The sequence below is a fragment of the Callionymus lyra genome, chromosome 10, assembly GCF_982586985.1.
Source record: "Callionymus lyra chromosome 10, fCalLyr1.hap1.1, whole genome shotgun sequence".
Lineage (NCBI taxonomy): Eukaryota > Metazoa > Chordata > Actinopteri > Syngnathiformes > Callionymidae > Callionymus > Callionymus lyra.
In genome coordinates, this window is record NC_141827.1 from 14,428,602 (window position 1) to 14,565,794 (window position 137,193).

General features: G+C 37.9%; 4 protein-coding genes across 7 annotated transcripts; 2 read left to right on the plus strand and 2 right to left on the minus strand.

The window, feature by feature from the left end:
- The first annotated feature begins 18,618 nt into the window (after positions 1 to 18,618).
- plekha6 (pleckstrin homology domain containing A6) lies at positions 18,619 to 77,064 on the plus strand. Of its 4 annotated transcripts, none has more exons than XM_087801160.1 (27): positions 18,619 to 18,767; positions 32,368 to 32,451; positions 35,333 to 35,441; positions 35,568 to 35,672; positions 37,798 to 37,870; positions 43,374 to 43,474; positions 54,560 to 54,744; positions 55,861 to 56,385; positions 57,834 to 58,311; positions 58,496 to 58,582; positions 59,468 to 59,521; positions 59,720 to 59,800; positions 62,493 to 62,564; positions 63,637 to 63,717; positions 63,826 to 63,975; positions 64,134 to 64,229; positions 64,603 to 64,714; positions 65,094 to 65,233; positions 66,669 to 66,833; positions 67,237 to 67,309; positions 67,539 to 67,630; positions 67,995 to 68,153; positions 69,176 to 69,328; positions 69,538 to 69,671; positions 70,445 to 70,593; positions 71,885 to 71,992; positions 74,049 to 77,064. In XM_087801160.1, the coding sequence occupies exons 3-26, from the start codon at positions 35,349 to 35,351 to the stop codon at positions 71,980 to 71,982; spliced, it is 3,456 nt and encodes a 1,151-aa protein (XP_087657286.1). In that variant the 5' UTR covers positions 18,619 to 18,767; positions 32,368 to 32,451; positions 35,333 to 35,348; the 3' UTR covers positions 71,983 to 71,992; positions 74,049 to 77,064. The 4 variants fall into 4 exon arrangements, with proteins under 4 accessions (XP_087657286.1, XP_087657285.1, XP_087657287.1 ...); XM_087801159.1 differs by lacking the exon at positions 18,619 to 18,767 and adding an exon at positions 29,297 to 29,328; XM_087801161.1 differs by lacking the exons at positions 18,619 to 18,767; positions 32,368 to 32,451; positions 35,333 to 35,441; positions 35,568 to 35,672; positions 37,798 to 37,870 and adding an exon at positions 43,073 to 43,135.
- Positions 77,065 to 84,728: 7,664 nt separating this feature from the next.
- On the plus strand, positions 84,729 to 87,588 carry golt1a (golgi transport 1A). The gene is made up of 5 exons (XM_087800744.1): positions 84,729 to 84,791; positions 85,121 to 85,212; positions 85,764 to 85,942; positions 87,049 to 87,112; positions 87,223 to 87,588. The coding sequence occupies exons 1-5, from the start codon at positions 84,767 to 84,769 to the stop codon at positions 87,250 to 87,252; spliced, it is 390 nt and encodes a 129-aa protein (XP_087656870.1). The 5' UTR covers positions 84,729 to 84,766; the 3' UTR covers positions 87,253 to 87,588.
- A 452-nt stretch (positions 87,589 to 88,040) lies between these two features.
- kiss1 (KiSS-1 metastasis suppressor) lies at positions 88,041 to 88,428 on the minus strand. The gene is made up of 2 exons (XM_087801009.1): positions 88,341 to 88,428; positions 88,041 to 88,234 (listed from the first exon to the last, which is right to left on the minus strand). The coding sequence occupies exons 1-2, from the start codon at positions 88,426 to 88,428 to the stop codon at positions 88,041 to 88,043; spliced, it is 282 nt and encodes a 93-aa protein (XP_087657135.1).
- A 2,055-nt stretch (positions 88,429 to 90,483) lies between these two features.
- On the minus strand, positions 90,484 to 109,273 carry csf1a (colony stimulating factor 1a (macrophage)). The gene is made up of 6 exons (XM_087800743.1): positions 109,084 to 109,273; positions 102,101 to 102,214; positions 100,149 to 100,211; positions 99,251 to 99,421; positions 92,185 to 92,404; positions 90,484 to 90,694 (listed from the first exon to the last, which is right to left on the minus strand). Exons 1-6 carry the CDS (start codon positions 109,168 to 109,170, stop codon positions 90,678 to 90,680), a joined length of 672 nt encoding a protein of 223 aa, XP_087656869.1. The 5' UTR covers positions 109,171 to 109,273; the 3' UTR covers positions 90,484 to 90,677.
- Between the last annotated feature and the right edge of the window lie 27,920 nt (positions 109,274 to 137,193).

A 137,193-nucleotide genomic window follows, 5' to 3' on the forward strand; every position in this document is an offset into this window, starting at 1 on the left:
AGTTTTCAGTTATCATCAGGTGTGTGTAAGATTTAGACAAATTACACTTAATTGCATCATTATGTTTTTCGCTGCACAAATGTGAAAAAATATAAAAAGTTGAATCAATTAAAAACCCTAAAATAATATAAGCAGAAATATTAACCATTGTTTACCGCAGGTGCTGTTGTACCCTCAGGTAACCATTAGAAGCAAGTAAGTAAGTCATTTTTATTTATATAGCGCTTTTCCAGACCAGGGTCACAAAGCGCTTAAACAATCAAAACAATATTCAATAAAGTATATACTTTAAAGGTCAAGATAAAACTGATAACACAACAGGAGTTCCAGAAAATCAAGGAAAAGCCTGAATAAATAAAAATGTCTTAAGATGTTTCTTGAAGGAGTCAGTAGATCATCAAACACAGAAGAAGATCGTTCCAAAGCTTAGGAGCAACAGTCTGGAAGGATTTCTCTCCTCTGGTCCTGAACCGTGTTCAGGAACCATCAGTAGATTCTGATCCACAGACCTCAGAGCCCGAGCTGGGGTGTAAGGCTGGATCAGATGAAATGGTTCGACAACACAAGCACACCTTGAAAGCTTCAAATAACCGAGACGCTCCCAAAATGTTATATTCCAGTCATTTCTAGCTCACGTAGTCGTGGTCCAGAGGTGTCTCAGGAAATGTTGAAACCTCTTTGGCGAGCGTCGCACGCCACTCGGCTCCGCTCGGGCTCTCGTCGCTGTCGCAGTCGGCGGTCGGCTGGTTGTCCTCCTCCATCACGTTCTCCAGCAGGTCGTCGCCGACTCGCAGGCAGATGTTGTGTAAGATCACGCAGGCCGAGATGACCTATAGGACGAACAGTTGAGCAGAACATAAGCTAATATTTTGGTCAAATCTTAGCATGTAATTGAAAGTTAGATTAAAAAGTTATTATACAGTAAAGTATACGCCATACTTTAATTAATGCTAAAAGATAATCAAAATATAAAGTATAAATTACTAGCTTCATCTAAGAGCTTAAACGTTTGAATACACATTCACAATCAACATTTCACTCAGACTGATTTACGCTGTTTCAAGAAAAGCTTGGAACTGAATTAGAAAAATTACAGCGGTTAGTTAGACGTCTGTTCCTCTGCCCTTTTCACACCTGGGGGCGTGAAACATAGAGCGAACAGGGAAGCATGGAAGTTACTCTCCAGGTGATCGAGACATAAAGACAAACTTGAAAGAACCATCTGCCCCGGAAGAGACGACACCCTGGACGGGGAACTTTCCCTTAAATATAGCGATGCGCTACAGTACGAGACCGTCTTTTCCAGAGCTATCGACCCGAAGAGCTGCCCGCAAAGAGCGCGTCCGATCGATCGTAAAAGCTTGTATTTTGTTTGACTTGAAGCGGCGAATAAACGACCCGTTACACTCTGCATTGACCTTTTCTCTCCATAAAGCAAAGTATAAGACCCGGCGGTGAACGGGGTGTTGGAACACCCGGAACGGACCCGAGTTCTGACCGTTTTAGTTCGTTGAGCTGAAACTAGTAAACTATAAGAGAGAATAAGTGGTTACCTTGGGAACGAAAAGGGGTTGTACCTCCAAGGCGTCCAGAAAGATGCACCTGAAACGAGTTTTCATTTTTGCGAAAGCCAGCTGTATGGTGGCGTGTCCTTTGGCGTGATGATAGTTGAACAATTCTTCGTCCACGCTGGTCACCGGCCACTTGAACGGCGTGATCAGGGGCAAGGGTTCCTCCAGGCAGGGGTAGTATCCATCGGCGAGCAGGAAGTACCCCGGGGGAGGGTAAGTCCCCTTCGAGTAGATGGGACTGTTCGTCAAAATGTGGGCTCCGTGGACGCCGCCGGGGTAGCCCACGAAAATGTCCAGAAAGCGACCCTGGTGGTCACAAACGGCCTGTAGAACCACTGATGGGAAAAGATTTCTGTTTTGATAGTCGTTGCCTTCAGGACCCCCCGGAGACTTGATGCGGATGTGACAGCAGTCTAACGCTCCCGCGACCTTCGCGAAGGCACTGTGACGCGACAGCCGCGCAAAACCATCGCCGATTTCCTTGACCTCTCCCTCGGTGTCCGGCAAGCAAACGAAGCGTGGAAGCAGTTCCAATAACTCGTTGGTCATCCTGTGGATGATCCTGTGGACGGTGGGCAGAGGCATGCTGAAGACCAAGGAGACAATCCTGTACGACGAGCCCGTCGCCAACCAGAAGAGGAACGCCAGCGCTTCCAGAGTGGGACCCCATCCATGGTGTCTCTCGGACTTCATCGACCGAAGAAGCTCATGGATCACCTCTCGGCTCACGCCCAGGTCCGGCCTGGTGTCTTCACCCGCGAAGTATCTCTGCAGGACCGGAACCGTTAGATCCACCGAGCAATAATGCCGTGGCTTCTGTGTTGGAAAAATGAAAAGACATGTACAGATAAATGTCCATTTCAATGAATAATGGTTAGTCTAGCTATGATATGTTCAATTGTCAATGTACTTTTCATTCTGTTTTAAACTTTAAAACCCAAATGGGAAAACATAAAAACGGTGAGGGTTTATTTCAGTATGTGAAGCAGGTGTTAAATAACCACAAAGGATAATTTCCCCATGAAAATACATCAATACAATACTATTTTCTGCTGTTTTGCCATTAAGGACTTAATACTCCTGGGGAAAAAAAGCAAAGAATCTAAAACTAAACTGCAAATTCGGGGACTTTTTAAACATTTGCATTACTATGAGGTGAAATTAAAGAAGTCATTTATACATTTGCTATTTAACAGCCCTAAGTTTTGAGCCATTTTTCTTTATTTAATTTTCCATGGGGTTCAAGGGTCATCATCATATGGTCCAGGCTTCAAACTTCTCAGCCAAAACAAAACCTGCCACTCAAGATCATGCATATGTTAAAAAGAAAACAGCATCCTTAGATTTCTGATTCCACTATTAGTTTCTGGTAGCACAAAAAAAAACCTACAAAATCTTATTTAATTGCTATATTTTTAATACTAGGGGCTCTTATTTACATTAACACGTTGCAAAGATTATTAAAGAAATTATTCCACTTAATATTCTGCTGAGACTAAAATATATAAAGACAAAGATAACATGTATATATGTATGTATTAAACTGATTTAGATAATAACTGGATAACAAACTGTATAACAAACAGGATACAAGTTCGCAGTGAATGGTTTCTACCTCGCCTCGCCTCTGGCAAAGGTACCGACAATACAACGCCTTCCTCCTGCTCCTTCTTATCGCGAGCTGCCGCTGGTGCTCTGCTTCGATCTCGTCTTCCATCTCTTGGTAAAAAGCATAAAGCATGACGATATGAGGAACCTCCATTTTTTCCCCCCATTTCAAAACAACAGCAGCGTAGAATGACGTCATCACGCAACGTGTCTGGGCCGTGAAAAATCGGCAGGATCTGCCTACGTAATGTCTCTGGTGACCAAGGTTTAAACGTGGGAAAGAATAAACAGAACAAAGTAGTATGCATTTTAAAACATTTTATTGCTTATAAAACAATGTCATATTAACATTTTTTTAAATTTAATTTATATGAATTATGTAACTAACCGTTGGTTGATGAATGTCAAATGTGTGTTAGTATTCGTATCGTTAAAAAACTGTGACATTTACATTATTATTGTTAAATTTAAGCACAATTTGGAATACTACGATAATTCGACCGTATTTTAAACAGTAATGCCAAGTGGTCGCTAGATGGCAGTACATAATTAAGGTACATTTGAGAAGGGTTCTTGTCAAATACTGCGTTTATTGACGTCATTTGTTGTTTAAAAAACGTTTAAAAATGAATAATGACTTAAATGGTAAGTAAGTAAGTAAGTAATTTTATTTGTATAACACTTTTCCAGACCAGGGTCACAAAGCGCTTAAACAATCAAAACAATATTAAATAAATATGTATACATATTCATCAAATTACTTTTCTATGTATATTTTTGTCGTTTATCTGAGGATCCAGTTCATTGTGGTGTCCTTGTTATGTATGGAATACATGGTCAGTAATAATGTGATAAGACTTTATGGATAATAAAAACTTAAGGGGACCTTTAATTGCATTTTTATATTTAGCCACAAACACCGATGACATTTGCTTCCTTGCATAAAAAGCTCAGACACTTCCTCTTTTTTCCTCTATTTTTTAACCTCTTAATATTCCACAGCAAATTACAAATTCTGCTTTAGTCGTCCCATCTACTCCAGGAACATATGCATTTCGACAAGTTACAATTATGTTACACACAATAGTAGATAACTTTAGTTGCAGGTGCAATCGGACAAGCAGAAACCTGTCACTATCTATTTATGTTATACAATAACCAGGGCATAGTGGTTTTCAACCAGTAACCTCATGGTCACAACCAACCACTTTAAACGGTGCTGCAAAACCAATAATGTAGGTTAAGACACTGATACTTGTAATTAAAGGCTCAGAATGTCGTGCTGGGACACAGCCACGTAAAAGGGAGCAGACAGGATTTAAGCTAGTAACACAGGCTTCTCTGTCACGTAACCTTTTGAGAGTGATCGGAGTTCTCTCGTTCACAAATCCTCCGTTGACATTATTGTGGAGGAGATCCTGGATCCAGCAGCAGCTCTGGTGGTAGAACCTGCAGCAGAGAGTTCCAGACTTTCCCTTCCCAATACACCTCTTCCAGTTCTTCTTGGAGAACATTGAATCGTTTGTGTTTTACACAAAGGGTGTCACTCTCAAAGCATAAGTATAATTACAGTATAATTGCAGAGTAATTTCAGTCCAAAATAAAAACATACAACAAAACATGTATCAATACAATAAACAAGACAATATCAAAAATCAACGGCGTTGGAAACACTGGCTTGTCATTGGTTACAACTAATAATTCCCACACCTCCTCGTGAGTGAAAGCTGAAGTCCACCTGAGAGCAACTGTTCAATTAAGGAGACATTTCCAGTAAAAAATTATAAAGAAAAGTATAAAATTAGCCTGACAGAATTTAAAAACAATTCTGTATGTAATGACTCAAGCAATGTAATGAAGACTATTAGTTTTATTGGGAACGACTATTCAGCATTCATAAGTATAGTTAATTTTGACTGACATGACATAAGCAAATGACAATGTTATAAAACAGCAGATAATTGTATGAAAGCAACTGTTACATGTCCAAAAGCATTTGAAATTTGTTCAGAGGAAGGAGAAATTGCTACTATGATGTGCTCAAATGACTAAATGTTGCAGAGGTTGAACTAATAGTTTTGATAATTTTCATTCTGATCTGAGAAAAGCGCCAAAGCAACTGAGAAAAACTGTAATAGCTTATAATTAACTGCCAAAGAGATGACAGTTTTACCTATAAATTAGAATTCAGGTTCGATTTATCAAATCACTTGACATGCATTCCTTGAACAAATAATACAAATCTGGCTATAGTTGTCGCTGTGTTATGGAAAAGGAGCCAAATTAGGCATCGCTGCATCGTAATGCTATTGTAATGAAAACATAACAAGGCTGCCTTGGGTTGATGAAAAAAAGAAAAGAATAATGAGCAGCAAGGGACACAGAACAGAGAGAAAATTAAAATCCTCCTTAGAATCGTTGAAGGATTTAAACTCAGAATTGCTTCATAGCATTGAAAAGTGATGAATGTATATATTATACTTTCGTTGTAAATATTTTACAACATGAAAAGAGCAGCCAATCTGAGCTGCTTAAATATTAACACCAGTGTCTTTCTTCCCCTCTTCCTCTTCTTATTCTGCTCTTTTGTCTCCATATGTGCCAGTGTTGGGTTCTCAGCTCGGGGAGGGGCTTCATGTCCCCCTCCCGCCTTATTGGCTCCTGCCTGCTCTATGAGCTTCTGTGGCGAGAATGAAAAGCAGGATTGAGCAGCCCTGCACCACCCCTTCACTATCCACCAGCGTCCCCTGTCCTCCCTCTCTTGCCGTCCCTCCTTTCTTGCTTTCATCCTCTTGCTCTCTGACCATGGAGATGGGTGGTCATGTGATGTTCTAATACCCAGGGATTTTGTGCGGGGCGTGCTCACTCTACCCTCCATCAGTCCTGCTTCAGATCAACCTCTTATTGTGCGTTCAGTATCCAGCTCGTCTCTGCTGAGGGATCTATTGTTGGCCGTGGTGACATCACCTTGGATATACATGACAGATGGACACGTGTTTCGGCCACTTCACCCAGCCATTGGATAGGAAATCAGCTGCTTGAGTGACAGTGCAGTGTTGACATAGATGTTGACGGACCTGGCCGTACAGGTGGCTGGTAAGTGGATTATGGTTTTCAAAACAATACATTAATTAAGTGTGGGTGTCAAGATTCATTATTCACTGCTTTGACTCATTCAAAATTTTCAATGTTTGGATGTTTATTTTGCAACTGTCTAATGTGTGATATGCATGACTAAAAAAATGTATCAGTCATGAAAATGTCAACTGCACAGCATAGTGCAGTCAATTTCAGCTTTTCTGTTGTTGTTGCAGACATTGATCAGTTACTGAAAAAGGTGCATCAACATCTAGATGGATAGATAGATAGATAGATAGATAGATAGATAGATAGATAGATAGATAGATAGATAGATAGATGGATAGATGGATAGATGGATAGATGGATAGATAGATAGATAGATAGATAGATAGATAGATAGATAGATAGATAGATAGATAGATAGATAGATAGATAGATAGATAGATAGATAGATAGATAGATAATAGATTCATTAAACAATAACAAGAACAAAGTGCAATAAAAAGAACAAAAACATAAAGTATAAAGAACATAACACAAGAAAGGGATACAAAGATTAACAGAATAATAGAGTCATTTATTTTACTCCACTCCTTCCCCCAAACTCAGAATTATACAATCTAATAGCTTGAGGAATGAATGAGTGCCTGAGTCTATTAGTTTTGCATCTGGGAAGGAGCATTCATGCTCCATCTGCTTCTCTGCTCACTGATGACAGTCATCCTCTTAACACTGTCATCAGAGCACTTTTCTTGTGTGATTGTAAATTGTCACTGCCCATAAAATTACTTCTTGGCACGGCGTTGCACCACGAGCTTACAAAGGATGTACATTGAAGTAATGGATGAATGCTCTTTGTCCTCATGGGTACACATGGGGTCAGCGTGGTCAGGAGGACTGTCGGGGATTTTTTTCTTTAAAGCTGACAAGCATGACACGTTAAGTAATCTCTGTATGGTCATCATTTCTCACCTTAGCTAATAATAAGGGGTAATAATACGGTAAGGTTTAAAGGGTCTGTTGCAGATGTTCCAGTGTTGTTAGCTTTCTCAATCAAGGACCTTCAGCGCTCCCTTGTAGAATCGCATCCAAATAGGAAGCGGCAAGATTAGAATCTTCTAAATACAGTACCATGATTCTTATTGGGAAAAGGGTTTCCTGTCCAGGCCCGAGGATAGATCCTACCTTAAAACGCAGGAGTACAAGGATATTGGGTTTTTTTTCTACAAGTGACGGAAAGTGTTAGCAGAACAGCAATATTGACGCAGCTTCTTCACTAATGCGATCTCTGTATCTTACCAGTGGATCTATTTTCCTCCTCTCATCCATAGGTAGTCTCTGAAAAAACAAGACCATTGTCGAAATGATGTTAGTCGACAGGTTGTCTGGACTCTCTCTTATAATATAATGGATAATGTGATTGCCTAAAGCACCTTTTAAGGATGCCTCCTCAATTGTCTCCAAGGGGTATGTCTAACTGGTTAGAGGTCTGTGGGCTTTGGAGGTATTATGTCTCCGGAATGACCTGGGAATGACCAGGTATCTCCCCGGGCGGAGGTAAGGTAAGGTAAGGTTAGGTATAACTTTATTGATCCCTCAGGAAGTCTCCTAGGGAAATTGTTTTTTTTCCAAATTATCCACAGCAAATACAGCAATTTTTCATATAAAATAATCAAAATAAAATAAGAACAAGAACAAAGAGAAAGAACAAGATGATACAATCTAAGTCTAAAGATAAAGATAAAGAACATAGATCAAAGAAAAGTAACAAAGACAAAGGATACAAAGACTAACATAGAACAGAACATCCAGATACTTTCACTCCACTCCTGCCGCCAAACTCAAAATTGTACAATTTAATAGCCCGAGGAATGAATGAATCCTTGAGTCTATTTGTTTTGCACCTGGGAAGGAGCATTCGTGAACTCATTCTGCTCTGGTCTAGATGAATTCGATCTAAATGGTAAAGTTATTTAAATAAATAAAAAATGTGATAATCTACTTCTTCATTATAAAGATTTTCTATTAAGAGTCTAAATAAAAAGCAACTTACATAAAGCCTTATAATAGTCTTAAAATGTACATGATGAAAAGGCAAACCTGTTTCTCAGGAGGGAACGGACTGAATTTAATTGGATATGATAAAAGTTGGTGTGAGCACATGTGAGCAGATGGAGGGAGGTTGGCAGCATCCATTCAATTACAACCCGCTCATCAAACCCACAGAAGGGACCGTCCTCTCCTTTTAACCCCATCGTGGGCCACTCTCAAAAGATCAATGGGAAAAAGAACCATCTGCACGAAGCCAGCCACTCGTTCTTCCGAGCGTAGACTGACCCAGCGATGGGTTCGGCATGAATCTATAAGCAAGTTCTAGAGTAATTACACTCCAGTGGCTTAAGTCGGAGAGGCAGGTTTCTCTGTGGGCGTGTCTTCGGGGTCATTGGCGGTGATTGCCACATGGCAGCGTTGGACTAATCCCAGCCAATTCTTCTGAAATCCCGCTGGCAGAGCTTATCAGAGGCAAAGCGGGATGAGAAGGCTTTAATTCAAGCTTTCAGCACTGTTCTCTTTCGCGAGTCTGCGGAGAGGTGCTGACACTTATGAGACACAGGTACAGAGTTGAAGGAGGACGAGGCCAACCCACGACGGCAGGTTTACCCAAAGGTTAATCCTGAAGTCGCGAGTTAGTGCGATGTGCTTCTAACAACACGTTCACTGTTGTTATTTAACAGCATTGCGAGAGACACTTGAGAATATTTCGGTTTCTTCATTTGCTAATGGCAGGCATGTGGTCAGGATTACGAGGTTAAATACCCAGTCACACACAATTGGTCAAACTCTCCCTCACGCACAGACACACAGACACACTTTGTAACTATGGTAACGTGAGCATTTATTATGAGCGAGTCCTTTTCTGGATTTGAAGGAAAAAAGGACAAAAGAAGGTGTGGAGGAGGGGGGCAAGGGAAGAGAGATTAAACGCAGAGGAGAGAGAGAGAGGGGAGGACATGATGAAGGGAAGGGACGGAGGAAGGATGAATGGAGTGTTCTAAAAGAGGAGTCAGACACTGGGATCATAAATTTAAGCTTTACTGAAATATTCCAAGGAGCTGCTTTTGTTTTTGAAGAGAAAAAAAGTCCATTAAAAGGAACATTACCACATAAGGTTCACTCACCGTATTTTTCCTTTTTTTTGTCAGGTCAAAAGTGTAGAGGCTCCACCAAAGGTCATAGGTCAAATCCCAGTCTACCACTAAAGAGTGATATACATTCATGACGGATCACAGACCGAGTCAGGATTTGAATAAACCATAATAATGTGACATGCGTATGTCGACTAATAAATGAGGAGAGAAATAACAAGTCTAGTTTCAGGAATCTAATGAGACAATTAAACTGAGGTCATTACTACAGTCCTGTTTTTAAAATGGTCCTCCAATTAGATGGTTATTTGAATGCTCAATGTCGATGCTCTTTAGCATTATCATAATCCACCTTCAAGTCATTTAATTTCTTCTCCCCTCTTGGTCTCTCATCCCTCTACAAACATGTGAAAGATCCAATGTATAGTCCATGGATTTCTGTGTTAGTCAGAATCAAAGCTTGAGATGAGCCTTTCATGACTTGGTCTAAGTGTTGAAGTCAAAATGCATCTATCAGAAAATATTGTGATCTGAGCTATTTTTGAGCTCCACAAATAACCCCTACCCTTACTTGAATTAGACCAGAATAAGTAGGAAACCCACTTCAGACTAGTGAGTCCATGTCGTGTTGGTTAAAAAAAACACTTGGAAGACGGCCATTAGTGACACAGAAAGGTTGCAGCACGCTATGAGACAAAGCCTATTAACAATTCTCAGGAGACAGAGAAGGAGGAGGCTGCAGGATATGATGCCGGGAAGGCAAATGCTTACATGCTCAAATGATCTTGATGTTTATTTGGGTATGAAATATGCTTACTGTACAAGGTTTGAGGCTTGTTATAAATGTAATATCACTGTTTTCACCTTCATTACTAGTGAATGGAATGACATATGAATGAATCATCCCCTTCATACTACAATCACTGCAGCCCCTTATGAGCACCAAATGTTAAAGCACCAATAAATATGTTTCATTGGGAGTAATGTTAAAAAAAAATGCTGCTAGTTAAACTAAAGAAGTCTGATGAAAGACTAGATAAATGAAAAAATAATGAATCATTTTGATAGCTGTTAAAAGAGAGCGTTCACTTTTGAAATGCTGGCCGACCCCCCATCATGGAAAACGACTGTGTTTGATGGCTCTCTGTTTATTTAATGCCCAGTGTTTCAGGCCGTCAGGACTATTAACCGTCTTCCAGATTTTTGGAGATGGAATGAGTTGTTGAATCTGTGCGACGAGATGCCCGTGATATTTTTTAACGACGATATTTTTCTGTGGAGACATATTCTGATTCCTCAATAGACACACACCTTTTTAAACATTGAAATATCTGAGTAATTCTTGGTTCAATGTTTTTAAAAGCCACATCTTACCTCGATGGATCACTGCAGTATGTTACTACTAACACGAAACTACCAATCTATTTTCAATTGTTTACATAAGAAAATGTGCATAACCCTCAACCATCAAGAAATGCTACATTTCCCTAAACAACCCATCTCTTCAGATTGCTCAGCAGTCAGGGATAGGTTCTACCTACAAACCTCAATCTGGAGTCTCCTGACAGATGCAGACACAGACTCCTGTCAGACACCGACGTGAAGTTGATTAGGTATCAAACATCTGACAGATATTTGATGCTCGACGTCAAGCAGCATCTTCTTCTGCTGTGTGCCCGAAGTAGAGCTCACTGATCACGACTGCCCTGCATGAACGGTTTCTGCTCGCTATCAGTCAGCTTTACCTGGGAAAGTAGTGCAGCTCTGGGAACGCCGAGCTTCGATGCCAAGGAAACCTGCAGTCATTTGTTCCCAGAGGCGACAATAACAACAGCTTGACAGTGTAGATGAAAAAAGAAAAATCCTGGAAAAAGGATTACAATTTGGCAAGATGGTGTGAGTAAATAATCCGTTTTTAGCTTGGGTAGTTTGAGGTTTTTACTATGTTTTTTGCTTTTTTATTTTTGGATTGCAATAGAACGTTTAATGAATTACCAAATGAGAAGTAAACTCTTCTGTATTAGTTAATAGATATTGGGAGGTCCAGGACAAACCGATGTCCAGTGTCCATCAGAGGTGACAAGGTGGAGATAGTTGACAACTATAAGTACCTCGGTGTGTGGCTGGACAGTAAACTGGTCCTGCAACACAGACCATGTGTCTAAGAAAGTTCAGAGCAGACTGTACTTTCTGAGGAGGCTCCGATCATTTAAAATCTGCAGGAAACTCTGCATGTTCTACCAGTCTGTGGTGGCCAGTGTCCTGTTCTCTGCTGTGGTGTGTTGGGGTGGGAATGTGTCCAAGAGGAGTGTCAACAGGTTGGACAGGTTGATCAGAAGGACTGGCTCTGTGGTTGAAGCTGGACTCACTGGTGACAGTTGCAGAGAGGAGATCATTGAACAAACTACTGTCCATCATGGATGATGACAGTCATCCTCTGAACACTGTCATCAGTGAACAGAAAAGCAGATGGAGCATGAATGCTCCTCCCCAGATGCAACACTAATAGACTCAGGGACTCATTTATTCCTTGTGTTATTAGACTGTATAATTCTGAGTTTGGGGGCAGGAGCGGAGTGAAAGTATGATGTTATTCTATATTGATTTTTGTTTCCTTTTCCTTTGTATCTTCTTTTTGAGTTGTTTCCTTTTCATCTATGTTCTTTATTTTTATCTTTGTTCTTTATACTTGTGCTTTGTTCTTGTTTGTATGATGTCTGCTGTGAACTGGTACCCAATTTCCCAAAAGAGATCTCCAGAGAGATTAATAAAGTCGATCTTATCTATTATAAAATCAGAAAAACACTATTAAATCATGAGTGTCGTGGTCTGGCGATTTACAAATGACTGAAAACCCAAACTATAATGTGACTCATACACCAAAACTGTGATCATGTTTCCTCTTTTGACTTAAAGACTTTGAGATGCTGGAGTGTCCAAATGCTCCCGCAGCTCAGCACCACACGCTAATGTTACTCATCCATCTGGAGATGTGCTAAAGTTGTTAACCTAGATCTGCTGGTGTTCCCCAGACTGACTGATGAATTTTTAATATTAAAATGAGCTTTGCATTTTAAAGCACCAGCACATTGTAATTCATCATAAGATTGTCCTGCAAGGTGCAGAGTGAACCCATTTATATAAAAATGCTTACTTTAAAATTAAAAATGACTTACTTATTTTTATTTTAGTGGAACAATATGAAGCAGTGAAGATGTGCATGACATTAATGCCAGTGGGATACACATTTATTGCATGTGTTCATCATGGTCAGACCTGAAGTGGTTATATATATATATATATATTATATTATATATTATATTATATATATAATATATATATATATATATTTATACTTGATTGATTTTCTGAAATGATTGACCACAATCAGGATTGTTTTTATTTTGAGACAGGAAGGCATAATCAACCAGGGCACTGCCTTTAGAATGTGTTGATATACAAGAATCTTGAGTTCTTTTCTGCAACTATAATTTCATTTCCCCTCCACAGAGACTTCAACTACGCTCATGATTGATAGATGGTACTTGTATTAATCCCTGTCTTGATGATCTCACTATTTTTGATTGGTTGGTTTGTCTGCACATGATCATAAATGGACCATAAGAGCTGATTGGATAAGAGTCGTCAATGGCGGACATGTATAGAACATTGGATTGAAATTGCAAGCTGGGTTTGCGTACTTGCGACTGATAGCTTGCCTTAAACCCCTGTCTTCATGGCCCTAGAGATGGACTTACTGCTGCATGAAGCTTCATCCACCCATCCCTACTATGAGTCAATTATTAAAGTCCAACTATACACGGAAAGGAAGAGCAGTGAGTGAGAGATAATCGCATTTGAACGTTAAATATTCTTGAATGGAGCGTTTGTAAAAACACAAGTAAGATGATGTCAAATAATTCTAGTATGTTGTGGAATACAATTCAGGAAATGATTTATCTTTTAGAAACAAACAATAATTACTAATATCAAAAACTATAAATATTTGTTTAATAATGAAACCACTTTTATAAATAATAACAGTCAGTATTACAGTTTTTTTCTCTGGTGTTGATATGCTGCTCCTGACATACTGTCTGCAGGTTCCAGGAAAAATCTTGAAGTAACTTCCTGCTTCTTAATCAGTTTCAATCTTACGTATGTAAAACAAAAGTAATAAATTATAATTTAACTCCCAGGTAAACCATATCAACAACTACTTTCACATATAAAAAGATATTTGGTCATAAAATGTTATTATTATTATTATAATGAATGGATGGTAATATTTCCGAACCTAAAATGTGTGTTTGCATTTCAGATTGTGTGGCTTCTTTTAGGTCGAACTACATCTTAGATGTTTTTCTTGTCTGTTCTTTCTAAACAATAACCCAGCAGACCATCAGCCGTGCTTCCTTGAGTAGTTCATTATACATTGTTCGCTGGAACACTCAACAATCCACACAGGACTTGCAGGGATTTGTATGTCTGAGAGTGTATTTGGTGCAGTGCTGCTTATTTGCATTAGGTTTCTAGACTGTTTCCCTGCGACCCCACCGTCTCCCTCCTCTGCCCCCACCCCGGTTATGTAACTCCTCACACCCACCCTTTTGCACCAGTTCATCCCTCCGTCTGCAGATGTGGCTTTAAACAACGGTGTGGGTCTAATCCCGGGCGACAGACTAGCCTACACGTTTGTCCTGCCAGAGACACTTCCTCCTGGGATTACACTCTCATCTGACTCTTAAAACCCTGGATTTGGCAGCAGCATCAGAATATTTAAAGATCTGGTAGATTTGTATCGACAACTTCATGCAGTGTATATGCAGGCGATCAGGACTTCCACAAACTTAGCTGCAACGTTTTGTTGACTCTCTTTATAGACACATTTGTGTCAATGAGGTTTCATTCATTTAGTTATTTTATTTGTATTAATTGCATGTTGATGTTATGGTTAGTTTGCTTTTATGTCAATACTACTGTCATTTTATTATAAGATACTAGCTGAAAAGCTCAAATTCTCAAAATTCTCATTATCTTATATCTATTTAATATAGTCATTTAGTATCGAATTCATATTGCATGGTTAAAATATCACCAAATTGGACATCTAATGAATGAATTGAATTCTAATGGGGGTCTTCTGCCCCCTTGTGCCCCCCTTCAATAAGCAGTCCGTCGTCTGATAGTCTCTAGCGGTTCTCAAGCTGTGTACTCTTGTCGTATGGCGGTCCCGAATACTTTCGTAAGGAGGCATCTGCAAGAAAAATGATTGATAACCTCCTAAAATTCCCCCCTTTGTGCCTCATTTCCCTTGACTTGATCAATTTGCCCTTTTGACTAAAACCTTTACCAATAAGTTAGAAGTCTACGTGCTTAATTCAAGCAAAGAAAGATAAATAAGCAAAGCATTATTTACTTACAGTTCAACTAACTTGTTGATTTAAGTGACTTGGACCTCTATCATACTCATCAGTATGTGTCTGTCTGTACAAAACTCTCTTGATTAAAACATTAGAACATTAGAAAATGTGCTTAAGCCCCGCCCACTTTTTTATTACATAGAACAGACCTGGGCTAATTGCAGTCCTGGGGCCACACACGCCCCCCAAGACTTAATCTATGCGGCCTGCATGAATTTAAAATAATACTATAAAACTGTCCATTAATAAATCGCTATTCATCAGTACTATTACTAGTTTTACCCTACATATATGTTCCTAGTAATCTTTTTTCTCCTCATTTTTGCCTTTTATTTGTCCTTAAAAACTATGGTTTTTAGTTTTATACTTTTCTTGCCATTATATCAGATTTGTTAAATAAAATGTAATTAAAATAATAATAAATTTGATTAAACATTTTTTGTGTGGTATTTTACTTTAAACCGTTAAAATATATGAACTATGCAATGTTTTTTAGAATCTTAAAATAAAATGAATTTAAATACAATTATGTTCAATCAAATTAAGAACTAAGGTCATTTTCGAATGTCATTTCATTCATTTATTTATCTTAAATTAAAAAAAAATATATATATTTATTTGCAACCTTCCTTATTTTGGCTTGACGGCCCCTCATAACAGCCATGGTATTTAATGTGGCCCCCTAGGAAATACAATTGCACACCCCTGCAATATACCATGTTGGCAAATGTGCATGTCTCTATATTCACGATCCATTGAGGACTGCATAAGTTGTTGTTTTCTTGACCAACACTAAAAGACTTTACATTGAGTTTAATAGAAATATTACTTAAATATCCATGAAATAATGAAAGCCAGTTGAAAAGATAAAATAAACACATTAAATAAAGCCTCCTTCATTTTTTTTGCAACAAACATTTGAGTTTAGTTGGATAATATTATTTTTTTTAGTTTGATTCTTCTTTGGCAGAGATTTTACAAAGGCATGCAATTCATCATCACTAAACAATCCACAAGAAGAAAGAGAGAGACCAGTGCCAGAAACTAGAACACATTACAGAGACAAACACAAAAAAAAAACCACAATGAAAATACTAAAATATCTTACTCCTATAAAGTTCCAGTTTTTTTTTTAATGATGCCATTTTGGTGGTGAATCATTGGACCAAACTCACTCTTCATCACCGTCTTCGTTGCTCTGCTGTCATCATCATGTTGACAGTCTTTTTTTAATCCAAACATTCCAGAGCGAACTCGCATGAATCACGCTGCTTTGAGTCTAATGGCAATAGTCAACTGTCTCATTCTCATACAACTCCAGTCTTAAAAGTCTAAACTAGCAATTTGCGATGGTTCAGTTGATGTTCTTGATCTGAAGCCAGCAACAATAATTTATCTATTCATTACTTTACCATCTGAATGTATTTTTATAGCCTATGATCTGTAATCCAACCACATATAACTATCAATAAAGACATCCATTCATTAAATAAAATGTACTATCCAGACATTTTCACAATGTTAACACAACATTTGACATAATTTAATTAAAACATGGCAAAAGCCAATTTCATAAACGTTCAACAGGCATAGAAGTTTCCAAAGAGGGAGCAGATACACTTGAGATTATAGGCTGAGTGAACGCAATATTCCTGTGGTTCAACACACATGTGCAAACAAACTCTCCTAAACTTTGTTTTATCTTCAAGTTTGAGTGTTTTATGTTTGATACACAACTTTTGGATTTTTTAATAAAGGAAAGTATGGTTTCTGTTTCCAATGTAAATCTAAATATCATTTATTTTTATCTAAAAATAGACAATATATTGCTATTAATGATCATTCATCCTGGTGGGATCCAGGAACATCCTATTGTGGAGTTACGTGGAAAAGATTGTATTCACAAGTATGTTTGTGCTGCTTTGTATCAAAGCATCCAGGATGATACAAGTTGTGCTCTTGTATGTGTGTGTGTGTGTGTGTGTGTGTGTGTGCAACAAGCATAGTCTTGTCCACCAGACAATCTTGAGTTTGAGCCCTCCGGTCGAGTGTCTTATCATATCCTGCCCACATATTTGGTCTGTCTGGCTTGATCTACAATGAATGCTCCTCCTATCACACCTGTGCTCGTCTCAGAGACCCTTCATGACTCATCCAGGAGCAACAACAGCCTCCATCCCTGCACATTAACAACTTCTTATGTCCTTTTATAGACTTTAAACCACAGAATTCATTTAAAAAAAGTTAAGATCTGCACCTTGATCTGGTCGTAAGTAGATGGAATGAAACTCAAATCTTTCTGATTTCCTGTAGGGTCTTGAAAGTTTTTGTTTTCCCGATTTCAACAAATAATGCAGTCAATTATGACCATACTTTATTATCTGTTCTATATATGTATTGACAAGGACTGGTAACCCATGTATAAGTGTCCTCCGTCTGACCCCAACACCAATAATAAATGGTTTTCAAACAGTCACTTAATACAAAGTAAGTAAGTTAGTAAGTAATTTTTATTTATATAGCGCTTTTCCAGACCAGGGTCACAAAGCGCTTAAACAATCAAAACAATATTCAATAAAGTATATACTTTAAAGGTCAAGATAGAACTGATAACACAACAGGAGTTCCAGAAAATCAAGGAAAAGCCTGAACAAATAGTCTTATTATGATTATTTTAAAGTATATTGTAGGGTTTTTACACACAATACATTCAATAATTTCAGGAAAATTCAGATGTCTACTTTTCGAAAAAAATATCTTCAGAGAAACGCTAAAAAATCTGGTGCTAATTCAAGAGATCTCTCTTTGTTGAGCTTCTTATAATGATTGTCATTGCACACACTGGCCTACAAGTATTTTCAGATATTTATTAAGATATAAAGTAGAGGTCATGAAAGTTTTTGCTACTGTTAGCTTCTCAAACAGGGCTGTGTGAACCAAAGTTATTATGAATAATTAAGCAATCACTGAATGGGCGACAAGGAAACACAAAAAAAACAACATTATTATTAATGTTATTGGATTAAATTATATATTTTGTAAGAGGCCCATGGGCTACACCTTTGTTTTTTGGTGACCTCTGCTCTAGAACTATATAATTCCATTAATTTACCGAAAACTTCCTTCAGGGTAAATAGCTGGCTTCTTGCAGCGTGGCGGGGATTAAGAGCTTAGAGAAGATGATTGTTGTGTCCACAAATGACAATGGCTGCAATACCGTCTACTGCAAAAACCATGCAGCGTTTGCTCAAGGGTTGTTCGAGACAAAGAGTTCAGCCAGCATTAACAAGTCATTATTGCACAACTTTTGTTTCTTGTTGCCACAAGCAGCACTTTTTTTTTTCTTCCAAAAAAAGGGTCAAGAGTTTCATAAAGTGGCTGTTTTTTATCGATAGAGCCTTGGATGTTTCAGAGCTCGGGGTTAATATAGGAGGATATTTTTGAAAGTCCAGCTGCAGTCCAGTGCGGATATTCCCGGAAAAAAAACCTCGGGATGTCTGCCAAACTCCAGCCTCAACAATGGTGATGAAGATATGTAAAGACTTATGAAGGGGTGAAAAGAGGAGGCATTGAAGTTTGTGAGTGAAAAGACGTCATCGGTAAGAGCCTGTTACCTGAGCAGGAGAGGAAAAGGAAAGGAAAGGGTGAGGAGAACGAGATGGACAGTGAGAAGGAGGAGGGGCGGGAGGGTAATTGTTTCTGGAGCTTTGGCGGTTTCAGATTTCTTTTTTCTTTTCAATTCCTAGCGTGCACTTTGAAATCACTCCTACTTTCTCGTCTCTCATCAGACCAGTGCGGCTTTCTGCAGACGAGCCCATTCCAGCCAAGCCCCGGCATGTCGTAGGCCGCCGCTACCATCAGGAAGCTCCGAGTAAAGTGCTAAAGAAGGACAACGCTATAAGAATTAAAAAACTTAGGGGAAGAAAAACCCGCAGAAGGTAAGCACTCGCACATGTGTTATTTATTTGAAAACTTGAGAAGGTGAAATAGGGTGGAAGAAAGCTGGATAGTGAGACAGAACTGCTGATTTTAAGTCTGGATACCAAGAAATGTGTTGGAAAATATGTGTTTTCTGGAGATACTTGGGCTGATTTAACTGTACATTTGTTTATTTTCTCATGTCAGTAAACGGTTAAAACTGGCTTCATTGGGCAGAAGGACCGTTGGCAAACATCTCAGCACTCTTGGTCAGGTTTTCTGGCCACAATTTGGCACAATCTTTAGCGGAACTGACCACTGTAAGATTTGTGTGGTGGTGAAATTGTATGTGTCACAACTGGGTCACTGGCTTTCTTGATTTAAGTTGAAGGGATTTTCTAGAGGAAAAGAAGATTTATTGCAAATTAATCCATTCAATTGGACGGATTATTCTAAGCTTTATTGGCCTTCGACACTTCCATCGCATCCTATACTGCTCACATGTGGTTCGGTATTAAGGCTGTTTCCATCTTATATTAGGTGCATTTATACTTAGAATTATGAGTCTTTTAAACAACAAGGTGCAAAAGTCTCAAGTGCTACTTATTTGTTAACAGAAACTCTTCCATCAATGTCTTTTTCTCTATGCTTTTTTACCCCTTTGAAAGATGCAATTCTTTATTTGCGATGCATTTTTGTTTTATATGTTTCTTAACTAGAGAAACAAACTTTTAGCACATCTTACCTTTTGACATACGTGCCTATTGTTTTTTCTCATTATTATATCATATGTATTCAAAAATACGGTCTAACTATAACAAAAAAAATGGAATAAAATACATAAAATAAAATTATAATAATAATAAATGTACATTCATATAATTTAACATTCAAATGTAAGTAAGTAAATAAGTAAATCATTTTTATTTGTATAGCGCTTTTCCAGAGCAGGGTCACAAAGTGCTTAAACAATCAAAACAATATTCAATAAAGTATATACTTTAAAGGTCAAGATAAAACTGATAACACAACAGGAGTTCCAGAAAATCAAGGAAAAGCACACTTTTAGGGTCTAATGTAAGGATAAATGTATGTTTAAAAGATTTAACTTCCCAAAATTATTGACAAATACAGCTTTTATTGAATTGAGTGTATTTATTTCCAACTCAAAGTGTAAACAACTATTAAATAAAGTTTCTAATCAACTGTCTGCAGTAGTCTAAATTCATTAAACGATTTTTATTCTGAGTTCACAAACATCCTTAACGCACAATTAATATGATCACAACAAGAGGCCCTCTCTGCGGGACACAATTATCTTCATCCATTTCCAATCTGGAGAAGCCAGCCCCCCCACTATGGTGGCATCAGTCTGTGGAAGGCGCAGACAGCTGCGCACTGTACTCGCTAGAAAAAAATGTCGCCAGAAGGCAGTGTGTTGTGCCAGCCTTAGCATTTTCCTCTTGTGGTTTTGCTCCTCTCTTCACACGGTGTCACTAAACCATGCCAGGTTAGAGAATACACACTGCAGCACACAGTCTGCTGCTAAAAAGCGAAATTCAAAACTACATTAAACGCACAATTTAGAAAATAAATATATTATTTAACGTTCCTTTCGATTCCTGGCATGCGCTGAATACAGTATATACTGTACTTAATTTATTAAACAAATTGATTTTAATTCCTTTTTTTTTACTCTGCTTTATAATATTAACAATTAGATTGTATCATCTTGTTCTTAGATTGTATCATCTTGTTCTTTCTCTTTATTTCTCTTTGTTCTTGTTCTTATTTTATTTTGATTTATTTTTTATGAAACATTGCTGTGAAAAATTGCTGTATTTTCTGTGGCTATTGGAAAAAACAATTTCCCGAAGGAGACCTCCTGAGGGATCAATAAAGTTTTACCTTACCTTACCTTAATATTTGTCTCTGATCTACTAATTCGATAAGACCTGACATCGTTTTCTCCAAGAGTGCCATCTAGTGGCCTTTCAAACTGTATCATGATACAGCATCAGCTGCATCACAAGGCCTCGTCAACCCATCACTAGCGCCAGGTATTATTTATCAGTCAACTGGAGCCAACGATTTCAAAGCAGTGTCATTTAGCTGTCTTTGAAAGATGATGACATGTATCATGACACAACTGATGCTGTATCACGAGGCCTCGTCAACCCATCACTACCTCATAATAAAAAAACTCTACACTCCATTTGTTTAATTTATTAAAAATACTTGAATGAATGAATATTATTCAAAAACCCAAACTACGTCAATTACTGTATCGTGATACAGGCTGTTTCATGAGGCCTCATCAACCCATCACTACCTCATACTAAAAAATCTCTAAAATCCATTTGTTTAACTTATTAAAAATACATTAGACAAATGAATCCTATTCAAAAACCCAAACTATGAAAATTACTGTATCGAGGTACACGCTGTTTCATGAGGCCTCATCTACCCATCACTAGTGACAACTGCCTTCAGATCAGATAGCTTAAAGGCAACTCTGATGCCACATATTAGGCAACCTTTACCGCATATGATTATCCAACACATCTGTGTATACTTAAATATTTGCTTAACTATACCAAATCTGATTGCCTATTTCCTGAAAATGGATATACCAGGTCTTACTGTTGGTACTTTTGATTCACTTACATTTATACTTAAATCTTTTATCACAGAAAGGCTCTTTCATTTTAAACAATTTAACATGAAGCCTTAAATAAAACCGGACCTTTATATTAAAAATAATTTAAAAATATCTTCTTGCTTACTATTTAATGGTTGTTAAGAATTGACACAAACGATCACAGAAAAATCTGAAATCCTTCCATTTCTCATCTTAAATGATGACCTTCAATCCTCGAACATGAACCATTAAATCCCTCATGATTAACTGGTGACCTTATCGAGCATACATCCCATGGTCCAATATCAGATCGGATCCACCTGACCTTGTCGTGCGCAGGATTAGTGGGAGGAAGTGAAACAATGGGTGTGAGTATGGATCCATTGATGGTCATCAGCGACAGTTGTTGACTGTTTTTTTTCTACCAATCCTAAGCGAAGTTGTCGTCTTTCTCTGATCCGAACCACTCTTGTCTAGTCAGCAACATTTTGGAGAACACAATAATACAGCTTTCCCAAAAAACAAGAGATTAGACTTGGTTTAATCTGGATTATTATTTTTTCCTTAACTGGTTTACTATGCACTCCCCCAATTACAATTCAATCTCAATCACTGGCTCCAGCCTGAGTTGAATCGCTTGACGTTTCTTTAAGACCCTTTTGTTTTAAACAGTTTCACTACTTGAGACATAAAGCTGTGGTAGTTATTTCGTGTGATAAATAACATATGATTAATTAAAAGATAAATAAATAAAACGAATGAATGGCCCTTTATAGACTTTCTTAATAATAAATATTTTGCTAATTAAAAAAAATAAATACAGGTCATACTTTATATTCAGAGGTTTTCCTGTCCATAACGACATAGAGCTGTTTTATTTACAACTTCCAGGTGTGTGCACGCGACTCCTGAAATAAGAGGTTGATGTCAGCATCGTGTCTGCTCATTGTAAAGTTGTCTGGAGTTCGAAAGAGCGACATTACTTCACTGCAAAAGCCTTGGATTTTTCGGGGGAGCAGGAGTAGTTACAGGTGCAGTTTGTGTATATATGTCTTTGTGATACACTGGTGGTGCTTCTGTGCTCCGCCTCCCTCTCTCTATGTGTGTGTGTGTGTGTGTACGGGTGGTCTGTCGAGGATCCGAGTCGTCATGGAGATGCTGGCACAGCGATTGGAGGTCCTTTCTGCATGACATATCAATCTCTAAACACATATCCTATTTTTATCCACACTGTTTCTGAAGCATATTTTTAGGACATTCATTAAAACACATATTATTCAAACATTTAGCGTTACTATTTAAATTGCAGTAATAACTATAAAAAAAAGTTTGTTTAGTCAACACATGCAGAACTTATAGTGGCATTTTACTCCTACAGTAAAGCTCACAAAAGAGTTGTTGTAACGCTACGGCCCTGGCACACGATTTTGAACAGCAAATATTCACATGCATGACACGTCAGTGATCCAGTACAGACGCTTCTTGTCGAAGTAAACAGTGACTGGGATTCCTACAGGATCTATTTTCTTCAACACTGTAAGCAAACGATGACTCGGACATGCCGTCATTCTGGACTCGGCACAAAAGTGTGTGTGAATGGTGTCAGCTTGTCTGAGCGTAGATCTAATCCATGTGTGTAATTCGAGAGAGAGGGTTTTTTTCTAGAGTGTAAACTTTCCAACCAAGAATTGTTTCAGTTACTTTTTCTTGTTTGATTTTCCTCTCATTCTGGACATGTGCTGTGTGAGAGTGAGTGGCGAGGTGAGAGTTAAATATTAAGGTGATGGAGGCCAGGGTAGGCTCAGAAAGAGAGGGAAGAGGAGGGGGGTAGCATGTGTGTGTGTGTGTGAGGCGGCAGTGGAAGAAATATGGAGGGAAAACAGAAGAATGACTAAAGGTAGGTTTGTTTACATCAGTGCGATGTGGAGGCATTTAGATGAATGGACAGGATTATTTATGGAGCTGCTGTTTAAGTTTAGAATCATTTCAAACTAACAACTTATTCTGGTAAATAAGCTGCATGAGTTCATATATGTAGCAGCGCGTGGTATTGATTCAGTCCAGACACTTGGCGGGCCATAGCGAGGGTCATTAACCCCATGAACCCCCGGTTGAAACCCCATGAGATTCCGGTAATTGACGCAATGACTCCAGCGACGGTGACGAAATGTTTTATGTGAGAGTATTATCAGTATTATTTATAGTGGCATAAAGACTTGTGTGTTTATGAAAAGCATTATTTGAAACATTTTAATATGCTTTTGCTTAGAAACATATTTTCAAATTAAATGTTATGTTTCATTTGCTACAAAGAAAGAATGGCAGAAGATAAACATTAACAATTCAATATTTTAGCTTAAATTTCTACGTTTGTTCTCTACTTAGGTTTGTTCGAATATTGTTTATTATCATGTTTAATATAACAGGTCATCAGAACAGTCTTCTGTCAGATCCAACAATGTTTATTTTCAGCTTGATTCAAATAAAGACACACAGCCAAAAAAGTATAAATGAGTTGATGAAGCTTCGTGAAACAGTTGTTGCTGTATCTTGCAACAGTTTAAAAAGGCCACTAGATGGCGCTCTCAGGGAATCCAATGCCAGGTTTCATTGAATTAGAAGCTCAGAGCAAAAGATTGTAAAGCAGAGAGTGACATCTAGTGGCATTGCTAGAGAGTAGTAAGTCGTCATGGGGTGGCGATGTTTCATGAAACAGCTGGAGAGGCTTCATGAAACAGGGTTTCCAGAGCTCAGCAGGCAGCACACTCAGTTAAACACGTGATGTTATGATGTTCCATTGAATAAGTGGTTCCAAGATTATGTAGCAGAGAGGGCCACCTAGTGGCCTTTGAAAATATGGACACAGTTTCATGAAACCATGAATACATTTCACAAGGGGTCTCTTAACACTGTTCGGACAGTTCAGAAGGTATCATGGACTGAATAACATTTTTTTTTTTTAATAATATTTCCATTACCTCATGAATCTGTGTGCTATTTTTAGAGCACAGTAGGTGGCGCCCTCAGTAACATAATTACACGAGGCTTCGAAAGAATAGCTTCTCATGGCAAAATATTTTGGAGCAGAGATGGACATCTTGTCTGTTCTGAAAAAAAAGAGGCTACGTCATGAAGCTTCGTCGTCCAATCAGAACACAGAACACTATTGGGAATGAAGCAAAAGAGAATGGATGCTTTGGTGTTCTTCAACTGAACAATGAATTTTACTTAATGATTCACATGTATTTGTAGAATATGAATATCAAAAAACAAACCATTTATATATATAGAATAAATATTATTATTTCTTCTTGTTTTCTTATCTATCATTGATTCTTAATGATTTTTTTTTATACTCTTTTGATTTAGAAGTTATTTATTTGAGTGAGGTACAGGGTTGGCTTGAAGTCAGGTTATTAATGTTTGTTTATAGTAATATAGTGTTATAGTGATTATATAATATTATTTTTTCAGTTCAGAACACATGGCTGTTGTAAATTCACTTGTTAATGATATCCTCCATATTTACATTATTATACATATTAAACTGGATTGCTACTGCGTTTCATATTGGGGTTCGTAGAGATAGTAAGGTTATTTGTAAGGTGTCTTTCTAGACCAGGGTCACAAAGCAATACTAGACAGTGTGGAAACCATGCAGAAGTACGTTCTTTCATTTTTTAAAAATAATACATATTTGAACCAGTCACAAAGCATATTAAAAATCATAATGACGTTTATGCTTCATCAATAAATCAAATTGGCAAGAAATTTGCAAGAAATGCTTTCATTTTATTATTATTTCAGTGTGAAAGAAAAGTACATAAAGTTAAGTGAGTTAACTGACCTTGTCACAATTTGTAATCACATACAATGTTATTTTGGAGGCACTTGAAACAAGAGGATTTCAAGTCTTTCATAAAAATTGAACAAATAATAAGGTTTTATTTTAATGTATCCCAGAGTAAATAAATTACCTGGATTATGTGTTCAACTGTGACAACACTTGCGTGATAAGATTGTGTACTGATGTGTTCCTGCACCCTCCACCAGGTGTCACTATGACGCAGCTTTCCTCACCGTCTGAGTCTGGATGTGAGTTTCTGTTTCCAAGTGGGTCTGATGTCTGCTCTTGCTGTGGCTCATGACGCACTACAAAACATCTCTTCACTGGAGTGCAGTGAAAAGTGTTTTCATTCAAACCTGAGATGACATGCACTGATGCGGTTTAATTCTCTTTTGTCTTTCTGGTTAGTGTGTGTTCTTAAATCACACCTAGACTATAACTAGGTCTGGTCTATTTTATTCCTTGTATTTTTGTATTATTGCGAGGGAATGTCGAGCCAAACGAACAAACTGAGAATTAAGAAGATTTGACACTTATTAACTCAAATATAACTTATTAACTGTGATCTCATCAAGGGCTCATAAAAGGGGCCAAAGGTCACCCAGTCACAAACTACATCAACCTAAAAATGGAAGTGACAACATTTCAAGTTTTTCATGGCATATTCTTAAGATATGAACTGTTTTAGAGTCCTCTTTTGTGTGAGTATTTGTATGTAATCCTTGGCTAAACTACTAATTCAATGAGACCTGGCATCATTTTCACTGAGTGCGCCATCTAGTGGCCTTTGAAATTGTATGTTGATACAGCACCAGCTGCTTCATGAGGCCTCATCAACACATCACTACTAGCATATCAACATTGTGGTGTTTTGCTTTCATCTAGTGCCTTTTTAGTCATATAAGACAACATTGAATACCAGTAGACAAACATATAGATGTGTATGTGCATCATGTGTTTATCAGTTATTATCGCCTCCTTTTTTTTGCACAAATAGTGTATCTTAGTGTATAAACAGGCCAGTTGTATCTGAAGGTCAATGTCCTCCTTGTTTTCTGTGTTTACTACATTCCAGCTAAACTAATTAACTCCTCTAGGATGTTGCTTCAATTTTTAAAGTTACTGGAGATTAGCCTCAGTCTCATTAGAGTGTTCCCATGGATGCTTCTTATCCGAGGACACCCTCACGGTTGTGTCTCTGGGCCGACATGATGATGATGATGCATGAAGAAAACAAGCACAGCTCATGTCCAAACTCATAGCAATCTGAAATATGTTTTAACTGAGCCACCACAGATGGTTAAGAAGTTCTCATGTTTATTTTTGTGACGAAGATGCAACCCTTAACTTGAGCGAATGTAACATGTTTGAAATAAAAGCGTGAGCGGCAGTGTCCAGCAGAACAAATTTTTCACAAACTTTTGATGCCTGAAGATCAAACATACTATTTCAAATTTAAAAAGCAGTAAATCAAATGATTATAGGCAAGATGATAACCATGGACACGGTTATCAAATGACAATCCTTTGAAATTCTAGCAAAATTGAGGAAGCAAAGAACTTTAAAGGTGTATTGCCATTTATAAATAACATTAAAGCAGAAACATGTGGGATTAAAAACATTGTTTCTGGCGACCCTGTGTGTCAGAAAAGTGTAAGTACCTGAACATTTCTGACATGCCTGTGGCAATTACAGCATGTGCACTTGTTTACAGAAGAAGTTTATTTTTTTTAAACTTCCTGGTTACATAAAAATGTCTCCATACGCAGTATGCATCGGCCCTTTGAAAACACTCTTATCAAGTGCTGTAAAGTGGTTTTGGTAGTCACATGCTAGTAGTAGTAATAGCAGTAAAGTAGTAAAAGTAGTAAAAATCCATTGTTGTGTTTACAACACTGGTAATAAACGTTTCCGATTCTGAGTAGTTATGTATTTGTGAGGCAAGAGCGAGTGAAGAGCAGCAATAAAAACTACACTTAATATACTTCAGGCTTTTCCTTGATTTTCTGGAACTCCTGTTGTGTTATCAGTTTTATCTTGTCCTTTAATGTATATACTTTATTGAATATTGTTTTGATTGTTTAAGCGCTTTGTGACCCTGGTCTGGAAAAGCACTATAGAAATAAAAATTACTTACTTACTTATTTATTAACATCATGAGTCATGATTTTTCAAAACTAAAACTAAATATATATATACAGTATATATTAAAATGTAACATTTTGCTACTTTAATAATAGACTAGGTTATGAAGATTTTCACACAGGACACTATATTAAAATAATATTTTGCATCTGCAATAATTTAATGAGGTATGTTCTCAGCAAATACACTGAGCCAGGATACAGCTTAACCACTCCTTATTTACCAGTTAAGTTATGACCTCCTGGTCCATCTTCTGAGTGGGAGACTTTCCAGGAAATCAAGCAGTTTTTCCAGCATTCTTCATTGTCCTCCTTCCCTGACTGATACTCCCCTTGTTAACCTAGAGGTTGCACTGCTTGTAAGATCAGGGCTGACTTGAAAATGTAGTTAGATAAAGTCACATCGGAGCAACATGTGTGAAGCCTGCTGACTAGCATCGGTGTTGAAAACATATACAGAAGTGAAAATGTGGGATAATGAAAGCATGAAATGAACGTTTGTGGATATTTGTGCGGCACCAGGATACAATGAATTGACTGATGAGTGCAATGCTTTATTTTTCCAAAGGAATATTGATCAGATGGTATTGATTTGTATTCATAACCAACCTGTGAAAATTGGATTAATCATTGTAACCAGTGGTGCTTATAGGTTTACTGCTATTTACAACATTAAAATGCAACTAATGTGAAAACCTGACTCACTTGCGTGTTTCAAATGTTAAAGTCTTCCTCTCCAAGATGCAGTAAGTCCCTCATCATGACCATGTTTTGTACTTTATACTACTTACTTTATAAAGTACAATCCAAGCGAACAAGGTTAAGAGAGTGGAAGCCATCATAACGCTTCACTCCTCCTCCAGCCAGCAGGAACCATGCCCTGCTTTGTTTATACAACAAGTCCCTTGGAGATGTGTTTGTAGAGGGCGGGGCTTAAGCACATTTTGTGGTGTAAATATTTCAATTAAAGAGTAGTTTTGTACCAACAGACACATACTGATGAGTACAAAAGAGAACCAAAATCACTATCAGTTTTTGTGTTTAAAATAAATGCATGTATGAATGTTTGTGTTGGGCTGAATACCCCAACTTTCAGAATTACAACACCTCCAGAAATGGAATTTGGCAACTGAATAAAATAAATATAAATGTCTTCCCGTGTATCAGAATACAGGGAAATACATTTTATTCTCACATGTAGTGTTGACAAGACCTCGAGGCAGCTGATGCTGTATCATGATCCAGTTTAAAAGGCCACTAGATGGCACTCTCGGTGAAAATAGATACAGTGTTTAATTGAATTAGTAGATGAGAGCTGAAGATTGACATCTAGTGGCCTTTTAAAAATCGAGATACAATGGATGCTGTATCATGAGGCTTCATTAACACATCTCATCAAACAAGATACAACACATTCATATCCATTATTAATTGGTTTAACAGCAGAAATATGGGAACTGTTGCTGAAATATACTTTAATTTAAATCAGGCTGCGGTGCGTTAGAAGTTCCTTCAAAGCAATTATGATGCTGTGTTGCACTTTGACTTAAGTCTGTACTTTAACTGACAAACTATAGCTTTGCGGCGGCACATGTATACTAACTATAAGACAAAGAGGAGACTGTGGGAGATATGGAGCGTCATCAGCTCGACTCAATCCGCTGAGTGTTGCACTTCTGGGCAGAAGGCAGGGAGAGAGTGTGTGTGTGCACCAGAAAAGGGTTAGACAGAAGGGCAGGGAGAGGTATCCAGGCATGGGGTGTGAAGTAGAGGGACGAGGACAGCAACGTGGATCTCCCTCTTCATCACCATCTGTCCTCTTCGTCTCTACGCCGAAGCCTCGATCCGTTATTATCGCCGTGTCGGTCCGGACTTCCTGTCCCCTGCACAGCTGGTACATGAGTGATCCTAGGGAGGATGTTGAAGTTCCGTGTGGACAGGAGAGTCAGGTAGGTGGAGGAGGGGAAAGGGTTAACAGCCTGGGAAGGAGTGGAGGAGGAGGAATGGTTGACAGGGCGGTTGAATGGTCAAGAAGCTTGGAGGTCAGAGACGACTGCAATGCAGTGCCAGGAAGAATTTATCCTTGCGTTCATGCGTATGGGTGTGTGACTACGTGCTTGTGCACTGGTGTGAAGATGTGTGTGTGTGTGTGAAAATGCTTTATTTTGTGTGTCAAATGTATCAACAGTTCGTACAGGGATGTTTGTTGATTTGATAATTTCTTTATGTTGAGCCAATTTCGAAGTTTTGTTATGGAGTAAAAAACTTGCCTCTACTGTACATCTATTGTAAAAAAGTTTCAAGGTGCGTACTACTGCATGAGAGCTGATGTTCGTATAACAGAATAAACACAAAAAATATGAAGTTGCATAAAGAACAAATACTAAATGTATTCTAGTTAATCCTGTTTTTCAATAAACCAGTCCACCCAGCTACACGAGGGGCAGAAGACCCCCATGAAAATCCGATTACGTCAAATGTTAAAGGAATTTAAACCATTTATATAACATACTAAGTAAGCAAAAATGTGCAGAATTTCAGCACCATTTGTTCATTAAATATGAGCAATAATAATTGAAATATGTCTAAATTGCTTGAACAACATGAAGACAACTAAGGGGTGAGGTTTAAGGGGGGAGGGCAACTGGATCAGGTTAAGATAGAATAGGTGGGGTAGAAGACCCCCATTAGAATTCAAGCATGTATCAGAGGGATAACATTTGAATAATTAACATGATATAATACAAAATAATGAATCGCAAATTTAGCCTACTTTTGCTAATTGCAAGGAGACGGAAACATTGGCAAAAGACCACAATAAAGTTACATTTTGAAATTCAAACTCTTTGTGTTACGGCTCCTTCTCGCCAATTGAAAGGGGGCACAAAATTAAATTAAATTAAAAATGATTATTTCCATAATTGAATCTCCTTTTGGCAATTGTAAAGCCCATGATCTGCCAATACTTACTCTCTTCTCTCCCTATATGTTGTTTGATTTTCAATATAATCTTCATACCCGGGTAATTTCAGCTTGTATGCCTAAAAACTCATCCCAAATACATATGCTGCATTGGTATGTTAATTTTGAAAGCAGTGACATACTGGAAAATCATATTTTTGGAAGTGTGAGTGAGTCATGAGGCACGGTAACACCTTATTAACAAGAGTGTCTGCTATTATCTGTGTCAGCAACATCGTGAGTCACTGCTTTTTAATGTTGCCAAAAATAAGTATTTGAAGATAAATGAAAGGAAATAAGATTGCGTTAGTTTTGCCCTATAAATATGAGTACAAATCTATAGTTAGCGTTTTTGTATTTGGCTTTTTTTCACAATGAAACATAAACAACCGTGACTGATGGATTAAAAAGGTCTTATGCGGGTTAATTACTAATGGATTGAGCAACATGTTGGTGGTCAAATCCATTGTTTACTTGATTTGATGTTTGAAGGACAGAAAGAAAAATGGGGGAAAGAATTTTGTCTAACTACATTTGGGGTCTTTGAAAATATTGTGTATTATAATATTACTTTCCACGATACTTTCCACGATACTGTATTGATATTCGACAGCACTATATATATATACAGATATTTTTGATTATTATGACGTTAAAGTTACGGCTGGCAAACATATTTTATGTGTCACCATAGGTTTGTTTTAATAGTTCAATAATATGTGTGTAAAATATATTAATTGAATATATTGTAAATAATATGCAAATATTCACGCAGTTTGTAAATTTTTCTGTTGCAATTAAACTTTTGACCGCTTAACATTCATAAAGTCTTTTGATTAACATTAAAATCCAGCAAGCAATCGGCCATGACTGAGGACGAGAGGATACATCGACTCTAGAAGCTTTTAATGCCAATTTTTGGACATATTTTGGTTTCATTAGAAATTAAAGCAAACACCGGAGAAAGTACCCAACAACAAGTGTATTGTTTTTCTTACAGGATCGTATTATTTCATAATATAGTTTATTGTTATCGTTTTATCTTCTTTTGTATCGTATCGCCAGATTCATGCCAATTCACAGTCCTATTACATATAGTGTTTTTTTTAATTGCTGTTTAGTTTATAAGTAAAATGTGTATCATCCTACACATCTCGTTTCTATATGTCAGGCTTAACAACCGGAAAAAAACGGTGTATATATCACTTTCCACATTGATTGTTGAGTTAGTCTTCAACGGACCGGCAATATGTGTGTAATTGTGTGGGTGGATGTGTGTTTGCTTATGTCTGGTTGTTGTGGTTGTACGGTAGATGTGTGTGGATGACTTATATTCCCGTCTCACAGAGTAGACCAGATGATAGATGCACGCTCGCTCCATCATGTGCCTGCAAAGGCATCATCTATTGTGAAGCGCGCGAGGATGGATTACTGGTGCAGACAGCAGCGCTGCTGCTTTGCAGCCGTCACAGCTGTCAGAAGGAACGTGGTAACTGTGCTGATGTTAACACCTTTCAGGTTTTGCATATTGGAGGATGTATTAATAACATGTTTCCATCCATGCTGTATGAAAGGATTTAGTAATAATATAATAAATACATTTCAGAGATGCATATAATTCAAAAATAAAAGGAGAATATGTTATCAATATTTTACTTTATGGCTTAAAATCACATTCACAGTTGGCCATTCATTTTCAAATTCAGCTCTATAGAACGACATTACTGTAAAAACATGGTCCAATCATGACTTACCTGTTTAAAATTATTAGTTCAACATGTTTCAATCAATCCTCTGTTTGCTGTTACTGGGTAAATCCTGAATTAACGGGGGAAATATTGAAAATGCATGCTACCACTATTTTTGATACCACCTACCCCTCCTTTAAGTAGCTTGAAATTCACTCACTTCTTGTACTTTAGTATTGCACTAAAATACATTGGTGACTAAGAAGCTTAACACATGTCGCTATTTCAGACTGAAACTATTATTTGTGTTTTTTTAAAACAAATTTGATGTACTTTCAGTCAGCATGACAACAGCAAACCAGCTGGACCTGCACTGAGCACCCTCCAGCTGGAAGAGTCTGCACTGATCCCCACCTATCCCCGGTGAGTTAATAATAGCTCTGTACATTTCATTTATTTATACTCTGACAGGGGTCAGTGACCATGAAATAAATTTGACTTAACGTATCAAATAGTGGGCCAAACCGCACTGTAAAGTGGCGATCCGGCTAAATCTGGTTTGTGCGCAGTTTGCTGTACCAGAAACTTAGAGAATAATGATTATACAGCTAATATTACAGATCCGATATTCTGTCCATTCTTTCAATTTCTTTCCTCAAATAAAATACTGTTATATACATATTGACCTGGCAACTTCTTTTTGGTAATGATTGCTGGTTTGTTACATTTGATAAAACGTTAGATACATTTGTGTAGTGTGATGACAAAATGTGTATCTGCTTGTAACGCCGTGTTCTCTGGCAAATGGGTGAAAACTAGTCAAGTTGTGTATAGGGCCTCTAAGGTATCTTCATTTTGAAAGCCACCAGATGGCACTCCAAAATCAGTCATTTAGTAAATGTATTATTTTATTGAAAAAGTCTTGTTGACGGCCTGTGTTCAATAAAGCAAGATTCAAAATGTATTTAAAAGGAAAATGCATGCACACAAACTGATCAACCATTAGCCACATGATAAAGGTCAAGAGAATATTCCAAGCATCTTGCCGTCAGTCTACAGCAGTGACACTAGAGAGGAAGATGAGACGGAGCTTGAAGAGTTATCTCTCCATGAGTCAGCAGATCAATGAGCCTTCTTCACCACACGAGACGCATTATTCCTTTAATTGCAGTGCTTTTTCTTTTTTTTTCTTCTTTAAGCTGAAACGGATAAACTGATGGAGAATTCACAGTCAGGTTGTCATTTGAAGTAACAGGACATGGAATACTATAGTTGTTTTTTAAGTTATAATCATTTTAAAACAGTCATAATGAACCAAAGACAGTTTTTCTCACTTAAAAATGAACAATACTGTTGATTTACCGACAATAATCAATACCAAAAATAAGTGGCACTTCAGGTAGGCACATGTAATTCTACCTTCTTTAATGTTGTATACAAATTACATAATCTTTCTCTTTGTCTCACTCTTAAGGAAAACCTCTTTATCATCATCTCTACCACTTATTTCCGCCCTCGTCGTCGTTTAAAGCTTCTGTCTCTTTTTCTACCTGCCAGCTCTTCTTCGCATCTCTTTATCACTGTCTGTTACTCTGCATGGTTTCTTTTCTTGTTAAGTGACTGTGTTATTATATACATATTTAAAATATAACTGAATTACCACCATTTGCCCAGATATGAAATTAAAGTTTAAAACCTAATCAAACCCAAAACCCTTTACAAATAAAATTAACGAAATGAGCAGAAATTCTTTATCCTTTGGTAATATGAATTATTATTATATACTTTTTCTTATATTGATCCTATTTGAATGTTCATGGGGGGCATCCTTGTGCCTCCTTTAATATGACCAAGTCGAGTCACCCCCCACCCCTAAAACCTTCACTGTGAACTCAGAAGTCTGCGTGCTAATTTTCAAGTAATTTCATTAAATTACGCCCTAATCTAATTTTCATGGGAGTCTCCTGCCCTCTTTGAGCCTACTTTCCCTTGATATGATTAAGTCTCCCCCCTTAAACCTTCATTGAGAGGTCAGTAGTCTTTACACCAATTTACAAGTAATTTTGTCTGCACAAAATTGGACGTATTAGACTTTCAATGGGGGTCTTCTGCTCCCTTTCCTGCCCACTTATGGTGAACAAAAGAGATACAATTCTGCCTTACTTTTTATGTATCAAATATGATTTTATATGAAATTAGGATCAAGTGCTGGATCACGTGTGCGACTCACAATAATTAAAACAGATCTACCAACACTTCCAACAACCAAGTATTGAACCGGAAGCTAACAAGTTATAAAACAATAAAACAATGGCTGATTGAAAACACTTTGCAGCTAATTGTGGACAAAACTGAAACTTATTATGTTATTATAACATTATTGCGCCTGATGATAAAGTTCAAGGGTTGTGTAAGTACTTGGGTGACTTAGGTCAGACTGTCAAACTGAGCCTGAGAAACCTGGGTGTTGTATTTGACAAAGACATGTCTCTAATTCAACACTGCACAAAACTGACCAGAAACTGTTTCCTTCAACTTAGAAAAATATCTAAACTTAGGAAAATGTTGTCACAACATGATCTTTAGCTTGTAATCCATTCGTTGTTTTTTTTTGTTAAGACTATTGTAACAGTTTATATGCATTTCTAACAAGAAGGAGCTGTCTCACCTGCAGTTAATACAAAACTCTGTAGCGAGAATTCTGACTCGCTCTAGTAGAAGAACTCACATTTCTCCGACTTACTTTCAGATCTATTCATGGTCAGACTCTTCCTTACATCAGTGATCTGATCCAGCCTTACACCCCAGCTCGGGCTCTGAGGTCTGTGGATCAGAATCTACTGATGGTTCCTGAACATGCTTCCGGACCAGAGGAGAGAAATCCTTCCAGGCTGTTGCTTCTTTGGAACGATCTTTCTCTCTCTCTGTTTTTGATGGATCTACTGACTCCTTCAAGAAACATCTTAAGACATTTTTATTTGTGCAGGCCTTTCCCTGATTTCCTGGGACTCCTGTGTTTGTCTTATGTGTCTTGACCTTATACAGTATTTATTTTAACTGTGTACTGTTTTTGATTGTTAAAGCGCTTTGTGACCCTGGTCTGGAAACTTAATTTGAAATGGCTCATGTGTGGCACATACAACCCAAGATGTCGCATGAAAGACGTTAGTGTAGCTGCTAAAGCCAACAATAACTTTTATGCATTATTCAAACAAATCCACTCAACAGACATCCAATCACAACCATGTCCAGGTAGTGAATAAATGAGTGATGCCTAAAAATAACCTTCTCTTCCCATATGCAGGAAACTGAATTTGGATATGAATGGCAAAGTGAACACTGCTGCTGAAAAGAATCAGAAAAGTCTCAACATGGTGTCGGATTTATCCCCAGAGGCTCAACCGTACACTCGGGTGTGTAACACACGCACAACACACTTGTTTGTTTTTGAATGTCAGCAAGACTTGGACGTCTCTAAGAACTGCCATTCTGACATGAATCGACTTGTATGCATGTTCTTTATCCTCATTTCCTCACAGAGCGCCCGGACTCCACGGAAGGCTGCTACGTTTGGGAAACGCTCCAATTCAATGCGCAGGAATCCCAAAGCTAAGGTCACCAAGGAAGGATGGCTCTATAAACAGGTGATCATATATATTATTGGCATTAAAATTGCAATAAAGTATGCTCTGATTAATTGTCCAGCATTTTTTTTAAATATACAAGAAATACTTTTCTTAAACGAGAAGAGACAACTATGGCCCGTATATTTGACTGCATTGATGAGTCAGCGTTTCCCTTCTACCATCAACAACTCCTGTTGAGTCATACTGGTACAACAATAACACATGCCTATCAGCTAAAACAACACAAAATACCATCCAGCGGCAATAAACTTGATCTAAATTAAAGACTTTGTTTGTCAACAAACAAGGCCAGGCAGCTCTCTGTTTGTAGGAAAACACATTTTTGTAGTTTCATGGTTTTTGAAAAACTTCTCCCACTTATCTTTTTTTTGGACCTACAAAAAAATGTCGGCTCACTTCTGGAAACTGTGTATGATTTGCTAACTAAGTAATAGCGTGCTATGCTATGTTTAGTATCACAGACTTGGTTCTGACAGTAACAGCGCGATTATATCTGACAGCATGTCAACATCTGATCCACTAAAGAAAACGCTTTTAGCAACAATTTGTTTCACTGCCATGGTTATTAGTGGACGAGGATGCAGGCTGACCTTCATAAGACACAGCAAAGTGCAGATGCAGAGCAGTGACTTCACTTTGCATCGCATGAAAATTTGGAACTGAAAATGACATGTTATAAAATGAAGTAATATGATGTAAACCTTATGCATTATACTCAGAGAGAATCTTCCTCTTAACGAGCAAAGGGTTCCAATTGAATAAAGTACATTTCTTTACTAATACCGATTCATGAATGACCATATTATTTTTTTTTCCCCTTGTATCAAACTTATACTTCGTTCTCTCCATCTATCATCCAATTACTTCTTTGGGTATCTCTATTTTTGAAGATTTCTATCAGACCTGTAGTTATTTTGGTCTATGATATAGATAGGGTTCGATTGAACCCAGGTTGAGAACCACTGTCTTAGACACAGCAACCTCATAGCTAGTGTGTCTGCAATATCTGTTCACACTTTTTGCTCTTGAGTTGGCTTGATGGGTTAACCCTAGAAATAAACTGGCAGCTAATGCAGTTTTAAGGATCGGGGAAATGTGAGTTCTTCTACTAGAGCGTGTCAAAATTCTCGCTGCAGAGTTTTTTATTACCTGTGGGCGCGACAGCATCCCTTGTGTTGTCTCCGGGTCAAGGTAAACGATCTCCACCTCTGCATATGTATTTATGGAAGCCAGGAAGGCCGTTCACCTTGACCCGGAGACAACACAAGGGATACCACAAACACATTTGGTTTCAGGCCTTCGGGTCACCTTGATCCTGAGATAACACAAGGCTTAAGGCAGCACTTGTTAATTATGATTGGTTTCTATCCTCATTGGTTATGATTATCTACCTATTAACCTGCTATTACTGTGAATTAATGTTTCAATAAGACATGAACCCATTTAATAATCATGCATTTGTAATGCAAATTAATGATATGATTTTGGTTTATTTTTATCAGTGCTTGTGATTTAGGTTATTTTTGGATCAATCAGTCGCGGAAGCAAGACAATACGCTCAAAATTCTGAAAGCATAATTGTAGCAAATGTGCGTTATTGCCTTAATAGTGTATATGAGACAATCCTATAAATGTGCAGTATCATGTTCTTGCCACAAAAAAAAGTTAAGATTATTTAATCAAGCTTATCAACAAACCAAGCACTGTTTGTATTTGATAACCCTGAAATAAAAACCTGCCTCAATACTTATCGTGTTAGTTAGTCGAAACCCAAAGTACATGTAAATGAGATGTTTTGACTGATATCACAGACAGAGGAAACCTCTATGAACCAGAGATGGGAGGAGGAAGTCACCTTCGCTTCGATGTGAAAAAAGCTATGACCACATTCAAATACAATATTTATCAGAAACATGAAGCATCATGTGTGTCACTGACACTGTATTATTGGATTCAGATGTGGTCGTGGTGTGACCAAGGTTCATGATATGGCTATATAATATTCAATTTTTAATTTACAGAGTTAAGACCAGTCCATGTTTAATAAGTGCGTCAAAAATGGACATTTTTCACAATGTAAATAACCTTTACTTACTTACTTACTTACTGTGTTTCCCTTCAGGCCAGCAGTGGCGTAAAGCAGTGGAACAGGAGGTGGTTCGTGCTGTCTGACAGATGTCTTTTCTACTACAAAGGTATGTACTTCCTTTAATCATTCATTGCTAAACAGGTTTCTCAAATGAAACAATATTAAAAAACACCCTTGGTAATACACTGTTTGCATGGGTGTTATTTTTGCATCTCCTGTCATGCTTCCATCATTCCCAAAACCCCCCCAAAAAATGTTGGGCTGATGGTTCAGAACAGCTGAAGAATGTGTAACGTTCTCTGTGTGGATCGAGGGTCGGACGGTTGCGAACAGAACTCCATGGAATCAGAAAGAAAATGCTATTGTCCTCTTTGTTTCTCGGTCAGTATGATCAATGGATAAATACATGTCAGGATGGATGATAAGCAGGTTGGATAATTAAATCATCACTGTTAGAGTTGGCCTACATGGATTAATGAGAAAAATGTCGAGTGAATGAGTTCATGTGTTTTGAGCCAGTGGGTGTCGACTAATCAGTAGAAAGCACATTAGTGGGTCATTGAGCAAACTCCCGATGTGAATGTTACTATTTGTATCGTTGCTTTTCTGCCTTTGTGCGTTCAAATAGGAAGCACTGATAACATTTAAGATCAAATTTGAGATTATGACTTCATCAAAGATTAGTTAAAAAAAAAGGATGAATTATTTTCCTTTTCTGTCAAATACTATCTTTAGAAATCGCAATGCAATATTTACATTGTATTATTATAACCTATTCTCACATTATTTAAATGTTTATTCACTTTATATTTATTTCAGTTTCACATGGCTGATCCACTTTCTGTCACACTTTTGTTCATGTACATTTGACCACTTGTAGTTTAGAATATCCTGAAAAGTAACAAGCAAACAAACACTGTGTCCAGTGTAACTTGCAAACACAAATATGAAAACTATTGAACCAAGGTGATGTTGATATATAAGAAAAGGATAAATGACACCAAATTAATTAAAAATTTCAATTTGTTTTATCATTACATATTATTTCCATATTTGTTTCCTGAATCAAGTTTTTGAAATACATATTCTAAATCGCTTCAACAGTTTGAATTCTTCAATCATATTTTTTTTCAAGTTTAGCCATATATGAGACAGAATATGCAAGGTTTATAGATGTAATATCCGGTCCATATGTTGTCATCCATCTCACTCTTTACAGATATTCAAAGTAACGCAGAAAAATTATAAGTAAATAACATACATTTTGTTCAAATTCTGAGAACCATTATCATCTTTGATGTCTCAACTCCGATCGGTGAAGAAACATTTTCGTTTACAAATACTGCAACATGACAAAGGAGAAAATCAAATATATTTTAAAAGACAAATTGTATTTTGTAAAAAGTTTGTTGTTTCTTCTGTTAATATTGAGGCAGCACTACAGTAAATCTGTTTGATCTGTCTGTTTCTGTCTTAATAGTCACATCAGTGTAACCTGTTTTAATTTGTGGGTGTATTGTTTTTCTTGTTTATTAGGGACTGGCCTCTACTTTCAATACCTAATATGTTCTTATTAAATGTTTCTTGTGTTATTATTTTACACAGGTACTATTTATAATGAACATCTGATGCTGAATCAATACATTTGACCTTTAGCTAAAGTAATAAACCCACACCTTGTGTCCAGTTGACTATCTTCACACTCATATCAGTAATTATTCACAAAAGTAAATAATATAAGACAAAATGTAAACAGGTTTCCTTAATTAGTAGTTCTTATTAGGAGTTTTGAAGCAAAAAGTTTTCACTTTAAACATTTAAAATTGAATATACTGTATGGGTCACTTGTTCAGAAGTTGCAGCTCAAGGTCTTTCACTCTCTCTTGTCTCATTTCTAAGTAACAGTGTCACTTAGTAACGCTGGTGGACACGTAACAAAACATCCAATTAAAAACGTTTCCCTGGATGCTGATACTTTGGGATAGTCTCTCTTTATTCTGAACACGTTGGGTTTGTCCCCAACTCCCCTCTGGCTCTGCGCAGCCAGCTGTGAGAAACCAAGACAGCCAAAAGAGAAGGACCGATGGGGGAAGGAATGTTGCAGTTTACCACTGCCATTGCTATGCCAGTGAGGACCAGAGGCTAAAAAATGAGCACATGAGGTGCTTCTATAAAAGAGATCTGTAAATGGACCAAAGTGTGCCGAGGTAAAAAACACTTTAGTTTTAGAAACTCAGAAAGAGTTCCACCATCTTAGAGTATATATAAAGCTGCTCATGTTTTCTCTTTCCATATTGATTGATATATTAACTATAATAACATTTACCAACATACAGTTTAACCTTAAACACACCAAAGTACCATTGGGTCAACAATAACTAAAGTAAAGTACAGGATTCTGCAGCCAACATGGTCACGGCAAATTTTCGTTTTCCGTGATATTATTGCCATTAGTATTGTAAGTTGTCTTCTTCCCATAGAGTCTTATTTTTAGATGTAGCCATGGAGTCAAGTTGTTCACTCTGGTAACATGTTAGCAGGCACAGAGACACCATTTCATTGTGTAAATATAATGTAATTAACGTTCTTTTTAAAACACCATGTTTACATGGAAGCTGGTGAAGATTCACCTGGAGTAATTCTGGGATGCATGCAAAAGGTAAGGTAAAAAACTTTACTTTAGATGATGCTGCACTATTTTACTCTAACACATGTTCAGTGATCTTCTTAGGCAGTTATAATAATGAAACGTCATGGTTTACATTGATGATTGTGGGATTGTATCGCCAACACGATGGACTCGGAACGTGTAGGAATGCGTTTCCACTTGATTCTACCAGCAGATAATTCTTCACTTTGACTGCATTTCATAGAATTGGTGAACATTTGTTTGTTGACACGTTTAACCTTTTATTTGTGAGTGAAGTGCTCCATTTGGGATTCAGCTATTATATCTATCATGTCCCAATTATTGAATTAAATACACTTTCTGTGCTGGAAATATTGGTGACACATAAAAGAAATACTTGACAATTGCATATTTTATGATTGTGTAGTACCTCTTTTCAGTCTACAAGGAAATATTTGTTTTTTACTATCTTTAAGCAGATAAAACCATTTTAACATCCTGGTCTTTGCTCCGGTCTTCTTCTACAGTATTGGATACGTGTCAACCTACATGAGCAGAAATTGTTTCGGCCAAAACTTAGAGGAAGACAAAGACAACTTGTAAAATTGACAACTCATTATACATTTTTATTGTTTATTTTTATTGACTTATCTGTTGTGCTTCATCTTTCTTTCTATTTTGTTGCACACTCATCTTGGCATCAATAAAATGTATATATTTAACTCCTATTACTAAATCTGTTTCCTCAAATCAAATGTATCATTAATGAACATGTCATGCCATGATGGTAGGAATATGAGAGGGTATATACACGATGTGAAGGACTGAAATTTTCCTCTCAGCATGTGACAGCTGTGCACCACTGCAGGAGATAAAGAAACAGGTCACTATATATAGTTGGAGCCTAACTGGATTCTGCTTCACCTACTTGTGTATACTCTCAATGCAAGTTCATGTTGGATGTTTAATGGAAACCCGTTAAGGCAAAGGTCACAAGTTCAGAAGGAGGCGATTCACTTTTACAAGAAGACACACTGCACTTCCATTTTACAACCCTGCTTAACCCAACACTTTTATAATAATATAAAGTTGTTTGAAAAATATCCATTTTATACCCAATATAAATGCCACTATATGGTCTTTCTATTGTGTTCATTTGTTGGTTTCATCCCTGTGTATGTTCCAGGTTTAGGGTGTGTGTGTTTTATTAGCTTGTATGTGCATTATACCCACTTATTCATGTGCATTTATTAAACGTTTTATATGACTTGCGCTATTTCTGCTGTGTGGCATGTTTTATGCTTGCCTTTGTGTGCATCAATTTGACCTCATGTCACTCCTGGTGAACATTTTAACATTATGGACTCAATGCTGCATTATTGGATTGTTAGCCAGGATTTCTGCCAAAGCTGTAAAATATTTATTTATTCTTTATGAATAAAATTAATATTGAAGTCTTCCTCTCCAAGATGCAGTACGTTCCTCATCATCATGATGTTTTAAAGTTATTACTTTATAAAGGTCTCACTGTCTGAAAAGTTACGAGAGCGGAGTCCATTATGACGTAATAATGGGCTTCACTCCTCCTCCAGCCAGTTGTAATCACGCCCACTTTGTTTATACAACAAGTCCCATGGAGGTAGAGACTTACCTTAATGCTTGAACAATCACTGCAGCGTGGGTGGGGTTATGGTAAACAAGATTTCATCTCCTGAAAAACAAAAATGTTTTTTAATGGGCGGGGCATAAGCATATTTTCTTATGTCACATGACGCATACTGATGAGTACAATAGACGTCCAAGATCTTTTTAAGAGACACTAAAATCACACTGTAGTTGCCCTTTAATATTTTTTTTTCATTCATCACTTAAAACTCCTCAGTGGTGAATCGAAAAATAAATATAAACAATGTTAAAATGTCAGTTCATTCTGAAACATTAGGTTTACTGTTATTCATTTATTGAAGAAATTGTAATTGAAAAGTTTGTGGTGACGTTAGCTTCTGTGTTAACAAAAATGACTCTTTTCTAATTAACTTCTTAACTGTGATAGTTTCCTTTGTAACTTCAATCCCTTTTAAACGTCCATCTTCTACTGCTTATGCAGAGTCAAGAGGTTTAGACTTTCCTCTGCCCAGAAACCTCTCCATTTTTTTCAGGAAGGAAAATGGAAGCATTTTCTTCAAAAGGTGCTTGAGTCCACCTCTAATGGCGTCTCTCAGTCTGGGTTAATGTGGCTCTGAGCAGTGATTCTCTAAAGAGAGTCTATGACACATGTTCCTCTCATGGTTACACGTGTATAAATGGCTTTTCAGACTATAATATTTGACCTATAGTAACATGACTTACATGATCAATCAGAGTCGTACACTCGCTTGGAGATAATGATGAGAATGAACGTTATTTCGGTGCGTTATTTGAAAGACAGGTAGAGGTGTGTCTTACACTCGTGTCCGGCCATCTCATTGGTGCAACCGGAGCAGGTACATCTGGCTGCGGGCCCAAATTCCGGCAGCACTGACTCACAGTGGCTGATCATTATCACACACACATGCACACACACTCACACACACATAGAAAGGTAATCAGCGTATTGTACAACTGCACAAGCCCTTCCCCCTCCCTCGAATCTACCTCTCTCTCTTCTTGCTCTATCGTTCACACACACACACGGACTAACACACACACCAGTCTGAGTGGCGGAGTGAGTGTCGGTGCAGAGCTACACTGAAGGGATCAGAGGTAGGACGACACTCCAGAGTCTTTTCCTTTTAAAAACCGAGACATCATTTCTCAGTGTTTTTTTTAATGGAGCTCAAAATGTCAGATCACAGTGGATGCTCTTGTGGTCATCATAGGGACCCTTAGTCCATAATGGAGATCTATTCTAGGACCGAGAGAGGGGGTGCTCTGACATCACCCCCTGCTTGACGCAGCTCCCATCGGATCTACTGACACTTCTGTTTTCCTCCTTCCACAGATGAGAAGGAAGACACCGTCTTAGGGAGTTTGCCTCTACTCAGTTTCAGGATAGGAGGAGTGGAACCCTCAGACAACGTCACCCGCAAGTTTGCCTTCAAGGTAGGTGGACATCTCTGGGCTTCTTGTGTGTGTGAGGATGAAGGAGTAGAATAGAATAGTGTTGTTTCAACAGCAGCAATTTATTTAAATAGCCGGTTCCCTTCATCACAAATGTTGACTGTTGGCAACCTTTCACCTGTTTACTCTTTTTCCAGGTGATGCAAACAGCATTTAATTCACTATAATAATTTAGATAAGATGCTTTCCCTTAAATCATTCCTATTAGGTTCATGTTTTAATTATTAAATCAACGTTTTCTTCTTCTTTTTTTCGTCACATATAAAGTGAATTTAAATAAGGAACACACACACTTCAACTCTTGTGTCATTTGTTCAACCTGTTAGGAAAACAACTTAAGTGTTATTTCAGTGAATTTATGGTCTTTCATAATCGGTGGAATCAGTCTTTCTCGTACGAGCTGCCTCTTGCAAAAGCAACGCGACTGATGTTTGAACTTGCTGCTCACTTGTTTGGCTCTTGTGTGGGTGTTGGTCGGGTTGACAGATCGGCTTTGGTCACATGATGTTATTTACGACTGTCAGGGAAGACTGCGAGGACTGGAGGGAATTGGAATCGGAGTCTCCTGGTCCGATCAGACCTTGAGCCTTATTTGATTCTTTCAGTGTTGATGTTAACCTAAGTAAGTAAATAAGTAAGTAATAGTTGTCGAGAAATAAGTCTGGATTATTTTCCAACTCTAATTAGATTTCAGTATACAGTATCCAGTTTAAGAATTTACGTCTGCATTTCCATTACTTTTTTCTGCTTCATATGAATGTCTTATTGAGTTTTCAATCAGCAAAAAAATAGGATAAATACTGGATAACAAAAGCACCATGTGTTGGTTAAATGCGTTAAATCTAAACCTAAAGGCTGAAGAGGGGGAGAGACAAGAGCTTGGAATGATGAATACATCAACATTAATTGATGATCAAATATATAATTGAAAACAAACACTTGGATTGTATTAATATTTTTTATTGTTTTCTGTGCTATCCATGTGAGCTATTAATACGCTGCTATTTATTAAAGGAGTCTGTCTCTTGAAAGTGTATTCATGATTTGCCGAGAGGTGATGACAACCACAGACTAAATATAGATTGACATAATCATCGACCTTCCCAAAAACTAAGAGTGTATTTTGGTGTTTTTTGATCAGAACGAATATGTCCGTATACCAGGAATGAAAAGAAATGGGTTCATATAAATGTAAGAGTTAGCCTTGTTTCCTCTGCTGTCATCACAGATGATGATCCCAGTCCTGGACTGATCTCTCGCACCAGCTCTTATCTGTATTGAGGTACAATCACTGTTTGTCAAAAAGGACTTTTAACCATATTCCAGAACACGCAGTGATATTTGCTACCGAGTGCTTTTCTTTGCGTTGCCACCACAGGGCAAAGTCCAAAACATGTACCGAAGACACACACAAATGCACTTCCATGACTTATCCTGCCAACTATCGATGACAATGTTCCGACTGGATTCTCGGTTCTGTTTGCACACCGGCCTAACCCCTGAAAAAAGGGGTTAATATTAACAGAAAACAAATACATTCATGCCACATTACAGAGGATCAGGGGGAACCGAGGAGAAATATTCTGCAGCACAAACCATTTTAGTGCTGATTAATGGAAAACACCAGAAGGAATAATGCATACTTGGCTTTTACAAAATGCAAAATGGAGTGTAAAATACTGTCATTGCATCTCAACAATTGTGAATAATGAATTATATTTGGCTTCGACAGATATTACGTATTTACATGAAAAACTTAATATTAAAAACGTTACTAGTACACCAAAACACCAAAAAAATCCTGCCTCAGTAGCCAAGATGTCAACTTAATACATTCAATGGTAGTAATGGAGGTACCAGGAGAAAGAGTATGGAAGAAGACCAACAAAGTCATAGGATATAAGCTTATTTGGCAACTCTTGAAAGGCTAAGAAGAGATTGAACACAATGTTCTTGCAGCTGGGTGATCTGACCCCTGAACTTGAGTAGTTGAGGAAACTCAAACCACAGTAGAGACAGCTCACCTCTGTGCTCTTGCCCTTTCAAGTCATTTTTTTGCTCAAGAAAAAACACCATAGAAAACCTGGACGCTCCTCTGTCTGTTTTCATGCTATTGACTGCACTATACGTGTTCACCGACCACTATCACATTTTTGTATTTCTTTTCTAATGAAATTACCATTCCAAATAAATCATTGTTTCAACTTTAACATTGCATTCAGAAATCCATAAATATACTTGGATTAGACACTAGTGATGGATTGATGATGCATAACGTTACAGAATCAGCTGTATCATGATACAGTGTCTTGATTCTGAAAGGCCACTAGATGGCACTCTCTTCCTTATTGTCTATGGCTACTAATTTAATTAATGGAATCATTTTATACTAAGAGCGCCATCTAGTGGACTTTCAAACTGTATCATGATACAGCGCCTTGAATCCTCATCCACCCATCACAGCGAGACACTGGATTAAAAGAGGTACAACAATTACACTGGATATATTAAGAACAAACATACCAATAGAAAACGCATTGAATCGACAGTTGCGCGAGTTCCATCTTTCGCTATCATTGGATCTTCAATGCATTGGTTCTGATGGAAGCTTTTTCTTCATGGTACTTGTTTCTTTTACCTGACCCACTGTTTACATCCAACTCAAACGATGATACTATCTAAAGTTTGATCGCATGTCAACCAGTGTGTGGTAACATGCAGGCGCCCGATGCAGCAGAAATGTCGTCTGTGATAAGTTCACCTAGTTTCCTTGACATGTTCCTTGACACCATCTCTGGTGAAAACACGTTAGTGTTTGTTTTGTTAGCAGGTGGGGTTTTAGCCTGTCTAGATCCACTCATGACTCTGGTATGTGGCAAACAGAGGTACTGTGGATTACATAACACAAAAGACGTTATGTTCAACTTGACTTAGTGTCGGAATCTGTTGTTTTATTTTTTTATTATCATCCCACATTGTAAGTAAGTAAGAAAGTAATAATTATTTGTAAAGCGGCTTTCTAGAACAGGGTCACAAAGAACTTGAACAATCAAAAGCAATACACATTTAAAAGTACCTTAATTAAATTTAAAGATGCAGAGTTTTAATGATAGGGGAAATGTGAGTTCTCCTACTAGAGCAGGACAGAATTCTCGCTGCAGAGTTTTGTATTAACTGTCAACATTAACTGTTAACAATCATATTGTGAGACGGATTTGACAAACTATTATTTGGATTTATCATATTTTATATTTAAGTTTTTACAAGTGTGTCATATTTATTGTGAGCTTATATTTGTTTTGTTCTCTTTCTGATTTAGTTGTGAATGAATCAGCCATATTTGATTTATCATTAACACAGTATCATGTTTGTCCTAAGCCTGGAGGCATGAGGTTTTCTTCAAACTGGGCTTTTGTGTCCTAAAAGGATAATAACAGGTGAAGGGAATGTGGGGATCTGGCATCGTCAGCAGGATTGTGGAAGAAGCAACTGGTATGAGAAGCAGCTTCACCTCACAATAAACTCAGTATTTGTGAGTGTTCTTGAAATGTAAACCAAACTGAAGGACACGAGAGATAACCTTTATATTTTTACTAACTTCATTTACATTAGATATATTATACTAAAATTAATATAGATGTCATTCAGTTTTATTGTCATTGCTTGATCAAATTGTTGTCATAAATTGAACTGTAATGTTTCCTCCTTCTCAAGGAATTTTGAATCTTGTCTTCAATCTTGTCCAGTGTGTTCTTATCTTTCTTTACCATCCCCAGTTAACAAGTGTTAGTTGCTAATCATTTGTCAACTTTATACAGAACCTCCAATCTAATCTGAGGCGGATCATCCAAATGACCCAGTTTTTTTTTTCTTTCCGAGACCCATGGCCTGTATACAAAAAATGGAAATATCCATGTTTGTGTTTTCAAAGCACACTATGCTGGGAGTTAACAATAAGACAAACCTCCAACCCGAATAGCAAAGGTTATGATCTGAACATTGTTGGTTCAAATATGACATAAAACTGTGCAAACAAACTATGCAAACAGACTTTGGACAAGTCAGAAGAGTGAGAGGGAACATGAAGTTATTATGTAAACATAGACGACTGGCGAGTGTGAAGAACAGGAGGAGACAGAGCTGTATTTTGTGAATAAAATAAAATAAATACATAGATTTAAAAACAACAAGGAAGCAGATATAGCAATAGTTATTTCAAATTTAAATCTTGGGTGCTCCAAAAAAAAAGGGCGATCTTGTATTTCTGTGGCTGCTCTGTCATCTCTGTCGTCTTGTTTTCATTCTGAAGCTGTGGAGGCTTCAGAACCTGTTGTACCTGCAACTTTAGTCCTCTACACTCTCCCGAGCGAGGTGTGTCCGTGCCCTCAAGGCATTCCGGAAGCATTCCAAAATCACAGCTAACCTTTTGTAACTGCTGCCGAATGAAAGCCAGAACTCTAGAACGCACATTTATGAAAATAACTTTGCGCGGTGACGCACTTTCCACTCATTGTTTGAGATGGAAAAAACAAAAAACAAAAAACGTTAAAAGCTTCCACACCTTTTTTAAATATTTGATTAATTAGTTATTCTCAAGAAAGCTAAATCATTAAATAGACCTATAAAGGTGTGTGGGTGACTCAACAAGGTGATGTGGGTTGGTGTTCGTGCATGTGTGTGTGTGTGTATATATGTGTGTGTTCACTGGTGTGTGCTCTAGAATCTTGACTCTGAGCAATTCTGTCAGGTGGCTGTGAAAAGATGTGTTCTTCCTCGGGGTCTTAATGGTCTACTTTTCCTCTGTTATCTTCACGTCACTGACTCAGAGCCAACATCTATCACTGTCTCATGTAACAGACACTCTCACAAACTCGCTTTGGAACATTTGTACATTTACATTCAGAATGAAACTATTGAAATATTATCTTTCTATGATCAAATTCCACCTTTTAACGAGTGATATATACATTTGATGACCAAATTACAATTTGGTTATCGTTTGTATTTTACAATTAACAGTTGAGTAATGCAGTCCTCGATATGTTACTTAAAATCTTTTCTTCTCTTTTAAGACTTTTTTAACATATTAATGAACAAAAATATATCATAAAACACAACTGGAAGAGTTAAAGTGAGTCATTGTTTCAGTACTAAAATTCATTGGTAGCTTTTCTCCAAGTATCATCCATCCATCCATCCATCCATCCATCCATCCATCCATCCATCCATCCATCCATCCATCCATCCATCCATCCATCCATCCATCCATCCATCCATCCATCCATCCATCCATCCATCCATCCATCCATCCATCCATCCATCCATCCATCCATCCATCCATCCATCCATCCATCCATCCATCCATCCATCCATCCATCCATCTATTGACTTAGTAGATCAGAGCCAAAGTTTATGAAGTGAGATCTAGTGGCATTTCGTAACAAAGACACTGTATCATGAGACATCCGATGCTGTTTCATGGTACAACTGATGATGTATCATGATACAACAGATGCTGTATCATAATACATCTAATGCTTCATCATGATACATCTGATGCTGTATCATGATACAACTGATGCTGTATCATGATACAACTGATGCTGTATCATGATCCAACAGATTCTATATTGTGATACATCTAATGCTTCATCATGATACAACAGATGCTGTATCATGATACAACAGATGCCGTATCATGAAACATCTAATACTTCATCATGGTACATCTGATGCTGTAACATCATACAACTGATGCTGTATCATGATACAACAGATGCTGTATCATGATACAACAGATGCCGTATCATGATACATCTAATGCTTCTTCATGATACATCTGATGCTGTATCATGATACAACTGATGCTGTATCATGATACATCTAATGCTTTATCATGATACAACAGATGCTCTATCATGATACATCTAATGCTTCATCATGATACATCTGATGCTGTATCATGAGGCCTCATCAACTCATCCGTCTCTGGGACTGGTCCACCTTCTGTTCCTGACATCAATAGCATTACAAACCTTTCCTTCAACACAACACCTGTGATATTGTGAACAACATAATCTTCCATCTGATTCTAGTGCACCATACAGTATTTATCATTAACATCTAACGCAGTTGGTACAGATAACGGGCAAAGGCCTCCTGAACGTTCCTACACGTCTGTACAAACCAGTTGACAGACGTTAGAGGGAGGGACAGACAGATGACCTGCTTTCATACAGGTCACTTCACTATCTGTCCTGCTGACTGTACTTTGTCTCCTGTGGCTTCAGAGGAACAGGAGGAGAGGCAAAGCTCACTCGCTGTTTGTTTTCACAGTTTTTCACTTCTCATCCATGAAACCTGAGGTCTCGCTGAGCAAGTGAGATGTAAGTGAGATGAGAGGCATCGTGTTTAGTCCGAGGAGATAGTGTTCTAACACGATATGAGATTCTCAGTTGCAAGGGTTACTTCTATGTGTATTAGAAGAGGATATTTTATCAACTTTTTGTGAATTCCAACCTTTTCTCCATTTTCTGCAAACACAAACGACTCTTACAGTTACTACAAGGGGAACCATGGCAGTCTATTGAAAGGCATTGATTCTATTTCAGTTGCTTTGCTTGTCTTGTATGTCCTTTAAAAAAAGTACCAGATCAATGATAAGACTTTCTTTAGGAGTCCTATGAAAGCTTCTGTCTTTTAATGTTGATCTACATGGTTGGCAGGACAAAAACGCCCTGTTAATGCAAGAACGCTGTTCAGGCATCTTCACTTTTGTACTTTGTCTTCTCGTACTGTCATTCTGACAACAGGCCTGGATAAACAACAACCACTATACTGATGGAAAACTACTACAAAACCTCTAAAGAACCTCTATAGTCAAGAGCTGTATCCCAAACTGTCGCTACACACTTTTAAAATTACTTGACAGCTTCTTCTTCTACTACTTTTTAACGCTGATCGCAACTGGAAGTTGGAACACTATCGCCAATTGAAACAAGTTATTAAGTTGTGTTTCATTGTGTTATTATTGTTGCTGTGTTGTTTTGTGGTAAAATTAGTGTTTTCTCTCGACATGTACGGCGGTATCTGTTATGAAGACACGTCGTCAGTGATGTAGCTTCTGTTTAGCGTCATTTTCATCACTAAATTGGCGGCCGTTAAGGGTGGAAAGTATCCATCGATCCAAACTCTGGTCATTTGAGTATACCAATTTAGTGCTCATTGCGCACTACATTTAAGTACACTGCTTATCGGGATGCACTTGTGCATATTAAGTTATTATTAATATTAAGTGCAAGTGCAGAAGTGTGCGATTTGGGACACAACCCAGTTGAGTTTTGTTCAGGGACATAAGGATGTGTTGGTTTTTGGCTTTGAGGGAGATGAACATGACTTTCCGACCTATTGTCCTACAGTTCTGCAGACTAACCTAATTTCATGTGTAAGAAAAACAGAACAAGACAAGATTTGTGATTTGTTATCTTCCTCGCTCTGCTGAACGGTGAGCTTCCACAGCATCATGCAAGTCAATAAAATGCTTCTTTAATATAGTGAATTACATATACCTGTTTGAAATGTAAAAATGATCCACCTAATTGTTGTTTTGGCTTCAATATAAGTCAGATAAATGCGCATTATCCAATATGATATCTTATCATGTTATGACCAAACTTGACCCCATGAATTGACCGAGTGATAGAAAAGATGAAAAAAGAATTGGTGAATGGAGCTTATGAATGCATCACCTTTTTTGTTCCTTCAAACAGTTTTAAAGACAAAAACAAATTCATTTTTAATGTTCATAAATGAAAACTTCTTAATTCCCTTTGCCGAGAAAATTGGGACGAGTCCACTGGGGGTTGGTTGTCATGGTTGCAACTGCTTTTGCTTTCCTTTTTGATCCCTCTATTAATTTTTACATTAGATAATACAATTACAATCAACTAACGCATTGAAGTGATATAAGTAAAATATAAACTGACACACAAGGGGAAAATGACAAAACAAAAATCTAAAATGAAAATTAAAAAATTAAAACACATTGATGTCGTGAATTTCTCTAAGGAGATGAATAAAGTATCTATCTATCCATCTATTACAAAACGAACACAGGCAGTAGAGCACACCTGTATATTCCATGTCCATGTTAAAATGTTCGAGAAAGTTAAAAAAAATGTTTATATCTTCTAAAATCTGTCTGGTTTACCTTTTTTACAAGGAATTATAATAATCCCTGAATCCCAGAATGCTTTAAATTCCTCAAAATATATCCAATACATCACCACAACAAGCAACTCACAAGAGTCTATTGATCGCTGATCATCATGAATTCATTAGCTTATCAATTTGTTTTCCACTTGTTTTCAATGGGCACCATGAGCTTTCTCAGTATTCTCTGGAGACGAGGCTGGCACAGCTGATAAGGTGAATTTCGTTTTCGCTGCTAGGAGCTAAAATCTGGAGACAAAAACATGCCAACCAGCAGAAAGCCCAGTCACAAGAAACATCAATTATCATTGAATCCTCTTCAGCTGTTTCCTGAAATCCTTACATCTACCAATTTGTACATCTAAACCAATTAAAATCCACTGGAGATGGATTCTTAATCCATCCAGGGATCCTAAAGAGATCCAAGTTAAAAGTGTAGCGATTAACTGTTGTGCGGTTTGCTGGCTGCACTGCATCTGGAATGCAGGTCTTCCTGATAACCATCAGTAAAGCCCAGGATAAAAGATAAAAGCTGCAGAAAACTGCTCATATTCTAGTGGCATTGCACACACTTTTGTTTCCAATCGATATCTATAAAATATCAACTGTGTGTCTGTGTTTTTGTGTGTGTTGGCTTGATCTTTGTGTCTAATGAGTCCCAAAAAACTTGGCGAAGTGCAGGTGGAATCAACTGGAGCAAAAATTCCCAAGGAAATTTTAAGAATGTCCAATTTTAAATTGCATTCGTACCATATTTAATAGATCCTTTTTTATAATTACGTTTAAGCTAATAATTCACTTAAGGTTAGTTTCTCCTCTCCTCACTCTCTTCAGAATATTTTTCGGATTCATTTTATATCATGCTTTGTTATGTATATGTTGCTAATTTCTATCTAATATTTATTTACAATTTATTGTATTTTATTTACTTTTGTATGAGCTTATAATTACAGGATTAATTCCGGTGTTAAATAAAACTGAATTTGACATGGTGACTTACATCAACTCACAAGAGTATTCTTTTCAAAAATCTTTATTTCTGGCTCCGTTATTTGTTTTTAATGTTTAATATTAACAGGAAAGCTTGACCATGGAGGCCCAGTTAAATGCAAAAGAGGACACCAGAGGTCTCTGACCCACTGCCTTGAAGCGGTTTGGACGTCACATGGACAGTCACTGACTCTCTGGGCAGGTCACTCAAGCAAAGTTATGTAACAAAGATTAAAATGAAGAGAGCTTCATTCCATGTGATCCATAATTATTTATACTATTTATACGTTTATCATTATTTACATTATTTGTGAGATATACCTATTATTATTATGAATAAAAGCCAATCAAATATATATTCTTTGCAAAAGGCAGTCTCAACATTTACTGACTATTTTTCCACACTTTCTGTTTTATGCCTCTGACGCAGCCTTCTGAGAATATCAAATAAACGTTGACCATGTTATTTATAGCAGCGTAACTTCCTTTATTTCTTTGCATATATAACTTCTGATGAAGATGAATTTGAGTCTCCTCAGTAAAACATCATGTTATTTATGATATGACATTTTCTTGTTAAACGTATTGCGTGTCATGATTCAGAATATTATGGTAAGAGACAATATTAGGAGGTAATTATCTTATACTGTCACCATCCTTTGTCCTTCGTACATCCTTCCTTCTAATTCTACCTGACTCAACGGAAGGACAAAGACGAAGGGTGACTACACATTAACACATAACAAACACACACACACGCACACACGTACACACACGTCTGTCCTCTGTTGCCATGGCTACAGGACCTTATTGTGCTGCTGTCCCAGCCAACCACATCAGATCGCTGTCACTTAGGGGGGCGGGGCCTCTTGTTTCCACCGTGGAAGGAAGTAGATTGACGTCATTTCCTCAATGTATATATATATATATATATATATATATATAAATATATAGTATATATAGTTGTTTTTTTCTTCTAGAATACCACTACTTGTCGTAGGGAGATGGGTGCGTGTGCGTTTGTGTTTAATTTGTATTATTATTGATATTCTTTCATCCATTGTTTGATTGTTGTGATCTCTTGTGGCCATTCTCGGAATATTTTCTTTTCTTTTTTGGTCTCTGCTTGTTCCCAACTGTTCAAGATTTGGATTATTCTGCTGGTCACTGAAGCCTTAATCCAGGAGGAGGTTCTACTCCAAGAACACATTTGCTTCACAAGATTGTAGATTGTTTTATTCCAATAGAAAGACATAATTTGCACAAAAAATGTAACCCATGAATGACGATTTGTATAATATTGATCCACGACTTAATATATGTATATATCCAATACTTTTTTTTTTTAAACCATCATGTCCTCTAACCCAGATTTTCTTTGTTATTTCCTCCCTGGAAATGTGAGCATTGCTGCCCTCTGCTGTCTACTGCAGTTATTAAATGTACAGTAGGTGTCGCAATAAACTCCTCCTATAAGCCTGAACGTGCATGAGTGCATACTGTGTGCTGCATCTCCAGCATCCTTTACATCCTTTGCATGTTTTCATTGTTTTGTTGAAAATATATTCAAGAAGATAATTGTATTATTACAAAGGTGCATTTGGTTGTATGCATGCAACTAAAGGGCAATTCCAGTTTTGAATGACCTCTAGACCGACAAGCACAATCTGACCCAAGAAAACCTCAATTACTTAGATGATAATAAGCTCTACGATACTTTGGTAAATACTGTATAATTAAACTGAAATGGCCCTTGGCTCTGAAATGTGGGGAGTGCATGATGGGAAGGGATTCCTGCTGATGCAAATGATGACTTAAAGTCTGATCTCAACACTAATGTGGACTTGTGTTGTGTTCTTCCTCCAGGTGTGGTTGGAAGAAGAGGAGACAGAGTACGGTGAGCTGAGGGGCCCTGTTGTGTTCTGCATGCAGGCCGAGCACGCCGGGACCAGGACCTACTTCTTCGGTGCCGACAGCCATGAAGAGCAAAAGGAGTGGATTACAGTCATGAATGAAGCTTCGGCGGTCGACATCACACCAGTATCCCAGAGGTGACGACCTACAGACACACTTATTCACGGAATCATGACACAGTCAGACTGAACTTAAACTTATTGCACACAATTCTTGAGACTTGAATGTGAAGAACCAGATGATGTGACTAGTGTTTGCTTCCATCTAGTGGTGCGTTCGTAAATTACAGTTCCTACTTACATGTATGCACGTTCTGTTTTGAGTCGACACAGTAACACACTCATACACACACACGCGCGCACACACTCACACACACATGCACACGCACACAAACACGCACACTAACGCACACCCACATACTCACACACAAGCATGCAAACACAAATACTCAGAAGCACACACATGCAAACACAAGCATGCACACAGATGCACAAACACACACACACACATACTCAAATACACACTCATGCAATCACAAGCATGCACACACACCACATACACGCACACCAACACACACCCACAAGCATGCAAACACACACACTCACACACACACACACACACACAAACGCAAACACAAGCATCCACACAGATGCACACACACACACAAACATGCACACACACATACTCAAATACACACTCATGCAATCACAAGCATGCACACGCACACACATACACGCACACCAAGGCACACCCACATTGTCACACACAAGCATGCAAACACAAATACTCACACACACACACACACATACACAAGCACACACACATACTCAAATACACACTCATGCAATCACAAGCATGCACACACACACATACACACACACCAACACACACCTACACGCACACACATGCACACACAGACGCATACTCACATGCACACATACCCCCACGCACCTACACACGCACACAAAAACACACACTTACTCACATGCACACACACTCATTGTGTGACACATTTAAAACTTCGACACTTAATCAGTGTCTGATCACATCCCAACGGTATCTGTCGAAATAAAATAGATAAAAGTGAGTTGCATTCATTTTTAAATGTGCAATTTTTGGTATTAAATGTTTAGGCAAAATGTTTTGTATCAAGAAAAACATATTTATTTTAATGCAAAGTGAAAATCTGTATTTCTTTAAATAAAATAAAAGCACTTTTGTAATGACATTTTTCTTTATTTTCATTTGTACAGAACAAACACAGACTCAGCTAAGGTCAACCACAATATGGTGACCAGAGCTCCCGACTCGCAGATCCAACAGAACCCACCACAGAAGGAAACTGATCCAGGTCAGACCCCTCCACGGAAACCCAACGGGGTAGAAGCGAAAGAGGCGCCTCTGGCGTCCACCCCCTCCTCTGATGATAGACAGAAAAAAGAAGTGAAACAGGGGGATGCTGAAGATGAAGGAGGAGGACTCCACCAACATCACCCAAATGGATGGTCTACCTACGGTCCGCCGGGCACGGTGCCCGTGAACAACAACAACAACAGCAAATCTCTACCATCTATGAGTTCTAACCGTGGACCTCAGTTCCACCAGGACCCGGGACCACCGCAGGACCCCAGGGAGCAGCAGGAGAATGTTGTGCTACGAAGGGGATTTGTCCCTAGGACTGTCCCGGAGAGGGTTGCCCAGAGGAAGAGCTCGATGGCTCAGTTACAGCAGTGGGTCAATCAGAGACGAGGCATGGCTTCTCAAGAGGACCTCAACAGGTACTATATATTGCCAGAGGGGGCGCTGTTTGCTGCTTAATTCTCTTGACTAATAGGCATGAGAAAAATGCCTTCTTTGTTTTTTTTGGTGTGAGCTATTAGGTTCAAATGCCTAAAAAAGTCCTAAAAACAACTGGATCAAGTCTATTCCAAATTGGACAATAATAGAACAAATAATGATTTAGGTGCCGTGTAATCTACACCGTGAGAAAAGTATTAGCAGGAATAAAAAAAGATATTGCGTTAATCAATTGTCCAGCGTAACTCTAAGTAAAGTCCCGTCGGATGTTTTTGAACCTGCCATTACAAACCAGCACTGCGGAGTTCCCCCATAGAACACATGACGCAGTCACGGCTTCATTGTGGACATTTTCTTTTTACACTTGAAAGCAGATTCACTGAGAACATGTGACAGATATAGATGCTGTGACTGCATGACTCATATGGAATGAGTCACTGATGGTTTTTATGAGGCATATCGTTGAATTACATTAGAGGCTCTAATGTGTTTGTCAATGATAACAAAGCACATCATCAGAACGCAACACATTAACAAACTACAGATGTTAAGGTTAAAATGGAACAGTTTTTAAAACAATTAAAACACTTTTATGATATATTATTAAGCCTGCACATGTTGAAGATTAACAGATTGAATCCTTATGTGATCGTAACTGCTAAAGCCTACCTCTCAAGTCAGGGTCAGCTGAGGACTACACTCTACAGAAGAATAGTGTCCGTTCGGAAGAGTAAAATACAGTCGTAGAGCAGCATCAGCACCTTAAACTAAGGGTCCATTGAAAAATAAAGCAACACCGATGGTCCCCGACTGTATTCTATTTATAAAGGACCTCTTCACTATGTGGCTACACATTAAGTTTACTCTCGGGATTCAAATCAAATTTTATATTGATTTGTTTAAAAAAAACGGCAATTCACAGCATTATATATTTTTTCGCATCCAAATATAATTTCATAATTACTTGAAATGATAGTCCTTGATTCGATCATTACATAAAAATGATGTATATAAATATATAAAGGCTTCAAAATGAAAACCATATATAATACATTATAAGTAAGGACATTTTCCATAATTTCTGCTGCATTTGTTATTTGTTAGGGGGCGGAAAAGGGTCAGAAGACACCCATGGAAATCCAAATCAATCTCATTTCGATGAAGCAAGATGAAAATAAAATTCATGTACACCTCTCAATTTCAAGGAAATCCGATAAAGTCAAGGGGGCTCAATTTCAAGGAAATTTTAAACCATATATGTATTACTTACTGATGTCAGCTCCTTTTGCCAATTGTAAGGGAGCGCAACAGTATTACAATTAAATGCCAGTTAATCCTAGAAATAATTTATATTTTTGTAAAGATTCCTTGTTAATTTGAAGATGTAACTGAATATATAATTAAAGAAAATATTTTTTTCTATTTCCAGCACGTCCCGCTACTACCCGTTGAACCCTGCTGACTATTACGGGTACCCAGGTGGGCCGCAGTTCTTGGACGAATACCCAATCTTCCCGCCGGGCGTCCGACCGGACAGCATCTGCTCGGTGTCTGCCGTCGGCGGCTACGACCGCCGCTGGACTGTGGAAGAGAAGCGACGCTCGCTCAGAGACGGACCCCACCAGCCATTTGGTCCTCCGACCCCCCGGGACTCGTGGGGCCCCCAGCATTTCAACGCCATGGAGACAGCCATGAGACGACTGTCCATACAGCCGCGGTCTCGGTCCGTGCCCAGGTCGCCCTCGTTGTCGTCGGGCGGCCCGTACTCGCCCCTGCCACACAACTTCGTCTCTCCGGCGAGGTCACCTTCGACCCGCTTCGACCAGTTCACCGGGAGGCCGAGGGACGACGTGATCTACGCAGATCCGTCTGTATATGGGATTAGAAGATCTGTCAGCTCTCCTAAGGTAAACAATGCATGTCAGTATGTTTCACTTGTGGGCTCCATGATACTAACAATTACATTTGTAGATGGAAACTTTACTTGCATGTTTATTTAAAAAAAACTTCTTGAAACCACATCCTTCTTCCTTCCTCTTTGTTACCGTCCTTCTTTCCTTTTCTCCCTCTTATTCTCTTTTCCTCCTTCAGTATGACTTCCCTGGTGATAGACGTTCTTTAAGCCAAGGATTATACCACTACAATTACCCAGTTTCCCCTTCCATCCACAGTAGACTGGTATGTTCTTCTGTAATATGAATCCATTTGTGACGCTTCAGTCTTCATCGAACATCACACGTACATGTGCTTGAAGCTTTGTGTTTTATTGCTGTTTCATCTGCACACTTGTCTTCACTCTTTTGCATGTAGTTTCCTCTTTGACTTTTGTTGATGTGTGTGATGGTGTAACTTTCGTTGGATAGACTTAACGGAACCAAAACTATTTATAATCGTCTGTAACTTTCTGGAAGTAACTGCATCAAGTAATACCAATATATATTTGCTTATTTTGAATGTAAAATATGGTTTTATAAAAACAAATAAATCAAATTAAACTGTTATGACAACACATATAAGCCAGAAATGTGTACCAACGAAAATAACACAGTGTGTGTGTTGCGGTTTCATTGTGGTACGTCTGAAGTTAACCAACAAGTCAGCTGTTCTAAAAAAAAATTAAAATAAAATAAAACTTTACTAGAATAGCATTTTTTTACTTGCTTGGCTTTTATTTATTTATTTTTTATTCTTCACCCTTCCACCTCAGAATTTAAATCAAACTTACCCCAAAACAAACCATAAATAATTTAAGAAATAAAATATTACCAACCAGCTTAATATTCTAATATCCTTTAAAGATCAAAATAATAGCGATCACCTTTTTAATAGAAAATAAATATGTTGATTAAAAGAGTGAGTAAGCTGTGTATGTATAATTAAAAATATGGATCTATTTTTGGAAATGTATCGTATGATGTACAAGGAAAAAAGACTAAAGAAAGAGCGCTCCATAGAGTAGAGCCAAGAGTTGAACTAAGCATGGACTTGACTGCCTTGCTTTGCTTCTGTCTCACTTGTCGTATCTCTGTCTTCGTGGCTGCTTTGCTGCTATGCTTTGCGTAGGAGGACGTTTTAGACCTTCAGCTGCAGCGAAACCTGGAGTACCTAGACCAGCAGGTAGGCATTGCTCATACGTTTTTGTCAGAGTTCGGTGTGTTTCATTAACAACATTGTAAGTCGAGCATTAATCAAGTCTTTCCTTCCATCCTTGACTTTTCTATAATCCCTGTATTCTGAAGTCTTTATCAACATACCTGCAGCTATCTGGCGCACACACTCTTTATCAGTTGTCTGTAATCTGAGCTGATTCTTCAGGTGCTCGAGGGAAGCCACCGTATTGGCTCTGTTACCCAAAGGATGGAGCGCTCATCCTCAGCAGCGAAGCTTTGTATCCAAGTAAGAGAGGCCAGAGTACGGCGGGGAGGCAGGCTGAAGTTAGTAGGAGCCAGGGAAATTAAGTTCAGTCCCGATCCCAGGCCATCTTGAGCCATACTGTTGTTTTTTTCTATTGCAGATAGATAGTCCCTTACATTCTTTTCCAGGCCTGCCTCTCTTTTCTTCTGTTGTCTCGTCTGCATGCAGTGTGTTCTTCACCTCAGTCACTCGTGTGCTCGTCTGCAACATCTTATCTCTGCGACAGCAGCGACTGTTACGACCCATCACATGTGGAATGAAAGAAACAGTTCATGACGCACAGTTAGTGATATTTATTTAAACTTTAACAGAGCAGATAACACTAATGTATTCACCCTTAAATCCCAAGTAACACAAATCTGAAAAACTTTATTTTACATTGAAAAAAACTTCTCAGAAAAGTGGAAGATACTAGTAATACCAACAATTTAAAACAGCAAAAGTATGATCTGGATTTTCTTATTCTGTGTGATGATGATGCCAAATGACACGTCCGTTGCTGAATCAACAGCTGCTAAATGAAAAATTCCATCAACACAAAATTTAAAATTTAAATTGGAAACATGGAAATGCATCTGATAACGACATGAATAACAAGCATGAGGTTCACTTCAAAGACAGTCCAGTAGAAACAGAGAAATTCCGATATGGTCGAATAAATAACGCTTGTCTTTTCAATAAAAAAATGATTAAAGGATCTTTGACAAATATTATAAATATGTATTTGGAAGTAAAGAAATGAAGAAAAGGCACATTTATAAGAATATTATAATTTTAATACCAGAATACCTATTTTTGTTTGGATGATTTTAACCTTGAAAGGGAGTATCATGTACAGATTTATATTTACCTGTCTTGATTCTGTCTTGAAGCAGCTGGTGCTGTATCATGATACAGTTTGAAAGGCCACTAGATGGCACTATCAGGTTTCATTGAACTAGTAAATCCGAGCCAAAGATCATAAAGCAGAGAGTGACATCTAGTCGACTTTCAAAATGATGACACTGTATCATCAAACAAATGATTGTGTATCATCAGGCCTCATCAACCCATCACTACTAGTAACCGTACGACAATCATTTGGTGACGGGCCGTTCTTTTGAAACATTTATGGAAAGCATGTGTGGTTTATCGCTCAGAAGACACATGCAATTCTCAGGCCATTGTTCATATGAGTTGAATTGTCAACCATCATCGTCCTTGTTTCCTCCAGTTTATGTCCATCAACTCATTGATGCTGTTATATCGTGTCTTCTCGTGGATAAGTTGTGATTTCTTTTTGTGTTTCTTCAGTTCAACTGCAAAACACATCAATTATAAACTAGCCATCAGCCAGAGTACACATTCGCATTACAAGGGAAGTCCTGTGCAATCATAATTAAACTATTATTTAAGGTCACGATACCATATTATTTCATTAGAAGAATGTATGATCGCGTGCTCTCGGGCGCCGCCTGATAATCGATCCAGAAAAAACAATGACATGCTGTGATGACGCATCGGTGACATAATCCACTGTTGCTGATTGATGCTAATGAGAAGCAGTTTTGAATGTGAATGCATTGATCCGGCTCCATGTACAAATAGTACAACTAATGGAGCAGGAATTTAATGTTTTAATGTCAGCAGAATCCTCAGAGAACCATGACCCTGGATGAACAAGAGAACCTTCACGGCCAGACAATCCTTGGATGACTTTTACAGAAATACTAGAAAAATCATTGACTATTTTGGTATTGATCAAACAATACTTTTAGTCAGGAATCAGAAAGGGGATTGTTTTGCTATCAAGACAAACACAACTGAGATGACATGAAAACCTTTATGTAATATATTTATTTAATAGTATCTAATAGTATCAGTTGGTGGTGGAAACTAGATGGCACTCTTAGTACAATTGATGCCACGTTTCATTGCATTAGTAGATAAGAGCCACAGGTTATGAAGCAAACAATGACATCTAGCGGCCTTTCAAAATTTAAAACACTGTATCATGACACAGTATCTATGAAACCCCTCAACCCATCACTAGTATCCACTAATAGAAGTCGGGGAATTGTTTTGCAGTTTTGTATTAGTGGTGGTTTCCTTTTTAGATGTGCATATTCATTAAGTGCATGCATGGATTTTGAACGTTTGGTAAATAGAAAATAATATCTGTGTTTTATTTTTATTCTCATAAATCATCTGTGTTTCACACAATCACAAATTGAAAAATCACTGGATTGTTTTGTATGTCAGAAATTTTCATTTTTATTTATATATTCCAGTATACACAGCTGTTTAAAAACACACCTTTATATTCTGAGACATCAAATCTTTCATGACTTTACAGATAAATGTAGTCTTTATCAAAAACGTATGGTGTTTCCTCTATAGAGCAAACGCACATCTGTGGGACAACACTTTCATTGTTCGCACAGCGGATAAAGCACTGTGATTAATGACCATGTTTGCTAATGCTTGCAAAATCATTTCCTCTGTTGGAAGAGGGCGGGTGTTAATGTTGCGTTTGGACATTGACCTGTAAAATCATGAATCACTTCTCAGAATCAAGTGCAGATGAGATAATTTATACACAGCCTTTTTTTTTTCTCTCCAGTATCTAAGGTTGACACCTTCTTACTGATGATCCTGTCCGCTTGAGCAAGAAACTCACTCTTTGTTTTCACAGGTGCCTCCTTTCCACGATGTCTACAGCAGAGAGCTTCACCCCACGCTGAAACTCAACGAGATTGAAACCAGTGTAAGACCTGCACGCGCAACACTTGCATTCCACATATATATTTAATATTATATCTCTATTTCAACATACTTTGAAAAAAAAACGTGAGTATGCCATCGTCATGCACCAAAGGGAGTGTCCTGTGTGGGTTGTTAGATCGGGATCATTGTACACACTTGGAGGAGAATGATTTTCTTTCTTATTTCCACTTGTTTCTATCCATCCTCATTAACCCTCTCTGGGTAATCGTGATCATATTGTCATATTGACCTATAACCCCATGGGTTGGCTGTCTAATGGGTAGATATTTGAACCATCTGTGGAGCGCTCACCTGGAGCCTTGAACAACAATCACGACTCAAAGTTACATAATAGTTTCCCATACATCCCTGATATATGGAAGACATGTTTTGTGCAATTTCTGAATGTAGGAATTTGTCATTTAAGTTCTTGCCGTTGTATCAGTACTTCAAATTAGAAGCACCTAAAGCAACAGGGAACTACGGAGCACTTTTGTGTTGAAAGTATCTGACTGAGGACCTGTGACTTATTCAAGGAAACCAATACCACATATCTAAGGGGAACCTGTCTAGAGAGACAAATTAGCTGTGTGGGGATCAAGGAGGCAAGCTAAAGCCCCTGGTTCCGAAAACAAGGAAATTAAATTTTAAGCAACAGCCCTCAGGCAGGTTTCTTCGAGGGACCAAGTCCAGTCCATGGAAAGTTTAATTTAATTTAAATAATTTTGAGGCTAGAAGTCGTGTTTTTGACACGAGTGTAAAGCTGTGCATTCTATCATTGACTTATGATAAAAGGGTATTTTCAATGAAATATTGGCTCAGCCGTTGTTTACTTACTTTCCTCCATCTGTGTTGGAAGTAGAATGTCTGGTCTCATTAAGAAGTCAAACATTTCTGATAAATAAGTAGCACCACATTAATAATCAGTCTGCAGCATGATCGATGTATTTACTTATCTTTTCATGTTTGACATCTCATAACTGAGCACCACTCCCTCTCACTTGTAAAAATATTTGTCAAATCGAAAAGATTGTGCAACAACCATATGGTAAATAATGTGTTTTCTCACACAGAAACTTTTGGGCAGGCTCTGTGAGCAGAAGCACATTTTGAAGGACCACGAGGCAGTTGTGCACAGACTCAGAATGGATAAGGTAAAGAAGAATGCAAGACTTAACATTGTGCTGAATAAATATTGGTCTAAAAACATGATGTTTGCTGATTTACTGACTTTACGCGTTTGATTTCGTTGCTGTTTTAAGGATACATTAGAGGAAGCACTCGTGGGAACCCATCAGGAAATGGAGAACTATCATAACCAACCAATGACCATGGAGAAGTTGCAGTACAAGAAAGAAACTCTGCAGAACCAGCTTATCAACATTCGAGGAGAACTTTCACAAGCATCAAGTGTAATTCACTTAACATTCGCCGAACAAAACTCTGAATATTCCAGGATATATAGTCTTTTTTTGGTCTTGGAAGTTTCTTACTATTTTCAAAACAAATATATGAATTGTATTTAATTATGTATTTCAGTGTTTCTCATTTGTTTTTCAAATTATGACAGGCATTCACAACTGCTCGCATGGAGTTTGAAGCATTGGAGGACGAGGCCAATGCCATCCATGGAGACCTATGGGAGCAACTGAATGCAGGAGTTCGGGTACTGGTCTACCATGTTTCATATTTAAAAGACAAAAGGTCTAGATTACTTTTCAGGCCCTTTTTAATCCACATAATTGGTTTTCAGAGAAAGATCTCTTAATAGTATGTAACATCCAGCCCAGGTTATCCTAGATTTGCAGTGTCCATTGTAAACCTACTGTCTGCTGACGCTATAATCTACATGTTTTGACTTAAATATATACATGAAGATTAGGGGGGAAAAGTCCAGATTGTGAAAAGAGGGAGTGATGACGTGTCTGGTTTTTCTTGTTTTTTTTCCGGCGTACTATAATTTAAGCTTAAAAATGTGTCTGCAATTCTGAATTTTGTTGGTTACCAAATTCATCTTCTCATGCGCCATTATTGTGTAGAGTGAATTGGTTCGAAGGCACATCCAGAAAGAGTTTTGGAGAGTCCAGGATGTGTTAGAGGGACTGCACAAGAATAACTCATCTAGAGGCACTGACACAGCCAAGCACAGAGGTAAGAGATATATTCATGTGACTATTCATATCCATTCGCCACTTTGTTCTCTCACACCATTTGTCTATTCAACACCTTTATTTTGCGAGTTTGGCAATAGTACACACTTAGGACTTCCAAGTATGAAGTCATGAAAACGGGGATCCACTGTCATAACCAAAAATGATCACTCATTCCCACGTCCAGGGTTCAACATTGTCTATGTTACTGGAAAAACAACCTAAAAGCACCAATTGATAATTGAATACACATTGTTGTATAACAAAAAAGAGTTGAGTTAAATGATCTGATAGAACAGCAAATTGATAAAATATGTATTATTTGTAATAGCTTACTCCTAGAACCCAGTAGTAACCCACTTTACATTTTTTCTTTGCAGTGGCCAGTGGTGCATCAGGATCTTTTAGCACCAATAGTCCAGCCAGTCCCTTGAGCTCAGTAAGCCTCACCAGCCCACTCAGCCCTTTCTCCCCAGTGCCCGGCTCCCGGGCCTCCCCAACCAAACAGCTGGGCCTGGAGGTAAGCACAGGACACACCCAGCTGGGGGCCAACCCTAAATATGACTCAAGCCCATATTTGCAACATAGCAAAACCCCCGAAGTGCATAGAAAACCATTTCCTAAACCTCGTCCTAAATCATGTATCGTGCCTCATTTCAAGACCGATTCCAAGTCTTGGACTAGACCCAGAAGCTACAGGGAGCCTGACACAAGCCTGGATGTGGAAAGCACATGTAGCAATAGCTGTGAATTAATTGAGCATAAAATTCCTCACCCTTCTTCCCCCTTTGAAGGTCTTCGCGGATCTTTGGGAAGATTGGACACAGTTATGGAGGAATGTGACCCACATATGTCTTGTCAATCAAATTTTGATGATTACACAGCCAAGACTCGTGTGCAGTTCAATGATCTGGAAGAACAATGTCAGGGCAGTATATCGGAAATGTACCGGAGCAACTTGAGTTTAAACGAGACCAGCTGGATAACTTCAAATGGTTATTACCAGGATTTCAAAATTGGCCTCAGAAAAGATGTCTATCCAGACTCTGCGCAAACATCACGATTCTCTACCGAGTATCAAGATAGTCCGTCACCCAACAGGCGCTTTTCTTTGCCAGATTCTCAGATGTTGCATCAGCAAGACAGCTGTCAAGCACAAGCATCATGGTTATGCCAGAGCTCCGAGCTGTCAAACCCTCAATGGCCTTTTTCTCACTCGTCGAGCAACACTGGATCTTGTTCTCGGATGAGTTATACTCCTCATGACGATGACATATACAGTGAACCGTTAATTTGTGTGGTCAGACAGTCCGAAGTGCCAAGGAAACAGTTGGGGAAAGTCTTTATGCAGACTCACCTTTAACTCAATGATCTTAAAAGATTTCAGTTTCAACTCAAGTCAACTAAACTTTTAGAAATAGAAAAAAATAGCATACGATTATCGGTTATTTAAGCTATATTTGCAATAAAAAAAAACGACTTCACATATAATTCAGTGTTCACACTGTTATGTATATCGTAACTTCTCTGACGGAAAAATAACATTCCTCTGAAATCTCATATGGAACCTATTTAATTTCATCCATCCAGCATACAGATGAGCATTACATAAGTTAAATATTTTTGGATGGTGTCACGTTTTGCAATTTCTCTGGCTGCCTTCACACCTACTTTTTGTCGAAAATAACACCACAGTGGTACATAAACTATACATAAGTCATGAACAGAGCGAAAAGTTTTTGCCCACGCCCGGAGAAAGATCTTTGTAGCTCTCTGATGTACACTCAAACTCTCATATGAACATATGGGATAGGAAACCTTGCACAGAATTATTAGGGGGATTCCTCTCAGCACTGTACCGCCTGGCTTGTCATCACTCCTGATGCCTAGTTTCTTTCTTCCACTCCTATATCTTTCCTCCTTCCTTTCCCCTTCCTTTATCTTTGGTGGTCTAGGAAAGGGTCCCTCCCAGGCCTCCTCTTCCTAGATCGTATCTCCCCTTGGAATCCTCTTCCACCCTACAACCCTCAATCCCTCCCCTGCCCTCTGACAGCACCACCTGGCTACGCAGCTTGGAAATCGATGATGGTTACCTTGATGAAGAATCTTACGCGAGAAAGGTACTCTGTGTTTCTGCTCCTGCCCTAAAATCATTTCTCACTTACTACTGCCTGGTGTCCTCCTTTAAAACACTTTGGTTTAAAACCAGCTTTTGCTCTCCTAACTTCATTTCCTGCTCAGTTGAATATCTTGACATAACTACCATCAACTCTTCTATATAGAAAGTAAAACAACAACAAACAATGTAACATTCAATATTGCAAAATGACACAACCATTCATTAATTCACTAATTTATCTAACTAATGCCATCTTTCTCATGGTCACAGCCATCAATGTTTATGGATTTGAATCTAGACTTACATCGAGCCATTTATATTGGAGTCCTATCCATAGTAGTAACCAAAGCTTGGATTTTTAAGTCAAAATCAGCTTTTTACCGTCTTTAATCTTATGTTTTCAGTTAAATCTGGGAGAACAATCAATGGCTGACATGCAGGACAGGATGCAAGATCGGCAATCCGGCATGAATAAAGGTACTTTTTTCGCGGGTTCATATGGTGACACATGCGTCTGAAGTCTGATCCCGTTGGATTGTTCTTTCACTGCAATCAGCTGCAATATTTTTCTTTTTGACACCAGATCAAAGGAAAACTATCTGATTAAAGCTGATTTTGTCTTTGTAATTACGCTGTGTTCTTTTTGCGTTTTGTTTTCGAGGATAACATTACTATTGTTATGAACAAATACACTTATGTATTGCAGTCGGAATTGTTCCTCCACGAACCAAGTCACCAGCCAATGAAACAACAGGATTTTCCAGACATAATGGAAGAGTTCCCAATGGAATATCAAGGGTATGGATTTATCCGTTTTCACTTCTATTGTTAACCTGGAGTTTTATAATGTTTTATAATTAATGTAAAATCTAATTGTAAGTGAAATCTTATCTTGACGGTTCAATGTAGTTCAATATAACATAGCTAAAATAAAAATAAAACATGATTAAGGCTTTGAATGGTATGTCAAATTTTATATTTTATATTTGATATCTCGTATACTATAAATTAACAACAAATAATAATATTTAACAACTTTCTAATAAGTGTGTGGTTTTTTTGGTGAGTTTATTTATCAGCCTCTACAAAACAAGAGACCATATGACCAGACAGAAAACAACAGTCGTCCTTTCTTTGACTGTTGTTATGTTATTTCTTGCAGGAGCGTCCAAAGAGTGCTGTGTTTCCTGCTGAGTTGAAATCCAAGATGAGTGTGGAAGAACAAAACGAGCGTCTCCGTCGAAACCAGAGCAGCTCTGTGAGGGAAAAGCGGCGAAGTCTCAACCTCTCGGGCGGTCATTCTCCTGCAAGCTACAGAGTGGTATGCATCCTTCTGCGAACGTCCCGTTGAGTCCAATATTTACGTTTGAATAATTTATGCAAGCCACAAAACAAATTACATCTTCTGGAGCAGTGGGAAACCCCGGGATAGTAGGGATTGATGGAAGCAATCAGGAAAGTAACAAGGCAAAAACATGTGAGATTAGTCAGTGGGGAATCTTGATTGCTTCTTGATTTGCTTTTAATTATTATTATTTTACTATTTTATTTACCATTCGTCATGACCAAATAGATATCATCAACGTTGTTCAAGTCATAAATGGACAGCTTGCATCATGTAAACAATTACTGTATGTTAAAACCTTTGACTTGATTATCTTATTAAATAAAGACAATCTCTGATTTGATGAATATCTCATTGTTATCGTTATATTCCAGTTCCTTAATTTATCATATATTACAAATAATTCCCTTATGTTAATGGGAAAACCATTTCTAATATAAAACTCTTCCTTTTCAAGATTCAGGAAGTCCCTCATCATGACCATGTTTTGAACGTATTACTTTACCAAGTTCTTACCGTGAAATCTGAAATCTCAGCGCACAAGAGGTTATAAGAGTGGAGGCCATTATCACATGATATGGGCTACCCGTCCCTTGGATGTAGGGAATGGCAGATTAGACGACACGCAGTGACAAACCTCTATGCTTGACCAATCAGAACATAGTGGTTATGGTAAACAATATTTAAAACCGGCCTGTTCAAAATTGCCTATTTGTCTTTTCTGTACTTTTTTGTTTAACCTTTGTGTTTCCCAAAAAGCGCTTAATAAATACAATGTTTTTTATAATTATTAATATTAATCTCCATTAAATAAAATTGTTTTCAGTGGGCCGGGCTTAAGAACATTTTGTAATGTAAATATTTTAATTAAAAGAGAGTTTTGTACGAACAATCTCATACTGATGATACAATAGAGGTCCAAGATCAATTTAAGTCCTTTAAGATCTTCTCTCTCTGTAGTTTAAAAAGTGTTACTGATGAAAAAGTTGAATTTCCAGGTGCGAAGGAGGCTAACCGCTCATGAGATTGATATCAAAGACTTGGAGGCAGCAGTTCGAGGTCCAGGTCAGGAGTCACCGAGGAAGGAGATTGCTCGTCTAAGGCGGCTTCAAGTTGATCTGGAACATTACGACTTGGAAACAGGCAAAGAGGTCACTTCCTGTTCTGATTTATCGCTCCATATTCAAGCACTGTCATTTTAAACGACTTGGAAAATTCCTCATTATTTTCCCTGCGAATCATGACCAACAGTCGCCTTCAGTTCTGTGTTCCAAATTCCGGAGAATATAAGATGAAGGAAATTAGTTTTTGTGTAGCCATGTGTTTTGTGTTCATCTTTGTGTGTTATATTTTTTTTTAGCTTTTGGCACCCGACAAAGTTCTGATCCGGGAGCGATACCTGGATGTGGAAGATAAAGTGCCACTGAGTCCTGAAGAACAGAAGGAAAAACAGAAAAAACTGGAGCGCATCAAGACACTCATTGCCAAATCAAAGTAGGTTGAAAATACATTTTAAACTAATCATATGTTAATACAATATTACAACGGGTACTATCTGATTTATGGCCATTTTATTTCATCCATGTAGTTCATTTGATCACATCAGGAGAACATGTTCTTGTTAAAATGATCCTTTAATGTTATTATTTAATTTCCTGATATGAAGTTTATTCTGCCACATGTTGTTATGCACACAGTATATTGACCCGTGGAACCCTGGTTGTAAGGAAACCTTGTCACCAGTTCAAATGTTGATGATTTAAATCAGATGCAAACTAACATGGTAGAACATAGTGTTTTATTTATTTATCATCTCCACTTTGATTTTTATCGGCGGATGATTTGTTTCTCTGAATGACGCAGTTTCAAATGACTACAGTTATTAAGCAATTAAAAAAGGAATGTACCAAATGATCTCAATAAAAGCTACAATGAAAGCTCAGTGAACTATGAGTGATATCTTACCTATTTTTGTCTTATGATTCATTTTATATGAGACAAATTTGTTCTTGTAAAATTGGTATAATAAAATCCTTCACAGCTATCCTTATTCAATTCTATAATGCCATCGATTTTGTGAATGTGTCTTTCCAAACTACTAAAACACACAATAGCTGATTTGTTTGTGTTTTTCTTCTCCAAATTGTAAGCACCCCAAAGAAAAAAGTGATGTGATGAATAAGATGGCAAGAGTAGAATCCTGACATTTGAGAAAAGACATTAGATTGCGTCTGTCATTTTCACACTATGTATTCGTCTGCCTGCAGTCTTCAGAATATGGTTCCTCTCTTGGACGGTCCAGTGGAAGGCGGAGCTCCTGCTACTTCACAGCAGCAGTTGGAGGAGCAAGAGAAGCGTATTGAGATATCATGTGCACTTGCTGCAGAGGCCTCACGCCGCAGCCGTATACTCTCAGGTACGCGTGTTTCCCCCCACTTTGTAATGGATGCATAATGGACGGATGGATGGATGGATGGATGGATGGATGGATGGATGGAGGGGGGGAGGGAGGGAGGGAGGGAGGGAGGGAGGAATGGATGGATGGATGGATGGATGGATGGATGGATGGATGGATGGATGGATGGATGGATGGATGGATGGATGGATGGATGGATGGATGGATGGATGGATGGATGGATGGATGGATGGATGGATGGATGGATGGATGGATGGATGGATGGATGGATGGATGGATGGATGGATGGATGGATGGATGGATGGAATGAGGGAGGGAGGGACGGATGGATGGATGGATGGATGGATCGATGGATGGATGGATGGATGGATGGATGGATGGATGGATGATGGAGGGATGGATGGATGGATGGATGGATGGATGGATGGATGGATGGATGGATGGATGAATGAATGATTGATTGAATGAATGTATGAATGAATGAATGGATAGATGGATGGATGGTTAAGTAGATGGATGATGGATGGATGGATGGATGGATGGATGGATGGATGGATGGATGGATGGATGGATGGATGGATGGATGGATGGATGGATGGATGGATGGATGGATGGATGGATGGATGGATGGATGGATGGATGGATGGATGGATGGATGGATGGATGGATGGATGGATGGATGGATGGATGAATGAATGGATGGTTAGATGAATTGACTGTCTTTAACAATGCTATTGTACAACATACTTTAGATCTAAAGGCACATTATGTGTTTTGCAAAACTTATATTATTATATTATCTATAAAACAAATCAAAACAACAAAAACTGTATTCTAAAGTAAACCAGGCACAAGAGTGTCGCTCCACACAACAGTGGAACATGTGTTCATCAATTACAATGCTGTAAATGTCTTCTATGTAATTTCAGGTAAAAACTAAATTATTTTGATTCCAAAACTGAAACGTGACGACAATGATGTTGATTACGTTGCACACCTTGCTGGCATAACAATAAGATAATAATCCATGTTACTGGAAACACATTATCACAAATGGTGTTTCAGGTCAACTATTGCTCAATAGTTTTGTTTGTCTCACATTTAGAGCTGTACCTGCACCAGTCCATGTATTTAATGAATACATGCGAAACATAAATCTTATACCTTCAGATGTGTAAATGAGATTTATTTCACACGGTTCCCCTCTTGACTGCGCATTCCCTGTTTTATGTTTGATTTGTGTTTTTTGTTTTGCTTTGCATTCTCCTTCCCCACAAACTCACCACTGTAGCTCAGTGCGCTCCGAGCCCCCCCCACTCCCCAACCAGCCTGGCCCCTCCCACATCCTCAGACGATTTCCCTGACTCCGCCCACACCATGACTGTGTGAGTCGGACGAGGTGAGTGTCCGCACATCACATCACGTCATTCCCAGCCAAGACCCTCAGATTCTGCTTTATTTTCTAGGCTTCATATGTTTTAAGTTGAATATTTACAGGTTTACGGTCTATAATTGGTCTTTTGCTCTTATGACCAAAATGTTGTATCGCATCTCCTCCTACAACTACATTTTATCAATTCAGCTCGTTCCTGAAATACAGTCTATGTTCTAGCTTTCTTTGATCTCTTCAACTCTTTCTTTTATTCCTCTTTTTCTACCCTTTTCCCCCCGTTCACTTGAATGGGAAAACTTTTCAACTCACGTTTCAACTCTTTCCACTTTGACCTTCAGGTACATTCATCTACTCACACCTAGAAACTTCATTGAACTTTCAAAACACTTTTGTCTACTTCTAATACTACTAGTTGTACTACTAATTATACTTCTTCTACTACTTCTACTACTAATTCTACATCGACTACTTCTTCTACTTCTACTATTACTACTACTTATACTTGTACTATTCATTCTACTACTAGTTTTATTACTTGTACTTTTACTACTTATTGTACTACTAATACTTTTACAACCAATTGTAGTTCTATTTCTTCTCCCACGTCTACTTCTACTACAAATTCTACTACTTCTTCTACTTCTACTACAAATTCTACTACTTTTTTTCTTCTTCTCTGTCTTCTTCTCATTTTTTTTCTTCTTTTTCTTCGCAACCTTTTTAAGTTTATTTAAACGTCACATCAGTCTTTTTCCGTAATGCATCATTTTCAATTTGAATACTTATTCAAAAGTTTCAACTATTTCAGTTTACAGATTCAGCATTCACACTGCATTTTCTTCTGGAGATGCAAGTTTAAAGTAAAGTTCATTGTAACAACATCTCCGGTTTGTCTCTGAGTGATATACCTTTTTTTTTCCCTTCAAGGCAGAAGAACTATCTTCCTCTGTTCACCTTATTTTTTTGGTTTGGCCTCTATGTTCCAGCCACTGCTGTGATAAAAATGACATTCTTTCCAATAGATACCGACTGTGTCTCTTTATCACGTACGTCAAACCAGCCTTATCTCCTAAGCCTAAAAATAACACACACCTCCACACATCAATTACAGTAAGGCTACGTTAGGGCATGTTTATAGGAGCTTGTTGGAGAACAAATGAATGGTTAAGTATAATAGCAATAATTGTACTTGGAATAAACTGCGCTATACCACAAACAAAATCCCATGTTGTGTTTACAACACTGACAATACAGGTTTCTGATTCTGATTCTGATTTTGATACAGCCACATCAATGGCATGTTATGCAGATAATGAATGCGTAAGAAATACTGACCTAAAACTGACTTGGGCCAGTCTTTCAAAGTGAGCCTGAGAAACCTGGGTGTTGTTTTTGACATGTCTCTAGTTCAACACTGTAGAAAACTGAACAGAAACTGTTTCCTTCAACTGAGAAAAATCTCTAAATTTAGGAAAATGTCACAACACGATCTGGATTTTATAATCCATGTGTTTGTATCTTCTTGTTTAGACTATTGTTACAGTTTATTTTCGTGTCTAAACAAGAAGGATCTGTCTCACCTGCAGTTAATACAAAACTCTGCAGCGAGAATTCTGAGCTGCTCTAGTAGAAGAACTCACATTTCCCCGATCCTTAAAACTCTTCACTTGCTGCCAGTTTCTTTCAGGATCAATTTTAAAATTCTGGTTCTTACTTCTGAGCTATTCATGGTCAGGCTCCTCCTTACATCAGTGATCTGATCCATACTTACACCCCAGCTCGGGCTCTGAGGTCTGTGGATCAGAATCTACTGACGGTTCCTTAACACTCCTTCAAGAAACATCTTAAGACATTTGTATTTGTGCAGGCTTTTCCTTGATTTTATGGAACTACTGTGTCTGTCTTATTTGTGTGGAACTTTTAAAGTATATATTTTAACTGTGTATTGTTTTTGATTGTAAAAGCGCTTTGTGACCCTGGTCTAGAAAGGCGCTTTACAAATAACCTTTACTTTACTTACTTACTTACCTATTAATACATCACATCCTGTTTTCTGTTTCAGTTCAAGCCCTGGCAGCAGTCGAGTTTGAGAAAGCATCATTCTAAAGACTTTATTGCCACACTTCACCAATGATGATGTTTTGACTTTCTCATCACTCGCTACAACAAAAGCATGAAGTAGATTCTCTGCTGGATAGAAGATCTCCTAAAACTCAAAAGGGAATGCTGGGAAAATGACGAGTACACTTCCTGAAAAAGCTTCACGGTTAAAATGCAGTGGCACAATGAACGGTTCCAAATCTCTCACCAGCTTGAAGAGGTGATTTATATCTAAAAAAGCTTAGCTCAGGACGCAGTATACGGGGTAGATTTCCAAGAAAATGTAAAGGTGACATGCTTGATGCATGAACTGGCAGTGTAGAATAAGACTCCTGTTCGACATGTGGAAAGAGGAAAGACTTTACATATAGCAGTGTGACTACTAAAACAAACTGTTGAATTCTAAAGACTGATAAGCATCATTCGACTTAACCATGGATCCAGTGAGATCACAAGCGTGACGACGTCAATGTACAGGAACTCCCAAACTCACTGTGATGCCCCTGTCAGCTCTATGTCTCTTGTACTTACAGCCTCTCTTTCAAATTGCAACTGTATGCCAAAAGGTCTTGTCCCATGAAGTGCAACTTTGATGGAAGAAAACATATTTTCTGCCCTTCACCTGTTTTTAATGATTGGAAGATTGTGCTGAATCAGAAAGTTCATAGAAGCTTTCAAAACCTGTTATCAACAAGTTTCAAGGCTCTTTGTAGAAACCCCAAAACTTCACATACAATTTAGCTTCTCATTGATTTGAGTGTCAGAAATGGTAGTCATAATAACACCTACTGCCATGTTATATTATATAAATAATTTGGCATTATTATGTTGACTTGAGAGCTATTTCATATCAATTATTTGAAATGTGGCCTCTATTTGAATTTCCATTTATACATTTTAAACACGAGCCCAGAAAATGGTCTGTTTATTGGAGATTTATCCTGTAGAGATTACAAACATTTTAAAAGTTGTCTGTGGAATGAGGTTGAAATGGCGACAACCATAGCTTACTATAAGCTCAGCAACCAAAAAAAAAACAAAGTTTTCAATCAGAATTTAGTTCATATGAGACCACGTAGCTATTAGAAGATACACGACCGACACCTCCCACCCACCACTGTGTACAGGAAGATATTATAAAGTGATTGTCAGCTCAAATAGTTAAAGTATGTTCAATGTAAGTCTATAAATGGTGAGATGTATGTGACAATAGAAGTGACCTTAGAAGGCTTAACTGTGCTAGAGTAACAGTCGCTTTGTTGAAGAAGACGAGTTGGCAAAGATGATGCAGTTTTCTTTGGGGAAATATGAACCAGATAATACGATTTTGTAACATGTTTAAACACCATTTCAATCCTAAATGCATTTCCATACACCCGGGACATTTTACGTTTACCAGTCATCTAATGACCTCTTTATAGATGCTATCACTTCTTAACACAAATAAACACTTAACATAAAGAGTCCCTAACAAAACTTTTTATTTTTTTTAACAAATATTATTTAATTTATTTGTTTTTGAGAAAGGGAAAACAACATTCAAACGATTTACTTTAAATGATGTTTGCAAGCAAAGCACTTACTCTCCAAACATGTGTTTTTTTTCACATCTCATACCCATGACATGTTTCTATATGTTAGATACCGATAATAAGCTACATCTTAACTTGGTACTCACTGTGCGATTTTGTGATATGATAAGGGACACTTCTACCTTACACCATTAACCGTCTATAAAGATCTTTTTACGATAAGTCGATACAAATGAAAAGCTTTTTTATTTAGCACAAGACAGCAATAACATTAGTTAATGCCATGAACTCCATTGATAACGAATCGAAACTTGTGCCAACATTATTTAACCTGATGTCCTGCTGATGAAAACGTATATGGCACAGTTTTAACAATTAAAAAATGTATTTACAAGTATTGTAAAACACATAGTTGACAATTGGTGGTTATACATGACATACTGTATATGAATGTCCAAGGGTGCAAACAATTAAATGCTATGTTAGCATTAGACAACCTAGAGCCAGACATGAAAAATGTTTGTACATTCCTGATGAAAAAAAAATAATCAAAGTTTACATCTTTATCAGCTTTAGACGGCATAAGTTAATTTAAACAACATGATGAAAGAAACAAATGGTATAACTTTAACAAAGTGCGGCCATTGAATGAATGATTCGACTGTCGCTTTTAAAATATTGATCAGCTGCCTCACATGGAGTTATGTGAACATAGCTGTGTTTGTTGGCTGCGTACTGTGGCCCAGGGTTTACATCCAAAGTCATCAACTTGAAAACAATTGATCTCAGACGCAGGTGGATTGTGTCCGACAATCACAGAAAAACATCGGATTTGCTCAATTTGAGGCTTTTGATCTCGCCTTCAGTAGTTTATTCTCTCAAAGATTAAGATCAGAAATAGTTTTAAATCGCATGCTTCACCTCAATGCCATCCAAGAAACAAAAAAAACCGCAACTAGCATAAAGAGAAAGATGATTTAATACAAGAAAATATATATTTTTTCCTTCCTTTCATTTTTTTTTTAAAGAAAGTTGTTCGATAGAGGCACTACATATTTTTTTAAGATGCATGGGTAAAGTTGATCTGACTTTTTACAAACCATTTTCACTGCTGCTTTTATGGATCGCTAAAGCAGAACATGGGTATTTTTGGGGGGACAATTGGAATATGTTGGGTTTTCAAAAATGACAGCCAGTAGTAATAGTTGTCCAAAGTTTGATACATGTAGCATTTGAGGCTGATAAATTGAAGATGTATATAAATGATGTACATTTGAGGATGTGTATATATTTTGGATTTTAGTCAGACTATATCACACCGTCAATGTAACCACTACTACTCTGGGGGTGACATACAGTAGGAACATTGCTTGAACTATGCAAACGATGAAAATACACCATACGCTTGATTTTTGAAAGCCTTGCAATAAAGTGAATGTAAACAAATGTTGTCTTTCTTTGGATGCTTCTGAATCCGCCACAGTGTTTTGTATGATTAGAAAACACGTCTTGCTGTCTGGAATGACTATATACTGACTGCTGTACTTAAATTCACCTGTTGATGATGAATATCACTGCCAAAAATATTGACTACTGAGGTGGTGTTTTCAGCCCACGTGTTACCAACCTGGTGATAATCTAGAGTCTTTGTTATATACAACTGTGCGTATAAATAAAATGGCAAAACAAACAGACAGGTGTGTGTCGTGTTTTCCTTTGGACAATACAACCATGATTTATCTAGGTGACCCAGTGGCCCCCAAAAAAAAGGTGTTCGGGGTATCCCTTGTGTTGTCTCCAGGTCAAGGTGAACTTCCAGAAATTCATATGCAGTGATGGAGGTCGTTCCTCTTCACCCGGAGACAACATAAGGAATACCACAAACACATTTGTTTTCAGGCCTTCGGGACACCTTGACCATAGTATAACACAAGGGTTAACAAAAGTTACCCAAAGGAAAAACACAAACAGATCTTAATGGATGGATGGATGGATGGATGGATGGATGGATGGATGGATGGATGGATGGATGGATGGATGGATGGATGGATGGATGGATGGATGGATGGATGGATGGATGGATGGATGGATGGATGGATGGTTGGATGGATGGATGGATGGATGGATTAATCCCCCTGGAGATCTCCTTTGGGAAATTGGGTTTCCAATTCACAGCAGACAATAGCAGGTACAGCAAGTTTCATAAAAACAAGAACAAAGTACAAATAAAAGATCAAAGTTCAATTGTGCATGAATCCCAACCACAGTCAAGAACTGTCACCCGACCTGAAGCTGCCTCTCTACCTCTGCCTATCTACACTACATGGGGAGCACTCCGACTTGAACTCCAAGTCCGGACGCTAACAACCATCTCAGAGCAGCCATGATGGGCAACAGCAGGGGAAGAGACTCCCATAAGAGGTCCGTGTTTCTCTCTCTGTATGAGCATGTTGTGTCATTGCTATCTACTCCTGTCCTTCAAAAGCTCCACAGGATCCACCTTTTAGGTCATACATAAAATCATCCTCCATTCTCCCACTGATGTCATTTTGTTGATGTTTTAATGTGTTTTGACGATTTTATATTTGCTCTCTACAGTGACATTGAGTGATTATTATGATTATGATTATTATTATCCATGTTTATTGTGACCAATGTGTCCTTTTTAATCGCTGTGTCTCTTTCAAGCATGAAAGCATGTGTTGTGAACCAAATGGGCAAACAAATCATACCAAATTGTATTAAATCTTGCCTGCTGGAGACCTTGGCTCCTGTAAGGATTTTAGTAGACAGGCGTAACTTGGTGGTATCTGGTGTGAGGGTGGTATACAATCTGGTTCAGAAAGGTGAATTTGCAATTTAAATGGTACGTTTAACTATGTGTGACTTAACAGATGTGGATAAATCATCCAAGGAAAATATTACTACAATAAACAGGATTCATATTTATGAATTACAACATTAACAACAGCTGACAACATCGACAACAACAACAGACACAGCAAATCCAACATAAAAATGACCACAATTTTATTAAAAAATGTATATTAACATAGGAATTTACTGTACATCAATGTCATCTAAGAAATACATATTCTGTTCAATAGAAACAAAAACGTGACAATAAGAGGGAGTGAGAAATCTTCTTTTCAATAACATAAAATACTGTATATGTAACAAGATTAACAAACTCAACCAAACAAACACAATCTGGCAATATACATTGATAGACTAAAGGGAAACTGTTCATGACCTCCTTTTTGATATTCAACAACACCTCCCTAAAGATTTTAACTGCCAGTTCCTATTTGTGGATTCCAGTGCTTTGTTATCAACAATAAATATTAATTTCCCCAAATTGTAAAAGCTGCAAGGAATGTGTTTATGATGTACTTGGCAACAGCCAGTACATTCATCAGGCAGGAATCGTGGGCCTAAATCCCATAACCTGCATGTGTGCACACTAGAGAGTAATAAATGCAAACGACGAAATAGTCTGAATAAGTCAGTCCGAGATTAAATAGATAGATAAAACTTTATTGATCCCTCTGGAGGTCTCTTTCAGGAAATTAAAAAACACACACATACGAAACGGAAATGAGGCAAATGATACTATTTTACGAAAGAATGCATAATTTAGTCTCACTTATCCATAAACTTTAATGAAGATGGATCACTGATGGAGACAGCTGGTCTTCAACTCTCCAATTTAAAAAGTAAGTAACTAAGTAAGTAGTATTTATAGAACTCTTAAAAGGTCAATAAAACACATGTGGCGCAATTAATTGAATTCCCTCTTTTTATTGTAAGGTTCTCTTCCTCTGAACGTTCACTATATAGAGATAAAAACACGATGAAAGCTCAACATTGTTTCTTTCTGAATTATTAAACCGGTTTTTAACTCATTTTATTTTTTTTTATTTTTTATTTATTTTACTCCAATTCATTTCGGATTTGATGTGTCCTCATAGTTATTATTTAGCCAATTCTTTTCCTATTTCTTTCTTTATTTTTTATTTTTTTCAAGCAGACAATCCGTAGACATGTGGGTTGTAGCACTAGTTGCATCCAAGCCTGTGTGTGTTAAACACGTACGTAAAAACCAAAATATTACTTATATTGTATTTTTTCTTGTACATACACAACACAAGGATTAAGCAACACATGGCTGAACATACCACTAATGAGTCTTGACTAGAGAGTGAATGCGAAAAAGTAAATTGTTAAAATAAAAATAAAATGATTAAAATAATTGATTGAAAGCTACTTTTGAATCCATCTGCATATTATTCACAGTGAAAGGCCCCAAGATGGCACTTCAATTTTTTTTTTGTCATCTAGTTGTCTTTCAAAATTGACATATTGTTTGTATTCTTATGGAAGATAAGGATATCGCCGTTGCCATGATACCAGTGTTTGTTGTTTATGTTTTTAATTGGGGCCCTCAGCAACTTCTTTGTTTGATAGGACCTAAGAACATTGATTCATGTCCTACTTAATTAAACCTCTGCAAATAATTTGGCTGGGCAGAGACAGGGAACACTGTGAGTCTTGTTAAACATCTTTGAAGTTTCAAGAGATGTTCTCAGAATGAGTTGATGCTGAACCAAACCTGGACAACTTCAACTTCCCCTTGGTGCATGACAAATTAACGACTTCTAAAAGAAAACATGAAAACCACATTGAATACGCAATTGTCAGTGTTTACGAATTATAATGTCTCATAGCCAAAGTAAATAGAAAATCCTGTCCAAGACTCAAAGCAAGGCTACTTGACCATCATGAACCATAGTGTTATCTTGTTCAGTTCTTAACCAGAATGCCTAGCAAACCTAAAACAAAGTTACATAAAAAAACATGTTTTTGTCAGTACATTTTGCTAATTATGAGAGGAGAGCCAAGAATTGGAATAAGTCTAAAATAAGAAATCTCACAAATGCTCAAAGAAATGAACAGAATTTGAAGGTAAAAAAGTGAATTGGGGCACCAGAAAAGACAAGTAGAAGCAGTACAATTAGATCAACAGAGAAACGCAACCAATCATAACATAAAAAGGTAAGTTACTAGTATAAAAGGGAAACATCCTTCATATAAATAATTATAGAATAAAAAACATACTATTTATTCTCATTTCAATTAATTAATGATAATTACTATTCTTGTATTTCCTTTGAATTTTATAAATACATATATAAATACTGATTAATCTCAACCCCCTCAGAGACCAATCAGCTCCAGCTATGACGTGGGAACAGGTGTTTCTCTACATGTGCGCTCACACAACTAACGTGTCAGTCCCTGAGGAAGTTTGTTATTAGAATTCATAATCCAGATTTGTGGGAAATTAACAATTAAATTAACAACAAACATGTGCTATGTGGGATTAATGACATTAAATCTGGCCAAAAAAAAAACCCCAACATATTTTGGTCTCGTTATGATCATTTTACAAACTCATTAAATCATGGTGGGAGTCGGAATAAATGACTTGCCAAGCGTTTCAAATTGAACCATCCGTCCATTTATGTAATCAGAGAAGCAAACGAAAAGCATTCCCACTAAATATCCCTGTGGTTCAAATAAGTCAAACTCATGACCCAGAGGCCAAATCCAGCCCGTCCAACATCTTTTAACGCAGATCACTGGATGGTTGGCTGGAATCAAAGTAGATTAATGTTCATGTTGATGTATTGAACTGTAAAGATATCAGTGTTTAAGATAAGCTATGGAACATTCACGATGTGAACAATTATAGAGGCTTCCAATAACAAATGATTTTGAAGGAAAGGAATTTGCTTGGTTAGGGTACGATGGAGGAGGACAAACTAAAAAAGAATTGCATTTATTAAGATAAACTGAGCATCAGAGTAAAAAAATAAAAATAATAGTGCAATCAGATACATACCTACTGTTACGGGGTTCATGGTTATTAAACCTTTTGTTCGACCCAGTTAAAGGCTTTTGGAGCCTTGTGTGTTGAGTTTCAACCCCATTATAAAAGTTTCCCTTTTAGTTTGTATGTCCGATGAGGTGCTCTGGGTTAGAAATCCACCATCCTTGACACAATGTGTGGCTTATGTTACTAGTCAGGCCAACATGGTCAGTTCACCATTCCACCCTCATCTTCAAAACAGAATAGGATTAGGAAAACCTTTCATGTTGTTTTTTCCCTAATGTGTTTGTTGACAAATATCAATTTGATGTTTTGTAAAAGATTACCTGGTATATGAAAACAGAAATCATGTTATGTTTTACTTTTATTGTGGTTTTAATTTGTTTCGTGACTTCCTCTTTTCTCCTCCCTCCCCTGGGGCTTGACTGACGGCACACGGCTGGAGCTGATCAAGCAATCACTTCACTACTTCTACCATCTGTCTCCAGACCAGTGTTCCGGATCAAAGTTTCCCAATGTTGGTAATTGGCTTGTATTTGGATTGGACTTTGCATCTTGCCTGAGTATTTAAGTTGTTTTTTGAGACAGTATTTTGACCTCTGTTTCATTTTCAGAACCCCTTTCCTGGTTTTTCCTTCTTCTGTTTATTCCCTGTGTTGGTGGACGATTTTGGCTTTGGACTTATCTTGTGAGATTTGGACTCTTGTTTGTGTTTGAACGTTGTGTTATAAAATTGTATTCTTGTTTTACCTGTTTAGTACTTTGCTTGAGACTCTCACTCGCGCTTGGGTTCCGTTCCATATAGATCGTGACAATTGCTAGCAAAGTATATTCTATTTTGGTAAATGGGTCAGATTTGGTTCTCAACATTAATTGTTACTTTTCCAAATAAAATCCAATGGTTATTGTTTAAATTGTCTCAAACGAAGACGGTGGCGAACCTGGACTGCAGATAAAATAACCTGTGTATCAATGTGAGGAAAACGAATGAGATTGTTGAATTCCAGATGATCAGATTTTGTGTCCTTCTGATGCACTTCAGAGGAGCAGCTGTGGAAACCAGACCCAAATATCTGAGTGTTCGCCTCAGCAATGACTGCACCTGGAGCACCAACACGTCCTGCCTGGTCAGAAAGACTCTGTAGAGGGATATGAGGAGAAGCCTTCCCACCGTCATGGCCGTCTACAGCTGCAGAAGGAGAGTCGCTGGTGTAATGAAAGACTCTCAGCCCTCGATGTTCACCCTTTTCAGAGATTATCAGAATAAACTGCTTATTAGGGACAGAGGTTAGTGCCATCAGAATATTTAATGGTTGAATTGAAACTTTTTAAATGCTGAAACTGTTTTTAAACTTTTTTTTTTTCTTTTTTTTTTTACATAAAATACATTTAAGAAATGTAATTTATCGGTATAATACTGTAATGCCACCAGAAAATATGAAAATAAAACTTACTTGATTACTTTCTTAGTGCAATGATTATACAACAATTTGGCTATCAATAAAAAAAAGATCTAATTTAGAATATTTACTTTTGAAGAATTTGAATTAGAAAATCCAAAAAAGGGTAAAATAATTAGATGTTTTGTTCAATTAAAAAAACAAAACAAATCCAGCCTCTCATTATATAAATTATTTAAACTGATTCGCCAGCCAAACATGTAAGCGTTTGAAATATTTAAAACAGTCATTATGATCGCACAGATATTCTTCCATTGGTTATTTCCCTCTTTTGTGGAACAGTAGTCCTGCTGTTCAGATACATTAGTAAACACTTTAAGAATTTGCCTGATGTAAAGCTTGTGAAGTTCATCATGCTGCTTAAACAAGACCGTACCGTTGTACTGTAGAACCCCAAATGGCCAACAGAGTAAGAGAAGGAGACTGAAGAACAGGCTACCCCAAGGCTCTATCCTTGCCCCAATACTTTTCATATCTACACCACAGACATGCCTGCTTTAGTGCTTGCATTATGCCAAGGACTCAGCCATTGGATTTGGTGACGTAGCTTGGTTGAGAAGGCCCTTGAGAAAGACCTCTTACTATTGAGCAGATACTTTGATACAAATAGTATCACAAGCTAAGTCTGCTTGGCGTTCCATCTGGCCAATCGATGTACCAATAATTCGTTGAACATTTCATTAGATGGCACCAACATCAGGCATGAACCCAACCCCTAGTACCTTGGTGTCACACTTGACCATAGCCTCACCTTCAAGCCACACATCCAACAAGTTGCTGCAAAAATCGCCGCCCGTGTAAACCCCCTGAAGAGAATGGCTGGCCCTGGTTCAGGTGAAAACTTTACCACCTTGCGCATCTCTACCCTTGCCACTATGGCCTATGGCCACTAGAGACTGAAACGCAGACCCTCCTTAACTCAAAGTAGGAGCCCACGAGCCTACCCCAACTTGCATGAATCATTGACTGCTGGGACAAGCATTGGTCCAAGTCAACATCCACATTAAGGAAGTTCATCAACCCTCCTTCAACCAACCCGCCTGGGTGCGACCTGCCACTGAATGCCTGGGTGAAGCGCAACAGACTTCGCTCTGGAGTAGCAAAGTCCCAAATCTATCTGCACACACACATCATTGATGAATGCGCAATCTTCAAATCACCAGATGGAGTCAGCTTGTTTTTAGATCCTGCAACTACAATGCATGGATATTCTAACTTTATTATCATTATGTATTCATTTTAAATAAAAGCTTTATTTTGTAAACTCGAAGACTATAAGCAAATAGCAAAAAACTATTTACCAAGAAATAAAATCCCACAAATAAATAGATCGTTTGTGCTCGGATTTCATTACTCATTAGTGGTTTATAAACCATAAAACAATCAAGCATCCTGTCTAGTACATATTTTTTATTTGAAGTTTAACAACAATAGCTATTCTCCGAACAAGCTCTCATTAAATAGATTGTGAAAGGAAAGTCCCTCTGATTCTCTTCCCTAAATGTTTTTTGCAGAGGAAAGATGATGATCTAAGAGATCAAGAAGGAGCTTCAAGAAGAGAAAAAAAAAATCCTTATGTTCCTAGTGACTCACTCAGGAAGTTGACCTTCCACCCCAGAATCAGTGGTGTTTAAGCAGCGCTGTGATAAGTGGTTAAGAGATCAAGTTAATGTTCAGCTCACAACATGACAGCATCAGCGAGCAAAGGTCAAGCTTGAAGAAACAGAAAGAGCTGCTGGTCACATGGAATCAAGGCGGATTGTTTAAGAGCGAAGGGAAGACGTATAGGATTACCATGGTGGCTATAACAGAGGTCCAGAGTAAGTGATTCCCACAGGGATTTAAGTTTGTCTTAAGTAGATCTTGGACCTTGTTTGTACTCATCAGTATGAGTCTGTTTGTACAAAACTCTGTTTTCATTCATTCATTCATCAACATCATGATTCAGGAGAGTTGGGTTTTCACATTAGCTGCCGATAAAACCATTAGAAATAAGCAAATCTAAGGTAAGGTAAGGTAAAACTTTATTGATCCCTCAGGAGGTCTCCTTTGGGAAATTGTTTACGTGTTCTACGTGTTGTTCTATGCGTTCGGAGGTCTTTGATTGATGTTCATGTAGTCTTTCTTATCGTCTACATGTGTTCTTTAGAGATCGGCGTCGGGCTAGTGGGCTTTGGTCTATTCTTCCTGCTCTTTGGAGTGCTGCTGTACTTCGACTCTGTGCTGTTGGGCTTTGGAAATGTGAGTTAATCCGATCAAGATATAAGTAAACACACACACAGAATTAAAGTTACTCAGCTTTTCTAAATATTTAATTGATTAAATTATCTCCACAAAATGGCACAAACATCTCACAGTGTCTAGAACAATCCCTATTCATGAGCTCCAATATCATACTGTTCTTGAATATCAAAAGGTCAATAACACATTTAATTTAAATTCAATTTAGGGACATTTATGGAACATGCCAGCTAGATATTTTTAACTTCATTAAAAATACAAACACGAAATGCAATCAATTCTCGAATAAATATTTGAAAATCCAGTCCATCTTTCTCTAGGTACCAGTTTTTAACAGGTTAATAATTCATTGAAATTAAATATAACAACAATAAATCAATTGACTAAACATCCTTACATTCATTATAAATGACTTAACTACAACAGAAATCTTAAATTCAGTTTCATATTCAAATGCATTGTATAAACACGAATCCAGTTCTTTAATCAGTGAAAAAACGACGAGATGTTCCTAATTCACCGTGATGTTTTGGTTTTGTCTTCCATTGCAGATCCTGTTTCTGGCTGGTTTGATTTTGATCGTTGGCATCAGACGAACATCTGATTTCTTCTTCCAAAGACACAAGTTGCGCGGCTCCTTCTTCTTCCTGGGGGGGGTGTCCCTAGTGCTGTGCCGGTGGCCGATTATTGGCATGATGGTGGAAACCTACGGCTTTGTGCTTTTATTCAGGTGAGAACATGACATTGTGAACATACATGTGAGCAGGAATTTATTTCAAGCCCTTTAAGAATTACGCATGTCTGGCCTTGCTTTTTTAAAATCAGCATCTGGGTGTGGTTGTTGCCAAATTGCCCAAATTCTCATGATGAATAATTGGCAGGTCCTATTCAAACACTTAGTATAGAAGAGTCTTTTGAGAGCAAAAAGCAGGGATTTGTGATTCACCATTCCAGGGTCAATTCACAAATACTAAGTCATCACGGAATTCCATAGAAGGCAAAAGAATCAAAACATGGAAGACTCCTGTAAAACCTGCCTCAGTGACATTTGTTTTTACTAAAATGAGCTATTTCATTACATTGATAGTTAGGGAATATATTGAATCCCCTTTTTTAATCATAAATCCCTAAACTGTCAACTTAGTGGATTCTCTGGCAATTTACAAAAAATTGTTTTTGCAATGTTTTTTTCTTCCTCCTCTCTCTTTTTATTCTCATCTTGTCGGACTTCCTGCCACTTGTTTGCACCATAAAAACCATATCATGTCCTATTTAATGTATTACCTACGCCAAGGAGCTTTGTTTGTTTTGTATGATAAAATAAAACTGCATATATGTCACCAGTGCATATATAATAATACAAAAAAGCCTATTCATAATTTTATGTTGTTTTCTTTAATTGTTGTTCATTTATTAGTCCTTGAGGTCCATTCCCACGCATTGACGTAGAGTCAAATGATTTGTACATCTGAAAAAGTGTGCTGGAAACAGATGCTGCTCGAACCCCCTTCAGCAGATGCTACAAGCTCCAGAACCCCTTTGTAGATCAACACCTGCTTGTCCCTTTGACCGTCGTGCAGGGCCAGATCTTCCCACACCTCCCAGTTGCATGCCGAAGCTCATGTGAAATAAATGATTCATTTTTCAATAAAATAGTAATCTCATATTTCTATGTCCTCAATATTCATCTTATTTACATGTGCATGTGCAATAACAATGGCCTTTCCCTTGTTAATCCTCACTTTTACAATTGTCCGTTATTATCTTGTAAGATGAGTTTCTGTGTATAATTTGACCTAGAATGTTCTACTCTTATTAGTTATTTCTCGTGTGCAGGTCCTTCTTTCCAACGGTCGCAGGATTTGTGCTCTCGGTTGTCAATATCCCTTTCCTCAACTCGGTAAGAATGCCTTGATCTTGGATTTGGTGCAGATTAATTTTTAATAGGCTTTTAAAACATGTTCGACCTCACACTTCAAAGGAATAATGATATCAGTGTGTATCTGTCAGCTTTTCTCAAGCACAACCTCCATGGTCTGAAGGCTCCAGCATCCAGGTCAACTGCCAGTGGAGAAAATGGGAGCCGAGCCCCAGCAGAGGAGACGCAGAACCAGCAACTAGTATTAATGAGTCAGTTGAAAAACCTTCATCGCCCAGATCTAGGAAAGGTATCAACTTTATTAAGGTTATTAAGTATGTCGCCCCAGATGAGATACCCAGTGTTAGTTTGAGCTTATTTTGTATACGATTCTAAGAGTTTGTTTTTACCAGCAGGTAACCATGATTCACGATGAATTGAGATAATTGTTTTTATACATATCTTGTCCAAAATATTTGATACTTCTTAATATTCCAGCTCTGAGGATGTGTGACCCACATTTCGTTTTATCCAAGAGTTGCTCTAAGTTAAGCCACAGACTAGCATTTATCAGCACTCAAAGCAGACACTAAATCATAAATCCCTAAACTGTCAACTTAGTGGATTCTCTGGTAATTTACAAAATATTGTCTTTGCAATGTTTTTTTCTTCCTCCTCTCTCTTTTTATTCTCATATTGTCGGACTGCCTGCCACTTGTTTGCACCATAAAAACCATATCATTTCCTATTTAATGTATTACCTACGCCAATGAGCTTTGTTTGTTTTGTATGATAAAATAAAACTGCATATATGTCACCAGTGCATATATAATAATAAAAAAAAAAGCCTATTCATTATTAAAAACATTAGAAAAAAGAGGTGTTTCCCGAATCCAAAATCGGTTTTTTATTGATTTATCACAGTCACATTATTCTTCACAAAAGCCCAAAAAGTGGGTCAAACTTTCAGTTATTTTCCATAACGTAGACCAAAGGAGTTGAGGTTGTATGAAGACACATCCTGACGTTTCTTCACCGTCTCAGGGAAAGCGATATTTGACACCAACCAGATGACCCGAGGATTGATTCTCTCACTTGAATGGATGTAATCGTTAAGAGAGGGTGAATTTTTAAAATTCTTTAGGACTTCGAGAATCACATTTTCTGATAAGGAAGCAGAAGAAAGAACAGATTTCGACGTCAAACTCAATTTATCTTGTGCTAAAAACAATCAGAATACGTTTTAAATATTTGCACAACTTGATGTTACCTTTACTGTTATCGCTGGAGTCGAGTAGTATAGCGTGATGCTGGGTTGACAGAGCCACAATCATCGTAGCAATGATGAGCTGCAGCATGACGATGGATCCAGATTGAATGAAGTTGCTGTAGAAGTTAGAAGAATTATCACTGTGGATTCATGTCAAAGGTGGTTTTGTTCAATTAGAGACTAGTGTGTCTAAAGGAGTAATGGTTCTATCTTGGTAAAAAAAAAAAAATCTTCAGCATTTCTTATGTAGTTTTTCTTTTCAGGAACATTGTCCACTTAAGTATTACTAAATATATCATTATTAAAGTCTTTAGATAGAGAATATATAGCTGTCTGGTTGCAGAAATGTGTCAGAAATGAAATCTGGTACAAAGAGTTACGCCGCACTGTTGCCCTTTTGTCTCAGCCTGCAGCAGTCAAACACTATCAAAAGGTCACTGACATCAGTGTCCACCTCATGCTGCGATGGAAAAACAAGAACTTTTCGTGATCAATAATAAATTGTATCCTGTCACCGGATGTTTTGGCTCAAAATAGTCAGCATATAATGTTTATTATATCATCATAAATAATCATTGGAAAATGGATATTGAATATGTGCTTGTGAAGAAAGATTGTGAACACTAAATACAATTAATAATCCCTTGATCACATCAAAATGACGGGCTTGTGAATATTGAAGTGATTTAAATCAAATGTAAAAAATACAATACACATTGATTTAGTATCGAAATTTGTATCCAATCAAATCTCACAACACAGATACAGTATGACCAGTGGCTGATGAGAAAGCAAATCAAAACAAATTGTGCTTAAATTGAATTAAATGTATTAGTAAAGAAGCAACTATGTAGATGTTAAATTGTGTTGTATGAGATAAATGAGAGGTGCAAGGAGAAGCAAGATCTTACCTGGTATCTGAATGGCTGGCGTTCGACTGGCATTCATGCTCTCTCTCTCCGGGGTTAAAAGTGTTCTGTCGCTTTCTACGTCATTAATGCTGTCATCCACATGCAACTGTCATAGACGATCTTAGGTCTGTTTCACAATCTTTCTCTACCTATAAAAAGCTTTGAATTAGAGTGTGGGTCAAAGACAATTACAACGAAGGTCATGACATCCACCACGAAGACAGAATGAAGATGGATTTTTAATAGAAGAAACTATTCAGGAGATGGTTAAGCCAATGTTAAATTTTGAGTGAAACTGTTGTTGCCATCGAAACAACAACAACAAAACTTTGTTTAACGTCATGTATTATTTATCATCATATTAATATGCCTTTAATTAATAATTAAAATGACCTGTATTTTTTTTCTCAGTTTTGGCAAGTTGAAATATACATGATTTTGCTAATTGAGACCTAAGATCCATCAACCAGTCGAGAAGAGACAACCTGACTAATGATGGTCTTCCATCAGTTGAGGGGACCCACGTTGTCCAGGCGAGTATCAGAAGCGTGAGAGAGAACAGAAGTTTGTCTCGGGGGGCACCTTCCCGGGTTGTCTTCATCCAGGTTGGTATCTTCTGCAAGGTCACTGCCAGCTCTCGATTCTGTTTTCATTCTCCGCTTTCTCCGATCAAGTTTGTTTGACAAGCTTTCAGTGTCCCTGATGCCGGCCCTAACTCAATTAATGGGTAAAAAACAGTTGATTATATTTCCTCATTTTCAATGAGAAGATATTGGCTACTCATGCTCCCTCTGCTTGCAAGAGCCATGAACAAACAGACCAGACCACTCGGGTCTTGCGTCATGAATCATTTATGAATCTCTTGTGAGGTATTGCACTTTCTATAGGCTTTCAAGTACACAGCTCAGTCTGAAAAAAAACAATTCTAATTTATATGACAGTTATACTGTATATTGGACACTTTAAATCTTAAGTTGTCCTGTAGTCTTTCATAACTAGCATTACCTTTCCATAAAATTGCAATTGAATGAGTGATCTTCATATTGCTTACTCTTAACAATACAAACTGCATGTTCATCTGGATATATTTAACCTTGATCTAGATGAAGGAGCATCGTGATATGTATCAATTTTTTGCTGTCCCAAAACGGCCAAGAACATAGAGTGGTGGAATCTCACACAATGACTTGAGAAAAGTGGTGCTGATAAGGGTTTTTAATGAATAACACAAACATATAATTGCAATAAAAAACATATATTTAAATTGTTATATTCTATTTTGTAACGAGGCGATACATTCTCACAGGGTCACGTAATACTGACAGGCTCAGAGAAAGCAGTTTTGTGGTGCAGATAATACAAGAGGACGATTCTCTGGACTGCAGCTCCTCTCTATAGACACCCGCTGCTGTCAAGTGGGTCAGCTTCACACAGGAAAATAATCTGAGGAGAAAAGTAAGGTTAGATTTAAGGACAAATATAATACAATTGATGTACAAGGAAATGTAAATCCAAGTTCAGAATTTCAACATGTGTTTATTAGTCTTTATATACTGAGCAATGTAATACCTATATCATTGTCAATGGACAACATTTTCAGATTTCATCCAAGCTCTCGGGAGGAAATGAAAGAACCAATATAACAGGTTACTGTAGTTATTAAATTGACAAGCCCTACAGCGAAGAAGTTTATCTACCATGTACTGTATCCCTTTTCTTGGCCAATGCAGCACTTAAAGCGCTTTACATTGATTCCCCTATTCTCTCGCTCACTGTTGACATTGTTACCCACCCTAACCCTTCAATGAACCAAATTTTATATAATGTATAAATCTTTATATCTCTATCCTTAAAGTCTTTTAAGCTACTGATACCATCTACAGGTGCTTCACTGTACATAGATCATAGACCAGTGGGAAGAGCCTCAACTGTAGTAAAGTAAGTACAAATATAATAATGATAACATAACGTAATAATGTATATTTGTCCACTGATATTTATGTATGACTTGTTATATAGTCAAACTATTCCCTTTTTAAATAATACTGGTTTTGATTGATCGGTATTAAAACCATTAAAGCTTTGAAAATAACTGAATATTTCACTAAATGTGGTGTTTTGAACACCATTCTATTCTTTCATTTGTGTTTATATTGTGGAATTTTAATAGCAAATATACTGGGGGCTCGAAAGATAAAGAATATACATGGTTCTCACTTTCTTCCACTGGCAATATCCTGTGACATTTTTATCTCTTGATTCTGATTCTGGCTAGAAGTTAAAAATGAGTATGCTATCATCCATGTCAAAACTCCTATTAAAACTGAACCAGCACTGTAAATAACTGGGTGCTTGGACTACTTTGAAATATCCCTGATTTCAGATGGTAATCCTGAACATCAAAACTGAATAGTCTGTTCCTCATAATATATCCTTCACAGTTTATCTAGATATTCTTCAATCATAAGCTCTTTTTTTTGTGAGTCAATTTGTGAGTAAGTAGACAGACACATATACTGCTATCTTTCTGTTTCCTCAACTCATTGACTTATCAACAGGCTTTCAATTCCCAGGACCATGGACATTTATTTTTTACAGGCTTGTCGAATGTCCAAGGCTTCCAAAACAAAGATCGCACCCATGCTAGCATACTTAATTAGCTTAAGACAGGTCATGACAATTAGAAACATATTCATTTAAAATAAAATAGTGCTCCTTTATATCTGAAAGTCTATTTTACTAACATTAATGTTTTTACAACACACAGCAGTACGCTATTGTGAAATGTTTGGTTCAAATATAATGTCTTGTAATTAAAGAGGTTCTATTTATGTGGGTCAGAATGTTCATGTTCAGAATGTAACTGATGTAAATTATGACTTGATCATCAAAAACATATTTTTCAACAATAGCTTAATTCGAAGCAAACCAACCTTTTTTCTCTGAAATATTCATTCTCTCTGCAACTGTGGTTCCTGTAGCGGGAGGAGAATTCAGTTCCTCCTCAACGGAGTACTCTTCTTGACAGTTCCACTTCACATAGCCATTGTTTACTGTCATCAGTTTCATGTACATTTGGAAGAGGCTTCGCACTTTTTTCAAAGCCTCTTTTGGTGACGTCTCCATCATTCTTGTGAATCTGACTGGACTGTCCTACAACAAAAAGGTAAGTTGCTATTAAAACATGTATGAGATGCACGCAAATAAAGGTTTAGCCACTTGTTTTAATATAGGATACACAGATTTAAGTTCACTAAAAATAAAAAAAGAGAGTTTTGTTTAGTTTTGATATATAGTTGATGTGTTGTTGGGTATGAGTAAGCTTCTAGTAAGGTAAAAATTTCACTGCTGTTGCTCTTGCTCGGACAGGGGTCAACAAGACCCTGATTTGGAGAATGTGGTCTGAGGGAGTGGTCTTACGATAAGTGCCTGTTGACCAGGGGGAGAACCACCTGTGAGAGAAATCGGTGAGGTGGCTGATCCCTGGTTCCTGGACCAGCCCATGGGACAGGAAGTGTCACCACAGGAAGGTGATCTGGACTCCACAAGTCTCTTTAGATCTTTCCACAGTCACTAGGTGGAGTACAGGAACACTTTCAACCTAGTAACATATCACCTCCCACATATCAATAACCAGGAACAGAGGGAGGTATTGGAAATCAAGACATAATGGGCTGCATATCAGGCCCCTATTGCTGAGGCAACCAGGTAAGGAAATTGGTGACTGTCATGGTGGCTTCCCTAGATGCTGTCATTAGAATCAGTGGGCAGATTTCTCCTCATGGATCTGATGTCTTCATGGTGGAAACTGCCAGATCTCATTACATCAGGAAATAAGAAAAACCCCAGTGTTTTTTGACACGATCAATCCTCTCGTGTCTCCTGCTCCTCAAATCACGCCTGACTACTGTGAAGCTGACAGCCATGCATTGTTGAGATTTTTCATTGACAAAATTAAATCGATCAAAGAGAAAATCTCTCCCCCTTTGTGTGGAACCCCTGCTGTTACTGAGCCTGTCTCCTCCTCGTGGTCTTCCCTCAGTGCTGTATCTCTGGCTAATATTTCAGCACTGGTGAGCAAGATGAAACCCTCCTCTTTCTCGTCCGACTTCCTTCCTTGTAGGCTATTTATCTGTTTATTAAAGTGTTTGATGTAATTGGGCCCTGGGTTACCAATATGGTTAACCTCTCCCCAACTGACCTCAGTAATTTCAGGGCTATTTCTAAGCTCCCTTTCTTGTCCAAGATCTTGGAGAAGGTGGTGTCTGAGCTGCTTCCGCAAACATCTTTCTACGGACAGCCTTACTGAAAGTGTCCAGTGACATCATGATGTCGGCTGACTCGGGTCAATACACTGTTCTGGTTTTCTTGGATCTGTCCTCAGCCTTTGACACAGTTGATCACCAGATCCTGCTGAGAAGACTAAGGGATGAAGTGGGACTGTCTGGGTCTGTGTTACAATGGTTCTCGTCATACTTTTCGGGCCTCAGTTTCAGTGTATCTTCCACTCAAATGAGGTCTGACTCAGCGGATCTGCTGTGTGGAGTCCCTCAAAGTTCTGTTCTGGGCCTTTTATTGTTTTTGCTGTACTTGATTCCCTTGGGTATAATAACGTTTCTTTTAGGATCAACTTTAAAATTCTGATTCTTACTTTCAGAGCTATTCATGGTCAGGCTCCTCCTTACAGGTTGTCTTCATCCATTTATCACTGTCCTAATCCAGCCTTACACCCCATATTGAGCTCTGAGGTCTGTGGATCAGAATCTACTGATGGTTCTTCGTACACAGTTCAGGACCAGAGGAGAAAAATCCTTCCAGGCTGTTGCTCCTAAGCTTTGGAACGATCTTCCCCTCTCTCTCCGCTTGATGGAGTCTACTGACTCCTTCAAGAAACATCTTAAGACATTTTTATTCGTGCTTTTCCTTGATTTTCCGAGAGTCCTGTGTTGTTCTCGGTGTGATCTTGATCTTTAAAATATATATTTTATTGAGTTTTGTTTTGATTGTTTAAGCACTTTGCGTCCCTGGTCTGGAAAAGAGTTCTACAAATAAAGAGTTCTACTTACTTGCTTACAATTGGCCTGAGGGATTCCTGAGATAATTGACTGGTACAAAAAGTGTGGTGTGCTGCTGTTACTATAGCAACTCAGATAAAGATATAGGTAAGAGTTCAGTGAGACCACAGAAAAGCACATTGGTAGTCAATTCGATTTTGGACCACCATTTGACAGTACTGTATGTCAAAGATTGAGCACGGTTGGTCTTCACATGGTACAACCTTAAAAAAACCCAGAATAGAATAGACTGTATACAATTTCCACACCCTACAGTGAAGAGGCAGTTTATAAGGTAAGGTAAGGTAAAACTTTATTGATCCCTCAGGAGGTCTCCTTTGGGAAATTGTTTTTTACCATCTACCATATCTACCATGTATCACTTTTTATTGGCCTATTTAAGTAAGTAAGTAAGTAAGTAATTTGTATTTATATAGCGCTTTTCTAGACCAGGGTAGCACCCAAAGATCTTAACATTGATTTACCTATTCTCACGCTCACTGTTGGAAGTAAGCTGTTGGGAGACAAACGTCTCTGGAGCCTGGAATGAACTCTGAAAACAAGCCAACTAATCCACCATCATTGTTATGCCTCTAACTGAATTGGGCAGTGTGTATTTTTGTGGTAAATTGGAGCATTTTAGCACACAGTTTATCATTGATATCTTTATACTTTGTTCTCAAATTATTACTATTGTTTCAAATAACTACACCTACTGTGTAACATGTATTATTTTTACATAAGGTAAAAAAAACTTTTCATTAAAATCTTCTCATTTTGTCCGTGATTTTATATTTCTGCAGCAGGATAATGTGATCGTACATTATTGGTCCTCTTTGTTGATGCTTTAATGTCAGTTTAAGTATAATAAAGTAATTTGTAACTTAACATGTGTGTGATGAATGCAGGAATGTCTTCAGCATCCATCTTGTCACGCTGCTGACAGTGAATCTTGTTAAAATGTTTTCAGGAAGTACAGCCTGTTCCTTGTTATAACCAACAAAAAAATCCCATAAATGTCATGTTTTTATAAACGGAACAAAAGTATATATAAATTATAAACGTGTACACTGTATGAAATTGTCTTCTTTCCTGGAGAAGCATACTAAATTAATAGCATATTATTTATTTCCCATGATCTAGAAATTCCAAGAAAATTCAACCTCAAAATCCCATAATGTCTGAAGAACAGTGTCACATTGATTCCTCCCTAGACTCATGTATATTCATTGGTGTAATGCATTAGGTTTAATCAAATAATCGAGACTTGAAATTGGAAGGGGGCGTAAATACTTTAGATCTTTTATTTGGGGAGTATTTCGGAGAATCGAAGGAAACATAATAAATAATTTCTACACTGACTCTTGTTTTATAATATAAAGTATATCAAGTGTATAACTAGATGGAAAAGTATAGGACGCCTGCAAAAGTGCGTCACTTAATTAATTTCCTATCTAATATAATTCATCTTGAAATCTTCCAACGACATAAAAGCTTGTCGGTGGAGAAGGAATGAAATCTTAACAATGACCACTGATCTCAGCCAGAACAGTCATTTTTCTGATACTGAGTGCTGACATGGGCGAAGTGCGCACACGACCCTTTGACTGTATTGAAGCAGCCTTTATTAGGGCACAGTAGAAAATATAATGGTCAGCTAACAATTTTATCTGGGCTCTATTATTGTATTTCCTGTAATTATTTTTCTCTGTTAACCTTTTTTGTAGTTTTTGTGAATCATTCTCTTCCTTCAAACAATTTAAATGGATATTGAGATCATATTAAGGAAAAACAAGTGATTCTAAATCATTTTAAATAAGTTGTTGTTTTTTAATCCTTTATATTTGTCTTTTTTGTGAATAGTTCTGGCCCCTTGAAACAATTTGATTAGGTATTGAGATCATATTAAGAGAAAATAGGTAATTTCCTATTATTTTTAAATGAATGGTTTAAAAATATTTTATTGGCATGTTTTGGTTTATTTTTGTTGATTTTTTTTGTATTACAGCTTTTAAACACATTAACTAGTTTGGTTGAAAGCTTATGAATAAAGGTATGAGTCTGTTTATATATCTTACATCGGGCTGAAACAGTATAGAAATCTCTGTTCATCTCAAAAAACACCCGAAATGACTGACAACTTGTTAAATTAAATATTTTTGCTTACAAACTGAAGCAATAATTGAATGCTTGTATAAAAATGTGTGTATTTGGTTGTTGTTGTTGTTTTTTTTCATTTGAGCCTCACAGCAAATACATCTCTACTAAGAAAAGTTGTTTAAACTAGAAACATTTGACTGTATCACCACTTTCTGTGAAGTCGTAAAATGTTTATCTCCAGTTACTCAAGTGTTTCAGAATGTCTAGTTTCTGTAATCTTACAGATCTTTGGAATGCAGACATAATCGGGAACTTAAAGGAACCACATGTGTCGACTTCTTTGTTTGCAAAAGATTGACATTGGAAGCCAAAAAGAAAAAACGTAAATTGGGTTTTTATTTGATTTTTTTTGTCTAGACAATACATATAGAATTTTTGAATTTGGTTGCTTTCAAAATACCATGAGACACATTTAATATGTCGGGAAGAAGTTAGGTTAAGTACCTTGGTTAGTTGGTTAACCATGAAAATGTTTAATAATTCAAGCTGACTATTGTGTTTTTTTTGTTATACTATCATTAATAATAGGTCTGTTTATCTTGATACCGCATCATCTGTGTCATGAAACAGTGTCTTCATTTTGAAAGGCCACTAGTTGGCATTCTTAATCTTGCGCCTGAACTAGTAATTCAATGAAACCAGGCATCATTTTAACTGAGAGTGCCATCTAGTGGCGTTTCAAAGTGTAGGGATCAATAAAGTTTTACCTTACCTTACCTTACCTTACTTACTTACATGTTAATAGTAAGAAAGTAAGGGTCACAAAGCGCTTTAACAATCAAAAACAATTCACAGTTAAAATATATACTTTAAAGACAGACATATAAGACAAACACAGGAGTCTCAGAAAATCAAGGAAAATCCATCAAACACAGAGGGAGAGGAAGATCGTTCCAAAGCTTAGGAGCAACAGCCTGGAAGGATTTCTCTCCTCTGGTCCGGAAGCGTGTTCAGGAACCATCAGTAGATTCTGATCCACAGACCTCAGAGCCCGAGCTGGGGTGTAAGTCTGGATCAGATCACTGATGTAAGGTGGAGTCTGACCATGAATAGATCTGAAAGTAAGAACCATAATTTTAAAGTTGATCCTGAAAGAAACTGGAAGCCAGTGAAGAGTTTTAAGGATCGGAGAAATGTGAGTTCTTCTACTAGAGCGGGTCAGAATTCTCGCTGCAGAGTTTTGTATTAACTGCAGGCGAGACAACTCCTTCTTGTTTAGACACGATGTCTAAATGTTACTATCATGTATATATATCGAGATATATCTTATTTTTGTTCTTGTTAAAGAGTGTGTCATGTTTTTCAAACAAGACACAATTAAAAAGAAGAATTACGTCCTGTCCAGGGTAAGTAAGTAAGTAAGTAAGTAATTTTTATTTGTATAGCGCTTTTCCAGACCAGGGTCACAAAGCGCTTAAACAATCAAAACAATATTCAATAAAGTATATACTTTAAAGGGCAAGATAAAACTGAGAACACAACAGGAGTTCCAGAAAATCAAGGAAAAGCCTGAACTCTCACTCTATTATAATAGGATAGGCTCCAGCCTCCCCGTGACCCTGACCCTGGGATAAAGCGGTAAACAATAAATGAATTACTGAGTTTTTTTCTGTGTTGAAAAACAAGTTTGTTTCCAAACACAAGAATAAATAAATAGTGAAAAAAAAATGATGAGGCCATTGTACAGTATTGCATTGATTACATGGCCTGAGAAAAAAAATAGTAAGTTTGTGAAGTGGAAGACAATGCCAGGTTTCATTAAATTAGTAGATCAGTGTCAAAGATTATAAAGCAAAGGGTGCCATCTCGGGCCTATCGAAATGAATACACTGTTTCAAAATCAAACTAATACTGTATCATGACGCCTCATCAACCCATTGTTAGCAATGGTTGATTGGTAGCTGGACAAGCCTACACAATGTGACATAAAAGCATTTTTATAATAACTGTATCATGCAGTTGCTTTAGGATTTCAGGTCAAATGGTCCAAAGATATTTGTTTTTGCGGATACCCGGCTGTGTGTGGACAATAGAAATAGTAGATCCTCAGGCAAACTCCCTTCTCAGTGGGCTCTGAAATTGAAGCCGAGTGAAATGCTTCAATTGCTGGTGTCGTTTTGTAAACCACAAATGTAAAGGGGTACAGTGAGAACAATGATGCAAACAGGTTGTGAGTGATCGGAGGAAGTACGAGCGATTTCTGGACGACATTGAGAAACAAGATGGTGATTGGGACTCCAGCACATACTACCCAGCAGTGGATAAAAGATCCCACGGTGATGAGATGGAAATCTGTGTGTGCCTGATTCAAACTTTATTCACACAGACCACTTTATTAAGTGTTTGCTTTGTACCTCAAACTGGTGGTCAGTCAATCAAATGGCAGTAATTTAGTACATTTATGCATCTAGAAATGGTGCATACAAGCCTGAAAGTTCCGTTTGGAACACGCACAGGAATGAGAAATTACATTTAATTGACTTTGATGGTTAGCAGGATATGTAAAAAAGAGGTTACTTAACCAAGAACAGCTGTGTTTGCTTGTCATGCTTGACAGTTTGAAATGTTTCATTGGAAATGTTTATCCATGGTCTCTGCGGTACAGTTAAAGTGGCTAGTCGATTCTTTTCTACTGTTTGGAACGTTGTTATTATCAGAAACATTAACATTTCGATGCTTGGTTTCACAACAGATTTATATGTAACATTTTATCTTGGTCCACAGATCTGTGTCATCTGATTTCATTTCACATTGAAAATAAAAAATGGTGCCCATCAATTCTTACCTCTACCTCTTCATTAATTGCAGGTATACATCGTTGAGAGTACAGGTGGAAGACAACCTTCTCCAGGTTACTGACATATCTTCTGTTGTCCGAATTGCGAACATAATGGAAATGTTTACTTAGGAGCTCGAGTGTAAGTGGAAGGGCTGCTTTGATATAACAAATCTTGCTCTGCAACAAAACAGGAGGATGAAAAATGAGTCAACAGAAGAGACTTTAATGACCTTAATCTTCTCACATTAGCACTTCTTACAGCAGAAAAATTAAATTAATCACATGACAATCACTGAGTTAATTATTATTATTATTATTATTATGTTAATCATCATTCACAGAGTTTTAAGTTTTACTATATTTTTATACTATAAGTCTTGTGTCAAATGTTCTACACACAAATTCACTTTTACTGCTTTAAGTCATCATAGAAATGTATCATCTCCCATATATGGATTTAATCTATTTAGTTCCTTTATGTTATTTGCAGAGGCTTATCTGCGGTATATAATTTATACCTTTTTTAATTGTTTTCTCAGTGAACTTCTGCAATGAAGTGTGTCTGATCCAGAAAGCCAAACAAGTATTTAATGTTAGGCTATGAATAACGCACTCAAAACACTCAAAACTTTAGAGTACCTTCTTATGGTGGTACGATGACCAAAACTGCTTTACTGGTTCAATGTTCATGCTATTTTTTACTTCAATTTTTTCTCATGATCTAAAATGGGATGCAGGAGGTAACAACTAAAAAATGTGTAGCATATGAGTGATGTTGAAATGTTTCATTATAGATGCATTTTTTAGACTTTAGACTTTCTGTTATTGTCATTGCACAGAAAACACAGCATTGAAACTGGCAACACTTTTCTAGAAATAAGGAAAGAACTGTACACCTACTCACCAAATGTAAACGTTCTGTGAATGGATAGATTATAAAACAGCCGTGGTCCAATTGATTGTCAATCTGTAGAGGAAGAATAATAATGTTTATTTTTCTCACACACCCTCAAAAAACAATTTGCAATTAGCAGATGCGGGTCACCTGACCTGCTTACTGGAGTTTAGAAAGCCAACACAAAATGAGTTGTTATTTTTAAACTTGGTGTGCATGTATTATAAATCCTCACACAGATTACCAAAACTAAATTCCATATGAAGAAAATACTGTTACACATTTCTTTCATTACTCATAACACCCAGTAAAACCATGATTTTATCCTATAAGGCTTGCATTTGTTACAGCATCTCTCAAACCACAGTTTCTTTGTCAGTGAGTACAATATTTGGCTTGAGAACAGACGTCTCACTTTTCAAGAATTTGCCACTTTTCCATCATTTTAGGGTGATTATAATTCATTACAAGGTAATTACTGTTCTTCAAGTAATCATTTATGTACTGGCTTCTAAAAGAGGAGTTGCTTTAAGGTCTCATATTATGTATTTGAGCGTATGTTCATTGAATAAATAGAAACAGAAGTGATGATTGATATACCTCCTCTCAAAAAACTATTTATGTGTAAAGCTCCATCCTCATTTCAAGGGCATTATGTCTACAAATACAAAAGGAAAAGACATAAAAATCTTCAATTTTAAGTAAATGAAAAATGAAAAGTAAAGTTATATAAGAAAAAAACAACCCAGAGTCTGTGTCTCCTCGTTTAATGGAACTGTTCTGCTGCCTAAAGAGTATAATGTAATTATTTATGGATCACAGCATTTAAGTGAATCAGGGTAATATTTGAGAAATAATTGATCAATGTGATCCAGTCATCCCCCAAACATCAAGGCAGCAGTTTTAATTGACAGCTGTCTCAGCCAATTAAACCAATGAGTGAACCTTATGGCAAAGGAAGCAGCCTTTTTAGTTCATTTTCAAACTGCTAGAGGATTGGTCCATGCGTAGTTGGAACTACATGCGTAGCTTCCAAGAATAAAATGAAAATCATAGCACAACGTTTGTGATTAAAACTGTCTATTTATATCAAACCTACGCCATGTCCCGGAATGCTAGATATTTCATTAATAATTTGATTAAGTGAACTAAATGACATGCTATGAATCGCCACTTTGTGAAATGCTTCCTGGAGAAAGGGATAAATAAGTGGAGAAATAATATCGTTACAATTATACCTCACGAATGTAAGTAAGTAGGTAATTTTTATTTGTATAGCGCTTTTCCAGACCAGGGTCACAAAGCGCTTAAACAATCAAAACAATATTCCATAAAGTATATACTTTAAAGATCAAGATAAAACTGATAACACAACAGGAGTTCCAGAAAATCAAGGAAAATCCTGAACAAATAATAAAGTCTTAAGATGTTTCTTGAAGGAGTCAGTAGACTCCATCAAGCGGATACATTCTCACTTTCTCGGATTCTTCAATGTGTTCAAATGTTGAACTTCCAGATTGGTCAATGTTTGTTCATCTTAAACTTTAATGTTTTGTTAGAACTGGTGTGCTGCTTCGAAATACTTGACACCGAGTTCAAATCAACCCACCTATATTGTGATAAATCATGTTAAACATGTTCATCTTGGGGCAGACTATAAAACTTTGGTGACTGAATTCTATTTTTATAGGAATGGGAGACTGAAGTCAAAGCAATAGGATGATGTGATGGACAGGCTATTCATAACACCTTCCACAGACATGGCTTGAAAACAGACAAAACACATTGAAAGCAACATTATCCTATAATTTACCTAAAAGTTATTTTAAGCCAAAAATGTTTAAATAATTATTTTACAGTTACAGACCTGAGTGTCAATTGTAAGCAAATAGTTGGAATTATAGACGTGTCAGCAAGTGAGTTTAGATTGTTTTGGTGATTTTCAAGAAAATAAAACTCACCAGTTGATTGAGACTCTGAAGGTGATCCTGTGTTACTGAATGTCGGCATGGACCAGGGACAACAGCCAACGCTCGGCACACACATAGGAGGAGCAACAAGCAAAGATGCTGAGCCTGGAAATATAAAAAAGATGATAAATACTTAATCCTTGGAATGAAGGTTATTCAAATGTGAAGAACATGGGGGTCTTTGTTTTGTCTGGGCATCCTTACATCCTCTTAAGTTACTTGGCGACTCAATTGTTAACTGGTTAGGATATGTATTATTGCTAATGATGTATAACTAGTGGTTGACTGTCCAAGTTAAGTAATGACTAAAACAAAATTGAACTATCATAACCTTTTCAAAGAAATTAGGAAGAGTGACAATTTACCAGTGTGGGTGAACCTGGGTTTTTGTTTTCCTTCATAATATAATGTTGCCTTATTATATTATTCTTAATATAAATAATTAGACCATCGTTGGCAATACATTGTGTTGTAATACTGGTGTTGAGCTTTCTTAGAAAGTACTAATTATTACCTTTAGAATAATAGTAATAATAATTGGGGTTTGCATTCATGTACTCAAGAAAACCTCAAGATACAGTCTAACAAGACAAGTGAATTATAATAACAATCACAGCTACTTGATCTGTGTTATACACTTTTGTCGTGTCACATTATTCCCAACACTCGTAACAGTGCAAAGGTCTTAAATATAGCTGAAATAAATTACTCAATGAATCTATCAAAGAAAATTGTATTAGTTAAAACTCTATTAACTGCAAAAGGTAAGGTTGGCATCTATTGAGAAAATATGGGAAACTTTGCATCTTTCCAACGTTACCTTAATCTAATACATGTGTATATTTATGTAGTGTAGTAACACTTCTATAAGATTTCTTGGAATCTGCTTATAACTCCTAAATGGCCAACACACTCCCAACATTTTAAACATTTTAACATTTTAGCCAAAGACAGAACACCATACTTAATCCAGGGACTTGTCAAGAGTTAACAGAAGCCTTACAAGTATCAACATCAATATATCAACAACAATTAACAGTAGTAACACTGGTATGCTTTTGTTTCAGAGGTAGAGTTATTTGTAAAGCGCCTTTCTAGACCAGGGTCACAAACCATTTAAAAAGAGTTAAGTTAGACATAAATTGAGTGAAAAGAAAGCTGCCACTTTCAAATAAATTGAAACTACATCTGAAAACAACTTTTTTTTTAATGAACAAAAAGCTACGTTCTTGCCGTCGAAAAAAAAAACTTGTGAATCAACTTCATTTGACTTCATCTTGAATTCTTTGATGAAAGTAACTTACAGTGCTTCAGCGGTCTCACGCAAGGTCATAAGACCTACACTGGATCTCTGCATACTTGGAATAATTGTGAACTTTGCATTTATGGAAATAAACGATTAGAACAGTCTTTCTCAGAGTGAAGGCTGGACCCACTGATAATCTGCACTGTACTGTGAAATTCTTATCTGACTAAAAGGCTGATCCAATGATAGCCCCAATCAGCATGTAATGTGAAACGAGACATTCAATTGGTTACATTTAGATCACATGAAATAAAATGTGAGAGCATTTTTTTTTACATTATTTCACATGAATGACGATATTCACCCACTGTTAGAAGGTGGCTCGTCTGATGTGAGTTATGAGGAGGCTTTTTGGAAAATAAAGCCTCTGGAATCCAATACATCTATTTGGGAAATGGAACGTCACTTCTCCTGAACTAGAGCTGTAAGATTGAGGGTTACAGATTAGATCCACATGGACTCACCTTAACTCACAGTTCACACTGTAGAACGAGTGTGCTTGAAATGAGTTTGACTTTTCTACCACTCTTTCTTTTACGCACCAGAGAACCCATTCTTTGTGGGAGAAATGTGAAGGCTCCCGTTGATGGGTTAATTGTATTAGAAAAAGTTTTTTGTTGTGACCAAAACACCATTGGCTGACATCAGTCTTCTCTGCAAGGGGTCACCCCCATTCTTGAAGCTCTCTGTTTTAAGATAAAAAAGTGGATGAAGAAGCCTTTAAACTCATCAATTGTTGCATTATAGGTGTATTTATCTCAGAGCTTTCACTAAGATGATGCTTCTTGAAAGTTCATGCTAGTCTTTTGCTGTAAGGGGTCGGGATCTTGAGGTCAAATACTCTCATGTTCATGAAGCCCATGAAGTTACACTTTGTCGTTGCAATTTTGGCAGTTTGATGCGGAACAAGATGAAGTAAATTGGGAAGAATGGGTGATTTAAAAGTGAAAAATTGTTTTATATTTTCATATTTCTATTTCATAGTTATCATTTAATTATGTATTAAATCTACCACATCTTGTACCTCAGTTTTGCTACTTATAACAGATGGAGAGCTGCCATGTAAGAAAGACTCTGTTCAAGTTTTAATTCTGACAAGCCTCAGCAACATTGTTCTCTATGGCAACACCACCTCGGAATACCCTTCAAGCTCTCTGGAAGAGGAATTCCAAGTAACATGTGTAAATTTATTACTGAAGTACAGAGACTACAATGACCCCACAGTGTCCCAGGCAGGTTTATTAGTGAGGACTGGAAGAAAGTGGGCTTGGCTGCGCCACAAACAGCTGGTAGGAAGGGTGGCCAAGCATGCTTTGGGATGTATCAAAGACTCCTAGGAATGTGAGAGGAATAAAAGGCACCAGATGATTCAGGAGGAGGTCAGGAAGACAGTGGAGGAAGGAAAGTGAGTGACAGCAGGGGGCCTAAAACAAATTGGAGCAGGCCATGGCCAGGCTTTGTCCAGTCAGAGGGATGCAGGAGCACATTCTAAGTGCCTGTCCATTTGAGCTAAGCCAGGGCCGATACAACTGGTGCCACAACCAGGGAGGCCGATCGGCGAGTTTATTAGCGGGGAGATGATTAACTGTAGCCAAGGACAGGGTAACAACTTCATAAACTCCTTTGTTCAGGTGCATTTTCTGATCTTCCAAACTTCCAAATATGGAAAATGTATTGAGAGCGCTCTAACACCTGTCTTTTAAAGCAGACCATCCACTGTTACTCTTCTTTTGCAGAAGAACCCTGATAGTCATCTCTGTCAGGGTATTATCCATGTCAACCCTCTCTTAATATCTGTCAATTACTCTGGATGACTGATCCCAAACACTTGAACTCACATGCTTATTCTGTCTATCTATACTGGTCCATCCTTCAACACACCTCACCTCTGCCTCACTGCGCTCACATGCTTCCTCATACAATATCACATCTCCTCTCAAGGGACCCTGTTGAAACGTTGTAATATCAACAAAACCTCTCTTACAACAGATTTTTCTCATGACTGAAAACGTTGGCTGCTCACTGATCGAAACATCTATGACAAGGTACAGAGGAAAAGGTAAATTCCAAGAATAACTTTATATCTTCTCCCTTATCATCACTTATGCCTGGAGGTTTCTTCTTTCCCATCCTTAAAAAGGTCATAATTAGCACCCTTTAACACACACAAATACAGGTGAATGGCAATAATCAAGTTTCATCTTATTAAGCTCTCAATCTTTTTTCCCACTTTGGAATTTAATTGCATTAACCTGGTTGTGATAAATGATTATATTTCACTCTGAACCAAAGCAGAGATCAATGTTAAGTGTATACAGCTTACTATGGTGAACCGTGTTATTGGCTTTCAATTATAGTGGGTTTATATCTTCATGGATGATCTCAAGCAACTTCACTTTGACCTCAGATTACAGCAGCTCTATGCGATTTTAAGTCGAGCGACGCCAGTGGACTGAAGTGGTAGTGTTTAGCCCGACTGGGGACCATATTCCCCATGAGAACTCGCTATACGTCGCAAAAGTTGCCATGTCAAGGTTTGCAGCAGTTGGACGAATTTCTGTTTCCAGACTTCGATTGGCTGAATGAAGGATAGATACTGATGAGGTAATGAATCAGATTGTGGATAATGAAATGAATATGCGTTATGACAGTTTTGTAAATAACTTTGACTTTGTTTTTGTACTGTAATTCACCCCCCATCACAACCAGTGCGATAAGTAGCATGTTCACACCACAGTGAAAATAAAAATCACAAAAAACACCTCAAGTCACAGTATATGAGTCATTCAACTAGTTTTAAGTTGATGTGTCATCACAAGTTATTTTAGTACAAAAATATTAAGGTACTCAAAACTACCCAGTGCTGCTTTAAGGAAACTAAATATTAACCAAAACAAACTCACAGCTTGATAGCTATTACCAAGTAATAGTAATAGTAGAAACAGCGTACAAATCCAATCCACTATGAGACAAAACATCAACAAACAGACTAACATGACATGATGGACTTAAAGAGGGTGACTCTCCTGCAAAACAAGAGGAATAGATGTGGATTGTCCATTATTAAATATTAGATGGGTATTCTCTGAGTAGGATTCTTCCTCAGGAGTAAATTGCAAAGCTTTGTTTCTTACTATTAGTGCAAAAAAAAAAAAAAAATTCTTGGATGAAAACTAAAACCCAGCCTATCCCAGTTTCACTGGACACCGTGAACAGGAGGCCAGTCTGTTGCTGTACACGATGGCATAAAGTCATTCACAGACACACTCATACCTACAGATAATTTACCAAAGTTACCAATCAATCTGAATTGAGTTTCATTTATACAACTGCCTTTCTGAAAAAGGTGACTTAATTGTTAGGGTGAAAGCTTAAATTTGCTTAATTGTGTTTACATTTTTGATAGTGTTAAACTTTTCATTGGCCAGAAAACATTTGAACTTATTCAATTTATTAAATTGCAGAATTTAATGTAACTGAAAAAAAATCAAAAACCTTATCCGATAAAACTTGTTATTTTCCCTCAATATGTTCTCGCTGCTAATGTCATAGATCTGATATTGACCTTTGTACCGTTTTTTTTTTTCAAATGCGGTGAAAAATGTGCTGTTAAAGATTGATGACAAAGATCGTGTAACAGTACGTGACCAAGGTAAGTGAAAGCAGCTGGTCGTTTTTGCAAGTCTATTAACAGTTTAACATTTTTTGGGGGGAAGCTATTATTATTTCACAGCTCAACAGAGCTTAATATGAGTTTCTTTGTTGTTGCACAGTAACCACAGCCTTTAACTTGTGAACTCACTTCTAAAGAAACTAATGTAAATGCGCGCCAGGAACACATTTCATTAACGTGTGCCACATTGGATCTGTGAATCACTTACCGTATTTTCCGCACTATAAGGTGTTCTTAAAAGCCTTTAATTTTCTCAAAAAACGACAGTGCGCCTTATAATCCGGAGCGACTTGTTTACAAACACTTTCATGACTTTGCGCCGACTAAACCGTCACGCCGTGGGCGGGATTACGTTATTGCGTCATCATGTGGTGGGATTTACAACCCACGTCACATCATGGCAGACATTTATGGAGTGATATTACTGCCACCGGTTTAAGCGAGTGTCAAATCTCCATCAGTCACACATATGCGTTCAACATGTATACACGCGCTCAACTTCACTGCTGCTCGCTCCACCAGTCTGTCCACAACACCAGTCTCACGCGCTGCTGGTTGAAGCCTTTTAAACATCATTTGAACATCGTTACCATGGAAGTGAACAGAGGTTTCAGAATGCTTAATAAAGTTTGACTTTATCTGACTGTTTTGTTGACATTCCCTTTAGCACAGCATCTAGTCGATGCATAACGCAACCTCAGTCAAACGTTTGACTGTATATTTTATTCTAAGAGCCTTATAATCTGGTGCGCCCTATTTATGAAAAAGGTTCTAAAATAGGTCATTCATTGAAGGTGCGCCTTATAATCCGGTGCTTCTAAAAGTGGGAAATTACGGTATTTATAGATTATATAGATTATTTATAGATTATGAAGCAGAGAGTGCCACTTGTAGTGGACGCAATGAAGACACTGTATCATGATACAAATGATGCTGTATTATACACCTCATCAACTCATCACCAGTTGTCAGTGTGTGCTATGTGATGGACTGGTCATCTGTCCAGTGTGTCCCCTGGCTCTTAAACTGAGTGGCTAATATAGGCTGTAACCCCTGCAATGCCATAAGGAGAGAATCAGACCGAAAAGAAAATCACAGATTCAGGATGACGAGAAAGGAATGAACAATTGCAAAAGATGAAACTGTGATGAAAAAGTGTTGTAAGTGTTTATAATAAGAGAGTCCAAGTCTTCGTCAAGATTTCATCATTTCAGACTTTTACGACCAAGACACAGATTTTGAATAAATCCTTCTCTTGTGTTTTTTTGTTTTTTCAGACACCATGTCAATAAAAATCTACCTTTACTTTAACACACTAACATAGTTCACAATAATCAAAAAAATAGGAAATGAGACACAATTGATCTAATTGTTAATTAAAAGTGAGGTGACGTTCTACTTTGGAATAGGCTACAGCTTTGAAGATCAAACATGAACATGAATGAGTTCAAAATACTTCTACAGACATGTTCCATAAATTCAACGAACAGTACAGGAGAAGTCGCATGGAATGTTGGATCAGCTGTGTGTTAAGGTTTGAATTGCAAGGTGTCCATGTGATTTATAGCAGCGCAAACCCAGAGTATGTCAGTGCCTAAAGGCTATGGAAATGTCATTTGAAGAATCCTAGAGTATTCTGGTATGGAATCTGACATCAGGAAGTACACTGGAGGTCTACTCTTTACCACAGGGGGTCAGTAGAAAGAGCTCGAGGAACCTGTGAAGTGCCACACTACAAAGGCAACATGCCAAAATGACAATTGATATTGTCACCATTGTCTTGTACTTATACCTCATAGTTAAGTTAGAACTTTTAAAAAACATTTAAGTTAGAAAACTTCAATTTGATCTTTGTAGCAAGTAACAGACAATAATATACCCATGCATTACATTTGTTGACACCTAAAATTGACACCAACTCCCGTAAAAAACAACTCAATTTCATTGCATGCTTGAAAAGTCACGTGCTCTTGAGTTCTGTGAACCAATTCTTACCTTGGCTATAAATTGTAGCTTGAGTGTGTTCATCTGGATGAGGTGACAGGAATGAAAAGAATAGTCCAAGTCCAATTCTTGCGTCATTAGCGCAAAGATGTAGTCTTAGACATGGTGAAGGCAGTAATATCCCACCCTGGAAGCCTGCTGGTGCTTGTGTGCGTAGGAAACACAAGAGTTGTTTCTGATCATGGTCCCAAGTTCAACCTTCATTCATCTACAGAGAGTGAAACAGCAGAAGAAGGAGGGTGTTGGGATATTTATGACCGCCTCTCTGTTCTGGTCCTTCCTCCTGATGACCTCCCCCTCCGCCGCAAAGCCAATTGCAGTCCTATACCTCTTGTTTGAAAACGTTCTGGTAGCAAAACTCTTTGCTACATGTCTGACTCTGAGGACTTGTTTACCCAGGGTTTCAGGATGTTTTGGCCTTCATACTGTGAGAGTATAAAGCAGAAGAGAAACACAGAAAAACACTTCCAGGTTTGCATCCCAGGTTTCTAAACTCAAGGTTTCATTTTCTAATAGATGGTTTATGCACACTCACAGAATAATGATTGACAGACCATACTTTATGAATTAACATTTTTTTAAGGACAGTCTTAAAACACATGAAGCAGATTCTAAAGATAAATAAATATGCATGGGATTTTAAATAACAAACTGAACCTGCTACTTTCTAGAAAGAAATTCTCGAGGTGTACAGTATTCTGAACATTTGATCAGATTTTTCTAAAAATTATTACCACTTACATCAGATTTGACATTACTTGCTTTCCCAGTTTTGAGGAAATGAAGACATGACTCAACACTAGGTGTTCTGCTGTAGTAGAAGTTATAGGTTAATTTATAGCTATTACCATTAATTGGTTTAACACAACATTCTTCAGGAACACGCTAACCCTTAATATGTGTGTTGCATAATAATTATGAACTCAATAGTTGATCAAGTCACAACAAATTGGCAACGTCAAATTTACAATTCCTACAATTTTCTGAAAACTTAATTGTTTGCCAGATAATGTGCTAATTCAGTTCAATATTTAAAATCTTGTGCTATTAGACTTTATAACTCTTTGTTTGATGGCAGGAGCGGAGTGAAAGTATGACGTTATTCTATTCTATGTTAATCTTTGTATCCTTTTTCCTTTGTATCATTTTCTTTGCATTATTTCCCTTTGATCCTTGTTCTTTATACTTGCACTTATTTCTTTTGTTTTCACTTGTTGTGAACTGGAACCTAATTTCTCGAAGGAGATCTCCAGGGGGATTAATAAAGTGTATCTATCTATACTGGGTCATTTATTTATAAGAGAGATTATTCAAACATCCCACTCGTTCATTGTGATCATTATCTCATTATTATTATAGTCACTATTGTTTCACCTATGAAGGGTGTGAACGAAAGTAAGAGCACATGATTTATCATTGCTGGACTTTTGTTGCGCTGGATACCATGCTGTTTAACATTGTCCTGCCCTGCCCTGAAAACAGCATGTCCTGGTCCTTGTAAACAATTGCTGTGAGTAATAGAGAGCATGCTGTCGATAGGATGACCCTAAAGTGCAGTCGTAATTGAGTAACACTTTTCAAGCTGAGGACAATAACTCAGACGTCGTGTCACCTTTTGCGCCTCCGAGGCATCTCTTTCATGTTCATGCAACTTCTTTTACACCATTTCCTCTTGTATCTTCAGTAAGTTAACCAAATGCTTTGAGACACAGAATAAATTTTATCTACACTAGACCACATAGACCTCGAGAAAAAAAATAATATTTGTACCATATAATTTGCAACCGACAGCATAAACTGCATGTGGTGAGAAAGCTCCAGAGAAGCCAAGAGTGAATCTGGGAATGTATGCGCATTCACGGAAAACTAATCTAAAGGTTAACCTATATTTAGGTCCTTGAAGAGAATAATATACAACATAACAAATTACAATTGTGAGTAGTATTCATTTTACACTTTCAAAATACATAATACTCTGATTTATCACAAATGTTATTAACCAAGGAACCTTTCCAGACAACAGTCACAATGTTAAAGAGAGTTAAAAGAGTTTAAAAAAATAAAGGTCTGTCCACCGGGCAAATAAATTGTAAGGGGAAGTGTTCCCAGAGTTCAGGTCACTGACAAATTCTACAGTATTTGAGTTTTTAAAATCTCAGAAATGTGGGTTTTGTCCCAGCACCAAGATATCCTGCCACAGACCAATACTGAAAATACAGAAAATACTGTACAAAGATAATATAAATAATTTGTTCTGATCTGCTTTGGCTTTGAAAACTTCAAATACATCACATAATCAAGCTTATTAAAACTTAAAAAGAAAATGCACGTTATCTTTGTCTCAAACATAAACGATAAGGAATTAACATTTGAAGACTGGTGTCTTATGCTTTAAGAAAATGCTTTTTATTATTTTTCAATGGCAACTAATGTCAGAATACAGCTTTATGGACTAACTCACATGTTTAAAATGTCTCTTAAATATTTTCATGATGATTATTCCGCTTTGAAGTTGCAACTTTATACATTTCTACCCCATCTTAAATATATTTTATTTTATTTGATCATAGTTTTCAGTTCAAGTACTTAAACTGCAAATATACTTGGGGTTTTCATAAAACAAGATCAATTCATTATGACATGCATAATAATGTAGGATTTATCACTCTATACTTGCAATTATGAATACAAACTGTTCAAAGCATGAACTTTTTTCACTATAATTTCATCCTCTTTGTTCACTTAAAAATGTTCCAGTCTTACCCAAGTGTGTAGCCAGTCAAAAATATTTAACCTCTGTGTTGCAGAGAAATCACGTAATAAAGTGAAGAGTTGAAGGTTAATACATGAATTATATTTCAAACAAAAATGTTCCTGGTACATAATATATCCATCATCATCAAAGAAATGCATCAGCGGCTAAATGACTTTATCCATCAACTCCTCCACATATTGTGATTTGTTTTTTGTAATCAAAATATACATGTATTGTTCCAAATTACTGCGTTTTAGGGGTAACATTGGGATTGTAAAGCATCTTCCAAGACAAAAGACGTACGTGAATGATAGATAATACAACAGGCAGTTTTTGAACACTGAATATGAGGAATATGAAACCAAAAACTCTTGTCACTCGGCAGGGATTTGAACCAATTAATTTGAAATATTTGTTTTCTGAAATCAAAATCTATAACTTATAAACCTCCATATTTATATTAATATATCATATCTGCTGCTATATATACAGTATATATACACAGTATATAACTTTTCTATTCCACATATAACTGAATTTGATCTGGTTGATCTCTCCATCTTGGCCTGAGTAAAGCCTCGACTCCTAGGATTGATGACACTGTGTGAAAAACCTCGATGCCTAACCAGTCATAGCAGAGTGGGTGTGGTTGGTTAAGCATTTTCAGTAAGCAGGACTGAAGCACATTTTCTAATGTAAATATTTCAATGAAAAAATATACTGATGAGTACAATAGAGTCCAAGATCTATTTAAGAGACACTTAAATCAACATGTTAGGTGCCGTTTTAAGACTCAGACTACAGCTAATGAGCACCAATTGTCATGAAGAAGTTATGAAAGAAGTACTGATGGATGTCCCGTGGTAACTAATAAGTGCAATAAAGGTACTTTCTTTGAAGTGTCTCACTGTCAGAGCTGTTCCATCATAGTACTATTCATGTATCCTGATGACATCAATTACATAGGGATGGAGTAGCTTGAATGATTGGTCTAGAATAGACATCTGAATTAACTTTGAAAACTCCCAAGGTTCTGCTTGATTTAGTATCCTAAGTTTTTCATTCTCATTCATATATTGGTAAATATATTTATGTAACTTGTTTATAAATTGAAAGACAATTATTGCTTTAATATAACGACCATTCCATGCAGCGAACCACCAGCTGATACTGTATCATGATACAGTTTGAAAGGCCACTAGATGGTACTCTCAGTGAAAATGATGGTAGGTTTCAGTGAATTAGTAGATCAGAGCCAAAGTAAGTAAGTAATTTTTATTTGTATAGCGCTTTTCCAGACCAGGGTCACAAAGCGCTTAAACAATCAAAACAATATTCAATAAAGTATATACTTTAAAGATCAAGATAAAACTGATAACACAACAGGAGTTCCAGAAAATCAAGGAAAAGCCTGAACAAATAAAAACGTCTTAAGATGTTTCTTAAAGGAGTCGGTAGAGTCCATCAAGCGCAAAGAAAAATTAAATGCAGTTAAATGAAATTATAAAAAGTTAAATGCAAATGTTATGAACCACAGTGCACTGTAGTGAACTTAAGTCCTTTTAGCTAATGTAAGTAACAGCTCCGGCAGCTGGAACTCGCGTTACTAGAAAGGTGCATGACAGCTATTTTGGGGGCCTCTGGAGCAGATGACCAGCAGATCTTTAGATCTTTGCAGAGGTCAGGAAAGGTTAGGAAAACAACGTGGGATACGAACACAAATTGTAATGCAGCAGAGGGAAATACATGTATATTGACTCATCCATTACACTTTGTTTTTTCCAATAAGGAAGAAGTTGCCAAAGAGAGTTTTAAACACATTGGTAACCATCGCTTACTGCACTTGTATTGTTGGGTTTGGTTGAAGTCTGGATTGAAACATTTAACAGCTCTCTGGGTTTTGTGTCCTTCAGACGGTGTGCTGAACATCAGTTTGGGAATTTATCTAATTAATAATCTAGTTTTATCTTTTACAATTTGAAACCCATTTATTTTGCGTTCCCTGATTAAAATGGTTTAGTTGTCCGCCTGGGCCTTGTCGGTTAAATCCCATCTCCAGACATGTTTGTGTTTAAAAGGTTTGAAGGATGAGTTGACACATTTCGTCATACCTACTCCTGAGTTCTTCTGTGAGTGAATGGGTTAACCGAGGCCTTTGTGTAAAGTGCTTTGGATCGCGAGAAGTCCAGTCGCATATGTAGCTGTACTGGTTTATCACATTTAAAAAAAAAGAGTGATGTTGAGGAGAAAGCAAAGATACAACTTAAAATATAGATGTACTGTTACGCTTTCAGATAACCAGTCAGCATCTCAAAGGAATTAATATAAGAATACAATAAAGTAACACATACATTCTTACACAAGTCTATTAAAGCAGCTCTATGCGATTTGAAGTTGAGCGACGCCAGTGGACTAAAGTGGAGGTGTTTAGCCCGACGGGAGACCACATTTCCCATGAGCACTTGCTAAACGTTGCAAAGGTTGCCATGTTTGCTCAGTTTGCAGCAGTTGGACGAATTTTCTGTTACCAGACTTCGATTGGCTGAATGAAGGATGGATATCGATGAGGTAATGAATCCGATTGTGGATAATGAAATGTGATATGTGTTATGGCGGTTTTGTAAATAACTTTGTTTTTGTAATTCGCCCCTCCACCCACCATAACCGGCGCGATATGTAGCATGTTTGCACCATCCCCAGGAACTTTTAAAGAGAAAATAAAAATCACACAAAACACCTCAAGTCACGGTATATGAGTCATTTAACTAGTTTTAAGTTATTTTACTACAAAAATATTAAGGTACCCAAAACTACCCAGAGCTGCTTTAAACACAAAAAGGAAAATTGAGTTCATAAATAATCAACACTAGTAATAATCCATGTAAAACAGACGTTTCCATATTTTCCTAATCGAGAAAAATGTCTTTCATTGAATTATCAGGTTCCTTTTATTGCTTCACTGCCAAGAAAACTCAACCCCTGCCAATTAAGAAAACGTAATCAATTTGAATGAGGGTAGATTCATTTACAGTATATCACTGTTTTAAATGTCATGATTTGATTCAAGGGTAAGGTAACAGCACTGAGTAGAGTTGGTGAAGATGCTCGTCTGTAACTTTAATTTTGTTTTGAAGCCTCGCCATGAGGAATCGTTTGGAAAGAAATGCAACAATCAGAATCTGCTAGGCAAGGGGCCTAAATCTTTACCATGTGCACTATGACACTTGCTATGTGTTTAAATGAGGGAAGACGTCAGGCAGGAGCTGAGACTGATTACCTCTGATGAAAACAAGCTTGAAATATACACTTTCCGGGAACCATGGTAGAGAATCTGGAAGTGTTGTATCGTTCTGTCTCATCAAAAATGTCAAAACTTATCAAACATTATTAATAGGTGCTTGTTCGTGCTTAAGATAGACACTATTCTTGCCATGTTGTTCTTAATATCTGAATAAAAGCATAGTTAATATATTGACTCATTTAAACATGAGACAGTTTTAAAACAGAAGTTCTCATCTAATGTTTTCATATTTTATTGATTTGAACATTTATTCCCATTTCAAGCCGTGTGTTGTCTGTGGGTCAAGTTGACCCCATTTCTTTTAGGGCTGTTGGGTCACCTTGATCCTGAGATAACATAAGGGTTAAACAAAGAAAACTAGTATATTAATCAAATTATTGAAAGACAGAGTGGCACCGTTCATTCACCTGAACATCCACACAGCATAAAATAAGTAATGTAATGATTATTTCTAAAGCGCTTTTCCAGACCAGGGTCACAAAGCGCTTTAACAATCAAAAACAATGCACAGTTAAAATATATACTCTAAAAGGTCAGGACACATAAGACAAACACAGAGAAAGAGGAAGATCGTTCCAAAGAAGCAACAGCCTGGAAGGATTTCTCTCCTCTGGTCTGGAAACTTGTGAGTTCTTCTATTGAAGCGTGTCAGAATTCTCAAGTTTCAAGAGAAGTTTCAGGACACGGAAATAAACTGTTACAATAGTCTAAATAAAGACAAGAAAAACCACCACCATTCCTAGACTATGAACTATGAACTCTTGGTACCCTGATACAAAAGTAAAAAACAGGCTGAGTGGATGTAACATGTTTAGATGGGTTCATTTCCTTCCTCTTTTCTTCAATTATGATGATTCTTTAACTGGACAAGAGCAAACCCTTATTTTTTTTTTTAAAGCCATTTAGCAGCTTTTCTCGTGTGAGTAATAGACGGTAAAGTCGTTTAGAGAGGAATATTAAAGGGAAATGTGATATCATTATTCTTGTGTTTATGATGCTATGGCCGACCTCAGTGCTCGTCTGGAAAGTACTGGAGGAATATGAAGGTTTTCTGACCTGCAATGTATTTGGTTAATGATGAGTTGTTCACAAGGTTGTGTGATTTACTATTGAAGAGAATCCCAAAAGCGCTCAACAAGAACATGAGTCCACCACTTTCCTATCGATGAAAAATTCAATATTCAGTTCTATAAATGATAGAGGTTAATGTTTTTAATCGAATAAACTGCTGTGAAGTCAACAGGTTCTCGAAGAACAATGAACAAAGCACAATTTAAAAAAAAAAGATACGTCAGCGTTTATGTTACGTTTTATAAGCAGACACACACACCCCTTTCAATATAACAACCATATATATAACCATATCCCACCATCAGCATGTAGAAACCACAGTTAACGCCATTAATTTGTCGGGGAATGTACTATAAAATAAAAAAACCAAGCTTTTTGGACATGAGCTGTCAGGACAGTTTTAATATGAGGTTTTATTGCAAAATAACAGAATAATTGGTAAGCATTGTATGACAAGTCACATTACGTTTTAAGCATTTTGCACACATTAATTGAGTATTAACTCTAAATAAAACAACACATCACAAAGCACAACCATTCCATGGATCATTGCTTTTCAGGAGTATCATTGTATACGCTTTTAAGCTTGTCAAGCTTGTTTTTCGGAACTGGTGACCTTACAAAAAGGGCAGTTGTTGTACAAGCAACACTTAAGATGGATGTTCTTTTTTGAGTTTTTGTAACAAACATATTTTTAAAAAGTCAACACAGACAATGTTTACAATTAGGCAAGTACAAAACCGAAGCGAAATAACACTAACATGTTTTGATTCGTCTTGGGCCTAACTGTTACTAATAGTACATTTTTTAGCCCAGTTTATCCTTAAAATAATTTAAGAAATGTTTATCCATCAACACTGAATAAGATAATTAAGGATAATATATATACACAAATAAGTCAACAGAGCTATTGCAAAAAAAGTCACAACGTAAAAAAAAACAAGATCTAAAACCCAACTGCTAGAGCCGTCAAAAAGTCACATGTTAAACTTACGATGTAGTCTGCCATGCTCGTCTCCCCCAATGTTTGTTTAGCTTTATCCTTTTGTTGAACTTTTTTTATTGCGACGACCTTGAACTAGATTCTTGTTTGGCACAAGGGAGACTGCATACTCCCTCATGCATTTGTTTTCTTCTGTGTGTCTCATCGTAAAAGTAAGTAAGTAATGAAGTGATAAATTATTTGTAAAGCGCCTTTCTGGACCAGGGACATAAAGCTCTGTTATGATTAAAAACAATACACAGTTAAAATATATACTTTAAGAGGCCAAGACACAGAAGACACAGGAGTCCCAGAAAATCAGGGAAAAGTCTGCACAAATAAAAATGTCTTAAGATGTTTCTTGAAGGAGTCAGTAGATCATCAAACACAGAGGAAGAAGAAGATTGTTCCAAAGCTTAGGAGCAACAACCTGGAAGGATTTCTCTCCTCTGGTCCGGAAGCTTGTGCGAGGAACCATCAATAGATTCTGATCCACAGACCTCAGAGCCCGAGCTGGGGTGTAAGGCTGGATCAGATCACTGATGTAAGGAGGAGCCTGACCATGAATAGATCTGAAAGTAAGAACAAGTCTATCAACAATGATGAGACTTAAAGCATCTCAGATGGCTCACAATATAAACAATGAAAGCGACATTTAAATAAAATACATTTTAAAATTAAATAAATAGCACTTTTAAAAAATGATTTTACCATTCTTACTTCTCTCTGAAATGTTCCTCTCACATTTGTAATAGCTGTACGATGATTCAGCTGACGTTGTATCATGAGGCCTCGTCAACCCATCACTAATTTGAAATGATGCAAATAAACACTGGATAACTGGGATGCAATGTAACAGGAAGGACTCATGACGGATTATAATCTTGGTGATGACTTCTGAATGAAGTAGGGAGTAGAACCCAATCTCATTGCTGCAGGTCTAGCTCTGGATGTTACCTGAAATCCTCACTCTGTCATTCCCAAAAAAAAAAAAAAATCTGATAATTGGTCTGATTATGAATTCTCTGCTATTACAGACATGATAGCAGCAGACAAATCAGGCTTCGGATTAACATGTTATTGACTTGAACTAATAAATTTATCCACAGAGTTAACGTTTATTATCGTAGGATAATGGACTCCATGCAAGCAGAGAACACTTTGACTCATCACGTGTCACATGTCCAGATACACCATGAAATGCAATGAAAGCTTTGATGAATCAAGATATGTTTGATGACAAACTTTGCTGACGTACATGTGTGCGCTAATGATTAAAAGGACGTGACAGCTTTTAACTGAATCTTGCATATTGAGGCTCTACTGCATCAACACAACATGTGATACACGCACACACATAACTAAGCGCCCAAAAATAATTCTGCCATAAAAGAAACCCTAGAATAGAATAGAATGCATTACAATGATTGAAATCCTTAACCATCAATAAATTGCATTGTGGTTGTTAACTTTACTTTCACACTACTTTTCCATTCATACTTTTAAAAATATATAGATCTGATATTTGTTATAACTACAGCAATATAATGGCACATAATACTTTTACACAGATAGTGTAGTAATTGACAAACAACATGTAAAATCCATAGTGCTACAGCCTTTTAGAAGAAAAGGTATTATTTACTGCTACTTTCATTCAGACTTGAATTAGAGGAGAGGTTTGAAAATTGTGGATAGAGAGGATGAGCAAACGTAAAAATAAGATACACAACCCTTTTTTCTCATTTCCGATTCCTTTCTTTAGAGAATGACACACATTGTGAGAGTTTGCGCTTTGTCAAAAATCAAGGATTAGTCCTTAAATTCAGAAGAAAAGTGAAACCACAGATCAAAAGAAAGTTATTTAAATGGCATATTTCAATGATTCAAAATGGGCACATGCAGTCAACTTTTTTGTGGGTCATATTTCGAGAGAATGTCAGCCAATTTCAGTGGCAATTAAATCAAATCTATGAAAACTATTGAATTGTTTAAATGCTCTACAGAGAGTAAACATTCAAGCCTTTTTCTTTCTCCACGCTCTTGCGCGGTGAGATTATCCACATCCGATCCTTAAAACACTTTTTACTTGCTGCCAGTTTCTTTCAGGATCAATTATATCAATTGTCTTACTTTCAGATCTATTCATGGTCAGACTCCTTACATCAGTGATCTGATCCAGCCTTACACCCCAGCTGGGGCGCTGAGGTCTGAAATCAGTGTATTGTGTTTGATTGTTGAAGTGCTTTGTGACCCTGGTCTAGAAAGACGCTTTACTTACTCTCTTACATCCTGTGGTCTCAGAGACTGACTACCACCTCATCATTCCTTATGTGAAACTGAAACTGTTCACTGTGTATGTCTGGCAGCAGATAACAGTAGATATTTTCAGTCTATCGTGGTCAACTAAAGGGTCTACAATGCCGTACCATTTTTTCCACTTAAGATTTTGCAGGTTTTTCTTTTGATCTATTTAGACTTTTGAAGCACAATAAACATGAACCTTGGAGAATCTATCCATCAATCTATTTACAAACCCTTGAAAAAGAACACATTTGTTTTTAAATACTGGCAAATAAATAATACTAATTTCCCCCAACAGCTACTTCACACCATGATCCACAAAATCTACTAATTTGACCCATGTGTCTTTTTATGCACTAATGTCTTGTTGCTCGTTCATTCATCTTTGTTCAGGTTTGTTGTCTCGTAACTTCGCGTCTTCAGTGCATTTAGGCTGCCTTGGAAAGAGATGTTACCATCGCATTTTAAGATTCAAGAGCAGCTTTATTCACCAGTGTATATTAGTATACATACATTGAATTTTCCATGGTTGTGGACCTCTCCGGGATTGTTTTAACAAAAATTAGAAGAGTAAAATACAGATACAGATAATCAATATATACAAAAAAAATAGTGCTGGAGGAAATAAAAATAAATAAATTCATAAATAAACACAGTGCCAAGAAAAAAACAGTGCATGGTGGGAATTATCTGTTGATTAGTGAGATGGCGGAAGGGTAGAAAGATTAGAAGGTTATACAGATATTTTAAACAGATATTTTATTATCAATGACCTGATTTTAGACAACAAAGTTGACTGTTTATTTTTAACTGAAACGTGGCTGGGTCTGGATGCGCCAGTTATTCTCACCATGAAATTTTAACATTCTCCCTGAGAAGTGGCAGGAAAGGTGGTGATACTGCATCAATAACTGATAAATCTCTAAATACTAAGCAAGTCCTTTTCGATCAGTCCACCACCTTAGAGCGTCATGTAGTGTTTTTTAATTCTTTGTGTCACTATGTACAGACAACCATGATGCTGCTTTTATAAGTGAATTTTCTGAATTGTTATCAATAATCCATGCCACTTACAATGTTATTATTACATGTGGTGATTTTAATCCGGACATAGACAATCCATCCGACTCTATGGCAAAGGAGTTTATAAATGTAATTAGTTGCATGAACTTCACACAACATGTCTCGCAGCCGACTCACAACAGAGGACACTCACTGTTGTTGACTTGGCAGTCTCAGATCATTACTTTGTATTTTTTAATGTCACCAGTTTTATTCAGTGGGAGACATCGGTGCGAACTCTCAGGAAATGCTATATTACCCCAGAAGTGGCTGCAAATTTTATTGATATGTTGAGTAAGCACTTTCCAGCTATTGCACCTGCATCCTGTGATTTTATCGTTGAACATTTTATGGATGAAAATCAAATATACCGTGAGCAATTAAAAATTTAGTATAATGCTCTCAGGAATGCAAGAAATACCTTTTTTACTAATATAATCACTGAACATAAAAGTAACCCAAAAGTCCTCTTTGATACTATTGATCTTTTAGTCAACCCTGATTTTTTAAACAGATATCAAAACACTCAAAATACTGTACTTAACACATCACACAGCTTGTTTTTACTTGAGGAAACACTGGCAATGTTTGTCCTGGTTGATGCTGAGATGCTTGGTAGAGTTTTCTCCCAAGTAAAACCAACAACCTGCCTTTTAGACCCAATTCCATATCACTTTTTAAAAAGTTTTATGGATTCTTTGAAGTTTAGCTCTTGAATATGGTGAATTGTTCCCTTCAGACAGACACTTTCCCTGCTGCCCTTAAAACAGCAGTAGTAAGACCCCTTCTGAAGAAGAACAACTTGGATCCTACCGTTCTTAATAACTATAGACCAGTGTCAAACTTACCTTTTTTAATTACATTTTTTTTTAAAAACCTGTTTGTATTCAGTTGAACGATTTTTTAAATAGCCATTTTATTTTTGAGAAATTTAAATCTGGATTCAAGATTCAAAGTGTTTATTGTCATATACATCGAGAAACACGTTTCCCTATGCAATGAAATTCTTTCTTTGCCGTCCCTCCACAAATATCGGCGTAACAAAAAAAATAAAAATAAATATAAATATACATAGCAAAAAAGTCAAGATGAAATAACAATAAAAAAAAAAAATAATAAAAATAAAAAAAAAATAATAATAATAATAATAATAATAATATAAGAAAGGGAGGGGAACTGTACATGAGATGGATTTAAAGTGACAACAGTGCAGTGTTCAGCTGTTCATGATTCTTATTGCAGTGGGGTAGAAAGAGTTTCTCAGGCGTGTGGTCCTGCATTTTGCACTCCTGTACCTGCGTCCCGAGGGCAGGAGTGTAAACAGTCCATGTTGTGGGTGGGAACTGTCCTTGATGATGGTGGCAGCTCTCCTGTGGACTCTGTGGTGGTAGATGCTGTGCAGAGAGGGCAGTGGAGACCTGGTGATCCTCTCCGCTGTCTTAACCACTCTCTGCAGACGTTTGCGGTCCATGGCCGTAGAGCTGCCGTACCAAGCAGTGATGCAGTTGGTCAGACTGCTCTCCACGACACAGCTGTAGAAGTTTCTGAGGATCTTTGTCGACATGCCAAACTTCCTCAGCCTCCTCAGAAAGTACAGCCGTTGCTGTGCCTTCTTGACCAGCTGTGTTGTGTTGGTGGCCCACGTTAAGTCCTCAGTGATGTGGACCCCGAGGTACTTAAAGCTGCTCACCCGCTCCACTTCAAGATCCCGGATAAACAGTGGTTGGTGAGGTCTCCTCTCCTTCCTCATGTCCACTATCATCTCCTTTGTCTTGTCTGTGTTGAGGGTGAGGTTGTTGTCCTCACACCAGGAAACCAGACTGTCCACCTCTGTCCTGTAGGCCGCTTCGTTCGCCGCGGTGATGCATCCTATCACTGCGGTGTCGTCAGCAAACTTTAGGACGGTGTTGTCTTTGTGGGAGGCGACACAGTCATGTGTGAACAGGGTGTAGAGGATGGGGCTGAGGACACATCCTTGTGGAGTGCCAACGTTTGTGATGATGCTGGTTGATGTTCTCTTGCCAATCCTGACAGTCTGGGGTCTGCCAGTCAGGAAGTCAAGGAGCCAGTCGCAGAGGGTAGGGTGGATGCCAAGTGTGGACATCTTGTGGGTCAGTTTGTAAGGGATCACTGTGTTGAAGGCGGAGCTGTAGTCCACAAAGAGTATCCTGATATAGGACTCTTTGTTTTCCAGGTGGGAAAGGGAATGGTGGAGGACAGCTGAGATGGCGTCGGTGGTGGACCTGTTGGGTCGATAAGCATACTGCAGGGGGTCCAGTGAGTCTGGGATGCTGCTCTGAATGTGAGCCAGCACCACTCTCTCGAAACACTTCATGATGATTGGAGTGAGCGCTACTGGTCTGTAGTCATTCAGGCAGGTGGGTGGGCTCTTCTTAGGGAGGGGGACGATTGTTGTAGTTTTGAAGCAGGTGGGAACGGTGCTCTGGCTTAGGGAGAGGTTGAATATGGAGGTGAAGACGTCAGCCAGCTCGTTGGCACATGCTTTGAGTGCACGGCCAGGGATGTTGTCTGGTCCTGCTGCCTTGTGGGGGTTGATTTTCTTCAGTTCTTTGTGTACCTGTCCTGAAGAGACTTTTGGTGGTGGTGAGGGGGGTACGGCAGTCCAGGTGTGTGTGTTTGTTCCGGTGTTGTTGATTGTGGCCTCAAAGCGTGTGTAGAAAGCGTTGAGGTCGTCTGGCAGGTTGTCCGTAGAACTGATGATGCTGGTGCTGGTCTTGTAGTCTGTGATGTGCTGCAAGCCCCTCCACATCCGCCCAGAGTCAGCAGTGGAGTAGAAGCTGTCCAACTTCTCTCGATACTGTCTCTTTGCTGTTGTGATGGCATGTCTCAGTTGGTACTTGGCAGTTTTGTACTCAGCTTCGTTGCCAGATTTAAAAGCAGTGGAGCGAGCACGCAGCATGCTTCGTACCTGAGTGTTCACCCAGGGCTTCTGGTTGGGGAATGTCCTGACATGTATGGTGGGGACGATGTTGTCAACACACGTGCTGATGTACCCGGTCACATACTCAGCGTAGTCCTGTACGCTGACAGAGGAGTCTTCCAGAGTGGCTGCAGCTTTAAAAACATCCCAGTCTGTCGTAGCAAAACAGTCTTGCAGGATGTTTTCGGTTTCTGGGTTCCAGAGTTTGATGTCTTTTATGGCTGGGTTTGATTGTTTTAGTCTTTGTCTGTAGGCAGGGTACATAAACAATGATATGTGGTCAGAGTGTCCAAAGTGGGGGCGGGGTGCAGCCCTGTATCCACCACGAATGTTGCTGTAAACATGGTCCAGAGTGTTCTTTTCACGGGTGGGATTCAGAACGAACCACAGTACTACTGAAAATTGTCAATGATCTTAGGTTCAACTTAGACTCAAACAAGCTTTCAGTCCTTGTGCTACTGGATCTAAGCGCTGCTTTTGAAACAGTTGATCACCCGATTCTTTTAGACGGACCAAGACAGCTGATCGGCCTCTCTGGAACTGCCCTTCACTGGTTCAGATCTTATCTCACAGAAAGAAAAATTCTCGTAAGTCTGGACACATGCTAAAGGATCAATGACATGTGGTGTGCCCCAGGGTTCAATTTTGGGCCCCTGTACTTTTTAACTTGTACATGCTCCAACTGGGTAATGTAATCAGGAGGTATGCAATCAATTTCCACAGCTATGCGGATGACACACAGTTGTACATATCCATGTCTACTGATGACACAGGGCCAAATAATGCCCTTTCTAGTATTTTAGACATAAAATCTTGGATGGCGGAAAACTTTTGTTAGCTCAACCAAGACTGAGGTTTTAATTATAGATCCTGAGGCTCAGAGAGAGAAACTTTTATCAAACTGTCTTTAAATCCATCTAGTCAGAATAAGAATCCGGGCATCATTTTTGACTCTGAGCTCAATTTTATTCCACACATTAAACAGGTAACAAAAACAGGATTTTATCATTTAAAGAACATAGCCAGAGTCTGCCCTTCTCTCTCATTCTAACACAGAGACGCTAATGGTATGCTTTTATCTCCAGTTGTACTGACTACTGTAACGCCCTGATTTCTGGTCATCTCAAGCTTACAACTAGATAGATAGATTTGAATGTCCTTTTAATGGTTTTCAAATGTCTTAGGGGTCTTGGACCTTCTTATCTTTCAAAATTGCTTTTACCATATAGGACCCTCGCGGACTCTGAGATCCTCCGGCACTAGCCTTTAAATGATCCCTCAAGTCAGAACACGAACATATAGTGAGGCATCTTTCCAGCACTACGGCCCCCGTCTTTGGAATAGTTTGCCGGAGGACCTGAGGGCTGCAGAGAATGTTAATATTTTTAAAAGCAGGCTCAAGACCCACCTATTTAATTTAGCTTTTAACTAATGTCGTACTTTTGTACGTGGTTTTGGGATTTTATTTCATGTCTCCAGTGTCTCCTCAGTAGCGGCCTTCTGTGCTGGGGGCTGTGATTGGCTATCACTGGGATGTCTCTCACTTGTGGTGCACATCTGCTCGGCCTGGTGGGGGGGGGGGGGGCCTCACTGGCCTGTAGCATGATGGTTGCCTTGGTGGAGGCTTCCTGGCTGTGTTCCGTGACCAGCACCCAGTACAGATGTCCTGGTGTTTCCAGACCTGGCGCCTCTATATTCAGCCACATGTTTCACGTTTCTTAGATCTTGCGCCATGTGTGCGTGCGTGCATGCATTTTTGCTTGTGTGCATCTGGGTGGGGTTTTTATGGGCTTTTAAACATGTAAAGCACTTTGTGCTACTTTTTTTTTGTATGAAAACTTCTCTATAAATAAAGTTTTTGCCTTCACGGCTGTGCCTGGGAGGCGTTGCTTTGCCTGGATAGCTCCGTGTTGCTAACACGCATTGTTTGCACTTTATGTTTAACAGCTGCTGTGCCTAGCCTGGCCTGTTTCAAACCTGACACTTCGCACTTTATCTGTTGATCAAGCCCACTGGCCTTGGAAACAATGATCATCACCGCAGTCACACTGGGTAGATTCCAGATGGCGCAAGCTCACCTACGGTTTCACCGAAATTGTACGATGTTGTAGCTCAAGTCTTTAGTTAGTTTCGTATGAGACACACAACAACGCTGACAGCCATTCGGGATTCAAATTCTTTTTTATTCTCTCCCCCGATCTCTCCACACACCTCGAACAGTAGAGCACACCCTAGTGGTCATCGGGTTCCACTAAATCCCCTCTTTTAGCTGTCAAAGTATTCACTGAACTTATATTTAACTTATATCACCCTGTACTGTGAGCTTAACAGTTTACTACCATCAATCTTGTACACTTAAGAACATCAATCTTAACTGAAGGACAGGATGGAACACCTAAACCTTCTGGCTCTGCTGCAGGGATTTATTCTGCCCTTTTCTTCACAGCAGGCACTCTGAACTAAACTGGGATCTATATTACCAGTCCAGTCTTTGTGGAGGTCAAGAGCGAAATGAGGAAAACTGAGGTCCATTGTCTGTCACTAGCACCTCTGGGATTCCAAATCTGACTTTCAGTCTCTTCACTGTGGTTGTTATTTTGAGGGTTGGCTGGCTTTCTTACATTAAGAGGAGTCATTCTACAACATGTATATCAGTTCTGTAAGGCCAATATTGTTGGAGAGTTGCTTTCCTGAGCCCAGGGAACTCTGTCTGTGTACATTTTCATTTGTCGCAAAACATCGTCTTTGCTTTGCAAGTCTTTGATTGGTTTCAACTTTGTCTTAGTTGCAGGAATATTTTCCATTATGTGGTCAACGTAGACCTTGCATTCCTTTTCCAGGCTCTCATTTTCTATGCCACTTTAAGGTTCAAGTGGAGCTCTTGACAGTGCCAATTGTATCCCTGGCACATGAGTGATCTTGTACCTGAATCTCATCATTCTTTGTCGGAATCTGAAAATGCTTGGGGGTAGATCAACCAGTGGACAACTTCCTAACAGCGAAATGAGAGGCTTATGGTAGTATGAACGGTGAAGTCCATCCCCAGGAGGTAGGTACTTAGTCACTCACATTCCCATGTAACAGCAAGTGCCTCCTTCTCAATTAATGCATATCTAATGTCCGTGGATGTTAGGCTTCTGGATATGTACACCACTGGTCTGAATTCTCCACCTGACTCTCTCTGCATTGGCAAACCCCCAATCCAATAAGATGAAGCATCTGCTGAGACTAGTGTTAGTTTCTTTGAGCTGTATTGTGCTGAGGTCAGTTCTTTCTTAACAGCTTCAAAAGCTGTCTTTTGTTGGCTGTCCCATGTCCATGCGCAGTCATTTCTCAGCAAGTCTCATAATGGTTTTGTAAGAGTCAGGAGGTTAGGTTAAAACTTGCCATAAATCGACTTCCTGTTTGGCGGCGCAAGGAGTAGCGGCAGAAACTTTCGCTCCGCAACTTTTTGAACACCTTTGCACTTTTACCAACCTCTGAACGCAACAAAATAGACAAAAACCAGACCAAACAACTGGCGTAACGTATTTTTATTGAAATGGCTTCAAAAGGCAAACATTCGAAGAAAGAAAACTTGACGATGGACGCCATTGCCGAAATGCTGGACAGGCTCAAGGAAACACTTGTGGCCGAATTCAAAGCCTCTTTCAACGCGCTCGAGTCACAGTTGGGCCAAATACAGTCTACACTGGACGACCACGGCCAGCGGCTCTCGTCACTCGAACTTGCAACGGAGGACTTAAGCCAACGTGTCGCTGACCTGGAGGACGTCTGCAGAATAAACTCAATAAAAATGAATATTCTCCCCAAGTTCCTTTATCTTTTCCAAGCCTTGCCAGTATTTATACCAAAACACTACTTTAACATGTTAGATTCTGTCATCTCATCATACATATGGAAGGGTAAACCACCAAGAATAGGCAAAGTCCACCTTCAGAAATCCAAACATAATGGGGGCATGGGGTTACCAAATTTTCTGTTCTACTATTGGGCTGCTAATCTTCGTTGTATAACACATCTATTACACTATAGGTACAAAACAAACTGCCCCATGTGGGTTCAAATGAAGATAAACTCTGCCAAAGATCACATGACATCAGCTCTCCCGTTCCCTCCGAGCAAAATATCTGACAATACAACCGTCTGTCACACGGTAAGAATATGGCGTCAATTCAGGAAATTCTTTCAATTACACAGCTTTTCCCTATCTGGCACAATTACAAATAACCATAACTTTCAGCCCTCCATCTTGGATAAGGCTTATCAAGAATGGAATAGAAAGGGCCTTCATAAATTCAAGAATCTATTCATCGACAACACTTTCAGCACCTTTGAGCAACTATCTAAAAAATATAACCTTCCCAAATCACATCTCTTTCGATACTTCCAAATTAGACATTTTCTGAAATCAGCAATTCCAAACTTTCCAAGTAAACCGGAAATTAATTTGATGGATGAGGTATTGGACCTTCAACCCTCATCTAAACACCTTACATCTGTAATTTATGACAAACTGTTGGCCACGAGACAGGCTCCAATTGAAAAAATTAAGCATGCCTGGGAACAGGACCTAAACATCTCTCTACCCGACGAAAAATGGAGGAACATTCTGTTGCTTGTCAATAAGACGTCCTTCTCCGCTCGTCATTGCCTGTTACAGTTTAAGGTCGTGCATAGAGTCCACATGTCCAAAGCCAGGCTCTCCCAAATTTATCCAAGCTTAAGCCCACTGTGTAACAGGTGTGGAGGGGCAGAGGGCACTCTCATCCACATGTTCTGGTCATGCCCACATCTGGAGGTATTTTGGAGGAGTGTGTTTCAAACTTTATCTACAGTGACGAAGAGGAACGTTGAGCCTAACCCTCTCTTAGCTCTCTTTGGTACCACTGGTGAAGATTGTGAAAATCTTAACTCAGCCACGAGTAGGACTTTCTCTTTTACGCTCCTTCTTGCTCGCCGTGCTATCCTGTTGAGATGGAAAGATGCTGCCCCCCCCCACCATGTCTCAATGGTTGAATGATGTGATGTCATGTTTGAGTATTGAAAAAAATCGTATGTCAGTCTTTTCAAAAACAAAGTTCAATAATGTCTGGGGACCTTTCATTTCATTCTTTCATTCCTTAAAGTCTCTTTGAATACTTCAGGACCTTTTTTCGACCTGTCGATGAACAACATGGCTGTGTGTCTGTTTCTGTTTCTGCTCTTCTCTTTCCTCTGTGTTTATGTGTATTGTCGTGTGAAGCCTGACCAGCTCATGATACACAGACTTTGTAGAGCTCCAATGTTCTTTTGACTGTGTTACAGCGTAGTGTGGACTGTTGGCCTGAGAGAGGGTGGGCGGTACTGGTTTTATAAGTGGGTTTTGTTTTGTAAATGTTATTTTATTTATTTTATTTTATTTGTTTTTTACTGTTTGGGTCTTGTAATTTTATTGCTTTGTTATTATTATTATTTTATTTGATTTTCTACTTTCTTTTGGATATATGTTTTGTCTGTACCTATTTTTTTTATTTGCAAGGCTGACTATGTCTGAACATGCTGAACTAATCCAGTGTTTATATTGTGCTTTGCATCTCCAATTTTGTTATCCTTTGAAAAGAATCAATAAAAATACTTTGTTAAAAAAAAAACTTGCCATAAATCACCATTCCCATGAAGCACCGCACACCTTCATTGTTTTGTGGCTCTGGCATGTTCATAATGGCTTTGATTTTGTCTGGGTCAGCCTCTATTCCGTCAACACTTATTTTGTGTCCAAGAAATTTCACTTGCTTCACTCAAAACTCACATTTTTCATTAAGAGTGAGACCTCACTTAATCTGTCATCATGTTCAGCTGAATCTTTTCCAAACATCAAGATTTCGTCAGCGTGGCACAGGGTACCTGGTGTGCCAGTAACAATCTGGGGGATTCTCAGCTGTAAATGTTCTGGTGATGAGGAGATTACGAACGGTTCTACGAGTCTTTAACACAGCAGACCCGACCTTTCGTGTTTTAAAACAATACCTCCCAAGTGGAGTAATAAAAGTTGTCGGTGGCTCAGTGTGTTTTTGTAAAGGTATTTGCCAAAATCCTAACGTGGCATACAATTTAAAAAAAACGACGGCTCCATCTAGTTTTGCAATGTTCAAATCAATGTTGTTCTTCCAGCCTTGTGAACTTTAACCACCAGCAAAGATCCCTCACGAGGTTTAGGAAGTTTATATTATTTTTTGATTATATGGATTAATAAAGTGGTTTTGTTGAAAATGGAAAACTCACTAATCGACGAAACTTCGTGCACATATACTACAACTGATGTGGTGGGTGGCTGAAGGAGCATGACTAGCTTAAGCCCTATTCGCACAGGATAAGTATAACCTGGGTATCTCTGGTAATTTGTAATAATTGCAGAGAATGACTGAGTTTTAATCCTGTGCGAATCTTGTAATTTGTAATGTAATAATTCCGCCGCAAATTATCTACTGTAATTCACCAAACACAGACGTCGAATGATATTGATGTTGAATTGCTGGGATCTGTTTTTCCTTATCCACTATAGTATTACTTCAACTGTAAAGTGTCTTGAGATAACTTTGTTACAATAAGACACTTTAAATTGAATTGAATTGAATTAATAATACTAATCCTGTGTGAATCCGAATGTCTGTGTTTTTAATTCTGAATGCCGCATATATGCCACTGTAATGCACGTCTAAGCACTCAAAATTGTGCAAATATTTACTTCCACTGTTTTATTTTGAAAAGGTTGAAAAGGAAGTAGATCGAGTTGGTTGTTGTTGGGGGTGTGTTCCACATGATGAAAGTAAAGAAGACGTGCGCGCCGCACAGATACAAAATTAAGTTCCAGCCTCGTTGTTCCCACACGAATGCGGGTTACACAACTGTAACAGACCTTGTCTCTTCTGTAAGGATAGTGTTGGGGCACATTTATTTGCAGGGTAACGCTCTCGCTGTTGAGTGTCTGCATAAATTGGGGAGAGAAACAAAGGAAAATTAACGGTTGCCCACTTTATCTTGGTTACACTAACTTTCTCTGTCAGTAATTGCGCTCCTTTTTACATCTGTATCTCTAGGTAATGTCAGTAAAAATTAAAAATTTTACAGACTTCGCTTATCCCGTGTGAATGCACTTAAAATAACGCAGAGGAGGGGGGGTCAGGTAAAACTTATCCCGTGTGAATAGGGCTTTATACAAAAACCCTCCCTAATCCCCTTCTTTGGGTAGTAGTTGGATCAGTTGGATCAAAAGAGCAGTAGAGCTGGATGTCATCGGCAAAAATGTGATAAGAAACATCATGAAATCTCTGAATGATAAAGGACCCAGAACATAACCTTGAGGGACTCCACACAACAGATCTGCCGATTCAGAGCTCATTTGATTGGCAGATACACTAAAACTTTGCCCAGAAAGGTATGATGAGAACCATTGTAACACAAACCCAGACAGTCCCACTTCATCCCTCAGTCTTCTCAGCAGGATCTGGTGATCAACTGTGTCAAAGGCTGAGGACAGATCCAAGAGAACCAGAACAGTGTATTGACCCGAGTCAGCCATCATCATGATGTCACTGGACACTTTCAGTAATGCTGTCTCCGTAGAGTGATGTTTACGGAAACCAGGCTGAAATTTCTCGTGAATGTCACTCTGATCCAGGAACAAAGAAAGCTGCTCAGACACCACCTTCTCCAAGATCTTGGACAAGAAAGGGAGCTTAGAAATAGGTCTGAAATTACTGAGGTCTAAGCCTGTTTTTTTGAGCAAAGGCGCCACAATGGCATGTTTAAATCCAATTGGGAAAAGCCCCTTTGGAAAGGGAGAGGTTCACCATATTGGTAACCCAGGGGCCAATTACATCAAATACTTTGATAAAAAGTCTACAAGGAAGGACGTCATCTGAGAAAGAGGAGGGTTTCATCTTGTTCACCAGTCCTGAAATATCACTTGAGATACAGCACTGAAGGAAGACCACGAGGAGGAGACAGGCACAGTGACAGTAGGGGTTCCACTCAAAGGGGGAGAGATATTCTCTTTGATCAATTTAATTTTGTCAATGAAAAATCTCAACAATGCATTGCTGACAGCCTCAAAGAAGACAGGCGTGATTTGAGGAGCAGGAAACACGAGAGAATTAATCATGTCAAACAACACTTAGGGGTATTTCTTATTTGCTGCTACTAGTTTTCTCATGTAATCAGATCTAGCATTTTCCACCATCTCATTTTAAGAAGAAATCAGAACCCTGAGGTGTGCACCTCAAATTTGGACTTCCAGAGACGCTCAGTCTTTCGACAAAGTCTCTTCAGACTCAAGCACATCCGTCGGAGGTTGTACTTCCACTGGATCTGGTGGAGGTATGCGGTTGAGGATTTCTACAAAGTGTTCTCTCCACGTTCCGTTTTTTGCTCCTTAACTGTTAGCAGTTGGCTGTCTTTATCCTGTACTGGTTTGTCAATCTGTCTTCTTTTACCACTCTCTGTTTTTGGGATTCTGTAGAGGGTTTTCATTTCCTGCTTTGCAGCAGCCTCTTCTTCCTCAGCGACCTTGTCCGAGATCCACTTCCTTTTATCTCTCCTACAGCTTCTCTTTACCTTTCGGGTCTGCTGTGTTGTAGAGCTTCATAGCGTTGGCCTTCTGGTTCCTGGTTCTGCTGTTATCGATATTCGCTTTCAGGTTGCGTGTTTCGTCCACCTTTGTACTGTATGTGCCTTGACTCATCCACGCCTTCTTCTCCCTCTTAATCTTTCTCAGAACCTCTTTGCATGTGCTTGTGTATGCTTCTTTGATAATGGACCATTTTGTTTCGATTTCATCGTCATCTACCTCTTCCTCTTCATCTGACTTGTATCGTAGGGTATCAAAGCGGTTTGCCAAGGTGAATAAGAACTCCTGTTTTGTTCATGGGTTTTTCAGCCTGTCTACGTCATACTTGATTGTCTTCTGTAATTTCTTCCTACTGGTGGCAAGACGTACCCTGCATGTGGCCAGGAGTAGATGGTAGACCGAGCCAACATCAGCACTTCTCTTTATTCTGCAGTCTAGCAAGGTTCCGAACCACCGTCTTGAAATCGTAATGTGGTTTATCTGTGTTTGACTGCAAAACAAGATATTTATAAATATATAAAACATTTTATTTTATTTTATGTGTGTCTTGAGTACGGTACATTCACAAGAAACAAAGTAATAAACACAAATGAAAAATTGTACAAATATTTTCTCTGAAAAGGGTATAGGAGAAAAAACGTCAACAACATTTCTTCACTCATAAAGGCCAGCACATCAGCCATGACATCAGTAAAAGAAGCTCAAATCAAATACCAAGAGTCACCAACACCAGTCTTGTCATTGTGATTTATCAGACCTTCGGCATCTGAAAAGAAAGTGTTTTGAAATTAATTGTTTTTTTGTCGTCATGTATTAATATTGGAGCTAAATGTTGCCCTATCAGAGTATTGTTTACATTGGAACTGTCCACTAACAATAATAAATTTAAAAAAAATCACAATTTAGGCTAGAATACGACTTTTTAAAACACAGCCTACAATTAAAGAAAAAAAGTTTCACACGTCTCATGACGAAATGCATTACTTGTTTCATTTTACTTTTTCCATTTTATTTTGTTAACAATTCTGTTAATTAAAGTTACCTTAGAAGTTTACCTATATGTTATAAAAGTAGCTCAAAGTAGATAAAAGCTTGGAGACCACTCCGTTCTGATGATTGATTATAACGCCTGTGTCAGTACAGAAAGTGTTTTAATTCCAATGCATTCCTTAATCGTCCTAATTTACGATAAATTGTTCGACTGTTTGATGTTTCCATATATTAACACTGCAGCTTTCTGTTTGCTGACCATATCAGTAATGGCGGGTCGTCAGGGCCCTAAACATAATCAGAAAATAAATTCAATTTTAATTTAATTCAATTTTTTTTTTTTATTGTTTATTTTTCAGAACTATGTATTAACTTATTCCTCATAGTGTTTTCTCTTCATTTCATTTCTTTCCTCTTGCTTGCTTCCAGGATTGTATGTTCATGTGAGAGCCTCATCCAATCATATTTGAGCTGTCACGTGTTGCAAGTAGAAATCTACCTGAGGCCTTCAGTCGTTTTGGAAGTGGCTCTTGTCCATATAAATAAACAGCTGAAGGATGGTGTTAAACAATCAGATTTGAGTTAGCGACATCAACATCAGTGCTTTTGGAAGCTACTCTTCTGATAGCTTCCGTGACTCTGAGCGCGTTGAACATGACACGTTCATGTCTTCTGATTGGATAGCACTGAGACTCGTCACATGGAGCTGAAACGAGGATTTGAGTATATTTAACTGTTAGTTTTTCAACACACAATGGCTGAATAGCTTGATCTGGTCGAGGATATACTTGCAAAGCAATTTTCAAGAAGCATATTTCAAGAAAAGCTGGACGTTGTTAAGAAAGTTACAACAACTCCGAGACGAGTCTTTCAAGAGTTTCAAAGGATTTATTTATTTCCTTGATGATCTAAACGTCTAATTGACCTATAACGGTACACGCTCAGATCCCTGGGGTGTATAAATAAACGTAAAGTAGTTATTGAGAGGTGGATTCATTCAAACATGCACCACTGAAGGCCTATGTTTGAAATGCAATGCCCGCCACTGCATATCAGCATGTTGTTTCTATCGAAATAAAAGCAACATCACTTCCGTCCCGTCTTATACTTCGATTTGTCGAGAGAGATGAACAATCTAGAGAATGTACGGGTCGCTTTATTCGCCACTTCAAGTCAAAGAAAATCCAAGCTTCAAATAACGACCCCTTCTCCTGGCGCCTTCACAGATGACAGTTCCAGGCATAATGGTCCCAAGCTGTAGAAGGCTCGCTGTATTTAAGCCAAATTTCCCGCCCAGGGGTCGTGTTTTCCGGGCAAATTGTTCTTTCAAGTTCCCTGTGTCACCGATCACCCACTGAGAGAGTTCCTAATTTGAAATCTAATTATTCAAATGTTCTCGGGTGGGGATCACTTCCCTCCCTGGGGTGGCGCTTAGTTCTTTGATATACAATTCAAGGTGTGATTCGCAAAAAAAAAGATGTTTGAATTTACTGGTGTCATGACTTTAATTCTGATCCAAGCTTGTCTCGAACCAGTGTGAATCAGTCTGAGTGGAATGTTGATTGTGAATGCGAGTAGACAAATGTTTTCCGTCTCTTAGATCAAACGAGTAAACTGTACTTTATATTTTGATTATCTTTTAGCATTAATTTAAGTATGGCGTATACGCATATAACAATTTGAATCTAACAGGAACATGCCAGAAGTAGTTTTGCTCATTAACGAAGATTAAGAAAAACTCTCACGATAACAAAACCCTGACCATGTGATTGAAAAGATTTGTTTCTGGCACCCTCCAGTGAAACTGCAATACTGTGAAACTTCAAAACGTCTTTAAATACTTCAGTTATATGTAGTGAGTGGGCGTTCGATAATCAAATCTGGCGCTGAACGGCCCCTTTATCATTGGGACCCCCCCGACCAGGAAGGAGGTCATTGTTGTCACAACATGATCTGGAGCTTGAAATCCATGCGTTTGTGTCTTCTCGTCTGGACTAACAAGAAAGAGCTGTCTAGACTAGACCTGCTCTAGTAGAAGAACTCACATTTCTCTGATCCTTAAAACTCTTCACTGGCTTCCAGTTTATTTCAGGATCAACTTTCAAATTCTGGTTCTTACTTTCAGATAAGTCAGTCAGGCTCCTCCTTACATCAGTGATCTGATCCAGCCTTACACCCCAGCTCGGGCTCTGAGGTCTGTGGATCAGAATCTACTGATGGTTCCTGAACACGCTTCCGGACCAGAGGAGAGAAATCCTTTCAAGGCTGTTGCTCCTAAGCTTTGGAACGATCTTCCTCTCTCTCTGTGTTTGATGGATCTACTGACTCCTTCAAGAAACATCTTAAGACATTTTGATTTGTGTGTTCAACCTCGCTTGAAAAAAGTTGATTTGATCATTGTTTTAACTATTGATAGTTTTTAATGTATTATTCATCTCAGGCACGTCAAGGCCTGAGTGCGGTACAGCGTCAGTTGGCCGCTTCGCCTCGCCACCTTATAAACCAATGCTGTTTTGTCTCAGTGTGAAGTCATATTCAACAAACCGTATATCCAATTCTCACTCTGTTGAATCCTGACATTAGACTGTTCACAAGCGGAATTTCTTTTTTAGCTTGTTTTGCATATTTATTTTCTCCAGCTTTTGTGGACCTATTTGTTTGGTTGTTTTAATTATTTTTTTTAATTGCAATTTATCCTTATTTTGTTTGCGAAACCGATGAATATTTATGAAATAGTCCCATACACTGTATCGATTTTTGGTCTTTTGTGAACAGACCGACTAAACGAGCGCCGGAATCCCCTCTGGTGGTGGATTCCCCCTGCACGTCAGGTGAACGGTAACGTTTGTGGCTGTGTGTAGTTCACATGGTCACATGTCATCCTTTGCATTTTTTAGTATTTGTGTTTGGTAAATAATCAAGTCTGGTTGTCTTGTTGAATTAACGGACCTACGTTCCCTTTTAATTGCATATTTCCTGGGATGAAATTTCCCAGGTGGCGTTGTCGGATAATAAATAAAATCAGAAAGCCCTCAGTTACCACATTTATAAAAGCAGCGCTGTAAAGCTGTTTATTGGTCGCCCGCAGACTCTCTTTGTGGGTTATCCAAGAAAATTGACAAAAAACAACAACTTCTAGAGCAGAGGTCATTAACTGTTTTGGCCCCATGGACCAGGTAAATGGCGGCAGTAAATTCACAGAACGACCTCTGATAAAAATGTATTATACAGAGTGGAAAGTTGCTGGTTCGCTTCCAGACCCAGCCAACTTGTGACCCTTCTGTGTGGAGTTTGTATGTTCTCCCCATGTTCTCCTCCAGGCACTCCAGTTTCCTCCCACAAAAAAAAAACATACTGAAATTCCATGAGAACTTGGGAATATTGTCGATAGGTATGAGTGTGTGAATGGTTGTCTGTCTTTGTGTGCCAAGCAACAGACTGCCTTTCCAGGGTGTCCCCTTCCTCTCACCCAATGAAACTGGGATAGACACCCCGTGACCCCCACAAGGGATAAAGCAGTACAAAATTAATGTATTTTGATCCCACATGATTTTTTCTACTTTCAAACAATATGACCTGACCCTGGTTAATTCCAGTTTCCTCTCAGAACCCCGGAGTTACTTCAACGCCAATCAAGAAAAATAAAATCATGGAACATCTTTGTCCTCTTTGGGAAATGCGTTCTTCATTTTGAAGTCATACTGACTGTTCAGGCGAATGACATATTATAAGTTGATGCAGGACAAATCTCCACTTAGTATGAACATATTTGGAGCTTCAGCTTAAAACATAAATGATAAAATTAATATTTCCATTTCTATTTAATAGACAAAGGTATAAAACTGTCCAAAGCAGGCATTTGATTTATTTTTTTTAGCGCTGTGGACTTGTTTATCTGTTCCAGGTGTATTTTGTCTATGTAGTGTCATAAACGGTTAACGTTTAGATTAAATACTGTTGATCGTATCTCAAAAGACGAACAGGCAATATTGGCAGTGAATCCATTCTCGGCGGAACATACTGGCACTCCTGCCCTTCAGTTATAGAACAATTTCGAATGAGAGTTGTTGTAATTTTAAACATGTTT

Coding starts and splice junctions, on each gene's coding strand:
- plekha6 (XM_087801159.1), top strand. CDS start 29,297: ATGTTGAAGTTCCGTGTGGACAGGAGAGTCAG. Junction 29,329..32,367: donor CGTGTGGACAGGAGAGTCAG/GTAGGTGGAGGA, acceptor ATGTACTTTCAG/TCAGCATGACAACAGCAAAC. Junction 68,154..69,175: donor CTCCTGCAAGCTACAGAGTG/GTATGCATCCTT, acceptor TTGAATTTCCAG/GTGCGAAGGAGGCTAACCGC.
- golt1a (XM_087800744.1), top strand. CDS start 84,767: ATGGTGGCTATAACAGAGGTCCAGA. Junction 84,792..85,120: donor GGCTATAACAGAGGTCCAGA/GTAAGTGATTCC, acceptor TGTGTTCTTTAG/AGATCGGCGTCGGGCTAGTG. Junction 85,943..87,048: donor GGCTTTGTGCTTTTATTCAG/GTGAGAACATGA, acceptor TCTCGTGTGCAG/GTCCTTCTTTCCAACGGTCG.
- kiss1 (XM_087801009.1), bottom strand. CDS start 88,428: ATGCTGCAGCTCATCATTGCTACGATGATTGTGGCTCTGTCAACCCAG. Junction 88,235..88,340: donor CTCCAGCGATAACAGTAAAG/GTAACATCAAGT, acceptor CTTCCTTATCAG/AAAATGTGATTCTCGAAGTC.
- csf1a (XM_087800743.1), bottom strand. CDS start 109,170: ATGACGCAAGAATTGGACTTGGACTATTCTTTTCATTCCTGTCACCTC. Junction 102,215..109,083: donor AGCTACAATTTATAGCCAAG/GTAAGAATTGGT, acceptor TTATATTTCCAG/GCTCAGCATCTTTGCTTGTT. Junction 99,422..100,148: donor TCACAGAACGTTTACATTTG/GTGAGTAGGTGT, acceptor GTTTTGTTGCAG/AGCAAGATTTGTTATATCAA.